At 41.5% G+C, this 117103-nt stretch overlaps 6 protein-coding genes across 14 annotated transcripts; 1 reads left to right on the plus strand and 5 right to left on the minus strand.

Moving 5' to 3' along the window:
• Positions 1–3146: 3146 nt before the first annotated feature.
• inka2 (inka box actin regulator 2) lies at positions 3147–14654 on the plus strand (the record flags this gene model as incomplete). The annotated part of the gene is made up of 2 exons (XM_080495923.1): positions 3147–3221; positions 13369–14654. 2 exons carry the CDS (start codon positions 3147–3149, stop codon positions 14626–14628), a joined length of 1335 nt encoding a protein of 444 aa, XP_080352049.1. The 3' UTR covers positions 14629–14654.
• Positions 6581–69194, minus strand: LOC308129829 (ras-related protein Rap-1A-like). 8 transcript variants are annotated; one of them, XM_080495925.1, is made up of 8 exons: positions 69082–69194; positions 61173–61261; positions 60185–60253; positions 59809–59865; positions 58030–58170; positions 53383–53526; positions 53066–53188; positions 6581–6695 (listed from the first exon to the last, which is right to left on the minus strand). In XM_080495925.1, the coding sequence occupies exons 2-7, from the start codon at positions 61227–61229 to the stop codon at positions 53099–53101; spliced, it is 558 nt and encodes a 185-aa protein (XP_080352051.1). In that variant the 5' UTR covers positions 61230–61261; positions 69082–69194; the 3' UTR covers positions 6581–6695; positions 53066–53098. The 8 variants fall into 8 exon arrangements, with proteins under 8 accessions (XP_080352051.1, XP_080352050.1, XP_080352052.1 ...); XM_080495924.1 differs by lacking the exon at positions 6581–6695 and adding an exon at positions 47244–48383; XM_080495926.1 differs by lacking the exons at positions 6581–6695; positions 69082–69194 and adding exons at positions 47244–48383; positions 68921–69003.
• Positions 69195–72582: 3388 nt separating this feature from the next.
• timm17a (translocase of inner mitochondrial membrane 17 homolog A (yeast)) lies at positions 72583–78755 on the minus strand. The gene is made up of 6 exons (XM_080494488.1): positions 78709–78755; positions 77326–77425; positions 76892–76955; positions 76016–76144; positions 74932–75042; positions 72583–73153 (listed from the first exon to the last, which is right to left on the minus strand). Exons 1-6 carry the CDS (start codon positions 78732–78734, stop codon positions 73077–73079), a joined length of 507 nt encoding a protein of 168 aa, XP_080350614.1. The 5' UTR covers positions 78735–78755; the 3' UTR covers positions 72583–73076.
• A 3059-nt stretch (positions 78756–81814) lies between these two features.
• On the minus strand, positions 81815–86091 carry lmod1b (leiomodin 1b (smooth muscle)). The gene is made up of 3 exons (XM_080494599.1): positions 85729–86091; positions 83057–84772; positions 81815–82957 (listed from the first exon to the last, which is right to left on the minus strand). The coding sequence occupies exons 1-3, from the start codon at positions 85999–86001 to the stop codon at positions 82931–82933; spliced, it is 2016 nt and encodes a 671-aa protein (XP_080350725.1). The 5' UTR covers positions 86002–86091; the 3' UTR covers positions 81815–82930.
• A 5352-nt stretch (positions 86092–91443) lies between these two features.
• Positions 91444–96260, minus strand: shisa4 (shisa family member 4; the record flags this gene model as incomplete). Its single annotated transcript, XM_080495400.1, has 5 exons — positions 91444–91484; positions 91879–92070; positions 92158–92294; positions 93882–94059; positions 96182–96260. The coding sequence occupies 5 exons, from the start codon at positions 96258–96260 to the stop codon at positions 91444–91446; spliced, it is 627 nt and encodes a 208-aa protein (XP_080351526.1).
• A 2675-nt stretch (positions 96261–98935) lies between these two features.
• Positions 98936–114502, minus strand: ipo9 (importin 9). 2 transcript variants are annotated; one of them, XM_080494644.1, is made up of 24 exons: positions 114303–114502; positions 111826–111887; positions 111626–111712; positions 111265–111466; positions 110789–110877; positions 110450–110536; positions 110254–110373; positions 109969–110069; positions 109431–109489; positions 109183–109334; positions 109001–109099; positions 108167–108273; positions 107916–108055; positions 107105–107267; positions 106220–106446; positions 105911–106059; positions 105336–105464; positions 104340–104615; positions 104044–104210; positions 103535–103668; positions 102427–102546; positions 101886–101999; positions 101689–101765; positions 98936–99770 (listed from the first exon to the last, which is right to left on the minus strand). In XM_080494644.1, the coding sequence occupies exons 1-24, from the start codon at positions 114460–114462 to the stop codon at positions 99660–99662; spliced, it is 3132 nt and encodes a 1043-aa protein (XP_080350770.1). In that variant the 5' UTR covers positions 114463–114502; the 3' UTR covers positions 98936–99659. The 2 variants fall into 2 exon arrangements, with proteins under 2 accessions (XP_080350770.1, XP_080350771.1); XM_080494645.1 differs by lacking the exons at positions 111626–111712; positions 111826–111887; positions 114303–114502 and having other exon boundaries at positions 111247–111329.
• Between the last annotated feature and the right edge of the window lie 2601 nt (positions 114503–117103).

The raw sequence follows: 117103 nt of genomic DNA on the forward strand, positions 1-117103 counted from the left end.
GTAGGAATTAATGGCTATGAAAGGTCAGGATATAAGAGTAAATGTTGAAATGTCAAAACAGCAGTGGGATAAGAAGACTGCGAAGAGAGTTTTAACAGTCAAATACTGTTTTGTTTTCTATTTTAGAATTGGTGAATTATTTCCACAGAAAGTTTATAAAAGTGAAGCAGCGCAATGAGCTCATTTTAGTTCACAGAAATCATCTGTTCTGCAGTTTTTCCTCATCAGTATGAATTTGCTGTCGTTTCTGTTTACAACCAAAACACAGACATTAAGGTATCGACGATTATTTTAAAAAAACACAAGCTTATATAGTCATCATACGTCACAGTGTGATTCCCCTTCAGAGACGTTTATGTGCCGTCTTTTCTTTGTGGTTCGATTCTTCTTCTTTTTTTGTCTGAAGACAAAATGCAAACAAGTCACAACACTGAGTGAATCACATGATGGATTAGAAAACTTTCTGTCTGCGCTGACACATTGTTGGACGGTTGCTCGTACCGCCTGTTTCAGCGCTGAGTGATGTGAGGAGAGACTTCCCCGTGTGCCTGTGCCGACAGCTGGGAGGAAGCAGCCTCACGGGCAAGAAGCAGCTGCAGGCCGGGGTCACGTTTGGGATGAAACTGAACGTTAAAGAGACCCACGTGTCATCGTCTCAGCCCTGATTTATCGAGCCACCGACAACAGCACACCCACCCTCGGATGAGCCGGATCAAAACTCACCTGAGAAGCATTCATAGCCGCAAGCCGCCAGTATAAAGTGATGAGCTGGTTGTCTGAGCCCTGATTACAGAGTAAAGTCCTCGTCGTTAGGAGTCAGACAAACAGAAACCGAGAGAAAGTCAACAAGGGGTTCATAAGTTTGAACTAAACAAATACCACAACTGGCAGAAAAGACTCATGACTGATATGAAAATCATCCTGACAATAGGTCAAATGAACAACTTATTTATGTTCATTAATAGATTGTAAGTTGTTTTTTTAAGTAGATTGATAGTATAATAAAAAATACAATAATAATAATCTCAAAGTGCAACTATTAGTTACTCCCAGTTATTATTAGTTATGAGTTACTATTAGTGCAATTATTAGTTGGGGGGTTTTAAGCAGAACTGTTTTAACTTGTTCAGCCATTAAATATTATTTTTTATGTTTGTTGGACCATTTTTAGGCTTTTAATTTAACAAAACAAGCAGTTTAAAAGTCGTCCCCCCCCCCCCCCCCCCCCCCCCCAACAACTGTGACATGTTTTATGACAATGTATGAGCCTAAAAGGTCAAATAGGGATTATCCAGGAGATCAATTATATATATAATCAGACTTGTCATATAACAATCACATGAAATATCATGTTAGATAGGTGCTGGAACCATTTTATTTTTTGTTTATAATTTCTCAACCAAAGCTGGGCATTGCTTGGCCCTTTCTTAATCTTGATTGTAGAATCTTAATACTTAATTCTAATATAAACGTATGTGTTGATCTGAATATTAGCCAAATAACCTGATTTTCACTCGACACTGATTTTCTGATTTTCAATCCACACTTTAAGGACATGATCAGTGGCTTTTCTCTGGATGACAGTATCTTCTGATAATGTCCAAACACTTGATGATCCCTGGAGTCCACTACTGACAGTTTGTCAGGAAAATGCCAATACTTAACCAAAATCAATAAAAGTAGACAGTTCACTTTAGGAAACCAAGAGCTCTCATTTTCTCTTCGGTGTAAAATACAAAGTTAGTTAAACAAAAACTTTAAAACTAAGATTCTAAAGGAAAAGACTTGACACTCTTTGGGTAATTGTGGAACAGTGGATTGTAGAATACCCAGCAATGTTTTGTGCATAATGCAAAATGCTCCTGGTAGGTTCACTCAAGGCACAAAGGTTGAGAGTAAAGACCCAGAAAAACACATCCAAAAATACTCCATGCAAGAATTCACGTACCCTGCCCTGTGGAGGGTCACCAATCCCCACCTGGCGGTCTCCTCAGTCGGGACAAGCTGCCTGAAGGCCAACATCCCCCAGATTTTTTTTTTTTTTTCAAAGATTGAGTTACATTTACATATTCCTTTTATCAGGACATGATGTTAGGCTTTACAATTAACCTTTGTTTCTCTTTCACCAGCACAATTTTTATGGTAAAATACACCTTATGCTGTTGCTCCACACTGCAGGACGTGCACTGAATGTTTTCTATGTCCGTCCTTTAACACAACAAGTCAAATACTCAAATCTGAGGAAAGAAATATCAAGAAAACAACATCCAGACCGGCTGCTTTGTATATGAAGTTTTTCCTTCCTGCCTCTATGCTAATAGTTAGAGCATCAAGCAACAAAAGGCCCAGCTCAGGTGTTTCCTCTGTGCCTACAGTGAAGGTGGCCAGGAAGCTTTCCCCATGGCCCCTCTCGTGACACATATGGATTCTTTTAGACACATCCTCCTTCAACTTCCTCCTTTAGTCAGAGCTGCAAGACTCCATCAGGTATTTCACTTCAATGCTTTTAACAACAGTCTGTTTCCAGGTGTATTAATCTTTTAAAAAAAATTCTACCTCAGTGACATCATTATGAGTGGGCGAGTCTACCCGCCTATAATAGATGAGGGATCCACTTTTTTATCCTCATTTGAATTGGACTGAGTCAGTCCTCTAGGGTCACTCATTGGAGGAAACGTAAGCGCTCCTCTTGAATGAGAGAGAGAGAGACAGAGAGAGAGACACAGAGAGAGAGAGAGAGAGAGAGAGAGAGAGAGAGAGAGAGAGAGAGAGAGAGAGAGAGAGAGAGAGACGGACTCAGGCTGCCGATGCAGTCACAAGAAGGACCTCATTATCATTTCTTGGAGTAAACACATTTTGCTCATCCGGAGTTTTCGGGTTTTTTTTTTATTTCGCCAGATTAGAGGATTCGCGTCATTACGAGCCGTGCGCGCATTCCTCAGCAGGCGTTTGCGCATCTCCAATTCTAAAATTGTTTCTTTTTGCGCTTAAAAGGAGCGCTGTTTTTCCTAGATTTCAATTTCTTTTTTTCTTTCTTTTTTTTTTTTTTTACTCAGGGGAAGCTTTCACAGTCATGACCGAGCGACTGGTGGCGAAGCGTTTCATCTGATATTTGTTGTTTTTGTATTTCGAGAGAAAGAGAGACGATGGAACAGCAGCAGCTCTCCAAACCAGAATGCAGAAACATGGACGCGTGTTTGAGACGACTGAAACAAGAACTGGTGGGTTGTGCTTTATTTACTTCTATTCACTTGTGCGTCATTAAATGACATTGTTCTGTTATTATATGAATGTACAAGAAAAGAAAAGAAAACGGTATCTATTCGGTGACATTATTCATATCAATATTGGGGGGGAAAAATGTGCAAAAAAACATATTTTTTTTCACAGATATCTGCCTATTCAACTCTTTCATTCATTTAGTTTGTAGCCTGGAATATGTGTATCTTTTAAATTCACATTAATCTATGTGGGATTACAGCTCTGAGCTCACCACAGAAATGTGTGCACATCCTTCCTCTCAGTCCTCACATCTGGGACAGATGTTTTAGGCTTAACAAGCTCAAGAAGGCCTCCTACAAGCAGGATTGTTCCCACCCGGTGCTGGATTGTAAGTTAAATGGATGTAAGACTCACTCTGTTATCAGTGTGTGCTGTAGTAAATTCAATCATGTGTTGCAACTGTGCTGTGGGCTCTCATATCGCATGGGAGTGCGAGGAACTGGCAGTCACATTGAGTTTCATCACGTTTCTGAGCCTTGAATGGCTCCAATATTTAATATCCTGTTCTCTAATAAACACATTGGTTTGATAGTAGCAATTTAAGAGTGCCATTTCCTTCTCCCCCATCTCTGACATGTACAAACACAATCTGTAGGCAGCACCCTGATGCCCCCCATCATCTACCAGTGACACGCTGTAGACCTAATTTCAAAGAAGCTTTAACTGGCAGAGATTTCACTTGGAATCATGTTCAAAGCAAACGCTGATGGTTTCTCCTCTTTCTGTCCAGCCACTGGCCCGCGGATCGGCCTCGCATGGCTGCATGTTTTGCAACATAATCTGCTCTGTGACCTCCTGGTTTGCTGCTCCAAATTAGCCACACGTCTGTGAAGTGGCACTTGAGATTTTAAAGGGTTAGGGTTGATGCCAGAAGGGGCATGTTGTGTGTTACAGTTGCCACATAACAGTTTGGTAACGTGGTCGATAAAGTGTCACGCCATGCCGAGGATCAAACAGGAGGAACAGAGAGCAGATGCCCGTTTAAAAAAAAGCCAATTTTGTCTCCTCCTGCACAGGACCATGTGGGATGCAATCTGTTGTTAAGAAAGCAAGAGGTGTCCATGCCAAGGTTGTCACTTTTCTTTCTCCCGTGTCTGATTTTCATCCAGTGCTCAGTGAAGAGTGGTAAACCCGCTCCATCTGCAACGCAGAGATCACAAACATCTAACGGCCCACTTACAGCTGCGGTGCCAAGTCAAGTCGCTCTTTAGTGCCTTTCAAGTGACTGCGATGGAGCTCTGGAGAACCACGCAAGTTGCTGTGCAAAATTTGGAACCGTGAATTGCAATTTGAAATAACCTGAAATCACCGCTGCTGTTCTTTCATGCATGAAATTAATTTGGTGAACTCTTGAAGTGAAGTGCACAATCCAGCACGATTGTTTTCATGCTGTAATGCAGCTTAATGGTGGATTGATTTGTCTGCGTTGCATTTGAACATTAAAGCAAACACTCGACCGTCTGTTGGCCGATTGTACATTTCGAGCCGCTTCAAGAAGCCTGACAATCGGACTGTTAAGCCATTTACGTTCACTTAATTACTGACCCCACGCTTACGTAAACCATTTACTGCCGGGAGGGGTTGGTAATTTAACCACAACTCATCAGCGGGAGCAACGTATCTATTGCTCTGCAGTCACTTTCAGTCCTCACAGTTTCTGGAGTGCTGAAGGCGGCTCTTGCGCAAGTCAAAGAAGTGAGCCACTTTCAAATGTGGCTCGTGCTGTGTGACCTTTAAGTACACGGACAGCTGCAGCAAATACTATGTGACCTTTTTTCTGCCCACGCTTTGTTTTCAGCCCTTAATTAAGAAGATGGCATTCTCGTTTTTAGATCAACTTTCAGCGTGCAGTCTAACATCTATAGCAGGATGGCTTTAGGTTACTAAGACAGCCAAAATCATGAGGGAAAAGGCAAACAAACTCATAAATGGTATAAGGTACACACTTAAAGAAGCTGGAATGAGCAAAAGTATACATTCTGCTGCAGTTCTCACCCGAATAAACTCTGTTATTACCCTTATAGGTGCACGTCACAACAAAACCGGAACGTCCTCAATGTTAATTGAGCACGGCAGAGTGTTGTAGAAGCCTGAGCATGACGTTCAAAGTCTGCGTTAAAGTCATGTAGATGTGAACTCGATACTGAACAGTAGACGCTTTGAAACTCAAGACCTCTCGGCTCTAAAAGAAGAAGAGTGGGAGTACCGTGTCAGGGGTCTTGGGTATCAATGTGTGTTGGGTCAGAGTCAGGTCAGGAGCCTTCGACCCTCAGTCTGATGATGTCTGGAGCTTTCTTTCCCTTCAAACTATTTACAAGTTCTAATGCTGGCTAAACACTTTCAGATTGCCATGTGCCATATGCCACATGATGATATCTGTCATTGTGGCTTAAAATCTGTAGTTGTAGTGTGGTGCACTGAGACAAGTCTGTGGACTTCTGCTGTCACTGTCATGTGATCTCAGATATTAAGATCTTTTGGTTTTTCTAAGTGACAAATGTAAAATACCCCCCCCCCAAACTGTAACTCCCAACAGGTTGTCAGGCTGTGGCAGTCGATTTATTCTCAAAACAACCACCACGACGCTCCATAGAAATCCAGAGAATATACAGTAGAAGGCAACAATGAATTATTTTCAGCTTGTGCATGAGTCACTATTCATGCAATAGACAGACAAAGAGTCATGAAAAAGAAAACATAAGCCCTTCCTGCCTACCTGGAGTCATAAAATACAAACACTGACATGCCGTTGAATCACGTTGTGTAAATGCAAGGTTCACCACTGCTCAACAACATAATTTATAACATTAAAACATAAATCCTTCTAATATCACTGTGGCTGAAGTTTACTTCACATGCATCATGCTCTTTTATCTGCTTCACACACCTGAGGCACATTTTCAAGCATGACTGTCACCTAGGAATTCAGCACTAAAGCCCGCACACAAGAAATCTGAGAGAAAGGCACTTAGCCTCGAGTGTCTTCTGGAAAGTTCCACGTGCTTTGTTACCTTTTTGGGCGTTGAATCAGAAAACTGTACACAATGCAGGGCAGTGGTTGAACTGTAGGCTCGCTTGTTTCGAGCCCACTCGCAGCTCGTGTTCTGCGAGCAGCCCTTCCTTCCCCCCCCAAGCTAAAAATGGCCAAACTGTAAGTGGCAGCTGTGGTGAGTATGATCATTATGTTTAAGGTCCACAAACCTTCAACGAAGTCGTATCATTCTAGGTCAGTTCATGGAACCTGTGTTTTCATGCCTTGCAGAATTGAATGAAATTACTACTCGACACACCAGATTCATGTAGTAGTTTTTATTTCTCGGACCAGTCGAGTAGTTGTTTGCGGTGCTGCTGTGGCCACATATGAGATCCCACTGGTGTCAGATCGACTCCTGCCCATTGTCTCGTCTGTTTGTCTTCAAGAGAGAATAAACATGTGTGTTATTTCTCATGGGTGATGCTCTTTCTGAGAGTCAGGTCAACGTACCATTTTGTCTTGTGTCCTGGATAAGACAAACTATATCTGTGGAATGGTTTGCTTGTAAAATGAGTTGTCTTACGGTATGTGTTGTGATAAATCAGCTGGCATCGGCTTCAGCATCCCTCAACACTAAATTGCATAAAAGATGGATGGATAATTGATTGATTGACCATTTACATTTTGCTTTTGTTTACTTGTTCATCCAGCAAAGCAACATTATTCAAAGTAGTATGCCTGACCTCTGTTAAAACCAAGTCCAATATACACTGTCCTTTCAGCTCGGTTTTGATCTTCATCGTATCCTGGGGGGGTTTATCCCTTTTTAGCTGCTAAATGTCCCCACGTGTTCACAAACACGTCAATGAATTACCCTGCTTTTTTGTATCGTGGCCTTATTGAAGCTCTAGGGTTGGAAAGGTCTGCATGCTGTGACTGAGAAGAATCAATGCGTTAATAATCAACAGTAAGGCTGTAGTGGAAAATCCTTAATAATTAGCATGAAATGTAAGTTATGTTGTAAAACTAGTTAATTTACATATTCCTGATCAAATTATATGAATACTGCACATTGTTTGATAACATGATACATACAGAGACAAGCTTTTTCTCCTGATAGAAAAACAATGTGGAAATGCTTAATGTTATTAAAAAATTGTAAGCAAATCACCGTGGAAGCTCTCAGCAATTACATCCCTGTTTTTCAGGAAATGCTTGTGCGATTTTACCCTTCATTTAATGTTTGCGGAAGCAGGATCTGGAGTCTCTGTAAAAACCGACGTCATGATCATCGTTTAAAATATGGACCGGAGAATTAGCTGAACACCTTCGCTCCCCAAGCACAAGGTGCTGACGTCAACTGCTGCGCTATCGGGCACGTGTGTAACGACTGTTGCTTCCAGTGAAGATTTGCGGCCGGGAGTACAGCAGATTGGTTCCCAGACTGTCTCCACATATCATCTGCCAAAGATGATATGGACAGTAATCATCCGGTTTGTCCCACAGCAGCATCGTTTGTGACAGCAGAAATGAGCGCGAGCAGGAAACGAGCTATTAAACCACCTCCCATCTCTGAAGAGGGTCGTCAGGGAGTCTTTGCTGGGCAGCATGTCTCAGAAGCAGTGATAGATTTGGTCTTAACTGAATTAATTTGAAAGGAACAGTTCGTCCAGTCTTCTATTCCCTTTCAATCTTGAGGTTCATAGACAGTCTTGATGCTGTTTAGATATTTCTGCCTCAACTCAAAGACACTTGGGGTGAATGAGCGACTTTGTGGGCCTCATGACATCAATTATCTTTCCAGCGGACTAATTACTGTGCATTAGCTACTAAAGTCAGGGGTTATCATTTTGTCCTCAGTAGAAGTTAGGTACCACAGCGAGTGCATTACCCCGCAGCGAAATGTTGATTTTCCTTTTCATTTGATTAGTTGTTGAGGCACAAATTCTCAACACTTCCACACCTTAAGATTTATAGACAGTGTGAATAAAAGCAAAGAGTGTGTCCCAGAGCTGATTTATGCACATACAATTGCATAACTGTAGCCATATGTTGAACATAGCGTATTTGCCCAGAGAAAAAATATGTTCCTCACCATATGAACATGTGAATTTGAATGTGAAGAAAGTTTTGTCATCAGATATTAAAAAGAAAACACTACCGCTACATTAAAGGTGTTACTACGGGTCCACAGATTGGCTCAAGATTAATGCCCGTCGTTTAAAAAGAATTCCCTCAGCTATAAATCGTATTTTCCAAAGCCTAACGAAAAGAAGCACAAAAAAAACATTAGAATTTACGGAGTTTTACATGTTACATCCAGAATGTAGGTGTTTCACTTATCCATTTGTGACCTATATTCTTCTGGTGAACATTATTCACACTTGTTCGTCCCCTGAGCGTGACCCCCCCCCCCCCCCCCCCCCCCCCCCGAGGACATTTGGATCAAACAGAGTCACCATGTAAACGTATCTCGTCAAAGGGCCATTCATCGCAGTGTACACAGTAATTTATTTCTTTGGGGGAATGTCGTATAGCTTTATTGCTCTCTTAATCCTGACCCCCGGGCTGTCCACAGCAGTCCAACCACAGAGACCCGCTCTGTATCCCCCTGGACAGAGACCCCCGTTTCTGTCCTTGACCCACACAGCCCTGCATTCATTTTTAATTGGGGGTGGAGGTGGAGGGAGGGTGGAGCAGGCTACTGCTGCTGTTGCCGTTGGTGCTGCAACACTTCTTCTAAACAGGAAGACCTTTTGGTCTGATAACCTTGCCCTCGCTGTTTCTTCCTCCCCCTCCTGCCCGTTCCAAGTAAACAACAGTGAATGGCGTGCATGAACAGAGAACACGTTTGTTTTGAGTTTCTTGTTGTCGTGTTTATTTTTCACCTAATAATCCAGTTAAAGTAAGTCAGTGAGCACAACTTGCCTGAAACACTGGATGCATTCAAGTGAGACGCGTCTGGGCATGTGTGGACGTGTGCACCGTGAATTTATTTTTCCCTCTATAACCGACTGAGGCAACATCAAGGTCGACAGCTGAGGAGGGGCATTGATTTATTTATACTTTGTGGTTTTAATTCACTTGCATGCATATTGAAAGCATTTTTGTATGCATCTGCACAGAAGATGGATACCATAACAAGAATTGAAAAGAGTCACCGATCACATTTGGGTTTTTTTTTCTCCTTAATTAAAATGGCCAGAACTTTCTAATAAGCTTCTATTCATCATTAATTTGAGTCTGCCAGTGTCTTTTTGTTCTTAAACTTTGAAGCATTCAGCCCTTGATTGGCAATTGTGTCTGGCTGGCTGGCATCATTGCAGCCCAAAGAAAATATGGGGTATGAAGGAAGGGGAGACTTTGGACCATACTTGCTGGCTTTTCATTCATTCAGATTATTTTCTTTTGTTTTTTTTCTTTTTAAGATGATCTTTTTTGTAGAATTACGCACTTGATTAAGTGGCTGAAATTTTTGGATGCTTTGGTTCAAAAGACTTAACCAAACCAAATGTTAATGATGTATTGTGTTTCTGGGCAGTGCGCCAATCCCCTGCAGCCTTAATTTCATCCCAGTTCTCTATTTAAATCTCACAGACATTATTTCTCATCTTAATTTTGCTACTTAAGACCTGGAGGTGCTACAGTGGGGCCTCCCAGGCCTGTACTCCTTGTTTCCTAATGAGACCCTCGGCCAGTTCGCACATTATAAAAGTGAGACATCTTGGGATTTTTGCTTCATCTGCATCTAAACCAGGAAATGCCTTAGGACATTATTTTGAAGCCACTTTTAGCATCCAGAGAAAAATGGCAGAATGAAAGTTGAAAGGCTGACATATCTGGGTCATAAAGTTCACCCTTGAAATGGCAGCACTGGAGCGCCTGGAGTTAGTCAGCATGGTATAGGTAGAATAATAGTGTTTGGTTTACGACTGTTTCCTTATTTGTTCCTGAGAGCAGTGTGAATTATTAATATTGCCTTAAAATAGAAATGCCAGCAAAGAAGTGTGTTTTTGAAAAAATGTAAGGAGGGTCTGCATCATGCGAAGTAAAGGAAAACTTTGCATGTTTTTGGTTTACTTGTGCAAACAGGTGTAGTGTATGAGAATTGTGTACTTAGGAGATAATATTTCAAAAACCAATTTAATACATTTAAGTGCTCCAGATTTCACCAGCAGCTCAGAGTGCACTAATCTCTAAGATGATCCCCCCGCATAAACTTCACCGAAGCGCCAGGCCTGGAGAACGATGCATAACTCCGGATGTCAAAGTGTCTTCTGCTTTGTTGACCTTTGATGTGGAGGAAAGTAAACCATAATTATATGCTCCTCTTCTGCCTCTCCCAGGACACAGACAATTAAAGATAATGAAGTCAGCCATATGTGGAAGGCACAGAGACAAGAGACAACCTGATTGTGCTAATTACACGTACCTTCAATGCCTAATTTGGCAAGCCAGCGGGAAACTCAGAGGCTTTTGTTACTACCATGTGCATTGATAGGCTTATTATCTGATCTTAGAGGTTATACACGCCTCCGTGCACCCACTCAAACATATGTTAGCAAGGGGAAAGCTGTTTTAACCCAAAGGTTTAAGGTTAATGAGGGAAAGAGTATGTCTGTCATGGAAAGGAAAGGCGTTGTGAGGGTAAAACACAGTTCTTAAAGGAATTAAGACGTTCATGGTCGCAGTTTATCTCTCATGAAGCTTTAGCACTGATGAACTAAATGTCTTTTATCTATGTATGCAGGATATAAAACCACATAATGATTCTCTTCATTTTCTGAGAGAAATTGATATTTGATAAAGTGAAAAGACAATCAGTCACTAACAGAATAATGTGCAAGAGAATTAAACTCAAGTAAAATCTTAAAGCTTATTTAAGTAGACTGTAATTTCACCAAAGTCCTGTACAAATCCTAATTGAAAATTACTCCTCTCATTTAAAAAGTTAATTAAAAAGCATAAATTGAGGATAAGGATGTTGAATTATTGTTGAGCTGCAGCACTTTTATTAAAAGTGGCTTATTATCTCAGTTGAAAAAGCTTCCCAAATCGAATAATATTTTTTAGGAACATACTGAAAACTTCAATCATAGTCCACAACAGAACATTTAACTGGAGGAAAAAAGGGTGACCTCCTCCACTAGACGACAACTGGATCCAACAATAGAGTATGATTTGAAAATGTGATCACATTCTGCATGTAGCAAACATACTGTGCACATACAAATTGCTTTTCCGCTTAATATTGGCAACATTCCTCTGCATAAGTTTTATTTGAAGATCAAGTTACCATTACAGGACTTATGTAAACATTGTGGGTCTGACTATGTCAGATGTATCACCGACTGTGACATATTTGCAATTTTTTTTTTTATGAATAGTGTCATTTCATCTGGAAGTGGTGCAGCGGTGTTTATCGCCTACATTTGTCCATTTTCCCATGAAACTCTCATTTTGTAACAATCTTCCAGTCTCTCACAGAGCTTATACTTCTCTTTATTGACGATACTCTGCTGCCAGTTGTCCCGACTGACACTTTTCCCACCCGGGGTCAACATAATCAACGCTCCCCCCAAGATTAAATATGACCGTCTGGAACTGTTGCACCTACACCCAACTGCTCCCCTCCCTCACATGTTCTTATGGTGTCATCCATAATTGAATCCATCAACAGTTTTCTCTTCAGCATACAAACATATGGCGAGGGATCCCTCCTCCCTCCAGCCCTGCTCATCCGGCTGACTCTCACCACCCCTCTTACTCCTCTCATTGTCACTCAGTTTCCGCCTGAGTGACCCAACCCCTCCTCCCCGCCATTCGGGGATTATAGTGTGGAGGGGCAGCGCTGATTGGCTGTCACACCCAGCGGTGTCCCTCCATTGGAGAGTGATACATATAGTAGCAGTCAAACTGATCCGTTTGAAAGGTGAGAGACAGTGGCTGGTGGAGGTGCTGACTGACAACCACAGGAGACAGACAGGGGATAGATAGACCTGCTGCATTATAAGTACAGGAGGTAAGGAGGTTTTAACTATTCACGATTTGTATTTGTGTCGTACAATGAGATGTCTTTTTGATGAGGGGGTTTTTTATGTGATAAAAATGGAAATATTCAGTTTTCTATTGTCAGAGTGGCATTTTATTCATCTTTAATTCAAATGCATTTAGTTCTATGTGTATTTGAAATCTCAGTTTTTGTTGGCTGTAGTTGAACCTGGCTGACATGCAAAACAAACTGCAGTCTTGTGGGAAGGTGCTCTGCAGGATTCTGACTAATGTGTCCCACACACTGGCACGTTTTTCTAAATACCTTGCATGGCGTCTCTCGCCTACTCATTGATGAAAGAGAAAGAAATGGGGCATGGCTTCCAGCAGGTTTGCTCATCAATCCGTTGATTCTTTTGCCGTTTGTGCTTATGCTGAGATGACAAGAACTAATCCTATTGTTGCTGCAGGAAATAAGTTATTCAAACTCTGGTTTGAGGGCAGAGACTCAGGCCTGCAAGTCAAGACACAGGTCAGGATGCTGCCTCTGGGCTTTCTGTCTGCCTTCAGGAGAAGACGGTTGGTCCTGGTCACATGACAGAAGCTCTGAAACAAATGAGAATAGAAAGAGAAAAGAGGAGGAGAAGGAGGAAGAGAAAAGTGGAGTGTGCGATTACTGCTTCAGAGAGGGGAAGTGGAATCACACACAAAGAGCTTAACGGTAAAAGTAAATAGCGAAAGAGTATAAGCAATAAAGAAAAAGTAGAGGCAGAAAGAGGAGAAGAGTGAGGGAGGGAAAACGGAAAGCTAGTGTGTTTTACAGCTGTCACTGGTTGGATCCTCTCTCTTGTACGCAGGCCATATGGGACCCCGGCCTGCCGTCCAAAACTAGGTCACATGATCACATAATTAAACAAGGTGCACAGCCTGAAACCCACAAGAGAAGAGCACAGAGTAACTGTGAGAGGAAATTTTATTTATTAACACCAACCCAATGTCTCCTGTAATCATCACTTTATGCTGTGTCATTACTGGTGAGCTGGGCCCTTCCGAAGAAAGAGAATATCAGATTATTGAATCGAAGTTGTTAAACTGTCTCTGTCTTTTTCTTGTTTCTGCAGCTGTGTATGAAAGAAGCTGGAGATGGCCTCCACGCTCAGATGAATTCAATGATGGGAGCCCTCCAGGAACTCAAGCTCCTTCAGGTCCAAACTGCATTAGAGAGCCTCGACATTTCCGGGCGACCTGTCAACCGAGGAATCCCACATCCTGCTCCGGCAACTCCCTCCGAACCACCTGCCGCAGCATCGTCAGCCTTCGCCAACAACCAAGAGTTTAGACAAACTACGCCTGGGGAGTCAAGTCAAATGGCAAGTCCAAGGTTGTCGCTGGGAAGCAGAAACTCCTACAGTCAAGATGATTGTAGCACATCCAGGAACAGGAGCAGTCTGGGAACCTCTTCCTCTTCAACATCGAGTCTCGACAGTGAGAGTGAAAGTGAAAGAAGCGCAAAAAGTGCAAGGAGTGAGAACGATCTTGAATCTATACCCAGGAGGTGGTCAGGATACATGGCCCCTCAGGTGGATTTCTGTGGACCAGTGGTGGACAACCCTCCACCGGAGCCTTACCCCCACCCACCGGCTCCGCCCCGTGCACAGGTTGTTGACCTGCCTGGGATCCTGTACAGTCTCTCCAGGGAGGGACCCTCCATGGACAGCGACTACTCCCAGGACAGCGCAGACGACGCCAGCGATTGGACGTCTTCGCTCATGAGCCGCAGCCGCAACCGCCAGCCCTTAGTGCTGGGTGACAATGTGTTTGCCGACCTGGTGGGAAACTGGCTGGATCTGCCTGAGGTGGAGAGGGAGGAAGGAGAAGAAGAAGAAGAGAGGAGGAGAGAGGAGAGGACGATAGACCGTTGTGTGGACAGACCCGACACTCCGGCTCATCCTCTTCGCCTCAGCCGCTCACAGGAAATCTGCAGGAAGTTCTCTCTCACCACGAACATCTTCAAGAAGTTCCTGCGCAGCGTGCGGCCTGACAGGGACAAGCTGCTGAAGGAAAGGCCCGGCTGGATGGCTCCAGAACTGTCAGAGGGTGACCTCTTCAAGAGGCCCAAGAAAATGGCTCCTAAAAATTCAAAAGGCAGCTTTTATTTGCCCTTTTGGGCAAATGGACAGCCGGGCAAAAGCAGGCCGGGTCTGTACCTGGCTGAGACAGAGAAGAGCCTCCATCATCATCATCATCAACAACACCATCAGCAATTGCCCCAGTTCCACCAGCAGCCGTTTGCAGGGATTTATTTGGACAGGAGGCAGGCAGAGACTGGCCTGCAGAAAATGCCTCCCTTGTTTGACTACAACACAGCTGTGTGGGTTTGACAGTGAGTCTCGAGCCAACAGACTGCCACTGAGGCCAGATTGAGCGTTTGACAGGTGCAAGGGGATTTGGGTTGTGCGACAGGGGACTGAGTGAATGAATGAATGAATGAATGACAAATGAACAGAAAAAACGCTTGGATGCCGTTATTTTCCAAAAATGAACTGATAAACTTCACATCCACCATGTCCACCTGTGAGAGATTATCAGGGCAGCATTTTCTCTGACAATCTGAAAACCTAAATCTCGTTTTCTGCATGTGTTTGTTTGTTTGTTTGTTTATGTGTGTGTGTGTGTGTGTGTGTCTGTGTGCTGGAGAGTGTCTGAGACATTCCCTGGATGTACGCTGCCACTTTTTTATTCTCTTGTCTCCACGTGTCTGCATGAATGACTGGATCGTTTGGTTGTCTTAGAAAGATGGTACATGTTTCTCAGAATGTCTCGATCGATGCAGATCTTTCTGGAAAACAAATGTCAGTTTTCCACATTTCTGCAACAGGACGTACTCATGTCTCACTTTTTTGCATCTATGAATAGTAACACCAAGTGTTGAACTGCATGGTTACTGTTTTTTATAAGTGAAGCTACAAACAGCTGTTATCAAACGCACTGCCACTAAAAGTCCTAAGCTCCATTTTTTGTTTCCAAAAGGTTTTGACATGTTGGAAACTCAGGTTTAACAGGACTCATCTCATTCATCTTGCTCAGGAAATGGTACGAGCTAAAATAAAAATGATAAAAAAATTTAATCGACACTGCAGTTAACCGGGCTTTTATATCTTGTCTTGCCAGATCTTTTCTTTCCCAGAAACACATCACAGCAATACAGTGCATAACTTGTTCACAGATTACACAATAAACTTTGAGACGTGTCCCTTGCGATCAGCGATGTGTTCGCTGTCATGCCATGTACATGTGGCAAATATTGAGCCTACTGAAAAGTCCTCTTGGGTTGCTGTGAGAGAGGAGGAGGCAGACATGGCACCGCCTGTTGCCGAGTACTGACTAACGGACATCCATCTGATACGTGGACATTATGTAAAGCATGCATTGTTAAGCAGATGCTACGCGGGCTCGTCTAATCCCGAAATTTTGTGAATGAATTCACGAAAACGATGGTGTTACATATTGTATATACACGGGAGAATAGATTACAGGGCTTTAGCAGAAATGGGACAAATGAGAGTGATGAGAAGCAAAACCCATAATCTGTGTTGGACATTCTGACTAAATGTACAGGCCATTGTACATATCTGTCGTCAAACAAAAAGCAGCAATAAGAAGCATTCTTTGTCATTTCTCGCCGCATGGTTTTATAAATCTGCACTGACAAATACCACAAAAACAGTTCTTATCATCAAAGCAAACTATACCACAGCACTTGTGCATAAATTACCAACTCATGAATTCATGTTTGACCTGCAGTATTTATTATCTTGTATCTTTATAACCTGTTTCAGTGTTTTTCTTCCATTTGAAGCAGAACCACATTTCATCCTAAACTACAACTTCCTTCATAAATTCTCTCAGGATTACAGATTACACTGCCCGCTTTGACCCAAAACACTTTTTGAAGAGGACCACTGTTATGCAAAGGACAATCTGATGCTCTAACATAGGACAAAAAAAAAAACAATTTCTCTCCATTTTAAATGTGATATCAGACCAATCAACTCAGCCTGCAGGGATTAAGCCTCAGAGGTCTTGTGAGTGTCTTGGCCAGCCGATCCATATGGTGTTGTCTCAATATTCAGGTCAATACATACTGCACATTCAGAGGGTCCAACACACACACACACACACACACACACACACACACACACACACACACACACACACACACACACACACACACACACACACACACACATACACACACAGTTTCTGCTGAGATAGTCCTGCCGTAAGGCGCAGTCTGAGATGTCATTTTTCACAGTATATGTATGTAAATGTAAAATTGATTTCTCTGTATTCAAGCTGTTGAGATGTATTTTTCAGCACCGTTGTTGATATTTTTCATCGAGGTTCTGCGAACCCTCAGTAGTGCTTATTATGTGTCACGTGCGCTGTAAAACTGTCACTGACTCTTTGTAAAATAAATTTGTTTCCAGAAAAAAAAAAATCATGACATTGTGTCTTAATGTGAGTGTCATGCATCAGCACATAAACATATTTCTTTTTATTTAATTGTGTCACACTTTGTCTTCTGTTGTACTAATCCTGAAGGTTTAACAATTTGAAGCTTGTTAGATTATTAGTAAATGGTTCCATTTTTACAAGTTGGGTCCATTAAGACTATAGTGTGTCAAAAATGTGGCAATGTAAAATAAATTGCGCAATGTTTGGTATCACTAGCAAGGCTGGTTATGTTTTCTAAGTTCACTAGTGTATGAAAGTAAAGAGAAGTGACTATTAAGACATTGTTAATGGAGCTAAATGTCCAAGTTCTAGCAGTGAGTCATAATGAAGGACACTGATATTAGAGATCAAAGATATAGAATAAATGCTCAAATGGCTTGATCCATTCATGCTCAACTCCTGTTCATGTGAATGGCAATACTCATAGTGGGTTTTCTTTTTACATCTCTTTATTGAGAATTTTCAATAAAGATTAAATAAATGAAAGTCATGTCAATATTGTAGTAAAAAACACAAATTAACAAACAACAAAAACCAAAAAAGCATGAAACAGAACACAATAGTTCAAAAGCTCTGTAGTTATACATTTTTGTACAAAAAAAAGTATATGAAACATTACAAAAGCAAATTAAAAACTTCCACCAGAATTTAAAAAAAATTTGGGGGGGGGGGGGGGGTTGTTTCCAATTTAACAAGCTCAACAGTAACTTTCTGTATAATATATTCAATATGTAGAATCTGCACAGCAATTAGAATCTGACAGAGCAATCAAATCGGCTTAAACTCTGCTGGGGAAATCAGGCTATTTTTATGTTAACCACAAACAGTAGTTACGGTATATAATGGAGTACATCAATCTAAATATTATTTCTGATGTAGTCTTGTTAAGTATGTTGAATGATGTCCAAAAAGCTTTTTCACTGCATTTAGATGTATTTCTCCCACAAAATCTTCCCACTTCCCAGTTAGTCATGAACACAGTGCAATAGGCAGTCTGCAGGCTGTTTGTGTTCCAGCCTTGTTCCATCCAGCTGAATAATGTTCGGTAGCTTTTGAAGCACATGTTTTTAGAAGCTAAGCAAAATTATATTTGTATATTTTTTTTGGCGGGGGAGTGATTTCTATGGCTCCAGTAGGAGAGACACTATTGTCGACTTGTGTGTTTTTGTTGTTGCTGCATTGTGAAGAAGGTATTTATTGTATCCACTTTTCTGTGGTATCAGAATCGAAAGTCTCCGTATCAAAGCTCTTCTTCCAGCATCAATGTGGAGCTTTCAGCTGCTGCTCTCCCACTGATTTGTTTCTGCTCTGCATCCTCACTACAGTAAAGTGCTGCTGCGTGACTAACAGGTTCACCGAGGGTAAAGCCAGTCAGTCAATCGCAGCCGGAGCTGCAAGCCTGCACTAAAACGATTCTAAAAATGTACCGCTACTCCATCAGGGTCTTCAATAAATAAACAAATGCCGACATGGACTCCCGCGGAGCCGCAGTTCATCACAGGTGCTTCATGACGCTCGATGCCTGAGACGCATTTTATGAGACATCAAACTACATCAGACAGTTCATCTATCTGTCCCTGACTACTTAACAACACCTACTCTCAGTTTCTGTCAAACTGCCCCACTTTAAAGAGTAGAAATAACATCCACGCACAATACTCTGTGAGTATATCTATTGATCAATGATGGACCCATGCCAAGTTGTAGCATAAGGTTTAAATGCCAGTTATAGATATTATTGTTGTTTGTGCCATACCCAAAAAAACCTCTTCTTGCATTAGATAGAAGCTTTCAGTTAAAAATTTATATTTAGTCTGCAACAATTGTTATGGTTTTGCATTGAAGCTTATTTTATCATTTTAATTTGTTTGAGCAAAACTCACAACTAATTCAATTGAATTCTATTGTTATCCTGATTTCCTCTAAACATTTGTATAGAAAAAAAAACCCTGCCAGTAAAAGGTATCTATAAAGTTATTTAGTTTTTGTTATATCATCTCATGAGACGTATCATATTTTGTAACATTTATTCATTAAAATCCATCAGATAGATACAGAAATCGATTCACTCTGACATTAAAAAAAATCGCTCTGTTGTTGTGCACTTTCATTCAGCAAGAAAGGGAATTTTAGTAAGTCAGTTGATGGAAAGATGCCAGATCACAGTGTCCAGCATTAAATATTTGGTAAAACAGCCAAATAAAACTTGATCTTGTTTTATCATTGTTATGACAGCAATGGGGGTGCTGCATTATGCCAAAGCCTATAGACTTCATTGTTGAATGTATTGATAAAAACACAAGCTGAGCCGACAAGAGATTTTTGGGCGTTATTATAGAATCATTTATCATTACTGTTCAGCTGAACTGCTATGATTTAGAGTTGGTATTATTGTGCCGTCTCTGAACCAATCCAGTTGAAGGTAAAAGAGTTCGGGAGCTAATGTGCAGTTACAGTCTTACACCAAAGCAAAAGACAATCCATATCATTAATTCATGCAACATGTATTTACTGAAATTAACACACATTAATTCCACAAACTCATCAATTAACAAAAAAAAAGTGTGTACATCACCCACACAGTGAGAGGGAGAACATACAGACTTCTCTTTCAAATTCAAAATCCTTATGCTGTAGAGTCGTTAAATTTTTTGGGTTAAAATCACTGAGAGTTGGAGTTAATGTCAAGAAATATTAAAAAGTAGAGGATAATCAGGAAATTTGAAGTGATTCTCTTGGAAAACCGTGTAGGCTAATGTAATGTTACCAGAAAGCATGCAGACACAATTCCATGTGTGCAGGCAGCAACAGCTGCAACTGCAGTCGCTTCTCTTGCGGTTCAGTTTCCCCAGGGAGTCCAGCAGCGGACGCTGACTGTCTGACCACCTCCTCCACCCTCCCTCCCCCTTTTCCTTTCCCTCCCTCCTCTCTGGTCCAGGATAGTCAGCTGTCGCTCTCTCACAGCCTCACAACACGAGTCCCAGCCCTAATCTTGGGCACCCGGTGCCTGAGAACAGCTTTTACAAGTCAGAGAGTCTGCAGAGCTCAGGACGGTCCGCGGTACGGACCCAGAGACAGGGTCATGTTGCAATGCAGCAGTCAACTGTGACTTATTGCCTGAATATAATGAGACAAGTGTGATGATGATATAAAGGAAAGAGGACCATTTTACTAGTGGGGGGAGGTTAATAAGGGATGCAGTGAATGAGCATGTGTGTGCATGCATGCTTCCGTGACCCTCCCCTCGAGATCCTACTGTAGGCTAATTTCCTGCTCAGCGCTCATCTTTCAATAAGCCCTCAGCTGTGCCGATGCACAGCTCCACCACGGCCTTCCGGAATGCGCTCACGTTTCACTTTTTATAATTGTCAGCAACTGAAAGTTCGGCATCGTCACTCAGTGGCGGCTTTCTGGAGGTTCCCACATGGAACACGAGCCCTCCGCATATAAACTCTCACACATGCTAAAGCCAGCAGAAACCATAGGTCATTTGTAGTAGCACATAAACACCCCCACTTCTGGAAATGAAAGGTTACATCTTAAAGCCACAAAGCAAAGCCAGATTTGGCAGCGAGATGAATGCAAGAGTTAAATCCAGGCCGAATTATTTGGGATTTAACATCTGGCTGCTTTATGGTGCAACGCTTATCGTGGAGGATAAGTCTCACACTCTTTTGTTCTGCTAATGCATGCAAAGTGGAACTTCACACACATAAAATGATGCATTAAACATTATTGACCCAAGTGCTGTAATGAGGTGAAAGGAGAACTACATTAAAGGCATCCATAATGCTTCAGAGACTCTAATAACCACCATTTAAAAACTTATGAGTATATGTACCTATACTCTTTTTTTGCATTTGAAGAGCAACATTGTGCACACTTGCAAAAATAGTACTTCAAAAATGCATGGGATCCTTGCATGTGATAATTTAAATAGAAGTATTAAAGAGCTGCACTTTAAAATAAAGGGATGAATCAATTGAGTAGCTTGAATGTATAAATGTTCAATGTCTTGCTAAAGGGGATGTCAACTTGCTGAGGTGTTAATAACACTTGTATTACTCTAAAGAAATTTCATTAACTCTTGCATGCTTGGAACCAGTGCTGCAGATCCCAATCATTGTTGACACTGATCTTGTCACGCACAGATATTTGAACAAACATTCACTGAATCCAGCTTCTCAGATGTGAGACTCTGACAGCTGTCATTTCATTATGGGTTTTTTTTTTCTTTTCTTTTTCTTTTTTTTGACAAAGAAGACATTCAAGCCTTCACTTTGAACCATGAAAAAAAATCATTGCCTTTTTTAATTGGTCATGCATCTTATAATTAAGACAATTTACAAATATTTGCCAACCGCAGCCCTGACTCGCTTATTTTGCTAAAAGCAGAGCTTGCAAAGAAGCATCATTAAGATATAGAAGCAGTGAGCATGCAGTCTTAGGGCTTTTCTGTGCAGGGTATGCATGTTCTCGTTATGTATGCATGTGTTTTTCAAAGGATAGTACACTTTCTTCCCAGACTTTAAAAGAAATATGTTTGAGATTAATTGATGACGTGCATTGCAATTTTAGCATGTTTAATAAACAATGATTTAAGCAGTCTAAATTGTGTCTTGTTGGCCTGATGTTTAAGAACAAAATGTACATTTTGACCTTCAAAAAATGTCTACACACACTTTTTTTTAATTTTTTTTTTTATTATTATTTTTTTTAATCCTAGAACCCAACAGTGTTTGTCAATGTAACTTTACATAAGAATAACTTTCCTGCTTCTCTTTTTAATTTTGGGTCAGACTGCAACACAAAGTCCCCTGCAAGTGCAGACCACCCTCCTCTGCAGCTGTGATTGATGGCCTTGGCAGGTGAACATAATACCCAGGCATGCCTCCACGCTTTGATCTCCCGGAGTCAGCAAGACTTTTCTGAACCTGAGGAATTCAAGTCTACTGGTACAAATGTAGTCTGATGTCGCTCAGACTGTCTGTGCCGTTGTTTCAGGGCTCTCGGCTGTCTGACCCCCTGCTGTGTCCTCCCTGTGTTGTCTGCATGGGGGGTGAGCCCTGACATACAGATGGTTTGATCTTTGAAAATGTGGCAGGGATTTATTCCACAGTGGAACAAAAACTGTCAGTGAAAAAAAACTAAACAGAATTACCCCCAAAAAATAAATAGTCAACATTTTAACTTGGAGTATATTTCCAAAACTGGTTCACTGTTCACTGCACAGACAAAGCAACACGTAAACTCCACAGAGAAAGGCCCTCATGTTGTGACCGAGGCAAGCATGTTACCCGCTGCACCACCATGAAGGTCCACCCAAACCTCCAGCAAATCTTTGTCTTTGCCTGCTTTATCTTACTGGGGGTTACTTTGAGGTAATTGTCTCTGATTACTGAGTTTATTCAAAGAAGCACATTCACAACTACAATCTGTTGAACCCTAACAGGCTTGAGGAAAATTGAGTTCCTGCAGAAAACCCATGCCCACAGAGAGAAAACATGCAAACTCCACACAGATCGAGCCCATGGAGGCCCGGATTTGAACTCAAAGTTGAATTTGACATTTTGTGATTTATTTTAAAAAGATTATAAATGAGAGATTTGCAGGTTGTTTTTTTTCATGTGGAGCTCTAAAGTACGACATCCAACCTCACATTAGTCACGGTGAGAATGTGGGAAAAGACGCCGATAAATTTGTTTCGTTTTGTTCTATTTCTGTCAACAGAAGCTGCAGGAAGCCCGCCGCCTCCCACACTGAGCACACCACAACATATCATTAAGTGCGGTTTTCATTCAGCACTTCTCAGCGATAATTTAGGAGATCTTCTCACTGCTGTGGCTTCAGATCGGAGCACCTGCAGAGCCACAGTATGCAGCATTTTTCGATTTTCTTGTCAGTACACTCGAGTCACTCATCACCATTAAACAGGAGCCGTCAGACGCTTCAATTTTCATGAGGCCCCTCCAATCCTGAACAATTCTCTTTAACCCTTCAAACAGTGAATAATTGAGCCTTGTGCTTAGCCCGCCTTATCTCTGCAGGGTGTTTCTGTCATGAAGTGGCTGCTTGCACTCAAACATGAACGCACACACACACACACACACATATACACAGATATCGCACATCACCCTGGTCACACCAGGAGGTCCTGCTTTCATTAAGTCATAAATTGCAGACCAATGGGGGTTTTTCGTCATCATTAATCCGGATTAAACATAAATCTCTAGTTTTGACTCACACCCACGGAGTGTTATTTAACGCTGGATCTGTTACTCAATGTAAATCATCACAAGCTATTTCATACATCGAGAAGTGGGATGTTCTTTTTTCCTTTAACTCCTTCACCGAGCTCTGCTCAGTACACACACACACCAACAAACACAACTAACAAGACCCGATGTCTCCCCACATTTTCCATCCTGTCTGTCTCATTGCCAGGGGAGATTTTCTTTTCTACAAGAAATCAATGTATAGTATATGAGAGGGAGGGGGGGCTGTGGTTTAAAGACTCCAGCAGTCAAAACATTTTCAGAAGGTAGATACAGTGTATGTGCATCAATAACAGCAATCTGCTTTATGGACTTTTGATTAAGTTGTAGGACTGAAGAGGAGCTCTCACAGGAAAGAGACTGACAGATCAGCATCATGGCCATTAAAACACAATACCTGAGATACGGTGGCTGAATGTGTGTCTCAATAATGAACAACATGTATGCTGCAGTGTACCCAGTTCTTCGGGGGATGTGATAGAATGAAAGTAGTTTTTATAAACGATCCTTTATCAAAAGGATATAAAAAAAAAAAGTAATGACGAAATAATCAAATGAGCTGCTGCAACTTTTACAGGCTGTATTTAATGTCGATGTTTCACACATACAACAAAACGTCCTTAATAAGCAGTGTGCAGGTTTCAATTCTTAAAAGATATATACGTATATTCATCCCTTTACGTTAAACATGAAAGTCTACACTTCACAGTTGTTTTATTTTTACTTCAATATATTGCATGCAGAGCCAAAATCCATAAATTCATGTCACTGTCGAAATATTTCTTGGCCTCGCTGCAATTCTGGAAAAAGAGGCTAAATGTGAAATTAACGTCCTGCTGCAGGAAAGCACATGCCAGACCTCTCAATGCCTCTTTCTGACGATCAAAGCACTCTGTGCACATACGGCAAACTTCACAAGTGTTCATAAACCACAAAAGTGAAATTGTTGCATGTGTACAATTTGTATCAACGAGGGCTAAACGAGGGAAGCGTGTTTTCTCTTACTGCTTCGCCGTTTCCTACCATCCTCTCTCGCTCGCCCGGCATGTGGCCTCCAGGGAGAAACTCACAAAACACAACTCTAATTCTGTCTGGTATCACAACCGCATCTTGTTCCCGGGGATGTGTGGCCCACTAAATCCGGAGCCGTCGTTCTCATCATGCATGCTGGAATATTGGTTCTGCATCGCTGCCTCCCCGCAGAGAGAGCCTCGATGTGCAGACGGATGACTAACAGAAGATGCACTTTTTTTTTTTAAAGGGTCATTGTGTGAAGAAGATGCAAACACAACTTCTGAAATCAACTGGAGAATAAATAGAGGTGTAGTTTTGCGGCAGAATTGTATTTAAATTGTATTTAAAAGTGACCGGCTCAGCGTTTGTCTCGATATTCACATTGTTTCTTACGACTCATGTGACTCAGCGGTGACCCACATCCTAACCTTTTACAACGAGTTCTCTCGTGGCGCTTTCCAGGAGAGCCGGATGGAGAGTTAATTATTGATAGGAGAAGAGCAACTAAAAATTTTAAAGTTTCAACTCCCTTCTGGATTAATAACAAAACAGTGCCCTGATTTCAACACCACACACAGAAATAGCATATCCTCAGTGTCGCCTTGTAGGTCTTACGTATATACACTTTTTATTTCCATCAGAGGCTGTATCAATTCATTCTCTAAAGTATCAGAGTATTTAAAGCTACACCAGAAAAAGCCAGCTTTGGTTATTTTGTTGATTTTTTTTCTCAGACTTTCATACATTTTGTTACACTTTTTCAAACTGATGTTTATTTCTTTGGTTTGACCTTCACCCGTTATAAAGCATGTCAGTGACTATAAATGGCCATTCTAAAACACAAAAACAGGAAGTTGCGGAGCCCAAAGCACCAACAGAATTTTCACATGGTTCACCTTCGCCTGATTGCTTTGTTGCTCATACAGGCCCTATGCATTCTGTAATTTTTTTTTTTTTTAAAGACATTGATCATTTCTTTTTCTATCTGAAGCTTGTTAAGTTTTCCCGTTCTGTGCACTTCACTGTCTCTTCTGTTCGTCTCTTCTGTGACAAGCCATTGTGCCTGCTAACACAGTCGCCTCAAGTGAAAACAAAGCACATAAAAATGTCTCCGCTGCAGTCTGATGAACACTGATAGTCACGGCTGAAATGTCACGCCAGAGCGGGCTGCTTTAACTCCGAGCACATCCATTCCCCCACACTTGACTTCCAATGGAAAATCAAAACTGCACTTGAGAGACTGAATGTGCTGCAGGATGACGTGCAAGTGCTCCCCCGTCTACTTTTGGCTCTGTTGCAGCCGACTATTTTCATGTAAATGATGGTGTGCTAAATTAGCACAGCTTAGAGGAAACTGCAAAAATTGATTGAAAAAAAAAAAAAAAAGTTTTATGTTCCAAAGAATCCAGCTCGGATCAAAGGCTTCACATGCAAACAATGATGAATTCACATTACTCATATTAGAATAGAAATTTTTTGTTGTCTTTCAAGGAATAAACTGTTATTAAGATACACGCTAATAAATCTACAGATAAATTAAGTTTCCCACCAGATGGAGAGAAACAACTGTGTAGTGCCAACATCCATAACGGAGGCACACCTGTGATCATGTGTTTCTCAATCTCCCTGAATGAAGACCTAAAAAGTGCAATAAAAAGTTTCACTGGAAATAACAGTGAGGTCAACTACTACTGTACAATTGAGGGCAGTTTAAAAGAAAAGGTTAGGAAAGACATTTCTGGCTAACAAAAAGACAAGTTCCGTATCTACATACTGAATACTGCTGTGAGTCCTGGAGCAAGGCACTTTACCCACAACTGCATCACGAAGAAGGGCATGTAAAACCTGTGCTGCATTAGAACTGTGGATTACACAATCTGATGTGAAACATATTCATTCACTCTAAATAATTAATGTCAGAAACAGTAAGTACCTTATTTTGGCCAAAAGGGTGACTGTCCAAAGGTAGCACCATTTTTATAGCTTCATATTCACTGTAAAGGTATTATGTTTCCTCAGAAGATGAGGCCAATTGGGCCAGTTATATTTCCCCATAAATACCTTTCTATTTCTAATGACACACAACATTTTGTATCACACTTGCAACTCAAAAAGTAGTTCAACTGTTGTAACTGAAATTTGCTTTCATGTTCATGTAACGTAATCCCAGTTCCCATTAACATTGTACATTGTTTCTATTAATCAATGGCACATTAAAAAATGTTGGTATCAGAAAAGTAGCAAATCTGTAGAAGAAAACCTTTTTCCAGTTGTGAATCTGGAGGAGAACAATGGGACTTTTGGCATATTCTGATTTTAGGTGGATCTGGCAGAGTGACAGTTTGTGGCACAGTGAGCTGCAGGGAAAATGAGAAATAAATGTAGAAAATAATGCATGATGACAATTTTTTATTTATTTTTTAAATCTCTAGTAGCAGAAAAGATCAAAAAGTTTTTGTATGACCGGAAAGATGAAACGTGACAACCCAAAGTGATGAAACAGTGGTAATTTGATAAATCTATTAATAGTGGGATCTCCTTAGCAACATATCCTCATCAATATTCCCTTGTCAATAGCAATATTTGTCAAAATATAACATACGTTATCCGAGCAGTGGGGATCAATCATTGTGTTTGTAAGTTCTCCAGACTTCTGTGATAAATTAAGATCCTAATTGCACGTCTGCGAAACAACTGATCAATGCAAATGGTCGATTCAACTACTGAGCTGCATCCGTTAAAAAGGAGAGGAGTGATTTTCAGCATCTTTTAATTCGGACACGTTTCCATTGTTTTCATTCCCGATGAATACAAACAAATGCATAGATTACTGAGATAAAAGGGATCATCTTCCCACCACTTTATTTTAGTCTGAATTTGAGAAAGGAGGAGGAGGAGGATGAGGAGGAGGTGGAGGAGGTGGAGGAGGAGGAGGAGGAGGGTGATGGGATGAGATGAGACATTCACTACAGCCCCTGAGGAGGAGCAGCAGTACATGGGGAAGCCTGATAAGAAGTGAACGCAAAGTATGTCAGTGTGTGTGTGTGTGTGTGTGTGTGTGTGTGTGTGTGTGTGTGTGTGTGTGTGTGTGTGTGTGTGTGTGTGTGTGTGTGTGTGTGTGCGTGTGTGTGTGTGTGTGCAGACTAATGACTGTGTACCTCAGCTTTTCCCAGCTCTGTGATTAAGGCCCTCACGTTTATCCAAAATTAAAGATGTGGGTTTCAGCTTTAACCCTCCTGGAGTGGCTTAGCATGGCACGGCACGGCCCTGCCCAGAGCCGCTGCAGCTGTTGTGGCCTGGCAATTATAGGGCGCTGCTATTCGATACAGGATGAACCCAGTGTGGTGAGGCTAAAGTCAATGGAACATACAGCTGGACAGGACCAGCGAAATGTCACTGCAGACCCTCGGCGACCTTTCCCACTGAGAGGGGCTGCCTCTTTACTGTGGAGTTCTGATTTAGGATATTATGAGATGTTTTTATGTTATGACTTTTATCATGTGGTCATAATGCTTCAAAGAATTTTGTGCTGTGAAAACGAAGTCTTTTTGGAGTGAAATATTTGCATTTTAAACCGTGAAACACACTGAGAGGAGTACAAACAAACACGGACAAAGTTTCCTTTTCTTGGAATTGGGTGGGTTTTGTCAGGGCAACAGGGGGTTATGTATGTATATTTAACAGTAAGTTGGGATATAGAATACTCCTTTTCAGGCATGATTACTGTTTGTCTGCACGTGTGGTATGAGAATAGCTGTAAGCATGTGATGACACAATACATGAACTGTGTATGTAGTTTTGTATGTACAGTATGTATGCGGAGGCAAACCTGAGGTGTGGAGGAGTGATGTTATGTATGTCCTTGAAAGTCAGATATCAAAGCTTGAGGAGGATGCATTGTTGAAGTAAAGTCAAGTTCATTTAGTTATGATGAGTGGAAGTCAGAAAAGATCTGCCCTTTTCAGATCAATATCCCAAGACTATAAAAATTTGGATCATTTTCAAGAACCCTGATGCAAGTTTTCATTACGTTTAAGACACAAAGTCACATGTCAGTGTTTGCACAGCATGTCAGACTTTGTCGATCCATTCAGTGACTCTTACAAACAACTCCGCAAAAATGTTGCCCCTGTGTATAGAATTAAGCTGTACTTGTGAATAAAGAATGCTTTACACTTCATTTCTGCATAAACTGGAACAGCTTTTCTGAGGAAAGATCGAAATCACAAATTTGAAGCACAAATTCTTCCTAGTTTTTCTGTGCTGTTGGATTGGCAAATACATGGATTTGAAATTCCAAAATGTTGATGTACTTGGTTGACCTATAGTCATGTAGCATGGCATCAAGCTCATTGCTCTGGGTAAACAAAAAGCTTCAAACCTTATTTTTAGCACATGTAAGGGTGACTTTAGGTCCACTGAGCACATTTGTCATGTCCAATTAATCGGCCTTGTTTTTACAAAATGATCTTTCTTATCTGTTTGTGGTGGTTTGTTGCTTCTCCCACAGCCAATACTGTATGTGTGCCATGTCTTAGAGATAGAAATCTGCACCAGGAGAATTCTTCACTTCTCCTCTTCACCTTCCTCCTCTGAGCTCTTCCTCCATCTGCTCACCCATCATCGTGAAAGTTTGACACAGCAGCAGCTATTAATGATTTACCATCTGACTTTTACTATTTTTCTCAGTGCAACAAAATCCTTTTCCCTCAAGCACATAAATATGCAGGAAGACTCTGTCACTGCATGAGCAATATGAAGGCAGACCAGGTCACAGTTACACTGCTGGCTGAAAGCCGCTGTTGTGTAGCATTACATCACATCATCTCCTGGTGCAGAAAGACACACTAACCCATTAGGCTACAATCTCTACTGGCTTTCTTTTTTTTTTTTCTGTGTCACGTTTTCCTTTTCTGTGTCATCAGCTGGAATACGTGTGGTGATGAGCTCCAGATGGACAAGTTTCTCTACTTGGATCCAGAGATGCTTTTTTTTTTTTCTTTCTGTCACTGCATGCTGCAGCTGCTGGACACTCAAGAGATCCAACACTCTCCACCCATAACAGGATTTTACAAAATACTCCCCTAAGTAGGTGCATATGGCAGTGACTCCATGTCTTTTCACATTTTTGTTATTGCCACGTTCATGCAGCAGCTTTCATCAGCATGTTTTGTTGTGCAAAATAATCCAGACTGATAAAGTTATCAAAAATATATTTGACTTCCCCGCTTAATTTAATGTTACATATCTGGAACCACTTAAATAGTTAATCCACGCCGTGCAGCAGGGACTTGAAGTGCAGTTGGCGTGTAAGAAGAACGAGGTGACCGTGTAACTTATGGTGAAGTGAAGTTATACTTAGACACAGTGGATTCGTGTTTCTGCTCAATGCCGTGTGTCGGCATGCAAACATCTGACTTGTTGTAATGTCTTTCAAACCAAAGCATTGATTTAACTTGAACTTTCCTAATGGTGACCAATTGTTTTCCTCCTATCAATTGGAGCTTGTGAAGACAAGTAAAAACAAGCAAAAATATATATTTTAGAATGCTTTTTACAGTTTGAATCCAGCTTGACCTATATGTCTGTAACATGTGGCTGCTGTTTATTTCTCATGGTTTCTGTCCAAAGCAAATATTATACAATAAGAGTAGCCCCAAGAGCACAACAACAACAGGAAGCAAAGACTGCCTTAAAGGCTCCATTTGAATTGAATCAGTTTACTGTCAGCTGGTTTTGGGGGATCTTCAGTTTTAAACTAAAGCGTCTCATTTCACCAGCAGTCATCATTTTGAAAGTGTATGAGAGTTAAATAATCCTTTTTTTAATGACGTGATGTTAGTGACACAGTGCATTCACCTGGTCAGTGCAGGAGTATCTCACAACACATTGGGATTTCTTCCATCAGTACAACTTACATGAGAGGGGATCTGTTTCCAAATTGTTGTGTGAATTCTTTTGATACAAATGTTCTTTACATATAAAAGTACTTCTGTTCTGTAATTTAAGGATGTGAGGGTAAACAAGACAGGATGGCTACTAAGTCCACACATTTCTGATCATAAAACAAAGCTGATACGATCATACACCAAGAAGACAAACAAGAAGATGTGAAGAGTTTGATGATTATGACTTTGTATCCTTTATTAACTTGTTGTGGGCATGGGGAGGACTTTGCATCAGCCCATTATGCTTCTTTCTTTTCTTGCAGTCATTCAAGTACATTTTTAAACAAACAAATAAATAAAATAATCAATTCAGAAAGAGAGAAGAATAAATGTCTCAAGTTGCGACGCAATTTTAATTGATCTTTATGAAACACTCTATAAACACCATATATGATATTCATCACTAACAGGACTTTAAATAAAATGTATTATAATGCTAATAGTTGAGGAAATGCTAATTGATCACCAGTGTCACTTATTCAGGAACCCTTCATGTTTGTAAGATATTTTGTGTTAGTTTGTCCACTTGGTATTGAGGTGCTTCCGTCTGGACTGCAGCAATGGAGGGATCCTTTGATCCTTTGAATTCACAGGCTGAAAACGCAAAGACACACTGATTACAGTGATTAATGTTCTTGACCTCTGACCTCCCACGGTATTGAATGGAGTTGAAAACCAGGATCGATACGTTTACTGTACAATCTTGTGATCAATATTTCGACGGATGGCTCCTTGCAAACATCGGCCACGAATGTGTGTATCAGGACAGATGAATGAGCTCCTTTGTGCCGCAGATGGTGATAAACAGCAGTGACGCAGAAATTCAACGAACCACAGAGGGAGAAAAAAAAAATTGAGGTCAGTTACAAACGCAGAGTGAAGAGAGCTGCCCAGAAACAGCCACATGCTCTGCTGTTGTGCGACTTGCTCAAAGGCACTATAGTGGCGCTCTGCGTGGCTCAGTGCTACTCATTCATACTATATCCCCCAGTTTTAGCCGGTCGGTATTCATCACATACGGGCATGTTTTTAACCTGTAGGCCCTATTTGAAAATGAAACAGAGTCAGGAAATGTGTGTGCTTGCTCAGGGCCGCACTTAATTAAACATGTGCAACGTAAAGTGCTTTCTCCAATACAGAGACACATGATGGTGAGCTCAGTGATGTGAAAGCGTCATCATCACAAGTGAGATCCCTCATAAGCCTCACAAAGGAAACTCGTCATGTATTATTGCAGATTGACATAAATCACAACACTAAAATCAAACATTTCTTCCTATTTGATTTGAGCTGTAAATGCAGGGATATCATTGGCAGAAATAAGGTCAGGCCACCTTCTTTTTTAATTAATGTTTTCAGTAAGAGTACCAGACAATAATGAAGAGAGTTGAATTTCTACATGTGCAGAATATATTGGTCACACTCTATTCCATCGTGCCAGTATAATCTCCGCATATGAACACAAATAAAAAGAATTTAAAAAAACGAAAATAACATCAGACAGAAGAAAAACTGTTGACAAACACAATTACAATTAGGTGAGTGTAAACGTGTATATTGTCCATTTAGTCGATCTCTAAATTGGTAAACACAAGCAGAAAAGTTCATGTCAATCTGAAAATAGTAATTGAGGTATATATTAGCAGTCACCATAGGAAATCCCTACAAAAATTACATAAAATGTAAAGAGAAATCAATAGAGGGTCTAGTGTACTAATATAGATGGAGTTGCAATGGATTATTAGCATTTATCATTGTTGTACGTCACAGCTGCAGAAATCAATCAAGTAATCCATCAATAAATCAATCTCTCTTTTTAAATTTATATTTCTATCACTCTTAACATATGAAGATAATGTAGAACAAAATGCTCACGTACACACACACACGTAGACACATACACACACACACACACACACTGAACAGAAAATGGAGAGATCAAAGATTCAAAAAACAGATAAAGACATTAAACATGAACAAGTACTTCAATAAATAGAAAGTGAATTAGAAATGGTGAAAAAAAGAATCAAGCAAAGCAATGACTAATTAAACCAGTCATGTACAAAAGAGTGCATAAGTCAACAGTCTCTGTTTCATTCAGCTGTAAATGTTTTATGTGGAGTAAATGTTTTACTCGAAGAAATTCCTCATTTTATGCAGCACTAAGCCTCTTAAGGAACTAAGAATAGCAGCATGAGGCTACAATATTACAGATATTATTACATAAAAATGGCTCACAGTCATTTTCATCTCTCAGGCACACGAGAGAGTCTTCAAAGGGTCAAACGGCTTGGATCTGCAAGCTAGAATCTCACACAGGAGTCCTTCCTTTCTCTTCATATCACTTAAGCAAGGCAAACTAAAAGAGAAATTTTAAGCCTCGCCTGGCCTGAAATAAATGAAACTGCTGCTGCTGCGCTGCTACTACATGTGACACACAGGAATAAAAAAAAACAAAAAAAAACAGGTTTGCCTGCAGGCCTGTCGCTATATGTCCTCATGCGTGTATGAGTGTGTTCAGTGCAGGTTGCGTCCTCGGGGGACTCGTAGTGTTACAGACTGTCCTACTGATTTTATTAACCAGTTACTGCCCAGAGCCTCCTGAGAACACAGTTGAGCTTGTTCTCAGCAGACGGAGCGTCACTCACTGACGTCTCCGTCTGTCCACACAGTCAACACTGGAATGCACTCGTGTCAGCATTGTTTTCCTCCAAGTTGCATTCAGTGAAAAGAGGCCACGATCTTCAAATTAAACTAATCATACTTTATTAATCCCCTTGGGGAAATTCCTTTTTCCCCCCGCATTTACCAATACTATTTCTCGGACATAATGGGTGGCCGCATTAAGACGATCCAGGGAGCGGATGGGGGTCAAGTGCCGTGCCGACGGTGCCACAGTAGTGACACGTCAACCGTTTTTAAATTAACCTGCAAAATAGTGACATTTAGAAGAAATGGAAACACAATGGAGTTTGCATCTTCTCCATCTGCATGCATGAGTCACTTCCCACAGTCCAAAAACATGTATATGAAGTGGAATGTGTTTTTTAATGTCTCTAAATTGATGGATGTTGTGTTTATAGTAGTTTTTACTGTTTAATGCACTATTTTAACCAATTGTACAGTGTCCTTGAGTGCCAAGAAAGGTGCCTTGAAATACAATTTATGATTATTATTATTATTACAAGTCAGCTTGAAAAGTGTCGACTTCGCATTTCTAATGCAACGGGACTGCTCACCACTACACCCCTGTGCCACTCTTATTCACTCATTTGTGAGATTCATTGGTTCCATTTTGCAGTAGATGCTTGTATTTTTCTGGAAATTCCAATGCTATTCCAGACTCCTCACCACTGTCACCGCTATCAGCTTCTTATTCATCAAATGCCTTCATTAGTACTTCCTACTGACTGACTGATTATGCCTTTGTTTGTCAGCGTGCCTTAAGTACCTACTTCGTCATTGATAAAGCTGTCTGGTGACATTTGTGCATTGCCTTTGGATGCGGTGGCAGATGGAGGGCTCTCGGTGCTCGTCGTGTCTCCAGCAGCTCCGGAGGAGAGAGAGAGGCGATGGCAGCACAAGGTGCGGGGAGGAAATGTGACAGTCAGCGTGCATAAAAACCCCAGTAGCTGTACCCCATCCCCCCACCGAGCTCCACCAGCCTGACTGCCTCAAATAAATGGGGCTTGTCTTTCTCCTCGCAGCTGAAGCTGAGCTATAACTCTAAAAATGAATGACAGGCATATATATATTGTTCCTCACCCAGAGCGCTGCCTTTTGTTCAGATATGCCTGCAAAAATGTTGTGTCATTTTGTCATTTTCAGCCCCAAAAGAATTACTTAGCAGTGCAGGCTAATAATAACAACAATGTACTGACGGTACTGTTGTCTTTAACATCTCGTGTTTTCAAAAGAAGGGACATGACGTGCTGAACATGACAAGTCCTTTTAAATTAATGACTAAAGGTATTTTGGAGCTTGTCTGCAAAAATGACAAGCACACACACACACCCAAAGTGTTTACATGCAAACATACACTCTAATAGACACGTAAGCCGACTGAAACACTAATTAGATGAAAAGCCACACACTCTCTCTCATGCACATGTGCAAACACAGATTCGCATTCATCAGGCACGCCTAAAATATTCCCCCCGGCGAAGTAAAAGCAGAGCAGCGGCTGTTTGGTGTTTATTTACGAAGCAGAGACCCAGGCCATAAAGTCTCAGAGCCCAGAGAGAATATGAAGAGGGGTCTGTGCACCGCTTTGTTTTTTTTTTTTTTCTTTAAAAAAGTCTTTAACGAGGAAAACACCAAAAGAAGGTGGTGAATCAAGCAGAGTCTGGGGTTTTTAAAAGAGGAACTGGATGGTGTTTTGCTCTTTCAAGCACTGCGTCGGCGGTACAGATGGTCCCTTTGGTGCTTCTCTTTGCCGTGATGATTTTACCAGATGACACAGTTTTAAACATCAGTGCATTTTGTTACAGTCTGAATTCACACGGCATGTGGTCTAAATCTGACTTTTCCTGCCCATATATGACCATTATCTGATTTTTCATGACGGAACAATACAAACAGGACTTCAGTCTGTTCCACTTTTGTGTCATTGTAAAGAAGCAGGCATCGTCAGATCAGTCAGAACGCAGCAGTGGATACACACCTTCATACAAAGATAGCAGCTATTGCTTAGACTTATATTTCAATCTCAATCTTGTGATTTTAAAACCATCCAGGATGAGAAAGTGCTGTCAGTCCATCGTGTTACAATGTGCATACATGGCTCCTGTATTACTCAAGTAGGTATGCAGTTTTGTTGAACTTACCACTGTAATGTGAGTCACATTACTCTTTAAAGACAAAATAGTATAAACTAAAATTTTTGCCACCCCAGACTGACGCATTGCCCACACGGACCACCACAATAAAAAAAATATATTCTGAACCCAACTATTGCATTTTTCTTTAAGCAGCAAACACTTCCAAACCATTTCCATCAGTTTCAACCGTGACATTTACTATATGCAGATATATGCTGATGCTAACAGAGCAAAAGGAATCTCCTCATTCAACCAGCCACAACGTCTCAAATACTCAAAAACTAATCAGCTCCATCCCAGATGGTTAATGTCTGTGTTTACCGTCAGTCGGACTCTCGTTAACATTTAAAAATGATTAGGGTAATGTTAAAATGAGACCTGTGCCTGTGGGTCCAATGTACATTGTGAATACGTTGTTCACCTCTGCTTCACTGAGTCTTTACAACAGAACTGAGGAGACCCACATCAGCATGACCTTTAGAAACAATATGCACACACTGATGGGGGATTAAGACGGATGAAATAAAACACACTTGCTCCCATAAATGTTACATTAAAGCTTCGCCGTGAAGACACAGAAACTGAACAAAGCAAAAACGGCCAACAAACTGTATAGGTGTGTACATATATATGTATATAATGTGTTGGTCTGTGCATAAGTGGGTGTCTGGCTGCAAAAGTGAGTGAATGCATTAAAGTCCACACTGCCAGCGCAGGAGCCATATCGCCTCATTATGAAGATAAAGACATGATGGGAGGAGGCAGACTGACAGAAACCCCTGGAGGCTTAAATCAGCCGCCGTCGACCTTCAAGTCACTCAGGGGGAGCAGCGAGCTCACCTGAATCAACCTACCATTTATCTATCTATCTATCTATCTATCTATCTATCTATCTATCTATCTATCTATCTATTTATCTATCTACACGCACACACACACACACACACACACACACGCACACAGACCCAAAACACACTCATCATTATGCATGGCTGCACACTGTGTCCATTAATGTCTTGGTGTCGAGATGCACATGTGTGCAATAGAAAGGAGGTGGTACTTAACTACTCACTGATTATCTGTCACACAAACATGGGCATGCACGTATGTGCACACACACACACACACATGCAGCAGGGATTTTCAGAGTTACTCCCCAGTCGGAGAGACAGTCTGATGTCTCCAGGTCGATTCCCTGGAAGCAGATTTGCTGCACTTCTGTGCGACGTGTCCAAACATTCGGACGCCACACTGAGTTCTCATCTCAAGGCCGGGCAGCCATTAGTAACTGAGAGCTACAGCAGCACAGCAGGATACAACAACAGCATCAGTGGAATTACGCAATCCAGTGCAACTGTGTTACCACCAGTGCCTGCTTTCAAAAAGCAGCCATGCCATTGTGGAGTTTCATTGTGTCAGACTGTGATGGAGATTTTCACAGAATAGTGACACATTTTAAAAGAGAATGCTGTTTTGGTTTTTTTTAGCATATTTTCCATTTTTGTCTGGAAACAAGCCTGCGTGAGACTTTTAAAATGCTGTAACTCTTCCTTTGCAACACCTGGTCATGATTTCCCTCACATGTGCTTTGCAGGTTTTGTGTGCTTCCGTTCTGATGTGACGCTCCAGGATCGCCTATCAAAATCTTTTCCTCCTCAAAAGGCTCTCAGGGATGAACCAGCAGCATTTTTTTTATCCAGTCGTCTTTGTGCTGCAGGAAATTTGGGCCACTCAGGCCTCTTACCACAGACAGCAGCTTTGAACGTTCACTTCTTGGGAGTTTCTTTTCGAGAGGAATATTAACCTGCACCGCTTCAATGGGCCCCGGCACAGCCTTTGAAGGATGAGCCACTGTGTTCAATCAGCCTTTGTTGTGAGGACATGGCTGATCATCTGGGTGATATTTAGCTGCAGGTCCTTCAGTGTGTCAGCATGCTCCAATGATCTGCAGAGTATTAAAGATCTCGCAGTGAGGAGACAAACATGTGGTCTGAAAAGTAAAAGTTGTAAAGAGAATGAGCTCAAAGTTAAGAAGAGTCGGTCAAAACTTTCCTTCATTATAAAATTTCATTCAAAAAAGAGTCAATGAATATTTTAATCTGTAATTGTGATTTTTTTTTTTTTTTTGACAGTTTAAGGTACGTCAAGCTATGTGGTGGTAACTGCAATGATCTCAAGTACCGGTACTCTGAATACGGTGATGAGTAGGAAGAAAATGGGTAAAATACCTTTTGGTGGTTATTGTCAACAAATACATTTTCGAAGGACCCTTCCCCACCTGAAGGACAAAGGCTCTTGAGTTAATAACAGCCTTTGTGTTAATTGATAATTTATTGCAACACACACTCACCAGTGTTTTTGTTCTTTTCCTGCCAAAGGCACCATGTAACGAAATGGAAAACCTCAGGTAAGAACTGGATGTGTAAGCAATTATACCTTGAAATTATGTTCTGGGGGCTGATTTATCCCGACCATGCACAGAGTGCAGACTATAAACCCCCAGCCGCCGCACAATAAAACCCATTTTGCACAAGCAATGAACCCTATCAAGTAATAGAAGATGAAGAACAAAGAAATAGACCTAACCATCCATCTGAAGAGCCAAAGGGTCTACCTTATGTTGAGCTTCAGAAAACTGAGCAGCCTGGGGAAGCCTCTACAATCCCAGTCAAGATATTCATTACAGCCACAAACCTCCAAGTCAGCACAACAGGAGGAGACAATGGGCGCGCAGCCATCTCTCGTGGCTCTGATTTCATGCCGCTGCATTTCACTGGTTGCAGAAACCCACACCTCCCTGCCCCCATCCCTAGTTTCTCCATTGTCCCACCGTTTTTCTCCTTAATGTCGGCCCACGAACGTGACTGCAGGCGGAAAGTGGCCATCGAGCCGTGGAGGGGGAACCTCTCTTCCATGAGAAAGGAGGGTTATTGTTTCATTAGAAGACAAGAGCTCTATTCGCCAGCACGTGCTTGGCCTTAATGTGTTTTCATCCATGAGGAATAATGCTCCTCTGTCACTATAATGTAAATTTGTGTGATAATATGAGCTCCCGTCAGCTTGTCAGAGAGGTTTTTAAATCAGGGGCAGAGTGCTCCGCAGCCCTGACTCCAGTTCAAGGTGGATAATGACACTGAGAATCAATGAACAGAGTATACCGTCCACCAATTTTGCAGTAGCGGACATTGCTCTCTCTGTTTTTCCATGTGCCTGTTCAGTTTATGTCAGGATTTAATTGCACACAAAAAAAGGCTTTTAGTAGCCGCCTCGTGAATATTAGGATTCTGGTCTAGGTGTGCATGTGATCTGCAGCACAAAAGAATTCATAATATTTCAAACAAAATATAGCTGAAAGTGCATCACAAAATCTTGACAAAAATGAGCCCAATAAGCATGGAGAATGGAGAATTCCTACGGGGCTATCTCCATGTGCAACATGCGCAGGTTGCAAACAAGGTATGAGCATCCCTCAACCCCAAACCCCCTGCAGAAAATTACAATAAAAGGTGAATGGAATCTCATTTTATCAGCTTACAAAAACTGTGCAGCTGCAGTTGAATGTCAGTCCATTCATCTATCTTCTCTACTGATTTATCCATTTCAGGGTCACTGGAGGTAGGGTTTGTGGTGACCCCAGCTGACTATGACGGAATAGCTATGGGTGCACCCTGAACCAATCCCCAGTGCTTCGCAACCAAACACACTCATATTCACACTTATGGGCAATTTAGAGTAACCACTTAACCTCAAATTGAACTTTTTGAAATGTTGGGAGGAAACCAGAGTAACTGAACAAACCCCTCCAAACACAGGAACATGCAAAATACACATAGAAAGAGACTGGTCTGGACTCAAATCATAAACATTCAGGCTGTGAGGTGAGAGTATAAACCACTACAAAAATGGTTTATACTGTGCCTGTTTATACTTGTGCCTGCCCCTGTCGATACACAATGAAGCCAATGGATATTGGTGAATGCTGTTGATGTTATGTACCCTGCAATTATCTTATATCCCCCACTGCCATATTGCCCATTTTAACCTCAATCAAAGGCATATAAAGGAGGTTACAGAAAAGAAATATGTGATAAATTGATTTATTATGAGGTAATAAAGCAGTCCCGTCAGTGTACCACTCTGACTGATAAATATGCACACACACACATACGAAAAAAAAGAATAAACATTACTGGATAAAAGCCTTTCCACTACGAGCTCCTTCACTTCTGCTACGTGAAAAACAGCACGGGTCGTTGACCTGCTACTATATCACAGGCAGCGAGGACAAGGTTAGATTAGCAAAGATGGGGAGCATGAGACAGTCAGGCATCGGAGTGAATTGATATTGAAATATCACTGATGCCTCGGCAGCCATCACCTCGCCTCTAATGGCCGGGCTAATAGACATGGACGCCCGCAGATATAGCACACGCACACGCATGCGCATGCACACACACACACACACACGATCACTGTGCTGCACACATGTGGGAATTGTTGTGCAGGAGGGAGCATGAGGTAATGATGAAAAAGCCAGAGAGGAGAAGGGAGCGAGGAGACCCTCCTCTAATGAATTATTGACTTTTTGAAATGATGATTTAGAGGAGATGCACTCAGCTGCTGGACTGAACAACATAGGCCTGGAAAATAATAACAATAATGATTTGACTTTAAAGTTCAAGAGATGCTCTAAACACAGGTATAAATATACAAAGGAGACAGTTCAATGGCTTTTAAAGACAAAATACACTCTACTAAATATAGAGTATTGCGGACGACGAGAAAGCAAAACAATCGATAGGAAGAAAAAGGCAAATGAAAAGTACACTCTGTATGTTAAATCTAATTTCCTCAAACTGGTCTGATTTCAACACCCTTTTCAGCCATTTGAACATGAACCCATCATAACCCAGTTAATCGGTGTGTGATTTATAGGACTTCTTTCATCAGTTTACATGGAATTTTGGTGCAAATTTGAAAGAGTTGCATTAGCATCCGATTTTCATCTGTGTGTTTATTAAACCATGCAACCATATGCTTTGTCCACAACTCTCATTTGTTCACATTTGCAAGTTTAAGCAAAAATAGCTCTGCACAAAGCATAAGCCAATTTGTGTTTTGTTCATCTTGTTTTGTTTTGGCAACAATGCTTTTTTGGTGATAGATGTTATCATTTTGGAAAGCCTGGCTGATACTATCAAATTTGTAAAGAGCATTTGTCCTACTACTGTGACTCTTGAGACAATCTTCCTTGCTGAGTTTGAGCTTTGTGGCCGCGGGTGGTTCTCTCACACACTGTTAAAAGCGTGTGGCCGTATTGATTTAGATGCAATTTGCAGCTTCACCACTAGATGCTACCAAGGTTTTCATGCCCTGCTTAGTATGGAAAGCCATTCCTATAGAATTGTCCAAAAAATGTGCAATGAGTGAGTGAGTGTGTATGCCCATTTTGCCAAGATAACTTCAATTATCTGGCAGTTCAATAACACTGTGTGTTTTTGATTATACTAATGTGTGACACACTGGTTTATCGTATCTGTGACTGGATGGCTGCATTGAAGAAATCCTGGGTTGGAGAAGGAGAAAATTCCCTTTGAGTCTTCTACAGATGATAAACAGTGTTGGGGTTATAGTTATGAGCACGCTAAATCCTGCCAGCAGTCACAGGGTTGAAAAAAGTCATTCCTCTTTTGTATGTAAACTTTGCATTTTGTTGTTTTGCTAAATCTGTTCTCTGCTGCAAAATCAAAGAAAACATGTATCAGGAGGCATCTTCAAGGCATCTTCAAGCTTTTTTGGGGGGGAGGTTTATCCAAAGGTTTGTTTTACATGAATCCCTTCGAAGCCTCCGGAAATATAAGACTGGAATTAGTTTAACTGCACTCACTATCTTCATCCAGGCAAATTGCTGGTTGAGAAATCCGTCATCATTAATCCATTCATGCATGCGTCTCATTTCCCACTCATACATACCATTAAGCACTTCTCTTCATTTCCCAGAATCTCAATATAGATATGATTCTAGTATATCAAATTCATATCTGAGACCCAAAATTGCGGTTTGTATTCAGCAAAACAAAGAAAAATCCTATTTTTTTAAACACTAGATATGTTCAATCTCAACTTCTTGACACGCTGACATTCGCTTTTCTCTGTTTCTGCGTTAACGGAGTTCACAGAATTGCTGACACAGCTCCAGTCTTGTTGTGGGCTCCAGTCATGACCACAATTATTTGTGGTTACTGTTTTTTGGGGGGGGGGTTTCCCCATCTGCTGCAGTAGATTTATCTTGTGGTGAATCCAGATGTCTGCATTTGCCAGTGAATTCCTACATTTCTGAGAATAGGTGTCATGAAAAGTCACAACAGTTGCCCAAACACGTTGACACTCAGTTCATGTAGAGGCAAACCCGCAGCAGTAAAGGAAAAAAAAAGAAAAGACAAGAAAAGATGAATAAAATTATAGCTTGTTAGAGGTTCTCTTTATTATTTTTTATTCAAAGCATGACATGTTTAATGCTGCATTCTGCTTACAGAAGGGAAAAAACTTGCTGTGCGTGATTCTTTATTTGTTAGTTTTACTGTTAGCCATTAGTAAATGGAGAAGTTTTCCAATGATGTTACAAAAAAGCCACAAAACTGGAGAGAGGCTGAATTGGTCTTAACGTTTCTCAGAAGAGTGACTATATCTCGTAACTTCTGTAGTTTTATTTCTTGGTTCTTTCAAAGTAAGAATAGCAGATTAATGGCAGTGACACAGTATATGCTTAAAATATATGTGCTTCTTCTTCAAAGCCTCTCCTCCTCCAGATTAGTGTAACACTGCAGTTGACGGAAACATTTTCCTTTAAAATATATTTTTTTTAAATATGGAAAACTGCATAAACATGAAACTATTCACAGTGAGGGTGTAGTGTAGAATCCCTGGTTCCAGTCTGCTTGGAAGCTTTTCTCTGCAGAGTGTGTTCTTCCCATGCAAGCATATCAAAAAGCCTGTTTGAGATTAACTGATGGCTCTAGTTTCCCATATATGTGTGTGTAGGTTTTCTGCCTTTCTGTGTTTGTCTGTAATGGACTGGCAGCCTTGAGGGTGCACACAAGTAGCACGTGAATGTGTTGATTTAATCCTTGAAAGAAAAAAGAAAATGTCATTAAATAGCCTTCAGTGCCACTGGAAATACAGGTGAAACAATAGCTGCGTGTGTTCATCTGATGCATGTTTCAAAACCATTTTTATAAAGGTGGCATGACCCAAGTGATTTGTCTATCAATGTGACACTGTGATGCATCAAGTCAATCTCCAGCCGCCATCGAGATGTTTGACCCAAGAGTAATGGACTGCATCTGCAGACACACAAAGCTCCCAGAAGATTGTGTGCCGCTCTCGTCCTTAAACACATTACCATTGATTTTGCTGCGTGCTGTTGTCATCGCACTGCACAGGCCATAAATCAGAGTCACACTGAATAATCCAAACCTGCTGTTATCAGATACATATGTGAGGTTTCTGGATAGAAACCACTTATAACAGGTTTATAAAGGTTTTTTCCGAATCTGTTATTCTTAAATCATTTTATATCTTTTAATAGAGTGCAGTGTTTGGGACATGTGACTGTTGTTGCTGTTTGGTCTCGTGGGAGATGACCCTTGTTTTTCCTCTTGAGAAGAAATGCTGTAGGACATGGAAGTCACAATTTATTCATTAAAGTCAGCTGCTTTGTCCTTTGGGACAAGAAATACTGTAAGTACATTTGTATGATTATGAATCCATTGATGCAAGACTCTTATTCACAAAGGAGTATTTTTCACCACGTCGTAATAACTTCTATTTTAATAAGGAATGTTTAATCTTAAAAACTCAAAACGTTTCAATTTAAATGTATTATGGCACCATTTCTAGATGAAACTTTGGTTGTGTATGACCTGAACTAAAATGTATTAGACACCCCTGGTCTAAAAACTATCTCGTTCAACTGGAGTTGCAAACAGTATCACAGTTTTTTCTTCTTCATTAGACTAAGAATAAGACTATCAGTAACTAAAGTAATGCCAGTACATTTGTCTATATATTTTTTTCTTCATTGTCATTTTTAACAGGCATTCATCAAGGTTTTCTACTGATGATTTTACTCTTTTTTGTTCTCATTTGAAGGCCAGCAGCAGCCAGGACAGAGAAACAATGATTTCAGGCTTTATAATGAGTACAACTTTTGAAATTCCTGCACTAATAGACAAAGTGTTTCTAGGTTCAGGAGACGAAATCACTCAATTAGAATGCTTTCACTTTTGACAGATATAACAAAAAAATTATTTTCAGAGACATGGAGTTATATAAAAGCAGTGCTTCTTACTGGAATATGGATGCATCATCTTAGTTTATGGAAAAGTAAAGCAATTTATCAAATAATTTCATGGACTACTTACATATAATCCACATTTTGTAAGAAGACAGTGAATGTGTCACCACCAGAATTGTGTGGTGCGAGCAGAGCAGCATGAACCTCTCATAGTGTGCTCTATAAATACACCTCCACGACTTGCTAATGGTCCCAACGTCCCACTGGGGGCCTTCAGGTAATAACCACAGTGTCTCCAAATGTCTGCTTTAAACTAAAAGTAGAGTGGTTGTCCAAATTAGAGGAGCACACTGCTGTCAAAGCGGTCAGGCAATAAACCTGCGTGTGTGTGTGTGTGTGTGTGTGTGTGTGTGTGTGTGTGTGTGTGTGTGTGTGTGTGTGTGTGTGTGTGTGTGTGTGTGTGTGTGTGTGTGTGTGTGTGTGTGTGTGTGTGTGTGTTAGTAAACAGGGAGCCAGCAGACTCAGTGGTTGCCTGTGTAAATACAGGTGGAATTTGCAGTGAACAAATTGCCTCTGATTCCTTATCCAAACATTAAGCGAAGCCCATGGGGAAGGGTGGGGGGGTTGGGGCGGATCAGCCATTTTCAATTAGGTGCTGCCGATAATGAGAAGTGAAGCCCTTCATTTTAATTACAAAACTGTGCTATGGCAATCACAGCAGACACTGCATGCTAATAGAGAAGAGTGTGCACGTGTGGAAGGAAATGAAAAAAGAATGTCGGGTGCATGTTTTTCTGTTTGTCGTTCGAGATGCAGCTATGAAGATTCCTTCAGATTACAAACATTTCTTCTGTAATGCATGAAATCACTAAAGAAAAAATGAAAAAGAAACTTACAGAGGGAAAGTAGGGACAGTGGGGAAATCATTTTTAGCACGTGGTACATAAAGTGCATCAATGCAGCCTTCATCAAAAATAAATATATTACACACAGGAAATGGCAGATGAGGAATCCTTGGGGAGCGAACGTAACCTTGCACTCCAAACTGTCAATATTCCCCTGACAGTGAGGCTCATGTTCACTCCCACTCCTGAAAATGCATTAGACACAGACGATATCCTGGACCCACGCCTCCAAAGTAACCCACACATGCACTAATCTGTTAATTGATCTGGCGAGCGGAAGGAGTGTGTGTGTGTGTGTGTGTGTGTGTGTGTGTGTTTTGGATAGAAGGAGAGGGATGGGGGGGGCATTGCTAAATAAATATATAATCTTTTTTAATGGGTTCAGGGACCTTCCTGGGTGCATGGGAGCTTGTTGTTGTTTGGAGTTACTTCGTTGGAACTGAAGATACAACAATAAAGATCTCAGACAGTGAAAACCTGGAGAATAATTCATACAAACCAAATAACTCTTCATGACTCAATTCACTATTTGTAGAGCCTGGGGGCTTCAGCTACATCAAACAAATCAAGGATCAGACTATATTGTGTACATACTTCATGTTCATTTCTTGTCTATAAGTTTATTTATTATGTTCTTAATACTAGTGCATGTCTTTTATTACTATTTTTAATATTGTCTTCTGTTGAAATATTCATGCTATTTAAATATTTATTCAAATTAAATATTATTTCCAAATCCTTTCTGCAATGCGGAGCCACTGTGATAACTGAATTTAGATGACTAAAGTCTTTTATTATTTGTAAATATTCTTATTTCCAGTTTATTCGTACTTTTTGGATGCCATCGCCCCTGTTGCTACACCTGGAATGTCCCCATTTAGGAACAAATAAAGCAATATCTCGTCTTGACTTTTCTAATGCAAACACTCCTACAAAAGGTTCACAGCTCTGCAGAATTCAGCTGTGCTAATCTTTTAACACACTAAAAGCTAAAATCATCATGTGACCGTGCAGCAGGAGACAACACAGCATCAGGCGAACGACTTTTCCATGCAACATTCTGTTTGTCATCTTTTCAGAGAAATGAGTTTGGGGTAAAGCTATAAAGTATTTTTGATCAAACCCATTGGAGTTACTGAATTTGTTGTAATTGTGATGCATAAAGGACAATGTGACGGGTGGAAGGATCTTCCTGCACCAGAGTATAGTGTAAACTTTTTTCAGTTCCATCAATCTTGTATTCAAATTGTGTTTCAAAGAAATACCTTGAAACACTTTTTCATTAATCATATACTCACGGTGTGAATGTCCTGAGTGCAACTCTCTCTGTGTGGAGTTTGCATGTTCTCCCTGCTGGTTTGTGGGTTTTCACCAGGTTACCGGACAAACCATGCAGCTGAGATGAATAATTGGTGACTCTAAAATTAACGGTTTTTGACATCTGGTGGGGTCCAGGACATCGGTGATTTTCATTCATCTCAACCAAAACAAAAAGTTTGAATTATGAACGACTGATTTGCTAAAACATTACAGTGAAACCAAACACTGACACACAATCCTACTTTCCTACTGTGTTTTAGACTTGACACTTTTTTTTTATTTAATATGTAAAAATGTAATCTTCATAACTTCAAAGCAGGAAAAATATCTTATAAAGGTGTCCCAGATGTAAAGTCCTGTACTCATGGTCCATATTTCACTGGGAGAGGATGGTCTCAGTACGGTCTCAGGATGCAGGAATCAGAAAACGACTGCGTCGGTTCGACTCCAGCCCACCTGGTAACACACAGTCTCCCCATGTCTCCGAGGAGACGCTCAGCAGGAACTGAAGAAACTTCAGACGGCAGGAGTCGGGAGGATGACGGCAGACATTATTTCACCCAGAGGATAATAAATGCAAAAAGTGTTTTTCGGTATTACGCCTCTTTCTCAGCCACTCAAGGGACTTAGTGGCTGATCAAGGCTGCAGTGTGGGTGATAAGAGCGGAAAACAAGAAGACGTGAGTCACACGCTCTAATCTCTCCACCCGCAGATTTTTAGCTTCCTCCTCTGTTTGACACTCGCATCCCACTCAGAGACACGAGCCTGGGATGATGCAGCACATTTCCCCCCACAATCCTCAAGAGGGGGAAAGAAAAAAAGGCCTTTTCATTTGTCAGGTATTTAATTTGGTGGATGTGCAAAAAAAAAAAAGTTTTACATAACGCTACACAAACTGAACATGAGTTGAGCTTTAGCTCTTTCTGTATTTAATGTGAATCTTATGTGGATCCATCTGTGATTGAATAAAGTTGTTCTAAAATGACTCGTGGATATGTAAAAGTTCAACCGTATCTCAGCGAGTAGGAGCCATGACCGCTTGTGAGGAGTTTAAGATATAAATGGACATACGATTGTTTCTGCTTCACAGTAAGAGCTTCTCCAGTTGAAGTCGAATTTCTGGTTTGAGTTAAATTAGGCCAAGCAATTGAAGTGTGCCTTTAACTTTTCATTTTAATAATAGAAGTGATTTGCCTCCATTCAGAAGATTAAATTGGTTCCTTTTGTGGAACCGTGATCTGATTTGTACCTCGAAGCAAGATTAAGTCTTGAATTCAGTTTATATAACAGTCACAAAAAGCGTGGAGTTTACATAATCACAGGTCACTACTCTTTTGAAAGGGACAAATGTTTTTCTTTGCGGTTCGTGAAAAAAAACAAAATGTCATTTCACCCCCGAAGTGCAGCCTTTGACCTTTCCTCTATTCTGACGTTTAAATCCTCGCTCTGGAAATAAGTGAGAGAAGATTAGAGAAAAATCTCTTCTTTTCAGGTGAGAAGGTAGGATTAGAAATGAGGCGGTTGGAGCTCAGCGTGCAAAATCATCCTGCCTGCTCCTCCGTTGCTCGCCATGTTGGCGTGAGGACAAAGCGTCATATTGGAGGGGACGACTGGGGAGCGAACGCTTGTCCCTTTAAGCCACATTATGCAATTGACTGCTGGAATGGAACCTCTGAATTAGTACACTGTGACAGTTTCGTAATACACACAAACATGGTACGTCACATTTTTGTTCATATACCGACACCTAGTGGCCATAAAGCGACACGTCGAACTGTTCAATGAACTTGTGTGGAGTAAATAGTTCTTTCACTGATGCAAGTCAAACGTTCACGTCCCATCAGTGTTTCCAGACCTTCAAATGGACTTTTCTCAATGAATCCAAATCCACTTTGAATAAAAGTTTAATTCACAAAAATACATTGACCAGTATAATGAAAATGTACTAAAATGTACTTTAATAATCCATAAAAGCTGGAACATCATTGACAGAAAAACACAAGAAGCATTATTAGAGTTGGTTTAGTATAATATATTTCAGCTTCAAGAGACATAGAAATCAATCCTCATTTTCCCCCCATATTTCTTCTATAAAAGACCCATTTTTTTTCTGAAGCATTATTATGCAAAAAATGGCATTAGAATATATTATGGGAGCTATGAAATCCCAGTGACTGAGTATAAAATTAAGTCACATCAGAGAGAGATATTTGCAGAAGAGAAGTCCATGAACAACAGGGCGAACAAAGAAAAAAAATATATATAACAAAAATAATAATACATATCATAGACCTTGATCTATCATCACTGACATGACAGGCATGGAGAATAGGTGTATGGCTATAAAAGATTTCTCACTTTTCCACTTGATTTCACTTGAAAACATCTACACGTATTAACTGATGCACTTTTTTCATGCTCATTTTTGAAGAATATTTATAATCATACAACTAAAGAGGTCAACTTCCATGTCTTTCAAATACAATATTGATATTGAAAAAGATGAAAAATACTGAGTCCAACTTCTAACTTTGTTTTCCTTCTTTAAACGCCGTTATTTTCTTTTTGTCAAACTCTCCAAGACAAAAACAAAAGCAAAACAAAAAAAAAGAATTTATTGAAAATAAGGGGCTGCTCTCTGGCCATACGGGGCGGCTCATGGACGCTTTGTTTTTTTGTCCCTAAACCTTCGGAGGCTTTGCTGCGTTATATCATCAGTTTGTGGGGCTGTTAAGTTGGTGCAGATGTGGAAACTGTCCGTTCAAGCTTCACACTGAAACCGAGACAGAGGAAGGTCCTCCGAGGCGAGAGTCTTCTCCCTCTCACTGTCTGTGTTTCTCTATTTGCTCGCGTGTGGATCGTCCTCGGCTTTGATAGGAGCAGTTCAGTCAGCTGATTCACCGTTTATGGCTGATGGAGGGGGCATGGGGGGGAGGGGGTGGTGGGGGGGGGGCACGGGTGGGGCAGGTCGGAGGGGGCGGGGGCTGTTGGAATGCTGGCACGTTCCAATCAGGGCAACAGTTCTTCATTACAGCATTTCTGCAAGACAGCACAGCGGTGGTCAGTCGTTCATTCATTCATCAGCATTAATCCTCTCATTCCCTGTAAAGCAGCGTTTGCCAAACCTGACGCCTCAGACCCGAAGGGGGTCGCGAGCTTTTGCTCTTTGAGTCACCTGGCGATGGAGTAAAATTCCTAATAATTGTGTGAATCTGTGTTTCTAAATGAAAACAGGCCAAGTGAGTTGTATGTGGTGAGGCACTGAGCAACAAGTTTAAACCAAATGGCAGATTTAGGTAGTCAAGTTGGTTTTAATCGATCACAATTAAAAAAACAAAACGAAAAACTATTTTAGTGAATTAAATTCAAAGTTAATTTATTAGCAGCTCATAAATGTTATTAAAAATGATGTTATTTCTTGAGCAGAGAAAACTCAGCAAGGCGTTGGTGTCCTCTGGTGGCTGATCAACGCTATTGCATATGTTTTTGACTTCATATGAACCATCAAAACAAAGGCAGTGCACCCGAGCAAGTGTTTTCTGAATCGTGTCACAGATGCTACAGTCGGCATTTAGAGTTTCAGTAAAACAGAGATTGAAGTTCAGCATGTGGGCTGATGAAAACTTGAATGTCCATTTGGATTTATAAAGTGTCTATGTATCGATCTCGACTTCCAGCTTAATATATAATCGGAAATGTTTCAAGTATTCATTTGAGAATTGTTCTGATTATGTGATATGAAGGAAAATTAGTTCCCAGAACTTCCCTGAAAAAATGAACATCAATACGCAAAACTCTGTCGGCAGTGACTGATTTGTTCTCAGATCTGACGAAATCCACATGTGAGGATGGGAAAAATAGTTCAGGTCACAGGTTTTCCATTAGTTTTTATGACATCTTTAACAACCATTAGTGGAGTCACCAATAAATCACACCTGCAGATGGCTCATGTAGCACAGGACAACCTGAAAACCAGTTTGCATCAGTAACTGGTTCTGTACTTTTATTACAGTGGAACTTCCAAGTTTATCTTTTTATTAATCACGAAAGGCCGTCATTTTCCAATTTGTCTTAAATACACAAAAACTCAAGGCCTGTCTAATATTTCATCTTAAACTGAGGGAGAGTGATATATAGATGGGGGGGGGGGAGCTTGTGTTTTTTTGCAGTTTCTTTCTGTCAAGGTCAGACCAGGAAGACTAAAGAAAGACAAGTGTCTTTTGAGGAAAAAGCTTTAATCAGTGGAGAATGGATCTAAAGAGGGCTGAGCACTTCACTTTGCTCTGGGGTCAACATCCTGGATCTACCCCATTGGTTTTCATCGGTATAGATACTTGGGAGTGTAAAAAAAAAAAAAAAAAACTAGACGTGGGAGTCTGTTGAACTTTGATTGCGATGCTTAGAAAACATTCAGGTGCTCAAGAGAATCTGATCTGTTGAGGCAGTCAGATCATTACCAGGTGAGAACATATGTACAGCCCTCGGTCATGTGAGTAAAACCTGAGTTTCATCATAGAGACGCATCAGACTGAGACTTATCAGTGCTTTAATTCATACAGTCGGTGCATCGGAGCCTTTAACCACTGTGGTGCATTAACTGCATGCAGCCAAACTTAAGCAATGTTAAAAGTCACATAAAAACTGCCAGCTGGGGCAACATCTAAGCAACGTTTTACATTTCAAAAACACAAACCTCATGTACCGAGTATATAAACTGTAATAAAGTCCTATACTGTAGTGATAAAACAACATGAGCAAATGTGACTCAGCACTGCAGGATTTGACTCTGAAGGCCACCTGCTGCTGTGACTGTGCAAAAGATGTGGAAACGAGCCTTCAGTGACTTGTTTTTAAACTATTTAATTCAAAAGCTGGTAGGTTATCTTCCGAGCATGGCAAGCTTAAACAAGTGAGTTAAAAATTTAAGAGGATAGCAGAGGCAATGGGGTCAATAAGCCATCATATCAGGTGTCAGCTTCCTGATGATTATCGATGCACTGAGTGCAGTGGCAGCCCACACTGCAACGCGCCCATCACTCATGAGGTCAACGTGTTGGAAAATTGCCACGAAACGAAACGTCCCATTAAGTTCCTTTTGCGAGTGTCCCTCTGTGGCTGGCACTGTAACCCCGGCTCCAACTCTCCGTCTCTCTCCAGTATGTAATGAGCGGCGTAACACTGAGGCTGAAATCCCGTTAGTGCAGGTTCATTGGTCTGGCCGGCGTGTGAACATGGAGGGATGGGTGTGTGTGTGTGTGGGGGGGTTAGCCCTGATGTCTGTGCTGGGCACAATGGTATTGTCTGTGTCACTAATCCACCGACTCGGTCATATCAAAGATTTACTCCCCCACCACCGCACAAGTTAACATGAAGTGAGGGAGGTCCATGTTAAAGTTCTACATTTTGCTGTTCTACAACTCTCTCAACGGTAAAAGTATTGAACTTTCACAATTTAAATCCTTTCCACTTTGTAAATAATGACGCCCAACTACTGACTCTGGACCTTCTTTTACAGTGCATCTGTAGGACAAGTAAAGTACTGAACAGTAGTATGTGGATGGAAATGTTACATTGGGAGCAAATATGGCAAAGCAACTTGTAATTTGTTCATCGACACTCATGACTTTTCTATGCACAACTTTGTTTTAAACTGATGGAAGCATTTTTGTTTCCTTAAAAACAATGAACAGATTCCAGTTTTTTGTCCGTTATAATTTTATACATTTGCATATCTGAAATTGTTTTACAGGACTGAAAAAGTAGATTTGATGGGAAATATACAAAAGCTTATTTGATGTAGCTCATGATGACAAAATAAAAACTGGACAATTTGAACTGATTTCAAGAGGCCTACAATGATGGACAGTTCAGTGTGTCAACCCCAAGTTCTCCTGTCTTGAAAGAAATGATCACATATGACTATGATGTAGTCTATAGAAAACATTCAACCGCCTTTGTAAAGCTTCGGATCTTCAAACCACATCTTTCAGTCCTTGACTTCATCTCCGACTGTGTACTGTTCTACCCACTTACAGTTGAATCAATAGTACAAATGGAAGCGGGTATAAACGTTCTCCTTTGCGGGGGGTCAAATGACACATTATACAAGCTACACTAAGGTTTGCGTTTGGAAAAACCGATGCTGGACTCAATAACGTCTGTGTGAGGGTGGACATAAATCGCAAGATTTCCTCAACTGATGAAACCTTAAGTCATCATGTGAAGGAAACTTTCCACATCAGGGTGGAAACCGTTTTTACTAGGACATATAAACTCATGAGGAATGACCAGACAGGGGTTAAATCTTATCAGGAGTTCAAAGTGAACATGAACTCTGACACTGCCAGGAGTTAAAATTAGACGAGGACAGTCAGATAAAACAAATGTTTACATTATGCCTCACTGCCCAGACGAAAAGTAGCCTCTATTTTTTTTTGACTATGACTAAGGGCAATAATAAAACAGATGCTAACCAACAAGCATGAGATTTAGCAGCTTGATCGATTGAATGATGAATGAAAAAAAATATTTTCACCATACATTTGCTATATTTTATAATGACTTGCAGTAGCTACTCCTGCAAATAAACAGAGCAGCCCAACGGACTCAGAAATGCATTTTACCAATAAAAAGCCATTCCCTGCATCGTCAGCGTTTACAGCTTTAGTTCCCTTTTCCAACCTGCGACCGAGCACCTGATCATTACATCACAGCCAGGCTGAAAATGTATACGCAGCCTTGTCTGTTTAGAGGTCGACAGAAATGAGCCGCAGTATTCACAGAACATGACTGTTTTCAGACTTCCTCTTTACCAGAATCCGGCGTGCCAAAACATGCTGTGAAAATGTAAAAAAGAAAAGAAGAAACGATTCTGATTTTCCGGGTAACCGACATCCTGACAGATCAGGATTTCCTCACACACAACCCGCTGCGGCAGTGTGCTGAGGTTTGACATTTTTAATCCACGCTCCACTTTTGTACTGTGAGTCATTCATTCAAAAAGTGCCATTGAAAGCACTTCGCACTTGAAATATTTACTCTGTCGGTAATTTATTGGCATCATTGAAAAATTATTGTGAGAGTTTATTACAGTTTACGCTCTATAATAGGACACATCATACAGATAACACCAAAGACCTGATGTGGTGTCACATGGAATAGTTCCTCTTTGAGTGATAACTACACTGATGCGTACAGAAGAGGCAGTGTGTCAACATTTGTCAGCTGCACAAAGGATACTGTTTACATATGCTGGGTCCAAAGAGCTCAAAGGGGGTTAGATAACATGCCAATTTGACATTTATAAAGTGTGTTACTTGGCTACTGATGCATATTAGGAAAAAACAAACAAACTATTTTTGTAACCTATATGCTCTGTGGTTTATGCCCTCAACTGCCTTTAGGGGGCGCTCTCTGTACCACCAAATGTTCCAAGTCTCTGGATGCTCAGGTTGTTTGGATGAGACAGTACCACAGCTGGCACAGTTTATGTGACCTGACTTAGCTGCAGGCCAACAGGACGTGTAATATACTGTGATGGGACACAAAAACTACAAACGATGTCGACAGCATCGTCGGGGACTGGACAAGAAGATCAAAGCTGCTTCGTCCGCAGTAATTAACCTGACAGCATGTCCATGAATCATGAGTGTGCCAGCTGCATGCATATCTATGACTAATGTGTTTTGGACTTCTAGGCAGAAACACAGGCGCATACATACCTGGCTCAGAGCTGCTGCAGGGGCTCAGGGTCTTTAAAGCAGGACGCAGTTGGATTTCTTTTTTGCCTTCTTCTTTTCCACTGGTGTTTTTCTATTTATCTGTCTGACCAGGTCATAGAAGATCTAGAAGTAAGAAGATCAAAGAGGAAAACCAGTTAACGTAGTACCTTTAAAGAGCTGGTGAACCTCATCAGCAACAGGTATAATCCTACTCAACTTCTATCTCAACGCATCCTACAAACGTATTATTCTAGCTCATGTCTGCTTACAGCGTCGTGGTTTAGGGACACTGCTGGTTCGTGTCTGTGCGTACTCACATCAAGGACGTTGATCTTTGACTTAGCAGAGGACTCTAAAAAGGCACAGTGGTTCCACTGTCTGGCCAAGTTCTGGCCCTGCTCTTTTCCCACCACACGCTCATCCTCCAAGTCGCACTTGTTCCCTACCAGGATCATGGGCACCTGGGGATACACGAGAGAAATGGAAAGGTTGCAATGTCAATACATCCAAGTCTCTACACAGTACAAGTAAAATAACGCATAATATCTTCGGTCACAGTCATTATCTATATGCAGAATTGAAAGTTTTATCCTGAATGAGAAGAACCCTCCACAGCAACACAAATCTGAGTATTATGATGCAATACATTTGTTCCGTGGGTAGAAAGGCCTCTGTACCTACACAGTGTTGAAGGCCACAAGTTTGACTGAGGATGAAAGAAACTAATATAAAGATTTAGTTGTCTAGAAATCCCAAATTTTGAAGACAAATATCTAATTTCGTTATACGTTCACTACATTTTCATCGATGTAACACACACACACACACACACACACACACACACACACACACACACACACACACACACACACACACACACACACACACACACACACACACACACACACACACACACACACACACACACACACACACACACACACACACACACACACACACACACACACACACACAAAGCAACAAGCTGAGCAAGCAGAGACTTATGTTGAAGTTTCCCCAACACTTGCGTGAGTAGACAGGGAGCAATAAAATCACTCACAATAGAGATGTTTTCACCTCGAAAAGATGAGAGACATTTTACAGATTGATAAGCCCAGAACCAAAAAAATCTATACATGCCCAGACAATGACAAATCAGTTTTATATAATTACATTACCACAATTATACAGTTTACTAACTGCTATGCTAATGAAATACAAATCTGTTGTGCGAAGAACTACATATGGAATTCAGTAAAATAAAAAACAACCCGAATCACACACAGATATGATTTGTAAATAAGTCTATGAAACCAAACGGAAGGAAAATAAACAGGCAGGCATCAAACGGAATTGAGGTCCAAGAGGAAATTGAAGTTATGCAGTATGAATAATAATAAAGACTTCTAAGTGGAAAACAGGAACTGAAATTCAAGATGTGACCGGATTACAGCAGGATACAAAACGACATTAAAATTAAATAGTGCAAACATGTGTTGTATAACAGACCAAGAATTCAAAGACGTCTTATAAAAACTGACACATTTTTAAAGCACTGATGCAGTTTATTTTCAGAGAGATGGTTAAATATGAACAATATTTACAGCTTATTTTACCTGCAAGCAACTAAAAATGCATTTGTGGGCATCACTAAATTACCTGACGAAAAGTAGTGAGGATATACTGTATGTCACAGATAAAAGGCATATAAACAATTCAGTGTGGGAACCCTGTAATTAAACAGTTAAGTCTATTCAATTGAGTGACATCCCTGGCTGGGAGAGGGAGAGATTATCAAGAAAATCAATCCATCCCTGAGGGAGAGCAAAGAGAATCATTGAGGTTACACAACAATGACAAAGGAGATTTTTAAAAAATCAATATAAGCTGGCATGTGAATTAGTTCTCGTTTATTTAGAATTATTCCAACTAAGAACACAATTAGCAGAAAATACAGCTCATGTTGGAATCTCCCAAACCCTCAACACTTCTCTTTTCGTGCCTGTGATCGGATATTTGAAATTACCAAGGTCAAAGAACAAAAAACTGCGAGGAAGACGGAACATTGCGGGCCTGACTTAAGCGTTTGCTGTCACAGTGGGCTGAGCCACAGCAGTCACGGTGTCGGGATGCGTCTCATCCTGCCTGCTGTTTCCTGACCGGCTATCTAGGGAGAACGCTGGCCCGGAGGAAGTCGCAGCTGCCCCGCCCAGCCGGGATAACATCGCCTTCCTTCCTGAATGCTTTCGAACATTTCAGCTTGATTCCACGCTCCGGCTGCTCTCAGGAATTATGCGATCGTGCCAGGCTGTTTGTGTGTATTACCATTTCAACTTGGTTTTATGAACCCCCATTTGTGAAACTGAGTGCTGCCAGAAAAGGGCACGCGTTTCAGGGAAGAACTGAATTATTGTTTGGCGTTTTGCATTGCAAGCAACAAACAAAATCAACTGGTGGAAAGTTTTTTTTATGCAGCACAACAGGCGCCAATAATATATCAGCTAGGGAAATCTATTTGTGGTATGCTGGCAACAAATAAATCCATGCATGGGAAATCCTGCTTTCACTCCCTTCTTCTGGCCCAGAGAGGGTCCTGAGACATGTTCTGGGGATGTGGAAAAACTGGATATTTGTAAACCGCGTGGTGGTATTCTGACATGCACCAACCTGCTTATTTCCGCACACCGTTTCCCACCGACAATCTACAGCAGCACGGCAAAGCTCCAAGAGATAATGTAAAGAACGGTGTATTTACTGGCTCTTTCGCTTTCTCCCCGCCTCCCTCTCTCCCTCCCTCCCTCTGTGGAGCAGGCGACAGGAAGCTGAGATGTTTAGATTAACCCTGCAGAGGTTGCTGCTAGATGTTTGATATCCAAACAAGCACTCACACTGGACTACTGAGAGATATTTCTCCAGGGGTCCTAGGAGAACCAACGGTCTGCCCCCCCACCCCCCACCCCACCCCCCAACAAAAACTCCTGAGCCAGGCAGGATCAGAAAGAACGGCAAGACGGGTGGAAGGATGGAGGTATGCAGGGAACAGAAAAAATGTTCAGTGTCAGCAGCAGGAGTTAGCATTAGCGTACTTAAAGAATCTGCTCAGCCCACAGAGAAGCTGTTCAGTTGCCGTTAACATACTACAGACAGGTCCTATCCCGCCCACAATGGCATACTGGAGATTCTATTGCAGGGAACACAGAATGTTAGAGTATAGAATAGCATAAATTAATTGAGCCAGTCCTCCTAAATGAAGCAGTGAGTCACAAGCATGGGCATTAATACCACCAGAGTCGCATAAGACCTCAGAAAAGTCATGTGACCACTTTTACATAAGGACTGTGGAGGAAGTCAAGAATTCAAACTTTTAATACACTGCTGCCTGTGCAGTTGCTTTATATTTCACTACACTAATGACCGTTTTTGAGGAGATTGGATGTGACTCCACTGTGTTAAATGTACAATCATTAAGGGTTTTTCTTAATTGAACTTGGCAGGATTAAGTGCAAGTGTACATTTTGCCGGCTTTGCAGCAAATGGTGCGAAGCAGTGCTGGGAAGGAGAACAGCTGTAGCAGCCGCCACACTGCCGACTTTAGCGCTGCAACAGCTTGAAAGCTTTCAACTAAATAACAAATCTGTCCACTCATGTATACATTTTTTTTTTTTTTTTTTTAAGGAATCACCTTGAGCATTTCCTTTGGTGAAGCATTAGTGCAAAAGTCAAAGAAACAGATGTCATGGCTATCAGGTAAAAAAAAGCATAATCAGCAGTGAGCTGATGGCTGGCAGAGTTACTGTAACAGACAGGTAGTCAAAAGTGTTTGAACTGGAGAAATGACAAAAAGAACACGAAAAATAAACTACTTTCTTGTGCGTCAAGGAGCCGCTGATCCTGCAATCTATCTGCTAGCCTGCGGCTAACCTCAGCTTTCAAACCGCCTAGGTTCTAATGATGCAGCGCAGTCCCACAATCCGGTGGGTTTCTGATGAGTTGAGGCTTGCCTCGCACATCATCCCTTACAGTCCAATCACCCACACAGAGCGCCAGACCTCAGTAAACGCCACAAGTCAGGCCATAGTGGTGAGGAGGGGGCCGTGAAGCTGAAAAGCCAGCCAAAACAAGACGAAGAAGAGTATACCAGCAAAAAGGATAAAGAAGGGACGCAAGAAGACGACCAAAAAAAAATAGAAAGGAGCTTTTCGATGGCTGACAGCGATCAAAAGGGAGAGCAAGCATGAGGGGAAGGAAAGAGCAAGCGAGAGGGTTATGGTAACATTCATTCCCTCTAGAGATCACCAAAAAAGGGCATCTTAGATCCTGCTGACGTACAATCAGCTCAACCAGAAAGGGGATGGAGGACTTACTCTAACAGTCTCACAACTTAAGAGTTACAGAGACATGGAAATGTGCTGTGCTACGTGACGCATTGTACACTGTACACTGGAAAAAAAGAAAAATGAAACTACAAATCAAGCCCTAAATTCCTCCGTCACACAACAACATTTCCCTACATTCGACTCAACTATGAGCTAAGCGAGCCCCAGTGGTCCGTGTACATGTCAAACACTGGAACCACAATGTAATAAAACAAACAGAATACATGTAGTTATGAACACTGTCACTGGTTTTACTCGATAGACAACATTGTGACATCACTTGTATTTTGTTTAGGTGATATAAATTTGTAATTACAGGAATAGGATGGAGTGATTGCGGTGTTCAATGGTATCCATAGCAACAGTGTGATCGGGTCTCTGAACATTGTGGGTGGTTGAGCCCACAAACACAAGGTGCTTTTAACCCAACGGTACTATTTTCTGCTTTTACTTCCTGTCAACAACCTGAACCACCATGATTCCAAAAAAAATAAATAAATAAATCTAAATGTCAGATAAAAATGTTGAGGGGTCTTTATACATTTGTTAGTAAGCTGCAAGATTACGGTATCAATTTGATATGCTTACATCCTCTGTGTCCTTTACTCGTAGAATCTGTTCCCGCAGGTCTTGGAGGTCATTGAAGGTGGACTGTGCTGTGATGGAGTATACCAGAGCGAAGCCTTGGCCATTCTTCATGTACAAGTCCCTCATTGCTGTGAACTGTTCCTGCAAAGACAGGGGGGGGAAATGGACAGAGTTAGTTCTGTCACACGCGGTCTGAAATTGTATAACAATTACCTGTGATATCATCAGGAATTCACAAAACGATACAGTTTATGTCCTGAATGCCTGAGCTGACAAGAATTCTATCCAATTTTCATATGAAAAGTTAAATATTTTCAGGTTTGACTATATAATTAGTGTCCTCTTTTTGTTGTTGAAATAAATCATTTTCAGCTTTAAGGAGGTTATTTTTTTTCTACTCCATCCCAGGGCAAAGACAAACTACCAATTGTTTATATTAAAAATACTCCTAAAAATAGAATGCTTTTGCAGAGCACATTGTAGAGGTGCGAGTAGAGACTGGAATCATGAATAAGATAATCCTTTATTCATCTCACAAATGGAGAAATGTCAATACAATCTCAATATTTTTATGATAAAGTCTTACCACAAAGGCAATTGTGGGTCAAAGTTACGAATACAAACTGCTACACGTTCACTTTTATCAACCACCAGCTGCACAAAGTAAACATAAGAAGCTAGAGGCGAGTAGTGAATTGACTGCACAATAATGCCAAAAACATCCACAAAACCTAAATGTTTTAGAGCAACTAAATAGAATACATGCATTAAAATGTAATCTCTTCAGTAAAATATCTCTTTCAATGATGTTGCAACTACAAATCAACAATGCTTCAACAATATGCATTTGCACAGTCATCTCGCCAGTGTTAGCCCACAGACCACATGTTTGACCCAGCTTTAGGCTCATCCCACATTACCTGAAACATTCACTTATTTAAAAGGTCAAGGACCTCATTGAGTAAGATTCAACTTTATGACACTGTGTGTCATGAAAATCAACGGGAGGTCTGTGAGATACAATAACGCACAGGAAATTACTCCCTATATTAATTTACATATAATTAAAGCACGCCCTGTGTTTAATATCCACGCGTCTCCCTGATCATTCATAGTGTTTTTCTGAGGCAGAGCTGAGCACAAAGACAGAACACATTAAGGCCCCGCTCCCTCCCATCGGAGATGCAGCTCTCACAAGGTGGGAGAATAAATTTGTTGTGCCCGAATTTTGGGTCGAAGCACGTCTTTGCATTCTCTGCGGATTGGATTTTATCCTTCTGACGTTTAGCAGAAAAACGCTAACCACTATTCTACTAATTAAATGTCAAATTTGAAGAAAATCTCAATTTCATTTGCCCAGCTTTAACCAGAAAGTTTGCAAAGTTGTTAGCTATGAAGTAAGACTTCAATACTTCACTCCAAGAGCAAAATGTACATGCAGCATTTTTTTCTCTTGTGGCCCAAACACTTCATAGGAGCACTGTGCAGCAATTTGCCAGGGTTCCCCAGCCAGAAAACAAAAGCAATGTGGACACAAGCCCTTATTCAGCAGTGAAATAAAACCTGTCTTTTTTACTTTTGCGGTGTCTCCCACACAGTTACATCTGGCGAGAAATGAAATGTATCCAAGCCAGCCCAAATTCCCGTCAAAATAATCTGGAAGATACTGAGGTTCCTCCATCAAGTCCCATACCAGCACTCCACAATAAGATTCAAGAGTGTTTATACACACCATGGCTGAGTGTTCGTGGAGGATTTTGCAGGGCGGGGTTTACTTACTGTGCCGGCTGTGTCGAGAATTTCAAGCATACATTGCTGCCCGTCTACCTCCACTTGCTGGAGAAAAAAAGAAACAGATTGAGATAATGTAAGACTCGGGTTCAGGTCACTGAGCAACACATATCCACCAAGAATTTATTAGACGAAGTAAAGGCTATCAGAAACGGCGAACATGGAGGGAAAGACATTAAGCGGGAGATAAAACATAAGGACTGAATATAAAAAGTTAGAGACTGAGGGAAATGGAACAGTGCGAGGAGCTAATGGTGCAAATTCCCAAGCGCAATATCGTGACTTGAACCTGGAGAGCAGCTGCTAACAATCAGCTCGCTTCAACCCAGCACTCGGCCTCAATCCTTTCTCATGGGACACTCACCTTTCTGTACGAGTCTTCTATTGTAGGGTCGTATTTTTCCACAAAGATTCCCTGTACAAACTGAACTGTCTGTAAGAGAGCACAAAGACAAAGCCAATGTGAAATCAATGGCAACACCCGGGCACAGAAAGAAAAAAGATAGGGGAAAAAAAAAAACACATCAGGGAAACCAGATAGTGGACTTACTGTGTACATCTGCAATCAACACAACTACCACTACAACAACACCACCAGACATGATGGCAACAAAGCAGGACTATATCCCTTTACATTTTTTCACTGACAAGTGTAACTGTGCTATATAAAGCACCAGGCTCAGGGGCAGCAGGTTCACCTCAGGGGTGGACAAGTTCATCAGGTAACATCTTAATCCTGCCAGTTTGACGGATTAAACCGACTTCGACACCTGGTAGAAGTTAACTTAGCAGGGCATCCAACATTTTGCAGACATCTGTGGCTATCTTTGCAAACTTGTGAAAGTAACGAAATACACCACTTTTCATTGTTTGCTTCTGTTTCTCGTCAAACTTGAGGGGGAAAAATGTGAAAGCCTGTTAAATTCTGCCTTTATATGTTTGTATTGTACTCAAGTCATATTGTTATATATGGGATTAGCTTAAAATTGGCATACCTGACCATTTTCAGCAGTTATACACTAATAGATGTGAAAAGCAAATAAATAAAGCTCGCCATAAAGGCAGCAGACAAACATTAGTCAGAGAAGACAACCATTTTATTTTTAAGTAGTTAAAACAAAAATAGCCAAGGTTGAAACTTGGGAAATGGACCGATTGCCCTTGTGCAAAAATAATCCTCACTGGTTTGACTCACCTAATTTTACCAGCTTCCTCTTAATGCTCGCAAAACGTCGTGCTGTTTCATTGACAATTATCTACAAAGTCTTTAGGAAACACACTGCATGGGGTGCTTCCTGAAGACTGGGGTGTGCAGGAAGGGGGACACTATGAGGGTATGAGGGCATACTCACCAGAGCAGACTTGCCCACACCTCCAGAGCCTAACACCACTAGCTTGTATTCACGCATGGCGGGATTGCTTCACTGGACAGCCCAACAGTCTGCAAAGGACAAACCATAGGAAGCAAATTGAGATGAAGTGAGAAAAGGCATTACAAAAGAGAACCAAAACAAAAGCGTTGGGCCCATTGACAGTTCTTTCTTGCAAAACAAAGGAAGAAGTCTGTGACTTCTGCTCCATACCAGAAAGGAAGATTTCCATCCATTCCTGGAGGTTATGGACAAGAAGCAGCACAACAATAGAGGGAACACCCATAAGAGGAGCTGCTTCAGGGTGGAGGAGGTGAAGAGTATGTGACCCCTTCTCTAACACAAACCAGCTGTGGAGTGTGTGAGCGTAGGGGGAACCAAAGGGGAGATGATATACAGATCTGGCACATATTCCTCGTCATGACACAATCATCTGGCTTCGACTCATCAAAACACACCCTTCTGTCAAACCCGTGAGTCTCTCTCTCAATTTGTGGCGCTGGTCAAAAGAGAAATATGGCAAATGCCTCATTGACTAATGACAAAAAACAGCTGAGGGAAGGCGAAGCTGCAACAAAGGGGAATGCAAAATTATGGGAATGCCCCTTTAAGGGACGTGAAGGCTTGGAATCATCAGTGCACACAGTGTGGCGTAAAGTCAGCCTCGCACGCCAACTGGGTCACTACAAGTCGGGCAACAGAGCCACAGAGAGGCTGGGGTTTAACTGTAGCTGGAGAATGCAGGGAGTTCTCAATCTCTCTGGAGACCTCAATTTAAACTTCCATCTTCCTCTTACAATGACAAAACACTGCAATACTGCAAAGGGTGGTTTTGAATGGCTGGAGAACTGGAAACAATTTAAAGTTTTAAATACTTTTCAAATCAAGTCTGTTAGCTTTCTTTTCAGGAAGTCAATATATATATATATATATATATATATATATATATTTCTCCAAGTAAATAGGTTCCAATGTTCCATTGCCACTTGTATCAACAGCTGCATATGGATAGTCATGCAAAATATTTTGGGGACAGGTTGCATTAGGGTGCTCACAACACCAGAATTGTACACAAAAATTATTTTCTGGGATCGGAAAAAGTACTTGGCTCACAAAAAGTATTTGTCTCTTTTTTCCAATCAACCAGTATAAGGTTAATCAATGGTGGTGTCGCTCTCTGGTATATATGTGCGCTGAAAACCTTATAGTTGGTTTGGGTTTATTGTACAGCTGCAAATACTTAATAGCTGTCAATAAATGAAATAACAGTGTCTCTCATTTTAAACAAGTGTCATGAGCAGACGGTGTGAGGGCGTTTTCTGTCAATGATACTGGCACAGCTGTAACCAAATGGAGAAATAACTGAAAAAATGCTTTCTTCAAACACAAGTTGATTAAGTATATTGTGCTTGAGCAAACCTTGCTTTTGAAACTGGAGGCTAATGTGTTAAGATCACGTGTTGAAAAGTGCAGCCTATTGCCATCAAATCTGGAGCTTACTTCATGCTCACGTCTCGTAGCTGGCCGTACAACCCAGTTTTGAAACCACCAGAAAACAATCATCAGCCATTCACAGGAGCAGATGATCTCCTCCCACACCGTTTCTTTTTAAAGCGCACGCCATCGAAAGTCACTGAGGGGGAGGCGCGCAAAAGACTGAGCACCTCGAACTTTAGTCACAAGCAGTGCCCATGTGGAATACCAAGCCCAGACGGGAGTGTGCATAATTCATATTCCATAATCCTTTAACCACACAAAGAAGTTCCCCTGGCACGATCGGGGAGGAGTCAGATACACATTTTAAAAAAAAAAGACAGGGCTATACGAGTGCTGTGCCAACACACACTGCTCAACTCTCACGTAAACATCCGAGCACACAGTCAAGTGCATGATCAATGTCATATTGGCAATGTCACCCATGGATTTAGGCGAGGCCTCACTTGTCAGCTATAAGCACGTCACATTTCTAGAGAGGATTGTGAGGACCGATGACCACAGAGACGTTTGACATCATGAGGAATCGGCTCTGTGATTGTGGCACTTTGATTATTCCGTCTCCTAGAGGTTGTGATAAAGAATATATCTGCACCTCCAAAAAGTGCAGTCAAATTGCAACCGTCTCTTAAAAAGTCCCCAAAAAAGGTTGTATAAAAGCTCAGAGTGTATTTTAGACAATGAATAGAGCTACTAAATTTCCTTTCATTGGAACTTTGTTTCAATACCATTATATTAAATACATTTCTATACGACCAATCATTTTTGTTATAGCCACAATAAAAAAAAAAGCAGTCAGTTTGATAAAGGTCCAGGATTTAACGTTATGTTAATATAGCTTGTGTTTGATGGGAAATTAGCTACATTTTACAGACATTCACACAGAGCTGGTAAACGAAAGAAGAACTGCTTTAAATAGATGACTGTAGGTCTGATCAAGGCCTAAACCACAAATACTAATAAAACATTAAAATAAAGAAAAGCACGAGTGGCAGTTAGAGAAACTAGATGTGGTGATGACGCACACAAAAAAGACAACACCTTTAATGACTGTCAGAAAGAAAACACATTGCGACACGTTTCTTTTCCATTTCAAATAATCTCAGGAGTTGCTGTGGTTAATTTATGGAAGTGTGAAACACTGTGATCAGGCCAAGCAGACATGGGTCGGTTCCTTGAGAGGTTTCCATCTGCTCGTTTTGTCCGCTTCCAAGCAATCTCGTTCGATTGAAGTATGAATGCAGCAAAGACATAAAAGCAAGTTAAACAAAGGGAGCCTCAGGTAATTCAGCTGCTGAATTTGAACACATAGCCTTCATTGGTCTGTGTGAACCCCCTCTTTACCAAGACTACCAAGTTTTGGCAACCAAACTTTCTTTTTAAAAAAGACATGAACTTTGGTTTCTAACATTGACAAAACCACAATGAATTAAACAGCTGTTAACATTTCCTGAGCAGTTGTACTTCTTGAATGTTTCTCCTTACGTACGGTGTCTAATGTCTTCAAAATATTCCTTGCACAGATCTCATACCTCTCTGATCTGCTCAGAGAGGCTGTTATTGTCACTCCCTTGCTCATCATCCTTTGACAAGCAGCATTTTAAAGCCTTTAAACGACTCATTACCAAGAACCTCCAGCATCTAGCTGGCTTGTCTTCCCACCAAGTCACCATTCCCTGTACACACCTGAGCGTTGACCGAGTTAGTCTGGCGGATCACATCATGTCCCTGTGCTTTCTGAGGCAGAACTCAAATCTTTAACGCCTCTTTCCAAGAGAAAAAGCTTTTCTTGCATGCAATAAGAACATGTCACTGCTTTGACTTATTTGTACGTTTCAAAGGTAACAGTGAGTTCATAGGTCGTAAGGAGAACTCTGTTATTTAAGTTCCGTCATACGCAGAATATAGGCGTTTGATGAGCCAACTGTTTGCATTCGCACTGATCACTTTCTCATTTTCACATTTTCCACACCACAGGAGCCACACCATTAGTGTGAGCTCACTCTGAGCTTGGATAAGACATTTGTCTACTCCTGCTTTCAATAATGGCGAAGTGGTTGAGCTTGATGCCTGCCAAGACACAAATACCACCTTCCTCAGCTCGAATGAACCTATTGATTATGGCTCAAGCAAATTCTACTTGATATTTAATTAACCACAACCCCCACAGCCTCTTTCTTTACAGAGTTTTCCACCCATAACTGCAGGCTGTTGAACAACAAGAATAACACAATAAGTGGCTACAATGCTCTTGTTCTGACACCTTCTCATAAGACAAACTTTTACCGTACTCTCTCATCCATCTCACACAAAAAAAAAAACCCACACAGGGCCATTTAAGGACATGAACTTTCTAACTAAACCTCTCACTCTTTCTTTCTCGTCCTCAACTACACACTGTCATTCTCTAAAAAACAAACATGCAGCTGCCGTTCCTCCACTCCCGTAGTAACCCCAGCAAATAAGGAGCGAGGGAAAGCCACATGCCACAGCAAACGTGCTCCTGCATGACATCACTGCATCACTCACCCTCTACAGCCAAAGGTATGTATCCATCTAAGGCTGGAAATTGAATTAGGTGGTGCTGGTAGCAACTATGTGCAGTAAAATATGAGTCTGGACGAGTAGACTCCTCAGCTGATCTACAACTTCCAAGAGTCACCATTTCCTGGTCTGGTCAGAACAACCCAACGTCAAATGGGCTGTCAAAGCAACTGACTCAGCAGGAAGAGATGATTGACAGCTGCCTCCCGTATCGTCCACCCAGTGCAGATGGCAAAGATGCACACATCCGCTGGTTATGGGCAAGCAGCACAATGCCAGCACTGCTGTGTGTGTGTGTGTGTGTGTGTGTGTGTGTGTGTGTGTGTGTGTGTGTGTGTGTGTGTGTGTGTGTGTGTGTGTGTGTGTGTGTGTGTGTGTGTGTGTGTGTGTGTGTGTGTGTGTGTGTGTGTGTGTGTGTGTGTGTGTGTGTGTGTGTGTGTGTGTGTGTGTGTGTGTGTGTGTGTGTGTGTGTGTGTGTGTGTGTTAACCCACATGCCAATTACAGAAGCCTCACAGCTAAGACACCATACACTTGAGGTTAAGAAGTAGAAAAAAATAGGGTAGGTTAATGGCTATGCTGGAGGCATGTGTTTCTTTTTTTTTTTTTTTTTTTTTTATGTTGATAAGCTCCTGGTTACTCATTAGCTCCACCAGGACCACAGTTCTCATCACTTAAAACAAACTGAGCTTCAACAAAATACTTCGCAGAAAACACTAGTAACTTGCCGAGAGCAGAGAGAGAAAAGGGCAAGGGAACAGTTACACATCATTTTCCTGAAAAATAATTCATTAATAGTGAGTTGTGGGAGAGAGGCTCTGGGCTAAACCTATATGATCTGACAATATTTGCAGACAGGCGGATGTGGGGAATGTTTTGTTGGCATAGGTGAAAACAGCTGTGCAACTGAAAGAAGACAAGCCATCAAAAGAGCTGCTTCACTTCAACCACACACATTTCTCCACTGTCCATTCATCGTGTGAAAATCTTATCATTGTACCTGTTAAGAGTGCCTTTTTGACAACCCGTCTGATCTAAATGCCTACCCTGCTTAGCAATTAATTGGGACTCCATTAAGTTCAAGTAGATCAATTAGGCCTCTCAAATCAGTGCCAAATTAAGTAGTTCATTATAGGACCCTTCTCGAGGAAATTAGAAATTTACAAGCCTGTAAAATAAACCGCTACCACAAAGCATTAAAGAAAAAGCCCTACTATGGTTTCACAGTGGCAGTTAAAGTTAAAAGTGGCAGTTAAATAATATTTCATTAGCAGGATTGAGGAACAAATGCTACACTCTTTTCATTTCACTTAAGTTTAACTCCTCTCATAATCATCCTGTAAAAATGTACACATAATGAGAAAGGATTACCATAAAGGAAGTGAACTATTCATACTTCTACTCAGATGGGTCTTTTTTTAAGGTCTGTTATCACCGTGAATGTCCTCCTGAGTCAGAGCCAAACTTCCGCCTGGCACACGAAACTTAGCTGTGACTTAATTATGACAAAGACCAGTAACTAACAGACACCACGAGGCGAACGCGTCGGTGCCGCCGGGGCCTTGACCTGTAACCACATCCTCTTTCCAAAGCGCGAGAAGGCTTCATGCTGATAGGATGGAAAAGGAGTAGCTACCTACTAAAATAACCTCTTCCAGTCTCTGTTCCTGTTCAAGACTCCAGACAGCAGGCTTGCTTACTCGCTAGTTAAGTGACAGGGAGCAATATATCAACTTTAAACCCAGACAATTCAGGAGACAGGATGGAGCACAAGTGTCATTACAGCCAACAGCATTAACATGGTTTGGCTTTGGTTTTTTAATTCACAATTGTCGTTGTGACAAATGTCACAGAAGTAGTTCTTTGAAAAATATTTTGTTTTTATGGTATTAGATATGAAGAGAGAATCACAGACAATCCTCATGTTGTACAATGTGAGAATGAGGCAAAGGTTGAAAAGACAAGTAACAGAAAACCTTAACAGCCTGCTAAGGCTTCACATTGTGGCAAAGAAGAACAGGATGGATTACTTTGCTAATCATTGTATGTTTAGGAATCAGCTGCATAAATCATAATCTAAAACGAGTTGAAACAACAAGACTATAAAAAAAAATCCATCAGATCAAGTAATAATTTCACCAAAAAAAACTAACAAACTCTCTGCTGATTTTAATCCCTCAAATAAGAGTATAGGCGAAAATGTTTGAAACAGAGAACAATGCATTGCTCAAGACCACAGAAGGATTAGTTCCTCAAAAAATGTCCATCCTGGTTTGTCTACTGTACAAAAATACTCTTTCAATAAAGTCTGAACACCAGTGAAGCAAAGATACATAACCCACAAAATCAAGAAAAGTCTTCAATTTCAAGCATTCCCACCTTTCCATATCCATCTACTTGTCCTTACTGAATCTCTAATACACATCCGTGCATTGTCTCTTAGTGTACAGTATACTTTTCTTTTAAAGCCGTTGATGCTGATTTTAGTGTCAATGGTCACAACAAATCAATCTCAAGTTTGACATCAAATAATCTGCCATATGTGGTACAAGTTACAAATGCGATGGCCATATGCTCTTCAAAAAGGCTTAAACTCCACCTCATGGACATTGTGACGATCTGCTATTAATAAATATGATCTGACGGCATGTTTATAGTTTGAGGATGAAGTCCACACCTTTCCTGTTTTACATCACTCTCCCCGAACTGACACTACTATGCACACTCCTTAAAACATCTTGGCTCATTCACGACGTAAATAATATCTAATGCACTATTGCTCATGTATTTGTAGACAAATTAGGTGGTTTGTTTTGTTTATTTTCTGGGGTATCATCTCAACATTTGTCATCTCATCCAGCTTTGCTTTATTCTGCCCCCTTGATTAACTTAGTGCTTGTTTTTAATCTCTATGCGGCGGGTGACGAGTGACACAGGCGTGCAATTTCTTCAACTTAAATGTCATTTTCTAAAAGCTGCACGCCGACAAGCGAAAGTCAGCCGAGCTGCCAGGTTATCTCGCTGCAAATCTACCTAATTTGCTCACGGCTGTAGCATATGTTTATCACTCCAGGTCACGCTAAATCGCTCCAATCTGTGGCTCCGACTCCAAACACACTGCCGTCGATGTGTGATCCCACTTCAAACGTTAATCAAATTCCGTTCAAACCACAAACCCGCTTACGGATGGGAAGAAAAAAAAAACCTTTAAAATGCCATAATCTATAATCCGGGCGAGTGAGGGGGGTGGTGGTAGGGGTGGGTGGACAGCATCTGCCCATAAACAATCTTGTTTTTAGAAGTCCCGTTATGAAGCTGGTTAGCCGCTAACTAGCTAGCTCTGAGTGGCCGCTGCGGGCCGCCGACACTTCACACACCGCGAGCCGCGGCTCGTTAGCAGGCGAAGCTAACGACTAGCCCGACACATTCCCACCAAAACGCCGCCAGCGTGTCAGCCGCGGCCCGCAAATCAATCTCGTTTCACGTTCCGAACACCAACCGGGCGTGGCAGGCTTGGAATACACACGCGGCGCGCCGTATTTTCTCGGGAAAACGACCCACGGAGCCGACACACAGCTCGCGTTACCTGCCCTTCCGCCTGGCCTTGACTAAAATGGGAGTGCACACACACACACACACACACACACATACATACACATACACATACATACACATACACACTCCGGCTCCCTACTTGCGGACAAATCTTCTGAATTGTCCGATGAATAAAGCCCGCACGGTGCACCCCGGCGTGTCCGCTCGCTGCTCCAGCTCGTCTGGACGCTGGGCGCCGCAGCTCGGGTGGATTATTTGACCGCGTTTTAGCGCGTAGTAAAGTTTGGCATTTGCACTCACCGTCTCTTGCTCGCTGTCTCTCGCCGCTCCGCAAGTGTCAGTTGTCCTCCGGCCTGTGTGTGTGTGTGTGTGTGTGTGTGTGCGCAGCAGACGTCACTCCACGCGCTCCCTCATCTTTCTTAAAAGGGCATGACACGCGGGCCACTCGCCCCGCAGCATCCGCACAGGAGCCACAACGCAAATACTCAAAGTGCACGCACTTTGCATTTTTACTAATGTTTACTCATACATATTGCAAAGAAAAGTGCACACATATTTTAAAAGTGTATGCAATGTATTTATTTTTTTGGAAGGGGGGGGGGGGGGGGGGCTGGGCTGCAGAAATATTAAAGAAAATATGAAAAACAAACGTATTTTGTGGATGAATTGATGACCATAATTTAGGATTAACAACTGACTCGTGCATTTTAGGAATGCAGGTTATTTTAAGATATATATGCCACTAAGCCACTTGTAGTGTAGTAGTTAACTCCCTCAGATCACAGGATGAAATCCCAAGCTCGAGTCCCAGTTTCAGAGCCTTTCTGTGTCAAGCTTGCATTTTCCCTTTGTTCATATCTGGGTTATCCATATACTCCTCCACCCATCCATCTTCTCCACTCAGTGTGGTGATGTGCTGGAGCCTGGACAAGTCACCAGTCCATCACAGGACAAACAGAACAGCACAGACTCCCATTCACACCTCGGGTCACATGTTTCTGGATCTTGGGAGGAAACAGGAGTACACTTGGGGAGAACATGTAAACTCTGCACTGAAATATGTTCCCACTGTGAGGCGACAGCACTCACCACTTCACCACCCGAGAAAGGTTGGCTAAAACTAAAGAAATAAATATAAATGTAGAATTTAGTACCCAGATGTGGACATATTTACTAAAGTCAAACATTCTAATCATTATTATGAGGCAAAACACACTGAGAAACTGATAAATGGAAAGACTTACTAAAGCAGGACCAGAAAATCATCTCAACCTTGTATTTGAATTTTTTTTTATGAAAACGTATATTGTATAACTGAGTACCACTTTGTCTCGGCTCTTCATAATAGTTCTAGGTATTCTTGTGGTTCCTTCGGAAAAAAAAATAATTGCCCACCTCTGTTCTAAAACATGTTATTTTTATACTTGATGGAACGGGCAAGTAGTAATTTAATATGTATATGTCAACATATTATGAATGTTTCATTACTGGCACTTGTTCGCCAAGCACAATAACAATAGATAATAATAGGTAATTTTCGTGCAATCATGAAAAAACATTTTCTCTGGTTTGATGATTGTCATAATTGCTTGACCACAAGTAAAGCAATACATGCAGATTTCTTTTAAGATTAACTCGTATCCTACCTTTGCCTGTGATCCCAGTACACAAATAGCATTACAAATACATAAGTACTCACGAAATCCTACAAAGTTGTGTAGTCTTTTAAATCTACAGTCTGTTACATATTTGTTTAATGTGTTCAGCATAAAATGATAAACAGAAAATCTCTAACCCTGACCCTAACCCAGCCTATGTCCTAAGATCGTCAGTTAGATGGATCTGCAAACATAGCGAAAACTGAAGCTCCCAATTATAACTCACTAAAGAGCTAAAGTGCCAAAAGCTGCATGAACAACAGTCTGTACAATTCAGAAGATCACCACCAAAAAGCCGCTGAAATCAATAAATGTACAGTATGGAGTGTCTAGCTCGTTTGCTATAAAGAGAAAAAAATCAAGTTTGGGCTTGTGCTGTGCATTTCTGGGCAACTTGCATGTTCTCCCTGTGTACTCAGGATTCTTCTGACAAAAATATTTGTTACAATATTGAGCATAATTGGGTTTTGTCCTGCAAGAAATAGATTTTTTTTTCTGGGGGGGGGGGGTTAAAGCTCTTGACCTCATTCAAGAATGATTAAAAAAAAGAAGAAGACAAAAGTCAAATGTCAAAATCCCTGCTGATTTACACATTTTGATCCTTAAGTTTGATGGAACAACATGTTCAATCAACACACAAAAGTCCAAATCACATCACACCTCTCATTTATTTAACTCTTGTGAACAGAAATCTCACAAATATGGCTATTTGTTGTGGTTTGTGCAAATCCAATAAATGCACTGTATATTTGTCTTCGCAAACACGTCGACTGTTTCCCAGGTATGTGACAGTTCACAGCCCAGATCATACCAGAGAAGAAACCACAGTTTCTCACAGTCGTCATCCTAATCATAATGATTAAGGAGACAGGAAGACGTCCCAATGTTTGTTGTTTTATTCAAATCTTAATCTAAAAGTTTTATTGACTTGACTTTGGTATAAGTAATGAAAATAAATAGCTGTGATCCCAGACACATAATAAAAGGCTAAGAGTGGTTACTCTTTTTCATCCCGTGTCCTTCGCCTGTGACGGCGCAAAAAGAGCTGTGGAGAGGTACGTTTCTGACGCAAAGATGCAAGAATGTGAGAGTAAAGTGTTCCCTCATGTGTCATTGTAAACACTTTTTTTTAAGAGACAGCTGTATTTTGGAGCTGGCAACAAAGAATGAGGCTGGTCAGGGTTTTGTTTTTTTTCTGTGTGAGGAGTTCCCTCTAGTGGGGACAGACAATCGTGCTCTGGCAGCACATTTGACGTCTAAACGTTTATCGCAGGGAACTAGTGTCGCAAAAAGAGAGGGTACTCACACACTGACAAGTGCCTTTCACATATATTCACCAAATATGCATGTCTTGAGAACAGTGCTGGGCCTTTTACAGCCAAATGCCACCAGGCTCTGCCAAGTCCATGAAAGGTTGATGAGAAATTATAAATCAAAAGCAAAATGTTGGTGAGCCATGTCACTTTTATGGCATTTACTTTAAAGCCATTTTTTCATTGTACAAAGTTTATTATTGTGGACATGCCATTACTGTGTTGGTAATAAAATAACTTTACTGACACAGTACTCTTAGTCTTTTATGTACCCTATTTTACCTGTGACAGGGAAATCATACAGAATAAGAATATACAAACGCAACAGAAAAAGGCCCCAAAGCCCAGAATTGAACCGGATATTTTTGTCATATTTCAGCAAGTGCCCTAACCCATAAGTGGAAGACTCACTTTTTCTTTTTTTAATAATTCAGTTCATAACCAACATGCATCAATTGATGAGGCCCCAGACAGTTTTTACAATGTTTTCTTTATTGTATCTTAGTACAATTTGTCATACAGATTTAAAACGGTATCTCACACTGCCTGTGCCGTCTTTATTCATGAGCCATCATCTCCACAATATGTGCTGAATGTGAAGTCGCTGTCGCGTGAAACTGAACAAGCTGATACAACTCATTAGAAACTACAATAAATAAATCGCTTCAACGCAAACTAATATTGTGGGAATGGCATAGTGTCGGAGAGATGTTTGTCCTCATTCATACATCTGAATGAAATCCAATGTAAAGGCCAGCCAAGAGTCTGTGGCCAACCCAAGCATGTGACACAATCAAGGCAAATAAAGATTAACAAGAGAGGACGAGGAATTTGTTTTAACTGTATACAAGCATTTTATAAATCATCAAGTTTCATGTGACAGTTAATGTTTTATAAAATCGTTGTGTGTCCCATATGAACATGGGGGACATGGTATTCTTGGATTCAACACAACAGGGGCTCATCAGGCAGCGTGCATGCAGTACACTGTGCATGACAACACGATAGAAAAACACACATCCCCCACAGCTGTCACGACTCTCCACATCTCTGCATTTGACCAGTGTCGGCTGAAAATGATGCACATGACAAGGCTGAGGACGACTAAATGCAGATCTGTATGTGGCTTCCGGAGGACGTAAGAATGAAGAGGCGTCTCTTCCTTCCCGCCTCAGATTCAGTCCATGGCGTCGGGAGCAGCTTCTATTGATTGACGTGTGGGTGTCTGCACCTCCACTTCTTAATGTGTAACTTCAGCAAGGAATTCAAAAAAGGCCTAGTGGATGAAGGAAGGGTGGGGTGGGGGTGGGGGTGGGGTCCTCTCTCACTGATATTGCCTGTAGTCTCCAAAGGAAGGGCCGGACATGGGGGCCGAGGCAGGCTCTTCTGGAAACTGGGGACCTGAAGAGGGAAAATAAAAATATGTTGCCGTCAGATTGAGAACAAAACTCGAGAAACATCCATAAGAACAGACTGAGCACTTTGTGTATGTTGACAAGGATTACAACTTGCTTGTCTGTTACTGTTGGATACGCCAGTCTGTGTCACTCTGACTGTTGTTCAACCAACAGTGAAAAATAATCAAGCCGATAATTATTTAGAGAGTCAAGTTTCAAACACTACATGTCTTGTCATACATGATCCACAAATGAGAAAAGGATGACAAGAGAAGAAAAGGGAACAGATGTTGAATATTCTCCTAAGAATGTGCTGAGGCTGTTAAAATCAATACGTTTCATTCAACATACTTGCTTTTTATTGTATACTTTTGTTTTGCGTTCATAATTAGGACATCTTGTTTTTTTAAACCAACCCTTTAGCATAATTTAATTTTTAACCTCATGATTCATTTCGTTTTTTTCAAATACCTGAGCAGTACACAGAACTGAAATTATAAAACACTCATTATTCGGTTAAGTAAATAGTATACAATACATTTCTAGGCATTCGCATGTAATATGGCTCCAGTACAGTGTTTACATGGATAAAAAAACCTAATTAAATAATAATGACCAAAATGTGACAAAAATTATGTCGTTTTTAATAAATCATGTTTTGTTTCCTGCTACAATTACCAGAAGAAAACCTAGTGATGCCACTTTTAGAGCTACATGTCTTTACCTCACCAAGGGAAAATTGTGTGGACAAACATTTGGTAAAAAGAAATGTACGGAATTAATCGGGCATGAAAACTGGACCGTTTCTCGGTCAGTAGAAAAACAGGTGACAATGAGGTCCTGGTATTTGTAATCATGTTACTGTAGACATGGTGATTAGAGGCTGTGTTTGTGCAGAGCATGGTGACAGGTGGGGACATGACTCATGTGCCGCCACGAGTCAACAGAGACAAACTCGGTCACGTGTTAAAACGAACTCCAGTAACATTGCTGTTCAGAATGAGTGTGTGTGTGTGTGTGTGTGTGTGTGTGTGTGTGTGTGTGTGTGTGTGTGTGTGTGTGTGTGTGTGTGTGTGTGTGTGTGTGAGCTTCATCGCCACACATAACTTCGTCCATGTGAGGAACGCTTCAGAGCTGAATGAAGAGTTATGACCTCGAAGTAAAAAATAATAGTTACCGTCAAGTCAAGTCCTTTATTCGTCACACACGACCATACATAGTGTAATGTGCAGTGAAATGTTTTAAAGTACGTTCCACACTGAAACAAGTTTCTATGGGATACAAAAATGAAAATAGCACACTATATGACAATAATAATAATAATAATAATAGAGAGAATTAAAGCACAAGAACGATAAATAGATAAATATGGGGAGACCAGAGTTGAATAGTGTAAATAAACAGTATACACAAGGCAATTTGCAGGGTCTATTTTTCTAGGTTCAGCAGGTGGACAGCCTGAGAGAAGAAGCTTCTCCTCATTCTCGGTTTGCCTTCAGGCATTGTACTGTCGCCCTGCTGGCAGCAGAGAGAACAGTGTGTGGCTGGAGTGGGTGGGCTCGCTCAGAATCTTCCTGTCTTTTAACCTGCATCATTTGTTGTAAATGTCCTGCAGTTTGGGGAGGTCGGTTTTGATCGATTACACACACTAATCTGATTATCTTACAGCCACACTCAGTTAACGCCACGGGCTTGCTTTAATTAATCAGACTGTTGTGAGATTTTGAAGCCTCTGGTCCGTCTTAATGATGCAGACGTCCAGTTTTCTGAAATGCCACTCACCAGTTGGGAACTGCGACGAGGCGAACCTCGTGAGTAGGATTCCTACTCCTTCTATCAAGCCCAGCAGGATCCCTCCCATCGCGGCCGAGCCCACCATGGCGATTGGTCCGTCTGCAGAGGGACAGGTCAGAGATTAAACACACAGTAAAGCAATATGCACAGGTCAACTGTGGAAGAGGCAAAAAAGCTAAAGCCAGGATGTTTCTGTACGCTAAGTATTTCCTACTGTGCCTTATCGGGTCTCTTCACAATATTTCATCGATTATATTTTTTTTATTTAAGTGTTTAATTCTGTGCTAACATCCATTTTATTCAGCCTTTAACATTTCAATATCTTCTACTGTTCACGGCATGCATCATTGTCTTATTTATTCACTGTTTCTAGGCTTTTACTTTATTATCAAATCTCTGTTACAGCTGCTGAATTGCAAAGATGATCCCAATGATCAAACACTCAACATTTCCAACCATCATTAGTACAATGAAGCAGCTACAAACTTAAGAATTGGATGAGTCACTGATTTGTGAGCGTGAATGGAGGCAAATTGTGTTTGGACCTATTAATCCTGACAGCATAATTATAAAAAGTTTGGATTCTTGTCCCGTGTTTATACTTTATTTCCTCTAGTCCACTTGAGATTAAACCTGCAAACTGACTTTATGTAAATAAGTTTTAAAAGCTTTTTAGTGAGCTGGACAGGTCAGGTCCAACAGTACTGGGCTGGTTTTACTGGAGACACCGTTCAGAACAAAAACTAAGACTTAATACATTGAAGCATAGGCTGAAGCTTTATGATCATGCTTTGATCTAAACAACCCCATGGAGCGGCTAAAGTTAGTGCCGTTTATGCCATTTAAGATATTCTGTTCCCTCAGTTATTTTCTGTATTTACAGTGTATAAAAAAACAACAACCCTTTAACAGGAAAACAAACACACATTCTGTCTCATATTCATCCTCATTGGTCAAACAGTTCTTCTGCTATCTCCCGGATGTGGTATTACGGTAACTAGACCTTTAACCTCTGATGTCATTGTGTTTGTGGATGCCATACAGGCAGATTCCTTGGAGCTTGCTTGCTTACTTCTCGCAGCGAGGATCGCTCCAGTCATGGCACCGCTTGTTATTGAGTTCCATGGATCTTCCTTCCCTCGTACTTTTACTAAACTACAGTCAATCATGGAGAAGAGGCCGCCCCAAACTGCAAAGCTACCTGCAACCCAAAATTTGGAAAAAGTTAAGACAAGTTTTCAGCCATGGGTATTTTCTCCAGAATTAGAAATAGTCTGTGTCCACTTCTCTCATTTTGCTGGAGAAAGAAAAAAAATAGAGTATTTGACATATCTTCTTTTATAAGCTCCTACAGGAGCGGATTGAGAGCAGTATTAAAAGTTTGCGTACTGCAGTGTGTGAAGTGGATTTATTACTTTGGGTATTAAAGTAAGTTTGACTGCAGGATGTTGTTTCCACTGCAACTGATGTGACAACTGCAACTATGTTATTTTGGTGCAGTACTGTTTGGTAATTTCTCTTGCAAATCCTTTATGCCGTACTAACATTTTGCCTGTAGTGTAATAAGTTATCACATAATTGAAGCATCATTTTAAAAATCCTTTCAAATTGTAATAACTGCAGCCAATACCAATACATAGATTGAGCTTTGTTTCTTGGAAATAAAAAACTCTTTGCAGGTTTTGAACAATTTGCTGATCAAAAATAGGTACAGTGAGTGGAATCATCATCAAATTCTCTCTTTAGCCTGGTTGTAAAAATATTTTACTCCTACTTCATTATGATGATTCTTCATCATTTATCATATTTAGAGTTATTATGTTATTGGTTGTTACAAAGGAATTTGTTATATCAAAATCAAATTTACCAAATAGAACACTAAGCTGAATAGTACCAGTGGTCTTTGCAAACAAGGGAAACCTTCCAGCGGGACAGTGTTTGCTCTCACCTCCGAGTTGTGGGGCTCTGGTCTTGATAGCGGTCAAGCTTCCCCTCATTCTGTGACTCATGCCCTAAAGAAGAGCAAACAATGCAAATGGTTGGAAATTCACATTAAACTTGGGATGGCTTCTCTCACAGTGCTTTCAATTTCACTAAAAACACATTTTGATGTTTGTGACAAAAACAAATCTGACATCTCTTCCATTAATCCGCTCGTCCTTGAACACAAGGCCTCAAACCCAAGGCCTTGAGCAGCTGCTCCTCTATTATCGTACCACCGGTCCAAGCACGTGAATTGGAGGTAAACTGTTTGTCTTGTCTGTCAAATCAATAATTCATTGATCTAAACATGGCATGGTACATGTTCTATGTTCCAGCTTCATGTCAAATCCGACACGACACAAACGCATGGCGTGTAGGAAGTCAGATGACTGAACTTACTGAAGGTGAATTTCGGAAGCCTTTCACTGCCTGAAATATTCCTCCTCCAATAGCTCCCATGGTGAAAGCTCCTCCACAGTCGTCCACAATCCTCCAGGGGCTGAAAGCACAACAGAGCCATGGCAAAACGGTACTATCACTCCCCCAATATGCAATAAATCTGTCTGTGAAGAAGCTAATGTCATCTGTGCTCTCTGGCTGCATTTAAAACCTCATTCTGTCCCATGAGAATCGATGACTATGTTTGTGAACACAATGAGCATTCAAGAGGGTTTCCCATTGGTAAAATGGCAACAACATGAATCTAATCTCACAATTAAAACTTCCAAATATTTATAAAAGTACCTCTAGGCCTGTAATACATGCACATTACAGTGACTCGCTCCCTCTCATAAGAGGTTCACATGAGACAATTGTGTACCTAGCATTCTATAGATGTTCGAGAATGACGTCTGAACATTGAGGAATCTCATATAAGCAAATGTGCCTATAATCAGATGTCAAGTTGTGACATCTGACTTGCACAGAAAGTTTTCTTTAGGTGGCAAGACGTGGTCACGTGTTCGTTTTGTACGGTCCCATTGCGTTTTATAATACAACACTTGATGAAAGTATTGCGAAACAGAGAATTTGGGTAAAGTTTAGAGACAAGAAATTATGCATTAATGGTTAGATTTAAAATAATTCTAAGAATTGTAGACATCGCCAAGAAGTAGAGCCATTTAAAGTCTCAACAGTTCATTTTAATCCATGTTCAGATCATAGGGTAGTTGTAGGGTAGTCCTGATAGTTACACACTGTGCAGGAGATACGTAAACAAACCACAACCTGTACCGTCACACTATCGAATACGCTGTGAATACAAACAAGTAACTAAATAAACAGTCAGTGGAGACTACCTGATATAATATAATCAGACCAAGAGGTAACCTCCTTCAGATGCCGTTAAATCCAGCATGGAGCTCCCAGGTGGCTAACTTAGCCGACGTGCTAACGTGAATAATTCAGTGCGCTGATTCATAACTCGGCTGCTAATGTCATGCCAGCGCTTGACATTCACTGGTGGTCATCAATTGCAATGTAACGGGAAAGTTAATGTTGTTGGTTTGAAGGAGCTGAAGACATGTGGGCGATTCAACCGACAAGGTCACTAACAACGTGATGTCGCATCCGACTCACTGCGCTAATGGGATCCTATGAGAAATTAGCATCTGTGCTAAACACCAGCTAGCCGGCCGGAATACAGACACACTGGTTCTGATGGCTCTCGAAAAATAAAGTGTCACACATAAGCTTACGGCGCCGTTTACGTGAAACAAGGTAGAAGTCATGTCTTGTTACAAGACGACGTAAAAGTGATCTTTAGTAAGTTACAAGACTCACCATGGCTCTCTGGCATATTCCTCCATTTTGTTCTTTTGCTGTTCCAACTTCCCACTGACGCAACGCTTCGGTCTTCTTCTTTGGTTTAGGCAGTCGAGGCATAGTAATGGCGTATTGCTGCCCTCTACAGTTTATTCTTCGCATTTCTGTTGTCAGTCATTCATTGTTTTCTGGCGCAATCCAATACGATGCAGGTAGCCCAACAGTTTCTTAATTTTAGTCCAGTTATCCAGGTTCAGCAATGTGCACAAATTGTTGAAAATTATTTCTCCAGCTGCTCCCAGGTCTCTGAACAGCTTTCTTCTTTGAACTGCGAAGATCTTGCACTGGATGAGAATGTGTCCTGCCTTTTGTATTTTATACACTACTCTGTAATGCAGTTGTGTGAGTGTGAGTGTAAGTGTGAGTGTGAGTGTAAGCGTGAGTGTGAGAGAGCATTCAGGCATGTATGTAATGTGATATTCCTCAGGAAAGCCTTGTCATGGGGCAATTTTTTAAATCACCCTCAAAATCTACATTGCTGATTTGATATATTCCCGTCGCCACCTCTGAATCTGTCAGTGATTGACTGGCTGCTACACTGGCTGGGGTGGAATATATTCATTCATTCATTCATTCATTCATTCATTCATTCATTCATTCATTCATTCATTCATTCATTCATTCATTCATTCATTCATTCATTCTTTCCTGTTAACTGAAAGCATGTAAGCCTTTTTCAAGTGGAGCAGCTGCACAGCCATAGACAAGAATCATCACCACTGCTCACAAAATCACAGGTTGCCCTCTACCCCCATTGGATGAAGCATTAGGTGCTTCAAAAAAAAAAAAATAAGGCCAGGGACATCCTCAATGACCCGTCTCACCCTCTGTTAGAGCGGCTGCGATCAGGCGAGATACAGGCTTCACAAGGCCAGGACAAACTGAATACTGCTTGCTGTTATATACTTTTTGGGAAATGTGCAATAGTTGCTGGAGGTTTGTTTTGTTTGTGATTGATGTACATTTAAAGTTGAAGCTAACTCCAGATTCTATTCATCCTCTTTGCACCAGCAATAACATTCAATTGTGTTGCACTTGTGCAATGACAAATACAGTTTCTATTGCAATCTGAATTTGTGAGCTGGCGTTTATGTTGTGTTTCAGGAGAGATAGCATGCTAAATCAAGAAAGGATTCTGATGGTATATATAGCTAACACGAAATGAAACGGCTGTGCACCCTGTACCCGATGTAAACACCTCTAGAAAAGCGTGTGAGATCACGTCAGCTGAATTCTTTCCTGCATACATATGAGGGCCGTGTTCCGAAAAGAGCTCATCTGCTGAGAATTAACAGCCTGTAATCTCAACAATTTCATTGTTTCCGCTGTTTTCCTCCATCTGAGTCCAGCACTGTTGGTCAGGAGAACAGCCTCAGTTGAAAGACAGACGCCTGGCCAGCAGCCCATTATTAGGAACGAGAAAGGAATGACTTGCAGAGCGAGCCGACATTAAGAAATGACCAAATATAGGCATTTCATAGAGGGCCGAGACTGCGGCAAGGCAATAGAGAGATAAACTCGCTGCTGGTTCTGCTCTCTGCTTTTCTCCAGAACAGTAAGAATGATGGCCACATTTCCATCTGGTGGGTAGACACAAGACAACTCCATCTGTTTCTATGAAGCTTTAAACACGCTATGTAAAACATGACAGAAAGTCCAAAGGGTCTCCACCGTGAGAGGATGATGATGTATTTCCATGTTTCTCTATGAATTAACAAGAGTTGTCTCTTAAGTTCTGGACTAGAACATCCTGTCTTATTTCCATAAATGTTCCTCACATTGGATTGAACTCCTATAAAGTATAAATGTTCATTCAAAACCTGAAATTACTTGACTCAAAACACACCAGTGTAGACTAAACCACAGCTGACATTTAAACTGGCTGTGATGTACAAATTAGAGGTTTTAAAGCTCCTTTGACTTAAGATGAGCTCACAAAAACACAAAGATTGAAGCAGACATGAAAAGCAACACACACACACATATATATATATTATTAATGGTATCAACAGGTGAGAACATTTGGTAGCTATAAGTTTAAAACAGGATTTACACCCAGCACCGCAATATTCTTCAAATATGATTTGAACATGATGGTCGTTGGTTTTGGACACATGTCTATATATGGCTTTGTAACTACAATGCTTTCTTAGCAACAGGGTCTGAGGTAAGACTGTACAAGGTGGAAATACCTGAGGTTATTATTATTCAACAGATGAAGCAGGGACTAATGAGGCAGTAATTTACAGCTATAGGGGCCATAGTGGTCATCAATGCCCATATTTGCACACAGTCGTTTTCAGCAATTGGAGTTTAAATGAATTCTCTCACTGATTCTCTCTGTGAACTTTATCGTGCATATTCATGCACGATAAATAAAATATGATATATCATAATAAAAATGATACGTGGGACGCTTCTCAAGAAGGTATAGTTCTGCATCTGATGAGGCAGGAACACAAATGCTCAATCCTCTGTGACCCGTGACACCTTTCACACAATTCAATTAGTCTTTTTGTTTACTTGCTCTGAGAAATGCGTTTTACTTTTTTTTTAATTTTATTTTGGACACCTCTTCAGTTATTGTGAGAAAGTAGTCACAGCAAAACTAACCACTTGAAAGAAAAATAACTGTGGGGAAAAGTACACAACGTTATTTTAGTGTTCAAAGGTATTTGCCATATGACTCTCTGGCAGGCGCAGATATAAAATATACAACATAGTACACAGCTTGTTTTCAGTTTTGGTATCAGTCAAAATTCAAGAACATCTTTTTTTTATTAGCATTCCTTTTAGGCTGACATATTTCCTTCATGAAACTAATCAGAGGCATGGACGTGGTGGTTGTGCATCGTTACAATAAAGCGGGTGAAATAATAAAAGAAGGCGTGTAAGAACTATATCTACACATAACTCGATTGATCATCCCTCGATAAAAGCGAAACTTGTTTGGATATCTTTCAAAATATGGCAAAAACATGCACTTGAATGCTGTCAGCCAGTCAACGTTACACTCGAAGACATACTGTAATGTTTTATTGAAGACATACAGGCTCTGTAAGAAAGACGTGTAATAACAAGACATGAACGTCAATCATGACATCACTCTGATTTATCACATTAAAATTTTGTTCAGAAATGACATTCACTGAAAAGTTCATTCATCATTCATTAACAGCAGGGTTGGAAAAAAAAAAAAAGAAGCCTGTAATGATGTCAAAAATTCTCCCCCAAAGGTTAAGACATGTAGATGTATTGTGTCAAAGTTATGCAAGATATTCAAACACCCAGGCTAAAATTATTCTGTACAAAATACAACAGCCATTTTCACTTCCTGATAAGATGCATTATGTCATTATTTCCATAATAAAAATCCTTCGTCATGCACCAGTATTCCTCTGGGCTGCTTTCCAAGCCTGCCTGAGATGTCTTGAGATTTGACAAGGAGACACACAAAGCCCACCGTGACCTCTTTTTCTTCTTTATCCATTTCTTTTTTCTTTTTTCTTTTTTTTAAGTCAGGCCGCCATGTTTGTTAATTCCCTGATATCTCCGCCTTTTCTGAAATCCCAGTTTGAGCAGATTGAACAGATGACAAGTATAACTTGGATTTCTTCTTTCACAAATAAATAAATGGTCAAATTAATTCCCCACTATGATGATCACCGATAGACTTTTTGTATAATAAACTTTTATAAAGAGCTAATTGAATCTCTTAATAAGCTCACCACACACTCCCAACGTGCACACATTCAGATGCATAGACGAGCCAACATGTTATCTGATGGGCTTTATATTATCTAGTGCAAATAACCAGCAAAGCATCAATATGAATTGAAGACGCACAGCCACAAAGTCATGGTGCTGTCTGCAGTCAGATTAGAGAGAGAGAGAGAGAGACAGAGAGAGAGAGAGAGAGAGAGAGAGCCCTGCTTCACTCATTCTCCACAGAGTCGTTTTGGTCCAGTGTTTGAGAGGAGAACTCATAGTGAGGACAAGTTATCCGACCATCCTGTGTTTCATCTTCTCCATCTGTCCCCACGGCAACGCTGCCAGGAACCAGCCGAGGGGAAATAAAGAGTTTACCTCATAGGAAACCTGTGGCGAGATGCCTGTACCCCCTCTCTCTTCTTGTTTTTTTTTTTTTTTTTTTCCATGTGATCATAGCAAATATCAAATATTACTGCAGCCACTTTGGCACCGGCACCTGTGGGAAAATGATAAAATGTGAATATAACTGAGAGCAGCATGGCTGAATTAACCCCCCCCCCCCCCCCCCCACACACACACACTTTCTCCTACGCACCTTCTTCAGTTGTTTCACGTTGCTCCCTCTGATTGAGGCGAGCAGTTGGTCCCTTGAGTTCTTGCTGCCAGATGAGCGGTTAGAATCCAACACGGGCGGTGGAGGAGGTGGCGGTCCGCCACCTGGAGGAGGTGGAGGTGGTGGAGGAGCCGCACCGCCAGCACTTCTCCTCAGCTTCGGAGTCAGCTTCGGCGAAGGCATGGGTGAAGGGATGGGCGAGGGCTTTGGGGAAGCCAGAGGGGAGCTCCTGCGAGATCCGCCTAGTATTCCTTTCTTCGGGACCTCCAGCGCCCCCTTCTTCTCCCCGTTGGCCTGAGCCTGCTTCTGCTCCTGCAGCCGCTTCTGCCTCTGCCGGTCCATGTTGCGACTCAGTATGTTTGTCATGGTCATCCTGGGCCCCTGCAGCTCGAAGTGGTAGCCCAGTTTGAGCAGGGTGGTGTTCTCTTTCAGGACTTTAGTCATCTCCATCTCAATCTTGCCTCCGCAGATGTGCCGCTGGTTCTGAAAGCGAAGCTCGGTAAGCGTGGCGTTGTGCTGCAGCGCCTGGATAAGTGACAGGATGCCCTTTCCTGTGAGATGGTTGGAGTCAACGTTGACGCTGGTGATGGTCTTGTTGCTGCGTAGCGTCCCGGCGATGGCGTACGCCACATGGTCGTCTGCGCGGCAGTTAGCCAGGGCGAACGTCTTGACGTTGGTGTTGTCGCGCAAAGCCTCGGCGAACTCGATAAGGGTTTTGGTCTTAATGACCTCTGAATTGTTGACGTTGAGCTCGGTGAGGGAGGGATCGTCGCTTTGAACCTGCTGCATCAGCTCATCAAACATGCTCGAGTCTTCGTCCTCCTCTTCTTGCTTCGCCTTGCTGTTCGGGCTGTTCTTTGCCCCACAGTTACCGAATTTCTCCGCGTCATCAACTTTCTTGGCTTTTCCTTTGCTCTCCTCTTGCTTTTTGTCCTCAACTTTCTTATCTTTCTCTTTCACGTGGTCACTGTGATTGACCAGTTCTTCTCTGTCTGTTCGTTTTTCGACCTGATTCACCTGCACCTCGCTCTTCTCAGATGGCCGTTGCTCCAATTTCCCATCAGGTTTGTGTTTCTCTTCAAGTTTCTTCTCCTCTGCCTTTGGCTTCTTCTCTTCAGGTTTTTTCTCCTCTGCTTTTGGCTTTTTCTCTTCAGATTTAGCCTCTTCAATCTGGCTCTCCGGAGATTTGCTCTGTTTCTCAATCATTTTTGAGACAAGCCCTTGCGTCCTGATACCTTCAGATTTTCTCTCCTTCTCCTTCTCCTTCTCCTTGCCCACGTCTCTCTCACTCTTCTCTCGTAGTTTTGAGATGATGTCTTTGGTTTTGCTGTCGTCTCTTCTCCTGCAGTCATCTCTCCTTTCCTTTTCTTTGCCGTCATCCTTTTTGTCCTGCAACCTGGAGATCATATCCTTTGTTTTGCCACCTGTGCTCTCTCTGTTTTCTCTCCTGTCTCTTACCCGACTGTCCTCGAATCTCTCTTTTTCATTGGAGTCCTCCTTCGCCTTGCTCTCGCTGCTCTCCTGTTTCCGGGTTCTACCGGAATGCCAGCTTCGTTCTTCTGTCGATCTTTCATGTCCTTTGTTGTTGATACCTTTTTCATTTGAGACACTTCCTACTCTGGTGACATCGTTCTCCTCCTGGCTGAGGCCCCTTGTCCTTAGGTATTCCTGCTTCCGACTCTCTTTCTTCTGCTCACCCTACAGGAAGACAGACATGTCATGAGTACAACAAAAGAAAATCAGGAGAACTTGAGAGAACATTTTGCATCATTCAAAGCTGTTGTTGACAGTAAAAAGCGGAACTTTTTCTGACACACTACATACTACATGACATACAGTACGAGTGTGTGAGGACTATTTGTGCAAATGCTCTTTTCCTTCCCTGTATAATCACTCCCCATCCAACTACTCACTGTAAACACACACACACACACACACACAGTGTGGCATGTGTGTTTACAGTCAGCAAGAGGACAAGAAACCTTTTCTATTTTTTTTACAGGGGAGGGATACATTTGCAGCATGCTGAGTGTTTGATTTGTGATCCTCCATCTGTTTTGCTGTGCGAGGCCATAGCCCTGGCAGATGTATCCTTAAAAGGCAGTGAGCGTAGGAGCAATCAACCAAGGAATTCCATCAGGCTGGGATTAAGAAGCTCTACAGGGCCGCCACCGCTCTATCGGCTGGAGTGCCTCTTTTTTCAACACATAAACTACCACAAATGACACTTGTGCTCAGTGAGCTCTTAGCTGCTGTAAGACATTTGCAAAGTGTCATAGGAATAGTAAAAGTGTCACGGTATGTTTTCAAGAGGCTCTGCTCGTGAGAAGATGATTGAAGATGTGGGATGGTTACAAGAAAGCCTCCAAGTGGAAAGCAATGTTTTCCCTGGCACTGAAGCCAACACTGGGGACCAGACTATTTTTACACTGATGGACTCGAGGTCCATGAGGTCCAATTGCTTCAAGTGAAATGGAAAATAGCACACATAAACCCATCATTAGAATACCATACACACCATAGATATATTAAGTAATATGATCAGCAATGTGTCTGATTTAACGTCAAACAACTGCTGTTTCCGAGAAAACTGATCGAAGGATATAAACATAGGAAGGGAGGGATGTTAGAAGAAAATGTGGCTAAAAGTTCACCTCAAACGACGATTCCCTCTGACTGAGCTTCCCTCTGCTGTCGCCTCTTGTCCCTGCCCGGACATTGTTGCTTGTCGGGAGCTGGCCGGGTTGGCTCTCTCCTTGGGTGATGATCTTACCATCCTCTGGCTTGAGGTCCGGCACCTTCATCATGTCTTGCTGCAGCTCCTCCACCTGCTCAGGAGACAGGGTGGACAGTAGGGAATCCAGGTCTGGATCCTCGCTGACCTGGCGGCCCGTACAGGTCAGGCCACTAATCTTTCGCCGAGACATGTCAGCCGGTGTTTGTGCCTCTCCAACACGGTCGGGCTCTTTGGAAGTGGAATTGGCGCTGTTGAGTAAATCCCTTTATATTAAATCAGACGAATAAGTCCTTTGGTGAGTATTCCTATGCGCCAGAGCCGCTGTCCTGTTGAATCCCACTTACTGAAAAGCCACCAGAGGCATCAGTCCTGCTGCAAAGAGGCTGCAGAGGGGAGCAGCGACGGGTACCAGTGACGATCTGCTAGAGGCTCACATCATCAAAGCGGGCTGTGAGGCTGGGACATTCTTCGAAATCCTGTGAAAGTGCATGTCCATATTTAGTTCAGGGTACACACTCCTTTAAAGGTAATGGGAAGGGCTGGAGTTTATAGAAATGTTGAAACAGACTCAAACAGACTTCCTGTGACACAGTTTGTTTTTATACTGAAAAATGGTTCCTGGTTGTTTATTTCAAGGTTTATGTCACAGTGAGAAACATCACTATTCAAATCTTATGAAGGTTGGTTATTTCCACTATTTTGAAAGCTTGCCTTAGAATTGTGAGGAAAGGATTTTCTGGATGTGGGTGGCTGAATATGAATGATCAAAATAATATCACACTACAGAACACTGATTATGCATCTAAGAGCTGTTTGCAATCAGAAGAAAATAGAAAAGGTCATTTGACAGTGCATGAAACAATAGGGAGAAAAAAAATCAGAGAATGCTAACGTGGCTTTTAGGGACACACTTTTGACCTTAAAAGTGATGTTTTGTGTAACGTGCATAACACAAAAAGCTGTACCCAGGGATCACACAAATATTTATAATCCTTTTTAATCTTTCCATAAAGGTTTGATAATATATTTATAATGTCTTTGAAGTAGTGGCAGCTCTATATTTTATATTGTTATCCACACAGAAGGAATGTATAAACCAGGAGATTCAAACTCAATTTGATCATGAGTGGGCTGGTCCAGTAAAGTCCCTTTGTTTCACTAGATGAAGCTACAAATAGAGAAGTTGCCGTATTATACTTGGTTTAATAATGCACACAATTGCCAAATATAGTCAAATGCAAAGAAAACCCCAAAAAACATTTGACACTTTTCTATAAATTTCACCTTTCACTGATGCATCACTGTCATTGTTGAGTTATGTCCATCACTCTGGCTGAAGTAATATAATCCTTCTGGTTGAAAAAGAAAAAGAAATCCATCAGCGTTTTCCTGTTTCATTTCTACAATCTGCATTATCATCCCATAAGCTAAAATCTCTTACACAAGACTGAACTCTATTTGGGTAAAACATTCAGTAACTGTAATCGTTCATGTGTGTACTGCTGGTGCACTGTAAACCTTCAGTAAATAAACTGAGTATTAGTTGTAAACCCTGGAAATATGTCCAGGGTGCAGACTGCATATCAGCTGAGACTGAGATTATATACATTTTCACTCTTTTCCCCCCCATGTTCTTCTTTTAGTTAAACAATTTGAGGAACTTAGGATTCTAAAGATCTAAAGATATAATCTCACTATAGCTTGGTGGTACAAGTAAATATATTTAGTTTTTTTTTTTTTACAGCACAAGGAACTATTTAAATGTATTTGCACTGTTAAATCACACAAATACTAACAATGTGGTTGCTCAGCACTGGAAGCAACTGGGGCAAAATGACGCTTCAGGTCATGCAACATTGACCATGTGGAGGACGACCCTGTCCACCACCTGAGGCACCAACGGAATAAACATCACACATTAAAGTCAGCATTTTGTGTGTTCAGGAAAAAAACGGCACTTTTTAAGTAATGAGAGGGGGATGCTAAAGTAGAATACTACCTTTCTTTCATTTTATTTAATCATTATATATATTTCTGAAAATACAAAGACATATTTTCTAAATTGACCGAGTCTGAGGACACAATGTTTTCTTTCTTCATCCTGTCCACGCTCCTCACTCCCAGAAAGAATCGCATCATCCTCAGCTCCACCTTCAGTTCAGCCTTTTGCTCCACCGCCTTAAATCTAACATGGATGCAACTCCACCCTACAGATCATATATACACACACACACACACACACACACACACATATATATATATATAAATAAAGAGAGAGAGAGAATAGACATTTATGAAGGCTGAAGTTAAACGGTTAAGTACTAAAACCTGGAAAATGTGATAAAAAGTTGCCACAAAAGAGCGAGGATTTAAATATTTTCCAACAATTATTACATGTCTTAATTATTTCATAAAATTAAAGATTTGAAGGTGATCAGCTCCTTAATTTTTTTTTTGTCAACATATTGTCAATGTTGAAAATATCAGATTTCACAACATAGTATAAAATATGACACGAATGTACTAATTGAAACCAAACTAACGAAATGCTGGTTGATGTATTGAAAGGGAAATTAAATCAGGTCTTCAGCATTTTATCTTTCCTTCTTAAGTGTATTAATCATTCAGTTTTTTCACACTTTGCAGCTTATTGAAGTACATTGAGCTGTACTTGTCATTTAAAACATGCTGTACCACTAAAGTTTTTATAATCAACTGAATCTTCAAACCGTCTAGTTTGAAGGTTGATATGGACATCTAGTGGTCAAGTCATTAACTCTCCCTTGTTACATAATCACAGTGCTGCAAAATAACAATTCAGACATAAAAAGAACACACGCACAGTCTTATTTTACATTCCAAAGTTAAATTTTATGTTAATAGAAATATTTTTTTTCTCCCCTCCTCACTCACTTTATAATACAATTCCATACCATCCATATGACAACAGAGAAAACACCATTATCGAAACGGATTATTTTCGTCAGCTCCATTAGAACACACTCATGGACTTGGTTCAGTAGCACAAATGAACAGAAACATCATTGAGGAAACGTTATGAAATTACACACGAGAGCATTTTACTGAGGAAAACCTTCTCCTTGTGTTTTACAAAAGGCTCGACAAATCTGTACATATGGACGTCGCCAATCGGAGTGAATAAATTATTAAGTTTAGCGGCATGACGAGACCAAAACTTCTCTCATCGACAGTGTTTTTAATGTAAATAATTCAGGGGTCACATATTCGGAGGCAGACGTCACATGTTTGGGATGTTGCATATTACATTTCAAAACACTCCGACCTCTGACCTCACAGGACCGTCTGCGAAAGCTGAAGGGGTTGTTTGACATTTAGAGAAGCCCATCTGCGTTCTTGTTGGAATTAAAAGACGGAGCTCGATTGAGTTGTAATGTTGAAGAATCACAAGAGGCTGAAAGTTGAAATACTTGTAATCAACCTGGTATCAATGTTAAAGGAAATGTGAACTACTGTTGTATTTACCAGATGTGAGGAAGGTATTCGCATCATACTGGCAGAAACTGATAGGAGGTAAAGATGTTATCAATTACTTCTCAACAAATGATTATATTCCATCAACAGTGGCAGACACAGAGCCTCACCACTGTCCATCTATACATTTTCTATATCATAGGCTCACACCTGCTGGCAATTCATAGACACCGATCAACCTAAACTGTATGTTTTTGGACTGTGGGATAAAAAAAAAAACCTGAGTACCCTGAAGAAAAATCCACTTGCACACAGGGGAGAACATGCAAACTCAACACAGAAATCCTGAGTCTGCCCACTTCCGTCATCACTCTAAAACATTCCTTTCTTCCTGAAATAATAGAATCAACTTGTAATCTTAAGAAAACCAGTTTTAAAATAAATCGGCGCAGATGTTATCAGAGATGAGAATTTGTCTGCATGTTTGCCCTGTGATGGGAGTGTAACCTGCCTTTACCTACCGTCGGACATATTGATGTTTGATTTTAGCAAAATAAAACAGATTTCCTACCGACAGTGAAATGACAAAATCCGACAACAAAGTCCACCCATCGGCACATCGAAATCTTTTTGTTGGTTCAAGTTTCAGAATGACTTTAGTGACTCTTGGTACCAGTTTGTTCAAGAAAACCTGACCCAAATAGAAAGATGTGTAAGTAAATACCGCAAATACTAAAGCTCAATCTGTTTTTTGCACCACTGAATCTTCTAGATGAACTTATTAATACCAAATGATCAAATCAGAAACGCCATCTGCATCTCTTACACCTTATATTGTAGTTCCAGGGTCAAATAATTAAAATATTTCAAAATGAATTGATTATAGCAGAGATGTAAGACGGTTATCAATGTTCCCATGCACAGGACTTCTTGGCGTGTTTCCAAAAATGTCAAATGAATCCTTTCAGGTGAGACGGTCAGTTTTCAGCAGAGTGCATCGAGGCGAGGCAAGGAATAATAAATACTCAATGAAAAGATGCCCAAACGTCACACCTCAAGTAACAATAACATCACACCATTTTAAAGAACGTATTACAATATCTTAAAATATTGAGCTGAAGAATAATTTTACAAAATTCTTTAAATAGTTGAACTCTTCTTCACGGTTAGATATTGTAAGGCGGACGTTTTGCTTCAATTATGCAATTGTGACCTGCGGCTCCCCTGATCTGATATGTTACACGGAATGAACATTGAACGTAAGATTCCAGTGCGAAACATCCTACCTGCCATGATGGGAATGTTTGTGTGAATCACTTGTAATTGAAATGGGGAAAAAGAAGCAGAAGAGGACTTTGACGAGGGGAGCATGCCAACGCTCAACACGGTACATGAGAAATGGGATCTGCTAATTATACTACCTTGAAGTAATTACTTGAGTCAGTTACGAAAATAACGCAACAGAGGTTATAAAAAAAAAAAAAAAAAAAACTAACAAAAAAAAAAAACAGGTGAAAGAAGGTGTCTTATACAGAAGTAACATGAAAGAATTGAAAGACGTCTGGATTTGGACCTAAACATGCCACCTTCCTAAAAACATGCATCCCAGTTTAGTTTCTATCAAACTAGCAGAGAAACATCGGATACAGTTATAAAGACGTTTTCTTAGGATCACAGACAGAGAAAACCTGGAATGTTATCTATTCAATTTGAAGAAAAGCGAGGAAGTAGACTATTTTTCCCTTATTAAATTGAATGGGGGGGGGGGATTCATTCGCAGGTCAGGGCAGGTGTGTCGTCGAATCGCAGCTCCGTCCTCACTGTAAGGATCATATGATGCCCGTCGTGAGGCCCCCCCCGCCCACCCGCCCGCACCGATCAGGCATCACGTTGCAGGACAGAAAATCTGATTTACATTAGTACTGCGGAGAAGTAGGAGAACAACAACAACAACAACAAAAATAAAACCTTAAAGTGCCTCCTGCTTTCCTTCGCAGGCTCACCACTGCTTATCAAGCTGTCGTGTTTTAGCGTGTGTAAACAATGTGTGTGTGTGTGTGTGTGTGCGTGTGTGTTCATGTATGTGTGCAGGAGAGAGTGTCGCTGTCTTCTCTGTTTGTAACAGTCATTTCTCTCGGCTGTCGTCGTTTCTTGCTGCGCGTGTGTGAAGTCGAGGCGATCAGTGACCAGGATACTGAGGTGGAGAGTACGGCGGCGGGGCTGCAAAAGAAGCAATAAATAAATAAATAAATACAAAAATTGGGATCAGTGTGTTATGTTTACTTAAAATATAAGGTGGTAATGGCACAAAGTAGAACAAATAAGGTGTAAGCATTTTAAATGCAGTGAAAATAAAAAGTTAAATCAGAATTTTTTTCAGGCAAAAGCGTATTTGAAGAAGGCGATGTTTCCACTGTGCTAATTATTTGTGACGAGATATTAAAAGAGTGAGTATGTCGAGTGAGAGAAAAACTGCTAGAAGCCTTGTAAATTGCTTCTCCTGTGTGTCTTAAGTACATACAGACGTGTCCAATTTGATTATTACAGTTATCTGATTACTTTTATTTATTCTTTTTGTGGTCATGTGCCCGAGCTCAGGCTCTGCTGCTCTTACCCTGGCTGTACGCAGGATCCATCAGATGTGGCGGGTAATGACCGGGATGCATCATCGGGTACTGCGGGGGCATGCCGGGATACTGGGGGGCCATCGGATAACCTGGGTGTGGATACTCCGAGGGGCCGAGCGGTTTTCCATAAGCGTCATACATGGGCTCCACGGGGTAGCTGGCCATGGGGATGTGCTGGGCTGAGGGTTGACGGGCAAACAGGAAACTCATTCAGGAAAACGCTGCTTTGACACTTTGTGCGCAGATACAAAGAGGTGGCGTCTCACCGTCGTAAGGGGTCCTGCCCCTCTGCTGCCTTCTCTGGTAGAGGTAACAGCAGGAGCACATGAAGCAGCAGACCATGGTGGCTATGATGGCCACAAACAGAAGGATGGAGGAGGCGATGCCTGCTAAAGTGGTGGGGCTGAGAGACGAGGAGGAAAAGAGAAGAAGAAGAGCAGGACTTGAGGCGCAAAGCATTTCTTACTTTGATCATCCCTGTGTTGCTCTCCCAACATCTCACTAATGACCCCCTCTATTCAAGTGGAGATGGCTGCGATGCCAAACGTCTGAGTCAGACTATTTACCAAACGCTGACCCCGATATCAGTGAGGTCACATGACGCGCATCCTTGCAGCCCTCCCCGTCTCCACCGCGTTCCATCGCCTCATAATCTCACCGAAGCAACAAATCCCCCCACATCTCATCGGAGGCTGCCGGGGCCCGCGGATTCCATCTCCCACTGGGCTCAATAAGCTGCGGGTTGTCGGCACGCCGCCGGGTAGTGATGGATGGCTTCTGGTGCCGTGCAGGAAAACTGTCACTGTCGCAGCCTCAGAGGGACGAGCTCGCCTACCCCAGCATCGTCATTCTGCCTCGCGAAGGGGACGCTGGTATTAAACACGATGACTACACAGACGGCTGATGTGACAGAAGCGCTAATGAGAAGGTATTATGGCCGAGAGCAGCCGGGGAGCGAGGGGGAATGAGCCTGGACGTCTGGGTGAGAGCTCCTCCAAGATTACGTTTTGGGACAAATCTGGGAAATAAATTGCGTGGAGATACAATAACGGTAGAAATCATGAAACTTAAAAGTCCCTTTCTAAGCGATGCAATAAATACCGTGAACGTCTGAATACAGGTTATTTGTATCCTGTTGTATAAAGAAGCTAAATATTTTCTTGACAGTAAATGCTATTAAAAAAAAAAAGAAGTTTTTAATTGGTTCAGTCTATCCTTAATTTCTATCACTGTTTCACTTCAGTTCAGCGTTAAAATACTTTGGAAGATACTTTGTTACTCTAATTGTCAAGGATCTGTGCTTCACTTCAATATCATTTTTTGGACTTTCTTTAAGAGGAAGAGGATCCTGCCTCCTTGAGAATGTACAGTTGTGGACTCCCTTCTTAAACTTTATTTAATATGAATACATGCGTATCCCTACTATCTGCTGTTTGTTCTATGATTTGTTTTTGTTGTACATAATGTAAAAACGCTCAACATAAAATGGAGAGTTACAAAAAAAGTACATGACCACCACGACAGCGACACAAACGTTGACAGGATGATTAAAGAATGGCCAGTATTTGTGAAGTTGAAAATACTTCTTGTGGTCATGCATGGCAATTATGGGTTCACACACACTATAGCTGTTAGTACACAGGTACATTTTTATATGAACTGTGTATAAAACCGTGTTTATATGTACATATGGTGATGCAGAGTATACCAGGTTCTACATGATACGCACACATTTTCTTTGCCTCCAATTCTATTTTTCTTTCTGTGAGTGAAACTGGTAGAAACATTTGAGTTTGGTGAAGACTTATTTACTCTAGATAGCTTCGGTAAACCTTCTACCAAAACGTCAGATCCACAGATCTTGCTTTGTAGGACATGCACATTTTCATTCTCATACTTTCACCTGGGTTTAGTTATACGTGTGAAGCTCATCTGGAGGAGAGGAAGAATCGGGAGCAATTAAATGGAGACCCTGCGACTTGAGTCTCACCTGAACTGGAAGAGCATGCAGCGTTTCTGATCGCGCTCGGTGATCATCTTGAAGGCGTCCAGGCAGCAGTAGCGGCGGTGGCAGTTGCCGCAGCAGAATGTGATGAGAGGGCAGTCGAAGCCATTGTGCCAGGTGCCGTTTTTATCCACGTACCACAGACAGTCCTCGTTCCCGCTGACTGCGAAACCAGCGAGGCACAAAGAGCGACACCACAGGAGAGATGATCAAAAGGTGCTAGTGAGGGAAGAGGAGCGGTGAATCAAAGGAAACGGCAGGTTCGAGCATCAGTTTGCGGAAGAAAATGTTCATTTTTCTCTGCGTTGTCTCTCAATCCCATTAACTATTCGTTTCTGTTTGTTTTTCATTGCATATTTTTGAAGTGGGAAAAAGTCTCGGCTGTTGAATTAATAAGAACACAGCTTTATAGAAAAAAAACGACTGACGATGCTTTTCAAGGTTTTCTTGCTCAGAACTTTCTGGTTTGGGAGCAGTCACTGTCAGGGCGGACAGCAGCAGACCTTTTGGAGCTACAGAACTGTCAGATACCCGGGGATTCAAATGACTACTTCACTCAAGTCAGCATTTTTAAGTTTCCATTGATAGCCTGACTGTGTAGTTTATATACAACATCGGCAAACAATCATATTGCCTGGCACAAGTTTATATTGCCTGGCACAAGTTTATATTGCTCGAGATGATACCAGCAACTGTGCATTTTGTCTGACCAACTGGCCAATAAAGACACACAGCCCACACATTTCTCACATCTAAGAACAAACTATTTTAATATGCCCAGTATCTTTGAGGCCACAGTGAGAATATTTCTGGTTTGAGTCTCTGTGATGAACTGCTGACCTCTCCCACAATACAGAACATACACTGATGAATGGGCATCGGTATCTTTTCATGTAAAATTGTCTAAATAATTACAGCAATTTGATGCAAACCCAATTCTTTAAATTCATTTGTGACCTCTTACTAATTATCTCCATATTCTCATTCATCCACCGAGGAGGCATCTCGTATTGATTCAAGCTGCAACTTCAATAAATAAATTAAAAGATGGATATTGGTTCTGTTGCAACTTGCGCTGAAGACCTGGCTTCATTTTATGCTGGGTGCCAATACTAAACAACTGCACCACCACATTAACAAACTAACCCATAAATCACTGCACATTGGTGATTATATATAAATGCTATGTGCAGCCTTAGTCTCTATGATATGAAAAAAAAAAAACAATTACATCCGACTTGCCCTCATCAGGCTGCCTTAGTACCCAATAAACTTAAGTCAAAAAGTACAAAAAAACTTTTTTTTAAATCCATGCTTGTATAGTAATAACAGCAACAATGTTTGTTCTCTATATCTATAGTTGAAAAAATAAACAGATTTCCTTGCTTCTTTTATGTAAACCAAATAATATGCTTCCATGACTGATTAAAAAAAAAAAAAAAAAAATCAATGCATGTCTCACATAAAATTAATATAATAATAAAAACTTTGGGGTTTTATGTTGTGAATGCAGCAGCAACAATTAAAAACCTGAGAAAAAGCCGGGAAAATCTATTTTAAACTCTTATGTGGCAGTGAATGGATCCACTCAATATTGACATTGGTGCATGCTGAAAAATGCTGTGATTTTATTGTTCCCTTATTCCATAGCTTCAGTATCTAAATAAAAGCTAAATAAAGATTATACAAGTTGTCGTGTGTAAATAGTTTGGGAGACACACAAAATACTCACACACACACACGTGAAATACATAAATAGTATGAGATTTAGCAACCTTTTTCTAAGTTTCTGGGTCTCCTTACCTTACATATGCAAAGCAGTGGTCTGTAGTAAAGCAATAACACATGAAATACTTCTTTAGGTTTGATTTAATTTACAGGATGAAGGTTTACATCTACAATGTGAGGATAAATAACTGTTAACCGCATCGAGCGAGCTGCTAGCTCTCCAGCTAACGTTTATCTCGTCAAGAAGCCCGATTACTGATAAAACAACGGCTTTTAACACATAAACACACTCAGGACTTCAGTAAACAGTGGATTATAACAACATGGATATTAAATGGTTTATTTAGCAGCTTTATGACGAACTGAAATAAGTCAACGTTTTCCAGCAGACACGACGATCTGCGTCTGGGGGTTAATAATAGCAGGGGTAATAAACCGGGGGGTTAAAAAAACAAACAAAAGAAACAAAACACACACACACCGGGGATCGACGTTTAAAACCCGTTTACCCGCCACAAGTAGCGGCGCGGCCTGGACGCCGATCCGGCAGATCTTACCGGGAGAAGTGCAGAGGACGACGGCGAGCAGCGCCAAAGTCACCGAGACGAGGGACATGTTGATCATCCCCATCGCCATGGATGCGAGCCGAGCCGAGAGGATGCGTTTTCTTGTCGCAGAGCGCGGGTTTCGGTGCGCGGGGAGTCGGGCTGGGCTAGCGGTGGCTCGCCGACATTATCGCAGCTGTGAAGACGGGTCGGCTAAGCTGGCAGTCATTTATCCGTCGAAATGACACATCGCGTCCGTGTGACGCCGTTCACCCGGGACGAGCTGGATGATGCTTTCAGGGACCGCCCGGAAGGTCTGGAAGAATCCCTCAACGCGAACGTCGCTCCGTTTAAAATAATTAATTGACTTATTAGAGACGCAGAGGAGGTCAGACTTAGGTATTTCGCTCAAATGAAACGCAAAATGTGAATAATATTTTTTGAAAAATCTCAGCAAATGGAACAATTTACATGTAAATTAGAAAAGAAAAAAAAAGCCGCAATTAAAGCGTTTGTATTTTTCAGCGATTACAGGACAAAAAAAATGAGGCTCTGTTAGAAATAAGGCTGTTGTGTTCCCTTTTTCACTTGTGGAAAAATACAAATTGAGGGTCATCCATTGTTCCTATTTAAAATGCTGCACCATGTGTTTGACCTTTCAATGGGATGTGCCATTGCCCCTACCCCCCACCCCCCCCCGCACACATCTTTACAGTGGTTTGGCCCACTGCCTGATTTCGGGTAGTTAAAACAAAAAAGGACAATAAACATTTCAGTTTTCTTGTTATTCATGTGGGGAAAAGATCTATTATATTCTGCTATTGTTCCTTTTACTATTCTCTATGCAGTTGAGCTTGATAAAAATGTTCATGTTGGTTTTTAACACTTGGCTGTCATACAAGATTATTGCACACTTCCCATACAAATCTACTTAACAATACATGCTGAATATTAGAATGTTTCCACACCCCTCCCTGATAGAGAAATAAAGACCTGATCAAAGGTGGATATTTACCATACATCTGCTGATATACCTCAACATCTACGAGCAGAAAGTGTAAGATGTATATCTGAAAATCGGTCGTTTGGAAAAGATTAGAAGAAGCCGTAGCGTTGGAACATATGTGCTCCACATTGACTGATTTGGCTGTAAGAAATATGAACACAGTCACAGTTGGAGGGGGCTTTAAGGATTTGAGGTCAATCCATCAGGTCAATCCATCTCACAGCTTCCACTTGTGGAGAATCTCACACATGCTAATAATATGTAGTAGTAGAGTCAAACTCTCGGGTTTCAAAATAAGGCACATTTTCAAATTAGATGGTTTTCACGTTTGTAACCCCAGACTTTATTTTAACCAAATATTATTTTTTCCAAAATGAACAAAAAGCCAATAAATGGAAAAAGAAAAGTAAACTAAACAATATGGATGACTTAAGTTGACTCCAATAAAAGCAGGAGAATCATATTAAGTCATCAGCACCCATAAAGGAAACGCGGTTTGTTCCACGTGAATCAAATATTCACAGGCAACCTAGATTTACTCACTCACACATCTACTCCTCCTTCACGAGAGGACGTGGCCTTCGCAGTAAGATAGTGCAGGAGTGAGTGAGTGACTCGCTGTCACACCAGTAAATAGCAGTGTTGAGTCATTTGGGCTATGAAAAGCACACAATGCTGATACTTTCAAACCGAGGACTGTGAGCTACCGGAAATCGAAAATATAAATTATAATTATGCTATAATTAAAACAAATATTCAAAATACATTTTTCATTAATTTCTATTCAGCCTTGAGTAGGCACTGCCAATCCTGCCAACCCTGACTGCACGTCACTGATCTATATACAGTTTATGGTATGTATGTATGATTGCTGTTGCCCAAGTCATTTATAGCCTTCTGTCCTCTATCATCTGTAATCCATTGATGGCAGCTTTAATCTATTTCTCCAATCATCAGTTTTATAAAAGTATATTTTATAACAATTTTGGGTCGTTGTTGTCATTTGTATGTAGTTTATTTTAGTAGTTACTGATGAACCAAATGTAATCGCTTCGTTATGAAGAAGTTATAAAGAAGAACAAAAACAAGAGGATGAAAAGAAAAAATGTGATAGTGGTGAGTGTGTCAGCTATGTGTGTTACATTATAAAAACGTTAGTCCCAGACACTTTGTCCCAAACTCCCAGTCGTCCACCAAACACCAGAAAAGTTAATTGCACATTTAAGTCCGTGTAAAGTGAATTCAGAAAACAATATCCAAATTAGTTCCACCCTGTAGTGCATCTGCCGAAGTTCCATGTACTCATAAGAGTACTTGTCTTCTGTTGTAGTTTCTGGCTCAAGCCATAGTAATAATGATAATAATAATAATTAAAAAAAAGCCTTAATAGGAGTGTAGGAATGAAATGAATGGTGGAACTCGGCTGCTCATATCTGGGACTTGAGGAACTTGCTCTTTCACCTGTAACGAGATTCAAACAAGCCCGTTGAGCTGCGAAAAGCAAGACCGGGTTATGAAGCAATCTGGAAGAATTCGAATGGTCAAGTCAATATAATCTATTTATCTCCAATCACGAGATTACAACAGATCCCCCTGATCTTGAGCAGACCGTTCACCCCTCCCCCCCCTCCCCAATGCACCAAACAAAAATGCAGTGCAGTGTAAGCTCAGGAGGTCCCCAGAAAATATTTCAGATTTTTTTTTTTTTTAAAGAACATATATTCAAATTGATCATAAATAAAAGCAGGAAAAGGTGGAAATCAATGTGAATATTTGGTCCACAAGGGACTTTTATTTAGAAATGTCATCCCAAATTACAATGGGTACAAGAAAATGACAAGGCTGTGAATCATCATGTTTTCTCAAATAACCACCATACCGAGACATGATGGCCTGCGAGTTTGAGCCTTTCTTTTCGGGGAACAGTCTAAAGATTTGTTTTCCTGGAAAATAAAGCCGCCAACGCTTCGCTCCCTCCCAAGGATCTTTTTTTTTTTCTCCTTCAATGTAAAGTCTTTTGGAAGCATCTACCCATGTTGCATTTCATTGTTTGTACAGAAAAAAACAAAGATAACAGGCTAAATTACAAATAGGGCAAGACCAGTCTGTCCTTATGTCGCAGTTCACCTGTCTCTCTGTGGAGCCTCTCTACCCCATCCTCTTTGTCCCGATTCAAGCTGCTTGGACGAGGAGACCTCCTCCGGCGACAGACCTGTGCAGTCGCTCTCTTTCTTTCCCGCTGTAACATCTGCAGTATCCGTCGTCCAATCACAAGTGTGAGGAAACGGGGGAATTATGGGTAAGTACATGACCCCCCCCAAGCCCACGTCCTTCTCCCGCCATGCCGTGTCCTCCATTGTCCGTTTACGGTGTTGTAATGTCACGATAAGGGCATTAAAGTTGAGGTGGGGGGCCAACGGAAGAGGACGTCAGGGTGTTGTTAAATGGGAAGATAATGACGTGTTGGGGCAACAGACGGAGAGGCTAGAGGCCGATGGACTGCAGGGTTTGTCTCTCGGTGTTGTTGAGGTGACCTGAGAACATGCTGTAGCACGGCTGCTGGGCAAACTGAGTCAGGAAGTCCGTCAGGTAAGCCTGAGGAGGAGACAGATGAGACGACGCAGGTCAAACACAAAGGGTTACATTTTGATTTGGGTCATTTTTTTTTTTTTGCACTTCAGATCATTAAAATATCCAGTAAAATGGAATGTGTTGGTCATCAGTCCAGTTTTCTGTCATAAAACAACTCGACATGTTCACTTTAATAAAGCAGCAAGACTCCCATAAAGTAGTTACATCTTCATATTAATACTCTAAAGCTGGTCAAGAAGGCTGAAAGTTAGCGGCCATAAAGAACGTTTGTTCATCAGCAGCTGCTGATGTGCAAATTGCGTGTTTGGGTCTTTAAGTCTAATCCGGCGAAGCAGCCATCCTTTCACCCTAAAGCTCTTTTTCTTATAATTGGAGCTTCTTGAGATTTGATGTTTTCAAGGACAGAAAACACGAAAACGGCAGCCAGAATAGATACAGAAGCTTCAGAATAAAACCTTTATACATGTCGGGATCTTTAATTAAGAGCACTAAAATAACAATGACAGTAGTCAGTCGAAAAATTGTCCTCATTTAAATCAGCACTCATGTATGATGCAAGCGCTTTAATGGTGTAAACATTATCACACAGACAATTCCTGTATTTATTTAGAAAACAGCTTCGAGTAGATACAAATAAATAAATAAACAGTAATTCAGCCAATATACATGATCACATCCTGGAATACTAAACATATCAACAGTGTTCATGAAACAAGCAGCAGTATAGTCTGCAAATGTAATAATTCCCCAGTCAATCTGAAATGTCCTCTTTCTGTGGCTTTCTTGTTTATAAGGTGGGTAAAAAAACTCAATGACAGTTTATACATTTATAAAGGTACACAGATTTATCCAGCATTTTTATGATTTTGTTTGTAGCAGCATTGGAGATTACAAACATGATCACTGGATGTATAAAGAGCATTTTAGAGAGGCAAAGTATTTTCAAAAGAAAAGTTGCACAGAGGTCCATCAAAGTAAATCCCCTCAAAAAAAATGAAAGAATAACTTATGTCTAAAAGTTCACAATATCAAACAATTCACATATTTTGGTGAGATATGAGATAAGACCAGAGAAGAATATTGGATACTAGAACAAAAACAGGTAAAATAAATTAGACAGCACTGCAAAAAAAATAAATGTGATAAAACATTAAAATAAAAATAAAGCCTTTTTATTTGTTAAATAAAGTTTTAAGCTACTTTTTAAAAGCATTGACAGTCACAAGTCGGGAGCCATCGCATTTTAAAGTTTGCCTTGGAAGGATGGACCAGCTCGTCTCCTGAAGTGGACACGAGGAGCAGAGTGGGTGAAGGAGGAGGTCAAAAGTACAAAACTTTGTTTTATATTGTATTGATGAATTGTTTTGCTCATTTTGTCGATGAATGGAATAAAACTAAACTCGGAGCTACGAGCTGTGCAGCAGCATTCTGCACAGCCCGAGGAGAGCCAAGACTGTAAAGTACGGTCTGTATGTCCTCGTCTTTGAGAGTCTGTGTCTGCGAGGGCAAATCATCAACATTGTAACCGATTAGTGGAACAACTGTTGAATAGCTGCTGTGTTCAACTCTGTCTGAACAAACAGCAGATTTTCCAAACTCAAGGATGACAAGTCCCACTTAAAAATAATAAATCCCACTGAATTGAACAGTTGAGACAGCAGCTCCAGTCAAAAGAGCATCTTCCCTCTTCGGTTGCTTCCATACTGACCCAGTAACACACTAATCATAAACCCCCTTTCGTGTGGGCCGGATTAGTATCAATGTGTTTAACCGGCATGAGGAGCACAGGGCTGCCAACGTGCCGACGTCACATCAGTAGGAGAGGAGGAGGAAAGCAGCCCTGCTTTCATTTGGTTTCAGTGTGGAAATAGTTGAGGAAATGGCTTAAATAATTCACGACGCTCAAGTTAAGACAGCTTACCTGCAAATCTATCTGATATATGGGGTCTTTCAAGGCATCGGGATCGTCCTCCTCATCGTCCTCATAATAGTCGTCGTCTGTTTAAACAGAAGGAAGCGGGACAGGAGAGCTCAACAGCAAACATCGAGAAATAACTTGGAAAAAGAAGCACTGAAGACAAAACAAAGTAACAGCCGAGACACTGGGGATGCTGCTACCATATTTGTTGGAGGCGATCAGATCAGAGAGCAGCTGCCCTGCCAGGCCTTCGTCCTCCTCATCGTCGTCCTCCCCCTCATCTTCTTCCTGTTCCTCCCACATGCCGCTGGAGTCTGCAACAAACAGGCAACAGCTGGTCACAGACACGTTTACCCGCTCTGTTGTCGCTTGCCTGTTGTTTACAGGCACGAGAGACGGTTTTAAAAGAAATGCACATCGCATCTGCGAAAGCCTGTCGAGAGTGACGACACCACCCAAACACAACAATGTGAACATCACTAAGCAGCTTAGATGGATCAGCAGGTAGGAAAAGCATGATATGAAATCAATTTATTAGCGAATAACTGCAAGTTTAATCAACAGAGCCCAAGTGCAATGCATTCTCAAATTTCCTGGAGCGAGCGTGGGCGTCAGAAAAAATGTTTCCTGATGCTTGGAGGTTTGATTCACTCATCTCCGCAAGCGGCAGGTTTTATCAAACTCAAAATCAATCAGCTGATTGAAGCGACTCTTTTTTTCCGTTCACCCTCCCCTCCTCACCTTGGCTCCAGTCCGCCGCGTTCGCCCTGCTGGCGTTCGACTCCACCACAGTTGACAGTTCGTTGATGATCAATTTAAAGATTTTCACAAGCAAAGGAATGTTGGTCCAACGTTCTGGATCTGTTTTGGGTAAAAAAAAAAAAGAAAAAGAAAGGCCGGACCTTTAAAATTATCGTTTTTTTACATTGCGTGACATGCATTGTTGAGATCGAAACCCCAGCTGGACTGTTCAATGCGTCCCTATTATCAATATCATTATTCCAGATACTAGACATTAATTTCCCACTGTGGATCCTTGACTCAAAACCCTGAACCAGAGTTCTGCACAGATCTAGTTTCATAAACCCACCCGAACCCGTAAAGCTCTGGATGAAACCCGACCCGTTACCTGCAATTACCCTCACATAAAATCCACCTCAGCCCATACTGCAAATCGCAAAGATTAAATAACTGTTTTAACCCGAGGCATGAGCAGCTGGAATGCACCGTTCATTAGATAAATGAAGAAAAAGCACGACAATCCTTACACACTTGAACCAAGAAATAAACATAAAGAAATAATATTCTGATTTCCTCCCACAATGCCGTTTTTCTTTTTTGGGTAGATTAACAGGTAAATCTAATTATCCAGCGACATGTGGGAGTGCGGCTGTGTGATGGAGGGGTGAGCTGGCCCCACCTTTCAGCATATGTTGGCTGGCTGCAGCCTCTTGTAACTATAGTCTGGATTAAGTGGATATAGAAGATGAATGACAAGTATTGTCCCTTTGTCGAAACGTATGGTGTTTGCTTAGACCCTATAGACCAAGAGTGGACAATCACATTTTCAGAGCGGTCACATGTAAAACTGCCGCGACTTCAATTTCTGATCCCTTACCGCAATCCATCAGTGTTCCGATTACTCTCTATTGTTTGGTTTTACAGTTACACTTTTGAGTTTATCACAAAATTCTGATATGCCCATGTCTTTATAAAAACTGTTCTTCATTAATCGTCCTTTCTCCCTCCCCTCTAAAGAATCCAGAGCCCGGGTCGGCGACAGACATTTGAATGGTTTCTCATCTCTCCCGGTCATGTTCAAAACAGACGAAGCTCATTCGGCTCTTACTCTTGGCAGACTTGGAACGTGTGCGGATGCCGTCCTCTTGGCTGAAGATTTCTTCTCCCTTCACCACAATGTCTTGGAGACGTTTGTCGTCCGTGTTCAGACTGTGCTGGAGCAGCTTACAGAGAGCCACAGTGCTGCGAAAACAACACACAAAGAGCTCACACATGCACAGGGGAACATTATAACACTGTGTTCCTTTCTTTTATAGGCTTTAACGCATTTCATTTCATCTCATTTGTTTTTTTTTAACCACAGCACTACTTTCAACTCTCCACTAGACCTTGAATATAACTTTGGTCTTTTGTATTTTCAACATGTCTGAATCGCAATAATCTGGCACATTGCACATCTGCTTGTTCAATAACTGAATTAAAGCATCAAATATGATAAATGTAAAAAAAAAAAAATCAACATTACTTTAATCGATAAAGTGGGCATGAGTGATGGATGGACTATTGCAGTGATGTGAAATGAGTTGTTAAAAAAAAAAAAAAAAAAAGTCTTCTAACCTGACTTTACCCTCGTACTGTCCGTAGAAAAGGTGTTGTCGGCTCATCCATTCCGTCATCACGAACTCCAGGGCGGGCTTCCCGGTCGGTCCCGGCAGACTGCACAGGAACTCCAGCAGAGGATCCAGCTGAGAGTGGACCAGGTGGGCGAACACCATGATCAGAGACTACGGAGGAGGACACCAGACAAAAATAAATAAATAAATAAAATGAAAGTGAGAACCGCACCAATTAAAGGTTATCGCACAACAAATCAAAGTGCACGTCCAGCCTACATCCCTCTCTCTCCCCCCCACCTGCATCACACTCAGAGTCTCGGCTTGCTGCATCTTGCTCAGAATGGCTCGCAGGATCTGGTCCAGCTGCTCCCCGAGCTCGGTTCCCGCCCGAGAGATCAGAGTGGACACCAGCCGGCCCACGAAGGCGGCCGTGAACTCGGACGTCCGGGGGTCCAGCAGCTGGTTGACCACCTGCATGACGTACCAGAGGCCGCTGTTGCCCTGCTCGTCCCTCCACTGTGCGATCTGCTCGAGGGCGACGGAGACGTACGCCCGCAAACACTCGCCGCCGTTCTGAAAGGAAGAGGGGAAAGTGACCCAGGAGAAGACGGTGCAGAGACCAGGGGAAATAAACGGATTTAGTATGAGACTCTTTAGTTAATTATACCACCACAAAAAAATCTGGTTTCAATCTGCATACTTCTTGGTTTTTGTATGTAAAGTTGTACAGGCTGTTGTGTGATGACAAAGGGAAGTGTTGAACAATAATTAAAATACAACACTGACAAGCAAAATGCAGACTGCATGCAGAGATTTATTAAAGTGTTTAATTCCAAAGAAAAAAACGTAACAAAAAATAAAAAGCACAAACTACAATAAAAGATCTTATTGGTTATGGACAAGTTGTGATGTATATTACTGTGAAATCCAGGAATCATTTTAGTTTTGCTTTTGTTATATTAATTGTGTGGTTTTATGTAGCTGATAATGGTCGACATCGACACTGAAGATCTGAATCAATGTATTTATATGTAAATGCATTGTCCCCTTTTTTAAATATATAAATCTGAATATGAACTGCTATGACAGTGGGAGATTGAGGAAACTGAAACTAATTCAACAGAAGCATGGCTGCGTAGAGCAGGAGGGGATTCCCTGGCAGCCACTCTCCAAAAACCCTCAATTGAAAGGCTTTGGGGTACAAACTGATGAAGGATGTATTTGAATAACATGTAGACAAAGAAAACAACCTCCCATAATGACCTTTTTCTTGTTGTTGTTGTTGTTATTTACCTGCATAATTGTGCTGTCGTCCGTGCGTAAGGTACACTGAGCCAACACTGGGAACGCCTGACATACCAGCATCTCTGACAGAGGGGCTTTGGTGTTGCGGACAACTGTGGTCAGGATGTCAACAGAGGTCTGTGGAGAGAGAAATTAAACACTTCTTCTGGTCATTGTAAACAAACAGCAACAAAGTGACGGGCAGTCAGATCTGCCTCACTGACACTCAAGAACGCCAGCAGTCAAGAATATTCTTCTCGAACTTCTTCCTACCTGATCTCCAAAATATTCTATTCCTGGACACTTTAAAATCCCAATTGATTTATTTTTTTTATTTAATCTTTTTCTTAGAAGCTTTGAATCTCAACTGGTGGCTCATTTTCAGTGGGTACAAGTCTTTGCCCGGGGGACAAAATATCAAGCGATCAGTGATTCTGCATCTGAGACAGATATAGAGAAAGCTACTAAAATCACTACAAAACCATTAAAAGAGCTGAACGAATGGACATGGACACAGTGTGGTGCCACTTCACGTGTAGCTTCATCAATAAACCCACTGTCTGCTGCTTTATTTTTATACTTACAGCGCAGAGTCCGGACGGGATCTTGTCGGGTGGAGCCTGCATGATGCTGACCAGCGTGGGGATGAGACGCATCTGCATGGGACCCTGGCAGCCTTCGATCTGCGCCAGTTCTTTAAAAATGTCTTGAGCCAACGACGCCACCACAGGGTCTGCCAAAACCAGAGAGGGAGAGTCTGAGGGAAAAGCTGAAGAAAGACTACAGAAAAAGTTTCTTCACCATCTTCTCACAATGCCTTCATCTAATATTTGAAACCACTGAGCAAAATGGTCAAAAAAAAAAAGAAGGAACAAACAAAACAAAAATGGTACCGTTGTTGTATTTGAGGAAAATAGCGATGGTGAGCGGACAGATCTTGTTCTCGGCGCTGGTGGTGAAGGCCTGGTCCACCGTGCAGACGATGCACAGAGTTTCCATGACCAGAGTCAGCACCTCTGAGCTGAACTGGGCGGCCAGCTGGACCAGCCCCTCCAGGATGCTGGGGAGGAAGGGCTGCAGTACGTGTGTGCTCTCCGACAGCTTCAGCTGATCACAGTACCTGGAGGATTATACACTTCAGTTTCTTGGTAGAACTGTGAAAGTCCAGGCAAATCCAAAAATTAAAAATATTACAGGATATTTAAAAAGTAGTTGAAGAATTTTTGGAGTGTTGGGGTTGGGGGGGGGGGTTGAACCTATTCAGGCTTTGTGAAAGCATTTCTACATTTCTTGCTTGATGCTTCCTTTGCTTTGTTTTGAGGTTATTCAAGTTTGAGTAAGTGATTGGTTAATGAAAAAGAAAAGAAACACACACACATGATGCACACAGACCGACTGGAGAGAGGGTTGGATTTTAATAAGCTTATGCTTCTTCCTACTCGCTTTTCAAGCATCATTTTCATTCTTTTTGTTTTTATTTATTATGTTCGAAACAAATGAAAACGTTAATGCCTGAAAGACACATGATGAATATATTTCTCTCGATTTCACACTTTATACAGTCAGCAATGAAAAAAAAAAAAAAAGGTAGAGATCATCAACTGCAAAGTCTATATATACCCTGAAACCTCAGAAGGTTGGCACTAAGACTGATTTCATACTTTGAATTTCCCTCCATATGTCAACACAGATTGTGTTGGCTCACCAAGACAATACCAGGAGCCGATGCTTGGATAGAGTTTCGGTCAAGTTCTATTTAATCCCAACAACAAACTCACCCCCAGATGGCCCTGACTGCGGAGATGCGGACGGAGGGCGGCTGGCTGTCGTGGAGGCCGCTGACGGTGGCCTGGAGGAACTGCTGGATGAGCTCGGGAGACATAGCCGCCGTGAAGCGACTGGCCGCCCAAAGAGCTCGTCCAAGGAGGAACGGAGACGCCGCTGGGGGAGACGAAACCGGAATGAGAAAAGCCAAGTGTTGCGAAAATGTGAAATTTCAATCTGCTATCATACAACAAAGTTAGACGGTTACGTCTGCATCAGAAAGGTTTGTTCTTTTATAAAGATAAAGAATATGATGGAAGTAAGTTAAATACCAGAATTTTCCGGACGATAAGCCGCTACTTTTTTTCACGCGTTACGATCCATGCGGCTTATACAATGACACAGCGAATATGTGGAATTTTAAAGGGTTAGCGGGCTACATGCTGCAGATATATCTCCGGGGCTTTATTCACTTTTCGTAGAGTGCCATCTGACCTCTGATCTGAATTACTGTTTTCTTAAAAAAAAAAAAAAAAAAAGCAAACAAAAAGAAAAAAAAGAAAAAAAATCTCAATCACACAGTGACATTTATACCCTGTGACAACATGGACGCCTGCGTATTATAGTCGGTCTATATAGTACGGTCTATATATGTACAACATTCTTTTCTTTTTAAATTAGGTGGGTGTGGCTCATATTCAGGTTTGCTCAATAGTCCGGAAATTACGGTAACTTTACACGAGTAGGAGAAGAAAAAATAAAATAAAAAAAAAATCGATCAATTTAGTCACTATTGTACATTTAAAATGCCACTATGAGACTGACCTGCCAGGTTCAGATCAGCCAAGATGACACTGGCCAGAAAACCGTGCATGTCAAACTGGATTCGGCCGTTCTTCACGTTCTCTGTGATGATGGCTTTGACAGAGCCGAGGGCCAACATACAGGCTTCGTGGACCTTCCACCTGGTAAAAAGCGAGAAGAGACCATTTTGAGGTTTGTTGGATAAAAAGCGGAATGAATTCAGTCTCCGTTCATTCATTAAAGCCGCCAGTGAGAGTGACATCTCTCCTCACCAGTGCTCGTTGCCGCTGTTCTTCGCCTGTTCGGCTTCCTGCAGGTGTCTGGTAGCGGCAGCGGCCAGCGCCGCTGCACTCTCGTTCTGAAACTCGGCGGCAACGGCCTACGTCCAAAGTTCAAAGGTTAAGGTTATTCACCGTCGTATGGTGATCGCTGAGCTGACTTCAATCCACAATAAACTCATGGAAAAGGCACATTTTCCCCCGATTTAGATTTCAAGAAATACATTTAGTCCAAAGTGAGTAACAAAATGAACAAGTTGCCAGCAGCTTCTGTGAAAGCTGTACATGTTGGGGAAAAAAAAGATTCTCTTTTAGGAACCAAGTATAACCTCACACACTACTGTTGCCCTAACCCTTAATGAGAAATTAATTTTCTTCGCCAACAAAAGTTGGGTGACCAACAAAGTTGGCTGAGAAGATTGTTTTCGTCTGCGTGCATTTATTTATTAATTGGCTTGCATGTATGTATTTTACCACTTGAACCAAATTGCATGAACTTTTCAGGGATGATTTGTCATCATCGAAGGACCAATCGATTAGATTTTGGGACGTTAACGGCTAACCATCATTGAATAAACCCCAAAAAACTGTGGGGGAAAAAAAGCAGATGAGAAAAGCACCTCACGGAAATGACCGTCGTTACTGTGGAGACGCTCCCTGCTCAGTGTTTCACACAGCGATGTAGCTACCTGACCTACGTCGATAGCAGAGATATGAGCTAATTGCTAACATGCCAACTCAATTCCACAAACAAATGTGGCGAAGGTTTGCGCTCTACCGAGTCTCGTTCTCGTCGTAAACGTCAATCGGTGGTGTTTTGGTTCTCACCAGCAGCAGGTCCTGAGCAGAGATCCTCACAGAGTAGGAGAAGGTGTCGTCATCCTCGTCCTCGACAAACTGCTGAGGGTTAGCCGTCCACACCTTGATCTAAAAACGACACGTAAACAAAACCCCGAAGCTCAAACGTGGACCTACGGGAGCATTTCTCAAGGTTTTCGCGGGCTGCTCACCTGGTCTTCGGTGATCTGCATGTACAGGATGATGTAGTAAATGAGCTCCGGCAGCGCCTTCTTCACCGTGTTCTTGAACTTGTTGTTCTCCAGCAGCGTGTGAACGAACTCAAAGATGCTGAACACCAGATTCTCAAAACCCAGAACCTCACCTGCAGGAATAAACCCGACATCGGGAGGCAAAAGCGTGAGTTTTAAAAGTTGTATGGAATGCTGAAGTCTGTCGGAGGACGTCAAGTTCTTCTCACCGTCCGAGTCAATCGGGTCGTCCACCTCCTCTGTGTAGTTGACTTCAGTTCTGACATAAGTGAATGTTTAGTTAAGAAAAATAAATCAATGTAATACAAAAAAAAAAACCCCAAAACAACTGGCTTCTGTAGTTTTTCAAAAAACACTAAACCAAATATGATTCATTGGTCACATTTTGTTTCAATGTATAAAAATTGCTACTGTCCCTTTCAGTAATTTAAACTGCATTTAAATTGAGACGAGCAGTTTTTTTTTGATTCCGACAGTCAGGTGAATCAACTGGAATAATAGATGCTATTCTAATTCAAAAAGGCCAAACGTCAATGTGGTAATGATATAACACTGATCCTTATCTTTATTCCCATTAGTTGGCCAATAAAAAAGTTAATGAGATGCAGAAGTTACCAAATACCTGTGTGTGTGTTTCCAAAAAGAAAGTCAAACTTGACATCCTGTGATTATAACAATAAAATTGACATTTCTATAATCCACAAATTGCTAGTTATTTTTTTATAAGCGGGCGCTAGAAAAGGATATAAAGCTGCACTTTCAGTCAGGGTATTCCAGACGATGGGTAATATCTGCTGCATGGAGGACACCATGGGTTTGGGGAAGTTCTTCACCAGCGCCGTCACTGCCTGTTAAAAGACAAATAATCCACTTGCAAGAGCTTCGCAACCACTTCAAATCAAGTCAAACTCAATTTAATGGTCATTTTACAAACATGCGTGTTCAAAGATTTTTGCAGAGTTTGCCTTCACAGCTGAACCGCTCACGATATGCTTGATCTGAGAAGTTTGCTGAGCCCCTGAAGCCTTTCACCTTGAGAACTTCCATCTTAAGGCCGCTGTCAGATGAGGGTCCATCAGGCATCTGCAGAGCCTGCACGAATGCTTCCGTGAACTGCTGCACCACTGGGAAGATCAACGCTTTGGCTGCACCCTACAAAACACAAGTTTTATAAACACGAATTAATTGCGGGAACAATATAAGTGACCAGTGTATCTCTCGCGTGTACCTTTTCAAGTTCTTCAATAGCACAGATGAGGTTGGCACAGGTGGTGAAAATCTCCACTGCTCTGGAGCGGGTTCGGATGCTGTAAACCTGCGACAGCAGAGGAGGATCAGGGCGGATGGAGCACAGAGTTATCACAGAAAACAGAACAGGTCCCACAGGGAACTGATGATGTGTGAGCATGCGGAGGAAACACTAAATAGCTTTTTAGTTGCTTGTCAGTTACATTAAACAGCATTTCAGACTAATGGAGAGAATGGAGATGGGCCGAAACAGCTCCATCGCGTCGGAATATATGGGTGCAGTCCAGCTGATGTGCAGAGATCGCAGTGGGAGTGGTACCTCGGCCATGGTGAAGATCTTGTACATCTCAGGCAAGATGACTGGCGCCACCAGCGGCATCTGGGTGTCGGTCACCTCCCGGGTGAACTCTGGGCGCAACAAGTTGACACAAAGGCAAAATTCGATCAAAATACCATTTCTTCTTTCAACATGTTCTTTCAGGCTGTGAAATTAGAACAAAGGATAGAAATGACTGCCATTTCTGCAAATACAGTCAGAATAACCTTCATTTATATCGTGCATTTTCACATTTGACAATGTTGCCAGATCGCAAAATATAAATGAAGGTTTTGTTGTGTCTGCTGAGCGATGAAAAGATTAATGTCCAACAACATCACATGCAGTGGAGCACATTAAACATGAAGCTTAAACATAAGCTTATTATTAACTCAATGTAAACTAATGATCCTGATTAAACAAAAAGTCATTTGGTCATCTCAGCTGCCCCGTTTGCTTACGTGTGCGTTATTACACACCTGTGAGGACCCTCATGGCGCCGTGCACAGCGTTGACTTCTCCGCTGACCAACATTTCCATCAGGAGGGTGAAGAGCTGCGGCCACGCCTCGGGCCAGTCCCAGTGGGCGATGGCCGACACCGCGTATGCAACGCTGGAGCGAACTTTGCTGATCGACTCCCGCAAACCATTCGGCAGCAGCTCCCTGATGGCGGCTTTGGCCTGCAGGAGGCAAACACTTCACTTTTAATACATCTGCAAAAGAAACCCTTTTTTTCATTTATTCGGTGTGTGGTGGATTTAAGTTAAGTGCCAATTTGATCGAGTATCTTTCACGGTAAAGTGCAGAATAAACTTTCAAGAGGGAGAAGAATAGCTTACCTGATCGGTGGTTTCTGGCGGCCTGAATTTTTCTGACTGGGAACACCAGTGCGTTTCCACATATTGCTTCAAGATGACCGACGCCAACTGCAAACCGACACATTCGTAAGCAAATCAGTAACGAGAGGGAAAGTGCTGAATGAACGTAAACGAGCCTGTGGGCTGGATGAGCTGTTTGTTTGTTCGTCCGTTTCGCTCACCTGTCGGATGGCGAGCGCTCCCCGAGGGTCAACTGTGAGCTCTGCCAAGTGGACGCCAAACTCTGCAACACGGACACACCAGCAGGGAAAAAACGACAGATGTATGAATTAATACAATAAACATTGAACAGCACACGGAATAATGCAAGAGTGGACAATAGATAGTATACAAGTCTTTAGGGAGGTTGTTGTTTACTGTCGTCTCCTTTTCTCACTCAAACCCAAACACCTGAAATTCTCTGCAGGTTTGTTTTGTTATTAAAAGGAGATTTTCTTTCCCAGCTTCGCCTATGCTTGCTCGTGTGGAATAGTTGGGATTTTTCTCCGGAAAATTGCTTGAATACGAAGTTAATTGTGATAAATGGCAGAACAAAATGACTCTTCGTCTTGCAGCATTTTCCCATTAAGGATTGCCACACTGAATAATCTTCAAAAAGGACAAAGATATAAATATACAAATGATGTTTGTGTTCATATTTTCTATCATCACACCACTGCTTCAAAGCACGCTTCTCTGATTAATCACACTGTGCGTTGCTTGAAATTCTTGCTCCAGCTGTTTACATCATCTGTTATAACCGGTACAACAATCTGCTGGGTTATAAAAACTTATGTAGAGGTTCCTTTCAACAGAAGCATCCTCGTTTCAGTGTCAGAAGCAGGAAAAGAAGAATGTCTGAAGCACGCAGGACGACATAAACATCCTCCCTGGTTCGAACTTGGCCTGCTGGATCAGCATCAAGTTCGACTCCGCCTCCGCTGGGCTTTACCGAGAGTGACATCAGGCTCCGGGAGACAATGTTAGTGCTGACAATCCTGCGGGGCGGCAGCCTCAGAGAGGGGCCAGCGGAAAGGGTCGGCCTCACCGCGACACCGCCGCACAGTCGACACACAACGTGCACAATTAGCCTTTCACCATCGGCACGGCGATCGCAGGAATCACAATGGAAAGTCTATTGAAGTATAAGCTGCTTACTGTATCCATCTGCTCGCCCTGTAGAGTTGCTCACAATGAAAGACAGTTTGCCACGAGAATGGCTCCTTCAATACACACATTTTTTTGACACTCAAACTAGGGAGGCACATGGCTGGAGCCCACCTTGTTGGAAGAGAGTGAGCTTGACCCGTCTTAACATGCTGCGGATTATCAGCGTTGGAAATCGAGTGAAAACCAGACATACGACAGTGTCATCCATATCAAGTCACAAAGAGATTGCAAGATCTTGAAAAAGTTGGATTGAGTTAATTACACCAGTTTAACTATGGCGTATATAAAAAAAAGAAGCTTCAAGAGTGTTTCTTAATCCAACCATTTATTATTTGTATCTCTTTATAAACTTTTACGCCCCAGCTGACTACGGGTGACGGCAGGGCAAGCACATAATACACACTCTGGATTTTTAGTCACCAACTGAACCCAAATGTTTTGTCTTTTTGGAGTTTGAGAGATAATCTACCTCAGCACAGGTACAACATGCATACCGAAGAAAGTTTCTATATTCAATATTTCATTTGACAATGACTGACCAACTAAGAGTGGGCTCAGTATTGTGAGTCCATCTCATGGTTGTACTGTCACCTTGGACTTAAAAAAAAAAAAACCCTCCAGATTAATGATATATTAAAACTTTCCTTGTATTTTTCAGTTAAAAGTACAGATCTGCGCTGAAACAGTCTATGGAAATGACTCAGAGGTTGATAATCTTGATGAAGTGTGAAGGAGGAAGCCAGTTCGGGACGATCAGGGTGGGGTGGGGGGGGGGGGGGGGGGGTGAACCTCCCGGAAGTGCCCCCCCTCCCTCCTTCCCCAGAAGGCATCTTCGCGGGAAAATGTGTCATTTACAGCGACAGAAGAATAAATGAGAAAAAGTCGGCTTAAGAGTAACGTTAATAATGTGTTGTGGAGTGTTGCTGTCTCGATCCATCAGGCTGATCGCGTTGGATTAAGCTCAGACTAGCATGATGGCACTAGAAACTTCACGGCTGAATGATTGTATTTTCCACAACTGGCTACTAAAACTCTCGACAGGGCTTTATTTGTTGTTGTTGTTAGTGAAGCAGGGCAGGGGGTGATCAGAGGTCCAGCCGGCCGCTGTGCAGTGGAGGCCGGGCTGAGGCTCCACATGTTCCATGTGCTGCCCTCCACGCAACTTCAGCCCGGTGGGACGGCGCGGAAAGCGGCCGTGTCACAGTCAGCTGCGGCGGCCGGCGTGACCGCGACATCAAGGAAAACATCAAGTGAAGGACGGGGCTTTTCCCCTGATCTAACTTTGTTGTGACTAAACTTCTGACACTGTGGCCTAAACGCTTCGCCACCGGGAGCAGGACTCTGCCGCTGCTAGCGCCTCCGCCGCTAGCCGCAGCCGTGTACGGGACGGGTCCGCTGGCAGCTGCCCGCACCCAGCGGAGGCCCACCGCGGTTAATGAGTGACCACACCGTGCTGCTGGCCTCCGGTAAGACCCTCGCCGCCACTCACCCTCCGTCACTTCCAGCACTTTGATCTGCTCCTCCGCGGCGGCGCGCACCTCTTGGACCGGGGAGAGGATGGCCGTCAGGGTCTCGATCAGAGCCTCTTTTAGCCCTTGCTGGACGGGTCCGGCGGCCGAACCGGGCCGAACGCTCGCCGCCGCACTCATGCCTCCGCAGTGTTTTCACTCGCAGCCCGCTACAGTCAGCCCACCAGCACCCGGGGAGGAGCAGCAGAGAGCCGCGGACGCACACAACCGGAGCGCGCCAATGCATGGAAACATGGAGGCGGGGTCTCCTGTTTCTTCTTCTTCTCTGCATTTAGACAGTTTTACAGCCTCGTTGATAACTTACTGCCCCCCTGTGGTGGTAGCAGTCAACACACCCTAAGTTTAAAAGCTGTTTAGAACAAACTTTTATCCGGTGTAGGACAAACGTGATAAACATTCATGGCTGGTGGAACAGCAAGAGGTATCAGGAGATAAGGAGATATGGGGGCAGGTGATCTGCTGTTAACACCCCTGAAAGGAGCAGCAGAAGAATGAAGTTGCAATGCTGTGCTATGCTACTAAGAAGCCATGGGTAACAAAGGATACCAGGGCCATCTTCAACAAAAAGAAGAGGTGCTCCAATCCAGGTGACGAGGAGGACATGACAAAGATGGAGGAGATGAAGGTATAGACCAGAGAGGCTAAGGAGAAATATAGGAGGAAGCTGGAGGAGAAGCTCCAGGAAAACAACATGAAAGAGGCCTGGAGCAGCGTGAGAAACATAACAGGGTTCAGACAGACCACCTCCAGAGATGGATTTGATGACAGGGCTGATGAGCTCAATCCTTTTTTTAATAGATCTGACACTGAGGGTCCCTCTGGGATGAACAAAGTATTTCTATTCTATTCATCTATTACTAATCTTTTGATTATTTATATATTTTTTATAATACATCATTTTATTTGTAGAGCTTCAGTGACCACGTACCTTTGACTCAATGTTGGATTTTGGTGTGCAGCCAATCAGGTGTTGCAGAGGTAACTTTCTGCCCTCTGACATCACTTTGACGAGGGTGGTGCCAGATGTAAAGATCATGCTTTCACAATTGTCAGCAAACTGGAGGGAAACAATAGTAGGTGGCATCTTCATCTCATCCCAATAATTCATCTTCTGCATCGCTTCATCCTGTTCAGGGTCGCTGGAGCCGATTCCAGTTGGCTGAGGGCGATGGCCGAGTACACCCTGGAGAGGTCGCCAGTCCATCCCAAGGAAAACACAGACGACACGCACTCACTCACATTTATAGAGGTAATTTTGGATCCTCAGTTGGCCTCACATGCATGTTTTGTGGACTGTGGGAGGAACCAGAGTACCCAGAGGAGCCTTGCATGTTTTTTATGTATATGTGTGGAGTTTCATTTTCAGCAGTTCAGAAATTCCTGTAGACGTGACGTGTAAGTGTCATCGTTTGTGTGGTTTTGATCTGTGATGAATTTGCCTCGATTGACTTCAGCACCATTTGAATTTGTCTCAGGAAGTATTCTGGATGGATAGATGATGTCTATGAAATTTCACGCTAGTGCATGTAGTACAAGATCTCTCTTTGTCAGAAGATCCACACTATGTACTCATTCTGCACAAGTTTTACAGGTTACAATTCAAAGAAAAACTTAGAAATACCGAAAACTGAACTATAAATAGCCAGTGGTTTTTTTGTTCTTTGTAACATCTGAGCTAAAAGTAGACTTAATCACGGCAGCAGCATGTATGACATTCATGGGGGGGCACAGGCCACAGAGTATGTATTGTTTCCTCACATTATCGCTGTAGCAGATCTAAAGGTTTGAACCATACATACCTGCTCACTTATATCACCGTGAACAGAAGTCAGACAACGACATACTTGACTGCTGCAATGACAGCATGTTACCGAAGACACAGTGTTATATGTCACACTCTGACCGTGTCAGGTGACAAAAAGTCAAATACTTGTCAGTTGCGAACTTTAAACCCGAGAACATGAGGATCCAGACACTTGAGAAATGAGCCCTTGGTGTCAGTATCAAGGAAAGAACGGACCCCCTCACTAAATGTGGGACCAACAGTATGATTGATTAAAACATACCCAAAATTTTATGTATGGAGTCGTGCTGGATGTTGACCAGTGTGAGAAATGCATATTTGCCTAAACCCAGTTACATTTATTAGAAACACTTTTGTTGTTCTGCCTTCATGAACGTCATAATGTCCAGTTTTGCTTTCCAGGGTTTAATGTCCTCTATAGATTTCTCTTGGGTAAATGACTTATCTGCTGTTCTTGCACAGTGGTAATCTGCTATCTGAAAGATTCAAACCTTTGATCCTGAGTTCACTTCTCGAACCCCTACGCCAGCACGCCATTCATGATTTGTGTGTGTGTGGTGTAGTTTGCCCTTCGAATAAAAAATATAATTAATAACTTTAAATGCTTAATGAATGATAAATGATTAAATGTTTGCAGAGCAAATTGTGCACGCAAGTTCACTTGAAGCTACAATTAACTAAAATAAAAAAAAATAAAAAGATTTTGACAGAAAATAAAATCACTTCTTTGAGTTTCCTACGTAGTAAATATTCTATACTCCATAGTATCCCTGGATTAACATTTTCCACCATTTCCTGAGACTTTATCATAAACATGGGCCAGGCATTGTAAACAGGTGGCCCGCAGACCTCATGTGACCCCGGTCCTCATACTTCGCAGAACAAAGATCAATCTTTCATCTGAAAGGTAATCAAAGAAAGATTACTATCATTTTAAGCACATTTAAATCAGCTTTC

This window comes from Blennius ocellaris, assembly GCF_963422515.1.
Source record: "Blennius ocellaris genome assembly, chromosome: 4".
Lineage (NCBI taxonomy): Eukaryota > Metazoa > Chordata > Actinopteri > Blenniiformes > Blenniidae > Blennius > Blennius ocellaris.

Bases quoted from the DNA above. Each gene is read 5' to 3' on its own strand.
- LOC308129829 (XM_080495925.1), bottom strand. From the start codon at position 61,229: ATGCGTGAATACAAGCTAGTGGTGTTAGGCTCTGGAGGTGTGGGCAAG. The intron at 59,866-60,184 runs GTGAGTGTCCCA...TTTTTTCTCCAG, and splicing joins TAGAAGACTCGTACAGAAAG to CAAGTGGAGGTAGACGGGCA. The intron at 53,527-58,029 runs GTAAGCATATCA...GTGTATCCCCAG, and splicing joins GAGTAAAGGACACAGAGGAT to GTGCCCATGATCCTGGTAGG.
- timm17a (XM_080494488.1), bottom strand. From the start codon at position 78,734: ATGGAGGAATATGCCAGAGAGCCATG. The intron at 76,145-76,891 runs GTGAGAGCAAAC...TTTGGGTTGCAG, and splicing joins CAGAGCCCCACAACTCGGAG to GTAGCTTTGCAGTTTGGGGC. The intron at 73,154-74,931 runs GTGAGTGGCATT...TTCCCTCTTCAG, and splicing joins CTCGTCGCAGTTCCCAACTG to GTCCCCAGTTTCCAGAAGAG.
- lmod1b (XM_080494599.1), bottom strand. From the start codon at position 86,001: ATGTCTCGGCGAAAGATTAGTGGCCTGACCTGTACGGGCCGCCAGGTC. The intron at 84,773-85,728 runs GTGAACTTTTAG...GTCTTCCTGTAG, and splicing joins AGAGGGAATCGTCGTTTGAG to GGTGAGCAGAAGAAAGAGAG. The intron at 82,958-83,056 runs GTGCGTAGGAGA...ATTTTCCCACAG, and splicing joins ACGTGAAACAACTGAAGAAG to GTGCCGGTGCCAAAGTGGCT.
- ipo9 (XM_080494644.1), bottom strand. From the start codon at position 114,462: ATGAGTGCGGCGGCGAGCGTTCGGCCCGGTTCGGCCGCCGGACCCGTC. The intron at 110,070-110,253 runs GTGAAAGGCTTC...GTCTTTTAACAG, and splicing joins TTAAGATGGAAGTTCTCAAG to GCAGTGACGGCGCTGGTGAA. The intron at 101,766-101,885 runs GTAGCAGCATCC...CTGTTTAAACAG, and splicing joins GATCGCCTCCAACAAATATG to ACGACGACTATTATGAGGAC.